The 144,179-nt window shown below is 48.5% G+C and overlaps 1 protein-coding gene across 1 annotated transcript; it reads right to left on the bottom strand.

Moving 5' to 3' along the window:
- Nucleotides 1-36,437: 36,437 nt before the first annotated feature.
- E2F3 (E2F transcription factor 3) lies at nt 36,438-136,484 on the bottom strand. Its single transcript, XM_063923242.1, has 7 exons — nt 135,870-136,484; nt 94,658-94,769; nt 75,529-75,748; nt 52,589-52,750; nt 51,363-51,477; nt 39,249-39,384; nt 36,438-37,084 (listed from the first exon to the last, which is right to left on the bottom strand). Exons 1-7 carry the CDS (start codon nt 136,167-136,169, stop codon nt 36,828-36,830), a joined length of 1,302 nt encoding a protein of 433 aa, XP_063779312.1. The 5' UTR covers nt 136,170-136,484; the 3' UTR covers nt 36,438-36,827.
- Nucleotides 136,485-144,179: the final 7,695 nt, after the last annotated feature.

The raw sequence follows: 144,179 nt of genomic DNA, 5'->3' as shown, positions 1-144,179 counted from the left end.
CTGAAACCTCACGGTCTGTCCTGAGGAAGCCATCCTGCACCACCACCCTCCTCCTAGAAATTGAGACAATTGCATCTAACTTTTGCCCAAATAAATAATTCCCCCTTAAAAGATATGAGCTATTAAGTTATACTTTAACGATAACTGTCAGCCACAGGTGTAACCATAGTGCCCTTCTTACAACTGCTGTAGCCATTGTCTAATTGGGTGGGGGGGAGATACACACAGGGCAATTTTTATCTATTTTAAGTGATCTGACTAGATAGCTTAGAAATCAAAGCACAAGTCAGTCCGTGTGTATGCCCCATAACGATAGCACCACACGTCGCTAGCGCTGGCTCAGATCATTCAAGCATGCAGGCAAGATCTAATTAGATCACCTAGCATGTGCATAAAGAACACTGGTTAGCACAGAGCGCTCAGCACACATCACTGTGTGTATAGCGATGTATGCTGAGCTATCTGTGTTACCCTAGATCACTTGGCACAAATCACCCCATGTGTACCCCCATAGGTTTAGATGTTCTTAAAGTCCTCAAGGCACCCCAATGGTCCAAGTTTTACATATAGCCATGGCTCAGCAAAGATGGTTAAATCAAATTGACTGATGCGCTAATTAAAGGGGGAAATGTACAAAGCAGTGAAAAGTGTAGAGAAGTGAGCCAGTGGAGAAGTTGCCCATGGCAAACAATCAGCACTGAAGTAAAAATAAGATTTTACTTACCGGTAAATCTATTTCTCGTAGTCCGTAGTGGATGCTGGGGACTCCGTAAGGACCATGGGGAATAGACAGGCTCCGCAGGAGACTGGGCACTTTAAGAAAGAATTTGGATACTGGTGTGCTCTGGCTCCTCCCTCTATGTCCCTCCTCCAGACCTCAGTTAGAGAAACTGTGCCCGGAAGAGCTGACAGTACAAGGAAAGGATTTTGGAATCCAGGGCAAGACTCATACCAGTCACACCAATCACACCATATAACTTGTGATAAACTTACCCAATTAACAGTATGAACAACAACAGAGCATCAAATCAACCCTGATGCAACCATAACATAACCCTTATTTAAGCAATAACTATATACAAGTATTGCAGAAGAAGTCCGCACTTGAGACGGGCGCCCAGCATCCACTACGGACTACGAGAAATAGATTTACCGGTAAGTAAAATCTTATTTTCTCTAACGTCCTAGTGGATGCTGGGGACTCCGTAAGGACCATGGGGATTATACCAAAGTTCCCAAACGGGCGGGAGAGTGCGGATGACTCTGCAGCACCGAATGAGCAAACACAAGGTCCTCCTCAGCCAGGGTATCAAACTTGTAGAACTTTGCAAAGGTGTTTGAACCTGACCAAGTAGCTGCTTGGCAAAGCTGTAACGCCGAGACCCCTCGGGCAGCCGCCCAAGAAGAGCCCACCTTCCTTGTGGAGTGGGCTTTTACTGATTTTGGTAGCGGCAATCCAGCCGCAGAATGAGCCTGCTGAATCGTGTTACAGATCCAGCGAGCAATAGTTTGCTTTGAAGCTGGAGCACCCAGCTTGTTGGATGCATACAGGATAAACAGCGACTCCGTTTTCCTGACTCTAGCCGTTCTGGCTACATAAACCTTCAAAGCCCTGACCAGATCTAGTAACTCGGAATCCTCCAAGTCACAGGCACCACAATAGGTTGGTTCATATGAAAAGATGACACCACTTTTGGCAGAAATTGTGGACGGGTCCGCAATTCTGCCCTGTCCATATGGAAAACCAGATAGGGGCTTTTATGTGACAAAGCCGCTAATTCTGACACACGCCTAGCTGAAGCCAAGGCTAATAGCATGACCACCTTCCACGTGAGAAATTTTAACTCCACGGTTTTAAGTGGCTCAAACCAGTGTGACTTCAGGAAACTCAACACCACGTTAAGATCCCAAGGTGCCACTGGAGGCACAAAAGGGGGCTGAATATGCAGCACTCCCTTTACAAACGTCTGAACTTCAGGTAGAGAAGCCAGTTCTTTTTGAAAGAAAATGGATAGGGCCGAAATCTGGACCTTAATGGAACCCAATTTTAGGCCCAAAGTCACTCCCGACTGTAGGAAGTGAAGGAAACGGCCAAGCTGGAATTCCTCCGTAGGGGCATTCCTGGCCTCACACCAAGCAACATACTTTCGCCATATACGGTGATAATGTTTAGCCGTCACGTCCTTCCTAGCCTTCATCAGCGTAGGAATAACCTCATCCGGAATGCCTTTTTCTGCTAGGATCCGGCGTTCAACCGCCATGCCGTCAAACGCAGCCACGGTAAGTCTTGGAACAGACAGGGCCCCTGTTGCAACAAGTCCTGTCTTAGAGGCAGAGGCCATGGGTCCTCTGTGAGCATTTCTTGCAGCTCTGAATACCAAGTCCTTCTTGGCCAATCCGGAACAATGAGTATTGTTCTCACTCCTCTTTTTCTTATGATTCTCAGCACCTTGGGTATGAGAGGAAGAGGAGGAAATACATAAACCAACTGGAACACCCACGGTGTCACTAGTGCGTCCACAGCTATCGCCTGAGGGTCTCTTGACCTGGCGCAATACCTCTGTAGCTTTTTGTTGAGGCGGGATGCCATCATGTCCACCTGTGGCAGTTCCCACCGACTTGCAATCTGCGCGAAGACTTCTTGATGAAGACCCCACTCTCCCGGGTGGAGGTCGTGCCTGCTGAGGAAGTCTGCTTCCCAGTTGTCCACTCCCGGAATGAACACTGCTGACAGTGCTCTTACGTGATTCTCCGCCCAGCGAAGAATTCTGGTGGCTTCCGCCATCGCCACCCTGCTCCTTGTGTCGCCTTGGCGGTTTACATGAGCCACTGCGGTGATGTTGTCTGACTGAATCAGCACCGATTGGTCGTGAAGCAGGGTCTCTGCTTGACTTAGGGTGTTGTATATGGCCCTTAGTTCCAGGATATTGATGTGAAGGCAAGTCTCCTGACTTGACCACAGACCTTGGAAATTTCTTCCCTGTGTGACTGCCCCCCACCCTCGGAGGCTTGCATCCGTGGTCAGCAGGACCCAGTCCTGAATGCCGAATCTGCGGCCCTCGAGAAGGTGAGCACTCTGCAGCCACCACAGAAGAGACACCCTGGCCCTGGGGGATAGGGTGATCAGCCGATGCATCTGTAGATGTGATCCGGACCACTTGTCCAACAGATCCCATTGAAAGGTCCTCGCATGGAACCTGCCGAAGGGAATGGCCTTGTATGATGCCACCATCTTTCCCAGGACTCACGTGCAGTGATGCACCGACACCTGTTTTGGTTTTAATAGGTCTCTGACCAGTGTCATGAGCTCCTGAGCCTACTCCATCGGGAGATAAACCCTCTTCTGGTCTGTGTCCAGAATCATGCCCAGGAAGGGCAGACGAGTCGTAGGAATCAACTGCGACTTTGGAATATTTAGAATCCAGCCGTGCTGTTGTAACACTTCCCGAGAGGGTGCTACGCTGATCAGCAACTGCTCTCTGAAAATAAAAAAACCTAACAAAATACTTTCTTATAGCAAGCTCAGGAGAGCTCACTAAACAGCACCCAGCTCGTCCGGGCACAGATTCAAACTGAGGTCGGGAGAAGGGACATAGAGGGAAGAGGCAAAGCACACCAATATCGAAATTCTTTCTTAAAGTGCCCTGTCTCCTGCGGAGCCCGTCTATTCCCCATGGTCCTTACAGAGTCCCCAGCATCCACTAGGACGTTAGAGAAAATAAGAATTTACTCACCGGTAATTCTATTTCTCGTAGTCCGTAGTGGATGCTGGGTACTCCGTAAGGACCATGGGAATAGACGGGCTCCGCAGGAGACTGGGCACTCTTTAAAGAAAGATTAGGTACTACATCTGGTGTGCACTGGCTCCTCCCTCTATGCCCCTCCTCCAGACCTCAGTTAGGGAAACTGTGCCCGGAAGAGCTGACATTACTAGGAAAGGATTTGGAATCCAGGGTAAGACTCATACCAGCCACACCAATCACACCGTACAACTTGTGATAACTATACCCAGTTAACAGTATGAACAATAGCTGAGCCTCATTCAACAGATGGCTCAGAACAATAACCCTATAGTTAAGCAATAACTATATACAAGTATTGCAGAAGTCCGCACTTGGGACGGGCTCCCAGCATCCACTACGGACTACGAGAAATAGAATTACCGGTGAGTAAATTCTTATTTTCTCTGACGTCCTAGTGGATGCTGGGTACTCCGTAAGGACCATGGGGATTATACCAAAGCTCCCAAACGGCCGGGAGAGTGCGGATGACTCTGCAGCACCGAATGAGCAAACTCAAGGTCCTCCTCAGCCAGGGTATCAAACTTGTAGAATTTTGCAAACGTGTTTGACCCCAACCAGGTAGCAGCTCGGCAAAGTTGTAAAGCCGAGACCCCTTGGGCAGCCGCCCAAGAAGAGCCCACCTTCCTCGTGGAATGGGCTTTTACTGATTTAGGATGCGGCAGTCCAGCCGCAGAATGTGCAAGTTGAATCATGCTACAGATCCAGCTAGCAATAGTCTGCTTAGAAGCAGGAGCACCCAGCTTGTTGGGTGCATGCAGGATAAACAGCGAGTCAGTTTTTCTGACTCTAGCCGTCCTGGAAACATAGATTTTCAGGGCCCGGACTACGTCCAGCAACTTGGAATCCTCCAAGTCCCGGAGTAGCCGCAGGCACCACAATAGGATGGTTCAAATGAAACGCTGATACCACCTTAGGGAGAAATTGGGGACGAGTCCTCAATTCTGTCCTGTCCATATGGAAGATCAGATAGGGCTTTTACATGACAAAGCCGCCAATTCTGACACACGCCTAGCCGAAGCCAAGGCCAAAAGCATGACCACTTTCCACGTGAGATACTTCAACTCCACGGTCTGAAGTGGCTCAAAAAAATGTGATTTTAGGAAATCCAACACTACGTTGAGATCCCAAGGTGCCACTGGAGGCACAAAAGGGGGCTGAATATGCAGCACTCCCTTAACAACGTCTGAACTTCAGGCAGCGTCTTTCCTAGCCTTTAACAGCGTAGGAATCACTTCATCTGGAACGCCCTTTTCCGTTAGGATCCGGCGTTCAACCGCCAAGCCTTCAAAAGCAGCCGCGGTAAGTCTTCGAACAGACAGGGCCCCTGCAGTAACAGGTCCTGTCTGAGAGACAAAGGCCATGGGTCCTCCGAGATCATTTCTTGTAGTTCTGGGTACCAAGTCCTTCTTGGCCAATCCGGAACTACGAGTATAGTTCTTACTCCTCTCTTACTTACTATCCTCAGTACCTTGGGTATGAGACGAAGAGGATGGAATACATAAACCGACTGGTACACCCACGGTGTCACTAGAGCGTCCACAGCTATCGCCTGAGGGTCTCTTGACCTGGCGCAATACTTATTTAGCTTTTTGTTGAGGCGGGACGCCATCATGTCCACCTGTGGCCGTTCCCAACGGTTTACAATCTGCGTGAAGACTTCTGGATGAAGTCCCCACTCTCCCGGGTGGAGGTCGTGCCTGCTGAGGAAGTCTGCTTCCTAGTTTTCCACACTCGGAATGAACACTGCTGACAGTGTTAGCACATGATTATCCGCCCATCGGAGAATCCTTGTGGCTTCTGCCAACGCCATCCTGCTTCTTGTGCCGCCTTGTCGGTTTACATGGGCGACAGCCGTGATGTTGTCTGACTGAATCAGCACCGGCTGGTTTTGAAGCAGGAGTTCTGCTTGACTTAGGGCATTGTAAATGGCCCTTAGGTCCAGAATATTTATGTGTAGGGAAGTCTCCTGACTCGACCATTGTCCTTGGAAGTTTCTTCCCTGAGTGACTGCTCCCCAACCTCGGAGGCTTGCATCCGTGGTCACCAGGACCCAGTCCTGAATGCCGAATCTGCGGCCCTCGAGAAGATGAGCACTCTGCAGCCACCACAGCAGAGACACCCTGGCCCTCGGGGACAGGGCGATCAGCCGATGCATCTGAAGATGCGATCCTCACTTGTCTAACAGGTCCCACTGAAACCTGCCGAAGGGAATTGCTTCGTAAGAAGCTACCATCTTTCCCAGGACTCGCGTGCAATGATGCACCGACACCTGTTTTGGTTTCAGGAGGTCTCTGACCAGAGATGACAACTCCTTGGCCTTCTCCTCCGGGAGAAACACCTTCTTCTGTTCTGTGTCCAGAAACATGCCCAATATCAGCAGACGCGTCATAGGAACCAGCTGCGACTTTGGGATATTCAGAATCCAGCCTTGCTGTTGTAGCACTTCCTGAGATAGTGCTACTCCGATCAACAACTGCTCCTTGGACCTCGCCTTTATAAGGAGATCGTCCAAGTACGGGATAATTATAACTCCCTTCTTTCGAAGGAGTATCATCATTTCGGCCATTACCTTGGTACACACCCTCGGTGCCGTGGACAGACCAAACGGCAACCTCTGGAATTGGTAATGGCAGTTCTGTACCACAAACCTGAGGTACTCCTGGTGAGGTGGGTAAATGGGGACATGTAGGTAAGCATCCATGATGTCCAGTGACACCATAAAATCCCCCTCTTCCAGGCTTGCAATAACCGCCCTGAGCGATTCTATTTTGAACTTGAACTTCCTTATATAAGTGTTCAAGGATTTCAAATTTAGAATGGGTCTCACCGAACCGTCTGGTTTCGGTATCACAAACATTGTGGAATAGTAACCTCGTCCCTGTTGAAGGAGAGGAACTTTGATTATCACCTGCTGGAGGTACAGCTTGTGAATTGCCGCCAGTACTACCTCCCTTTCCTTGGGAGTAGCAGGCAAGGCTGATTTGAGGTAACGGCGAGGGGGAGACATCTCAGGGATACAAGCTGGAGTTTGAGACACCTGTAGAACCCAGAGATCCACCTGTGAGCGAACCCACTGGTCGCTGAAGTTCCGGAGATGGGCCCCCACCGCACCTGGCTCCACCTGTGGAGCCCCAGCGTCATGCGGTGGACTTAGTGGAAGCAGGGGAGGATAGTTGCTCCTGGGAACTGGCTGTATGGTGCAGCGTTTTCCCTCTACCCCTGCCTCTGGGCAGAAAGGACACGCCTCTGACCCGCTTGCCTTTCTGAGGCCGAAAGGACTGTACTTGATAATACGGTGCTTTCTTAGGCTGTGAGGGAACCTGAGGTAAAAAGGTCGACTTCCCAGCTGTTGCTGTGGACACGAGGTCCGAGAGACCGTCCCCAAACAATTCCTCACCCTTATAAGGCAAAACTTCCATGTGCCTTTTAGAATCAGCATCACCTGTCCACTGCCGAGTCCATAATACTCTCCTGGCAGAAATGGACATTGCATTAATTCTAGATGCCAGCCGGCAAATGTCCCTCTGTGCAACTCTCATATATAAGACTACGTCTTTAATATGCTCTATAGTTAGCAAAATAGTATCCCTGTCAAGGGAATCAATGTTATCTGACAGGGAATCAGACCATGCTGCTGCAGCACTACACATCCATGCTGAAGCAATAGCAGGTCTCAGTATAGTACCCGAGTGTGTATACACAGACTTCAGGATAGCCTCCTGCTTTCTATCTGCAGGCTCCTTTAAGGCGGCCGTATCCTGAGACGGCAGAGCCACCTTTTTTGATAAGCGTGTGAGCGCCTTGTCCACCCTAGGGGATGTCTCCCAGCGTAGCCTATCCGTTGGCGGGAAAGGGTACGCCATTAGTAACCGTTTAGAAATCACTAGTTTCTTATCTGGGGATACCACGCTTCTTCACACAATTCATTTAACTCATCAGATGGGGGAAAAGTCACTGGCTGCTTTTTCTCCCCAAACATAATACCCTTTTTTGTGGTAACCGGGTTAATGTCAGAAATGTGCAACACATTTTTCATTGCCGTAATCATACATCGGATGGCCCTTGTGGATTGTACATTTGTCTCATCCTCGTCGACACTGGAGTCAAACTCCGTGTCGACATCTGTGGTAGCAGGCGTTTTTGAGCCCCTGATGGCCTCTGAGACGTTTGGGCAGGCGCGGGCTGAGATGCCGGCTGTCCCAAAGCTGTTACGTCATCGAACCTTTTATGCAAGGAGTTGACACTGTTGGTTAATACCTACCACATATCCATCCACTCTGGTGTCGGCCCCGCAGGGGGCGACATCACACTTATCGGCTCCTGCTCCGCCCTCACGTAAGCGTCCTCATCAAACATGTCGACACAGCCGTACCGACACCGCACACACACACAGGGAATGCTCTGACTGAGGACAGGACCCCACAAAGTCCTTTGGGGAGACAGAGAGTATGCCAGCACACACCACAGCGCTATATAACCAGGGATTTACACTAAAGTGAGTGATTTTTCCCTATAGCAGCTTATTATACACAGTTTGCGCCTAAATTTAGTGCCCCCCCCCTCTCTTTTTTTACCCTTGAAGCCTGGAAACTGCAGGGGAGAGCCTGGGGAGCTGTGAAGAGAAAATGGTGCCCGTGTGCTGAGGAAGATAGCCCTGCCCCTTTCTCGGCGGACTTCTCCCGCTTTTTTATATGCTTTATGGCGGGGGATTATGCACATATACAGTTTATTAGCTGTATTATGTGCTATTTAGCCATGGAAAGTACTCCAATTGCTGCCCCCCCCCTCCTCCAGCGCCCTGCACCCATCAGTGACCGGAGTGTGTGGTGTGCAGAGGGAGCAATGGCGCACAGCTGCAGTGCTGTGCGCTACCTTAATGAAGACCGGAGTCTTCAGCCGCCGATTTTCAACTTCTCTTCGGTTCTTCTGGCTCTGCAAGGGGGACAGCGGCGCGGCTCCGGGACCGGACGACCGAGGACTGGGCCTGTGTTCGATCCCCCTGGAGCTAATGGTGTCCAGTAGCCTAAGAAGCCCAAGCTAGCTGCAAGCAGGTAGGTTCGCTTCTCTCCCCTCAGTCCCACGTAGCAGTGAGTCTGTTGCCAGCAGATCTCACTGAAAATAAAAAACCTAACAAATACTTTCTTTCTAGGAAGCTCAGGAGAGCCCCTAGAGTGCATCCAGCTCTGGCCGGGCACAGATTCTAACGGAGGTCTGGAGGAGGGGCATAGAGGGAGGAGCCAGTGCACACCAGATGTAGTACCTAATCTTTCTTTAAAGAGTGCCCAGTCTCCTGCGGAGCCCGTCTATTCCCATGGTCCTTACGGAGTACCCAGCATCCACTAGGACGTCAGAGAAATTTAGTTTGCATACTATAAAATTAGAGCAGCCAATTAGTTGCCATGGGCAACTTCACCACTGGCTCTCTTCTCTACACTTTTCACGGGTGTAGTACTGCTGACCGGTGGTCAGGAGACCGCCGGTCAGCTTACCGACGCCGGGATCCCGGCGGGGAGGGGCGAGTGCAGCAAGCCCCTTGCGGGCTCGCCACGCTGTGGGCTCGGTGGCGACCTGCGGTCGCCATGGGTTCTATTCCCACTCTATGGGTGTCGTGGACACCCACGAGTGGAAATAGTCCCTGTTGGTCGGCGTGCCAACCATCAGGATAGTGAGCAGTCGGGCTGGTGGAGGAGGTAATGTGACTGTTGGTCAGCTGAACGGCGGTCACATGAATACTACCCCTTTTCACTGCTTTGTACATCTCCCCCAAGTCACCTGTGGCCAAGCACGGATAAACAAATACCTGGACTATTGGGGTGCTGTAATCCATTGGCAGCAGCATATCTGGACATGTTTTAGAAGCTCATTCCTCTTTCATAAGTCTCTGCAGGTAATTACCCCACATGCATAAAGCTCTTAATAGGTATTCCAGGCTTCAATGTTGCCCTCAATTTCTTTAAAGCACCTTTAATGCTTCTGTCCATTACATCCTTAAGTTATTAACAACTGCAAGTGACATTAAATGGTTTTTCTTGACAGCATGGCTTCTGCCGCATCCACCATAGGTGGCATATGCTAAAACCTTGTCTCCTCATCAGAAGTATTTCTTAGAAAACCTTTTGTCGTAGGAAAAAAGTTTAATCAGGGGGACTTCTATTCCTCCGCTATAACAGAGCTAACAACCTTATTCAGAGGAAAATATTAACCCTTCCTCTTGGGTCCTTGGAACTTAGGGGGGCATTTACTAAGCAGTGATAAGAGCTGAGAAGTGAGCCAGTGGAGAAGTTGCCCATGGTAACCAATCAGCACTGAACTAACAACTATAATTTCCATACTATAAGGTTATACAGAGCTGCCAATTGGGTAATGGGACAACTTCTCCACATTTCTCCGCTCTTATCACTGCTTAGTGAATGTCCCCCCTTAGGCTCATGTAATGATCGAATATATTGCACTTCTTGAATTTCCATAACTTTAAAAATCCTTAATACAAGATTTCTAACTGTTGTCTCCCAGGCTCTAAGTCTGAGGCCATTCAAATGATCTAGCCCTTTTAAGGCCCATACACACTAAAAAAAAGTCCGTGGCGACTGGTACCTGGCAGGGTGCCAGCATCGGCAAGTGCATTACACACTTGCCAATGCTAGCGGGGAACGACACCCACGCTGCATATGCAGCATGGCTGTCGTTAACGAGAACCTCCCTCATCTGTACATGTTCAGACGATGGAGTCATTCACGATGCGCGGGAACGCACATCGTTAACAGTGTTTACACACTAGATGACATTGTCAAAGACCTTGCTCAGATTGGCCCTTCTGAGAGTTATCTTTTACTCTCGTCTAGTGTATGGGCTTTGACGTCCTAACTGCTGTAAATCTTTTGTTACAAACATCTTGACTAATGCTACTTTCATCTATTTAATCATTTCAAACATATGTGGAGGAAGCTGATGCAATTAGTGGAACTGCACTCTACACATTTCTAAGTAATTTCACAAACTTCACAAGAGAAAGCCTTTAGTTTCTCTGCAGGCTTAGGGGTCTATTTACTAAGCCTTGGCTGGAGATAAATTACCAGCCAATCGCCTCCTGTCATGTTTCAAACAGTCTGTGACATGGCAGTTAGGAGCCGATTGGCTTCTACTTTATCTCCATCCAAGGTATAGTAAATAGACTCCATAGTTACCCCTTCTCACGTGTGGACTATATGTTTGACCTACTAATAACACAATAGCTAAGAACCTTCTCTTACATTCTCTACATATGAGGTCCATGCAATACGCCTCTACCAACCTACTAATCTTTGAGTTGCTGTAATTTACCGTCCACTTGGCATTTCCTCCAAATTCCTCGACAACTTGGCTACCTCACTTCCTCTCTTCTGACATTCCCTCCATTATTCTAGGTGATTTCAACATCCCTATCGATAACCCCACAAAATCACCTGCCTCTAAACTCCTTAACCTCACCTCTTCACTTGGTCTCTCCCAGTGGACCACCTCACCCTCCCATGTGAACGGGAGCTCACTGGATCTGGTTTTCACTCACCGCTGTGATATTTCTGATTTCTCCAATTCCCCTTTTCCCCTCTCTGACCACCACTTGCTCTCTTTCAACTTATCTATCTCGGCTTCCCCATCTCTCCCTCCTAAGGCTACCATCACGAAGCGTAACATTGAGGCTATTGACACCTCATCCCTATCCTCCCTGTTTGACTCCCTTCTCTCTCTCACATGCCCTGAACAAGCCACATCCCTATACAATGCATCTCTTACTTCTGCCCTTGACTCTGTTGCTCCGCCAACCACTATTCACCCTCGCAGATCAACACCTTAACCCTGGCACAACAAATGCACCAGATATCTACAAAAATGCTCACGTACTGCCGAGCGACAGTGGAGGAAATCACGCTCTAAAGCAGACTTCCTCCATTTCAAATTCATGCTCTCATCCTTCAGTACTGCCCTTTCCCTTGCTAAACAATCATACTTCAAAATCCTCATTTCTACCCAGTCTTCCAACCCCCGGCGCCTCTTTGCCACTGTTAACTCCCTCCTCTGCCCACCACCTCCTCCTCTCCCTTCCTCATTGTCTGCTCTTGACTTTGCCACTTTATTTCACATCCAAGATTGACTCCATACGTCAGGATATCACATCCCACCAGACCAGCAACCACCTATCCCTTGCCACCCCTCCCCTTCCCTCTTACCAACTCTTCCATCTTTCTCCCATGTATCTGGCGAGGAAGTCATGGCCCTCATCCGTTCCTCCCCCCCCCCCCCCCACAACCTCCCCGCTCGACCCTATCCCCTCCCACCTCCTCCGCTACCTCTCTCCTTCTGCCTGTTCCCATCTTGCCCACCTTCTCAATCTCTCCCTTTCATCAGACACTGTCCCCTCTGCCTTCAAGCATGCTCTTGTCTCCCCTATTCTTAAAAAACCTACCCTTGATCCTAACACTCTCTCCAACTATCGACCCATCTCTCTCCTCCCCTTTGCCTCCAAACTTCTTGAGCATATTGTCTATAATCGCCTCACTGCCTTTCTTTCCTCTCACTCACTGCTTGACCCATTCCAGTCTGGTTTCCGTTCTCTCCACTCCACTGAAACTGCCCTCACAAAAGTCTGCAATGACCTCCATGCAGCCAAATCTAAGGGCTACTACTCTCTGCTTATTCTTCTTGACCTCTCTGCTGCTTTTGACACTGTGGACCACCCTCTCCTTCTGCAAATCCTTCACTCTCTTGGTCTGCGTGATACTGCCCTCTCCTGGCTGTCCTCCTACCTCTCTGATCGTTCCTTCTCCGTCTCCTCTCATGATGCTACCTCTCCCCCACTTCCACTAACTGTTGGTGTCCCCCAAGGCTCTGTTCTTGGTCCTCTCCTTTTCTCTCTCTATACGTCCTCTTTAGGTGAACTCATTAGTTCTTTTAACTTCCAATACCACCTCTATGCTGATGACACTCAAATCTACCTCTCCTCCCCTGATCTCTCCACGGCTCTCCTCACTCGTACCTCAAACTGTCTTTCTGCTATCTCTTCCTGGATGTCTCAGCGCTTTCTTAAACTCAACATGTCTAAGACTGAGCTGACCATCTTCCCACCCTCCCCTCCCACAATCTCATTATCCATTGATGGCACGACTATCTCCCCTAGCCCCCAAGTACGCTGTCTTGGCGTAATCCTTGACTCCTCCCTCTCCTTCAAACCACACATTCAGCACCTCTCACAAACCTGTCATTTTCATCTCAAAAACATTTCTAGAATCAGACCTTTTCTCACCCAGGATGCCACTAAGATCATTATTCACTCACTGATTATTTCCAGACTGGACTACTGTAATCTCCTCCTAACTGGCCTCCCTGACAATTACCTCTCTCCACTCCAATCTATCCTCAATGCTGCTGCCCGGCTCATCTTCCTCACCAAACGCACTACGTCTACCTCCACTCTCCTACAGGCCCTCCACTGGCTTCCCTTCCCTTTCAGAATCCAATTCAAACTTCTCACACTCACTTACAAAGCTCTCACCCACTCCTCTCCCATCTACATCTCTGACCTTATCTCCCTTTACTCTCCCACCCGTCCTCTTCGCTCTGCTAATGCACGCCGACTCTCCTGTCTTCTGATTACTTCCTCCCACTCCTATCTCCAAGATTTTTCACGTGCTGCTCCCTTTCTCTGGAATTCTTTACCTCTCTACAAAACTTCAAACGGGCTCTTAAGACCCATTTCTTTACCAAACCTAACCAAATCTCAACCTAACCCTCTGTTCCATGCTCTCTATGTACCCCATCTGTATCACCCATCTGTCTACCCCTCCCCTTAGAAAGTAAGCTCTCACGAGTAGGGCCCTCTTCCCTCATGTGCTTATACTTTTCTTACTTTAATAATCCTCAACTGCCCAGATCCCGCAGTTTTTTGGCCACCTGGAACTTATCTCTATGTTTACTGGTGTAGTTATGCTTAGTTGCCCTGTACTTGTCCTATATTGTCTTCAACTGTAAGTCACTGTTTTCCTGTTTTGATTATGTGCATATGTACTCTGTAATTGGGCGCTGCGGAACCCTTGTGGCGCCATATAAATAAAGGATAATAATAATAATAATATGGTGCCTACCTTAACCGGAGGAAAAAAATAAGATTTTACTTACTGGTAAATCTATTTCTCGTAGTCCATAGTGGATGCTGGGGACTCCGTAAGGACCATGGGGAATAGACGGGCTCCGCAGGAGACTGGGCACTTTAAGAAAGAATTTGGATACTGGTGTGCTCTGGCTCCTCCCTCTATGTCCCTCCTCCAGACCTCAGTTAGAGAAACTGTGCCCGGGAGAGCTGACAGTACAAGGAAAGGATTTTGGAATCTAGGGCAAGACTCATACCAGTCACACTGTATAACTTGTGATAAACTTACCCAGTTAACAGTATGAACAACAACGAAGCATCAGATCAACCCTGATGCAACCAAACATAACCCTTATTTAAGCAATAACTTTACATAAGTATTGCAGAAGAAGAAGTCCGCACTTGGGACGGGCGCCCAGCATCCACTACGGACTACGAGAAAATAAGAATTTACTTACCGATAATTCTATTTCTCGGAGTCCGTAGTGGATGCTGGGGTTCCTGAAAGGACCATGGGGAATAGCGGCTCCGCAGGAGACAGGGCACAAAAAAGTAAAGCTTTACTAGGTCAGGTGGTGTGCACTGGCTCCTCCCCCCATGACCCTCCTCCAGACTCCAGTTAGGTACTGTGCCCGGACGAGCATACACAATAAGGGAGGCATTTTGAATCCCGGGTAAGACTCATACCAGCCACACCAATCACACCGTACAACTTGTGATCTAAACCCAGTTAACAGTATGACAACAGAAAGGGCCTCTTAAAGATGGCTCCTTAACAATAACCCGAATTAGTTAACAATAACTATGTACAAGTATTGCAGATAATCCGCACTTGGGATGGGCGCCCAGCATCCACTACGGACTCCGAGAAATAGAATTATCGGTAAGTAAATTCTTATTTTCTCTATCGTCCTAAGTGGATGCTGGGGTTCCTGAAAGGACCATGGGGATTATACCAAAGCTCCCAAACGGGCGGGAGAGTGCGGATGACTCTGCAGCACCGAATGAGAGAACTCCAGGTCCTCCTTTGCCAGGGTATCAAATTTGTAAAATTTTACAAACGTGTTCTCCCCCGACCACGTAGCTGCTCGGCAGAGTTGTAATGCCGAGACCCCTCGGGCAGCCGCCCAAGATGAGCCCACCTTCCTTGTGGAGTGGGCTTTCACAGTTTTAGGCTGTGGCAGGCCTGCCACAGAATGTGCAAGTTGAATTGTGTTACAAATCCAACGAGCAATCGACTGCTTAGAAGCAGGTGCGCCCAACTTGTTGGGTGCATACAATATAAACAGCGAGTCAGATTTTCTGACTCCAGCCGTCCTTGCAATGTATATTTTTAAGGCTCTGACAACGTCCAACAACTTGGAGTCCTCCAAGTCGCTAGTGGCCGCAGGCACCACAATAGGTTGGTTCAGATGAAATGCTGATACCACTTTAGGGAGAAAATGCGGACGAGTCCGCAGTTCTGCCCTATCCGAATGGAAGATTAGATAAGGACTTTTATAAGATAAAGCCGCCAATTCAGATACTCTCCTGGCAGAGGCCAGGGCTAGTAACATAGTCACTTTCAATGTGAGATATTTCAAATCCACCTTTTTCAATGGTTCAAACCAATGGGATTTGAGGAAATCTAAAACTACATTTAGATCCCACGGTGCCACCGGAGGCACCACAGGAGGCTGTATATGCAGTACTCCCTTGACAAAAGTCTGGACCTCAGGGACAGAGGCCAATTCTTTTTGGAAGAATATTGACAGGGCCGAAATTTGAACCTTAATGGATCCCAATTTGAGACCCATAGATAATCCTGATTGCAGGAAATGTAGGAAACGACCCAGTTGGAATTCCTCCGTCGGAACCCTCCGATCCTCGCACCACGCTACATATTTTCGCCAAATGCGGTGATAATGTTTCACGGTGACTTCCTTCCGTGCCTTAATCAAGGTAGGAATGACTTCTTCTGGAATGCCTTTCCCTTTTAGGATCTGGCGTTCAACCGCCATGCCGTCAAACGCAGCCGCGGTAAGTCTTGAAAAAGACAGGGACCCTGCTGTAGCAGGTCCCTTCTCAGAGGTAGAGGCCACGGTTCGTCCGTGAGCATCTCTTGAAGTTCCGGATACCAAGTCCTTCTCGGCCAATCCGGAACCACTAGTATTGTTCTTACTCTTCTTTGCCGTATGATCTTCAATACCTTTGGTATGAGCGGCAGAGGAGGAAACACATACACTGACTGGTACACCCAAGGAGTTACCAGTGCGTCCACAGCTATTGCCTGTGGATCTCTTGACCTGGCGCAATATTTGTCCAGTTTCTTGTTGAGGCGAGACGCCATCATGTCTACAATTGGTCTTTCCCAACGGTCTATTAACATGTTGAAGACTTCTGGATGTAGACCCCACTCTCCCGGATGAAGATCGTGTCTGCTGAGGAAGTCTGCTTCCCAGTTGTCCACGCCCGGGATGAACACTGCTGACAGTGCTATCACGTGATTCTCCGCCCAGCGAAGAATCTTGGCAGCTTCTGCCATTGCACTCCTGCTTCTTGTGCCGCCCTGCCTGTTTACATGGGCGACCGCCGTGATGTTGTCCGACTGAATCAACACCGGCTTTCCTTGCAGGAGAAGTTCCGCCTGGCTTAGAGCATTGTAGATTGCTCTTAGTTCCAGAATGTTTATGTGAAGAGACTTTTCCAGACTCGTCCATACTCCCTGGAAGTTTCTTCCTTGTGTGACTGCTCCCCAGCCTCTCAGGCTGGCGTCCGTGGTCACCAGGATCCAATCCTGAATGCCGAATCTGCGGCCTTCTAATAGGTGAGCCTTCTGCAACCACCACAGAAGTGACCCCCTTGTCTTTGGTGACAGGGTTATTCGCAGGTGCATCTGCAGATGCGACCCTGACCATTTGTCCAACAGATCCCTTTGGAATATTCTTGCATGGAATCTGCCGAATGGAATTGCTTCGTAAGAAGCCACCATTTTTCCCAGGACTCTTGTGCATTGATGTACTGACACTTTTCCTGGTTTTAGGAGGTTCCTGACCAGATCGGATAACTCCTTGGCTTTTTCCTCTGGAAGGAAAACCTTTTTCTGAACCGTGTCCAGAATCATTCCTAGGAACAGCAGACGAGTTGTCGGGATTAAATGGGATTTTGGAATATTCAGAATCCACCCGTGTTGTCTTAGCACCTCTTGAGATAGTGCTAAAGCTGTCTCCAGCTGTTCTCTGGACCTTGCCCTTATTAGGAGATCGTCCAAGTATGGGATAACTAATACGCCTTTTCTTCGAAGAAGAATCATCATCTCGGCCATTACCTTGGTAAAGACCCGAGGCGCCGTGGACAATCCGAACGGCAGCGTCTGAAACTGATAGTGACAGTTTTGAACAATGAACCTGAGGTACCCCTGGTGTGCGGGGTAAATCGGAACGTGTAGATACGCATCCTTGATGTCCAAGGATACCATAAAGTCCCCTTCTTCCAGGTTCGCTATCACTGCTCTGAGTGACTCCATCTTGAACTTGAACTTTTTTATGTAGAGGTTCAAGGACTTCAGATTTAGAATAGGCCTTACCGAGCCATCCGGCTTCGGTACCACAAATAGAGTGGAATAATACCCCTTTCCTTGTTGTAATAGGGGTACTTTGACTATCACCTGCTGAGCGTACAGCTTGTGAATGGCTTCCAACACCCTCTCCCTTTCGGAAGAGACGGTTGGTAAGGCAGACTTCAGGAAACGATGAGGAGGATCCGTCTCTAATTCCAACCTGTACCCCTGAGATATTATCTGCAGGATCCAGGGGTCTACCTGCGAGTGAGCCCACTGCGCGCTGTAATTTTTGAGACGGCCCCCCACTGTCCCCGAGTCCGCTTGAGAGGCCCCAGCGTCATGCTGAGGTTTTTGCAGGAGCCGGGGAGGGCTTCTGTTCCTGGGAAGGAGCTGCCTGTTGGTGTCTCTTCCCTCTTCCTCTGCCTCGTGGCAGGTACGACAAGCCCTTTGCTCTCTTATTTTTGTAGGAGCGAAAAGGCTGCGGTTGAAAGGTCGGTGCCTTTCTCTGTTGGGGAGTGACTTGAGGTAAAAAAATGGATTTCCCGGCAGTAGCCGTGGCCACCAAGTCTGATAGACCAACTCCAAATAACTCCTCCCCTTTATACGGCAAAACCTCCATGTGACGTTTTGAATCCGCATCGCCTGTCCACTGTCGTGTCCATAAGGCTCTTCTGGCTGAAATGGACATAGCACTCACCCGAGATGCCAGTGTGCAAATATCCCTCTGTGCATCACGCATATAGATAAATGCATCCTTTATTTGTTCTAACGACAGTAAAACATTGTCCCTATCTAGGGTATCAATATTTTCAATCAGGGATTCTGACCAAACTACTCCAGCACTGCACATCCAGGCAGTTGCTATAGCTGGTCGTAGTATAACACCTGCATGTGTGTATATATTCTTTTGAATAACTTCCATCTTTCTATCTGATGGATCCTTAAGTGCGGCCGTCTCAGGAGAGGGTAACGCCACTTGTTTGGATAAGCGTGTGAGCGCCTTGTCCACCTTAGGGGGTGTTTCCCAGCGCGCCCTAACCTCTGGCGGGAAAGGGTATAATGCCAATAACTTTTTTGAAATTATCAACTTTTTATCAGGAGCAACCCACGCTTCATCACACACGTCATTTAATTCTTCTGATTCAGGAAAAACTGTTTGTAGTTTTTTCACACCATACATAATACCCTGTTTTACGGTATCTGTAGTATCAGCTAAATGTAACGTCTCCTTCATTGCCAAAATCATATAACGTGTGGCCCTACTGGAAAATACGTTTGAATTTCTACCGTCGTCACTGGAATCAGTGCCCGTGTCTGGGTCTGTGTCGACCGACTGAGGCAAAGGGCGTTTTACAGCCCCTGACGGTGTTTGAGGCGCCTGGACAGGCATTAATTGATTGTCCGGCCGCCTCATGTCCTCAACTGACTGTTTAAGGGAAGATAAACCATCACGTAATTCCACAAATAAAGGCATCCATTCTGGTGTCGACCCCCTGGGGGGTGACATCTGCATATTTGGCAATTGCTCCGCCTCCACACCAATATCGTCCTCATACATGTCGACACCACGTACCGACACACACCGCAAACTCACAGGGAATGCTCTAATGAAGACAGGACCCACTAGCCCTTTTGGGGAGACAGAGGGAGAGTCTGCCAGCACACACCACAAAGCGCTATATATACAAGGGATATCCTTATATTAAGTGCTCCCTTATAGCTGCTTTAATATATATATATATAGCCATTAATGTGCCCCCCCTCTCTGTTTTACCCTGTTTCTGTAGTGCAGTGCAGGGGAGAGACCTGGGAGCCGTTCTGACCAGCGGAGCTGTGACAGAAAATGGCGCCGTGTGCTGAGGAGATAGGCCCCGCCCCTTTTTCGGCGGGTTCTTCTCCCGCTATTTTTCCAGTCAGGCAGGGGTTAAATATCTCCATATAGCCCCTATGGGCTATATGTGAGGTATTTTTAGCCTTGTATAAGGTTTATATTTGCCTCTCAGAGCGCCCCCCCCCCAGCGCTCTGCACCCTCAGTGACTGCCCAGTGAAGTGTGCTGAGAGGAAAATGGCGCACAGCTGCAGTGCTGTGCGCTACCTTATGAAGACTGAGGAGTCTTCAGCCGCCGGTTTCCGGACCTCTTCACGCTTCAGCATCTGCAAGGGGGTCGGCGGCGCGGCTCCGGGACCGGACTCCACGGCTGGGCCTGTGTTCGATCCCTCTGGAGCTAATGGTGTCCAGTAGCCAAGCAGCAAATCCACTCTGCATGCAGGTGAGTTTACTACTTTCCCCCTAAGTCCCACGTTGCAGTGATCCTGTTGCCAGCAGGACTCACTGTAAAGAAAAAAACCTAAACTAAACTTTCTCTAAGCAGCTCTTTAGGAGAGCCACCTAGATTGCACCCTTCTCGTTCGGGCACAAAATCTAACTGGAGTCTGGAGGAGGGTCATGGGGGGAGGAGCCAGTGCACACCACCTGACCTAGTAAAGCTTTACTTTTTTGTGCCCTGTCTCCTGCGGAGCCGCTATTCCCCATGGTCCTTTCAGGAACCCCAGCATCCACTACGGACTACGAGAAATAGATTTACCGGTAAGTAAAATCTTATTTTCTCTAACAAAGCTCCCAAACGGGCGGGAAAGTGCGGATGACTCTGCAGCACCGAATGAGCAAACACAAGTCCTCCTCAGCCAGGGTATCAAACTTGTAAAACTTTGCAAAAGTGTTCGCACCTGACCAAGTAGCCGCTCGGCCAAGCTGTAATGCCGAGACCCCTCGGGCAGCCGCCCAAGAAGAGCCCACCTTCCTTGTGGAGTGGGCTTTTACTGATTTTGGAAGCGGCAATCCAGCCGCAGAATGAGCCTGCTGAATCGTGTTACAGATCCAGCGAGCAATAGTTTTCTTTGTAGCAGGAGCACCCAGCTTGTTGGGTGCATACAGGATAAACAGCGACTCAGTTTTCCTGACTCTAGCCGTTCTGGCTACATAAACCTTCAAAGCCATGACCACATCTAGTAACTCAGAATCCTCCAAGTCACGAGTAGCCACAGGCACCACAATAGGTTGGTTCATATGAAAGGATGTCACCACTTTTGGCAGAAATTGTGGACGGGTCCGCAATTCTGCCCTGTCCATATGAAAAACCAGATAGGGGCTTTTATGTGACAAAGCCGCTAATTCTGACACTCGCCTAGCTGAAGCCAAGGCTAATAGCATGACCACCTTCCACGTGAGAAATTTTAACTCCACGGTTTTGAGTGGCTCAAACCAGTGTGACTTCAGGAAACTCAACACCATGTTAAGATCCCAAGGTGCCACTGGAAGCACAAAAGGAGGCTGAATATGCAGCACTCCTTTTACAAACGTCTGGACTTCAGGAAGAGAAGCCAGTTCTTTTTAAAAGAAAATGGATAGGGCCGAAATCTGGACCTCAATGGAACCCAATTTTTGGCCCAAAGTCACTCCCGACTGTAGGAAGTGAAGGAACCAGCCCAGCTGGAATTCCTCCGTAGGGGCATTCCTGGCCTCACACCAAGCAACATATTTTCGCCATATACGGTGATAATGTTTAGCCGTCACGTTCTTCCTAGCCTTTATCAGCGTAGGAATAACCTCATCTGGAATGCCTTTTCTGCTAGGATCCGGCGTTCAACCGCCATGCCGTCAAACGCAGCCGCGGTAAGTCTTGGAACAGACGGGGCCCCTGTTGCAACAGGTCCTGTCTTAGAGGCAGAGGCCATGGGTCCTCTGTGAGCATTTCTTGCAGCTCTGGATACCAAGTCCTTCTTGGCCAATCCGGGACAATGAGTATTGTTCTCACTCCTCTTTTTCTTATGATTCTCAGCACCTTGGGTATGAGAGGAAGAGGAGGAAATATATAAACCGACTGGAACACCCACAGTGTCACTAGTGCGTCTAAAGCTATCGCCTGAGGGTCTCTTGACCTGGCGCAATACCTCTGTAGCTTTTTGTTGAGGCGGGATGCCATCATGTCCACCTGTGGCAGTTCCCACCGACTTGCAATCTGCGCAAAGACTTCTTAATGAAGTCCCCACTCTCCCGGGTGGAGGTCGTGCCTGCTGAGGAAGTCTGCTTCCCAGTTGTCCACTCCCAGAATGAACACTGCTGACAGTGCTCTTACGTGATTCTCCGCCCAGCAAAGAATTCTGGTGGCTTCCGCCATCGCCACCCTGCTCCTTGTGCTTCCTTGGCAGTTTACATGAGCCACTGCGGTGATGTTGTCTGACTGAATCAGCACCGATTGGTCGCGAAGCAGGGTCTCCGCTTGACTTAGGGCGTTGTATATGACCCTTAGTTCCAGGATATTGATGTGAAGGCAAGTTTCCTGACTTGACCACAGACCTTGGAAATTTCTTCCCTGTGTGACTGCCCCCCCACCCTCGGAGGCTTGCATCCGTGGTTACCAGGCCCCAGTCCTGAATGCCAAATCTGCGGCCCTCGAGAAGATGAGCACTCTGCAGCCACCACAGAAGAGACACCCTGGCCCTGGGGGATAGGGTGATTATCCGATGCATCTGTAGATGTGATCCGGAGCACTTGTCCAACAGATCCCATTGAAAGGTCCTTGCCTGGAACCTGCCAAAGGGAATGGCCTCGTACGATGCCACCATCTTTCCCAGGACTCACGTGCAGTGATGCACCGACACCTGTTTTGGTTTTAAGAGGTCTCTGACCAGTGTCATGAGGTCCTGAGCCTTCTCCGTCGGGAGAAAAACCTTCTTCTGGTCTGTGTCCAGAAACATGCCCAGGAAGGGCAGACGCGTCGTAGGCATCAGCTGCGACTTTGGAATATTTAGAATCCAGCCGTGCTGTTGTAACACTTCCCGAGAGCGTGCTACGCTGATCAGCAACTGCTCTCTGGACCTCGCCTTTATGAGGAGATCGTCCAAGTATGGGATAACTGTGACCCCTTGCTTTCGCAGGAGCACCATAATTTCCGCCATTACCTTGGTGAAAATTCTCGGTGCCGTGGAGAGACCAAACGGCAACGTCTGGAATTGGCAATGACAATCCTGTACCACAAATCTGAGGTACGCCTGATGAGGTGGATAAATGGGGACATGAAGTTATGAATCCTTTATGTCCAGAGACACCATAAAATCCCCCCCTTCCAGGTGTGCGATGACCGCTCTGAGCGATTCCATCTTGAACTTGAACCTTTTCAGGTATATGTTCAGGGATTTTAAATTCAATATGGGTCTGACCGAACCGTCCGGTTTCGGAACCACAAACATGGTCGAATAATAACCCTTTCCTTGTTGGAGGGGAACCTTGACCACCACCTGCTGAAGATACAATTTGTGAATTGTAGCTAACACTATTTCCCTCTCTAAAGAGGAAGCTGGCAGGGCCGATTTGAGGTATCGGTGAGAAGGCATCTCTTCGAATTCCAGCTTGTATCCCTGAGACACAATCTCTATTACCCAGGGATCCACCTGGGAGTGAACGCACCTGTGGCTGAAATTTCGGAGATGCGCCGCCATCGGGCCTAGCTCCGCCTGTGGAGCCCAAGCGTCATGCGGTGGATTTAGTAGAAGCCGGGGAGGACTTCTGTTCCTGGGAATTAGCTGTGTTGTGCAGCTTGTTTCCTCTACCCTTGCCTCAGGCAAGAAAGTCCGAGGTGTGTCCTTTCTTGCCATTTTGTGAACGAAAGAAATGCATTTGGTAATATGGTGCTTTCTTAGGTTGAGGGAACATATGGCAAAAAATTTGACTTTCCAGCAGTAGCTGTGGAGACCAGGTCCGAGAGACCCTCCCCAAACAATTCCTCACCCTTGTAAGGTAAAACCTCAGTGTGCCTTTTTGAGTCGGCATCGCCTGTCCATTGCCGAGTCCACAGGACCCTTCTGGCAGAAATCGACATTGCATTTATTCTAGAGCCCAGTAGGCTAATGTCTCTTTGAGCATCTCTCATATACAGGACAGCGTCTTTTATATGCCCCAGGGTCATTAATATAGTATCCTTGTCTAAGGTATCCGGATCCTCAGATAAGGAATCCGTCCATGCTGCTACAGCACTACACACCCAGGCCGACGCAATTGCCGGCCTTAGTAAGGTACCCGAATGTGTATAAATGGACTTCAGGGTACCCTCTTGCTTTCTATCCGCAGCATCTTTTAGGGTGGCCGTATCCTGTGACGGCAGGGCTACCCTCTTGGATAAGCGTGTTAGAGCTTCGTCCACCCTAGGGGAGGATTCCCAGCATAACCTGTCCGTTGGCGGGAAGGGATACGCCATAAGCATCCTCTTGGAAATCTGCAGTTTTCTATCTGGAGATTCCCAAGCTTTTTCACATAACTCATTTAGCTCATGTGAAGGGGGAAAGGTCACCTCCTGCCTTTTTCCCCCATACATATGAACCCTCTTGTCAGGGACTGGGGTTTCCTCTGTGATGTCCAACACCTCCTTCATTGCTATAATCATATAACGTATAGCTTTAGCCAATTTAGGCTGTAACTTTACATCATCATAGCAGACACTGGAGTCAGACTCCGCGTCGATGTCTGTGTCAACAATGTGGGATAGTGGGCGCTTCCGAGACCCTGACGGCCCCTGCGACATAGGATCAGGCATGGGCTGAGACCCTGACTGTCCTAAGGTTTCAACTTTATCCAACCTTTTATTCAAGGAATTAACATTATCATTTAAAACCTTCCACATATCCATCCAATCAGGTGTCTGCGCCGACCCCACATTCATTTGCTCCCGCTCTGCTTCCACATAGCCTTCCTCGTCAAACATGTCGACACAAGCGTACCGACACCACACACATACAGGGGATGCTCTTTTGAAGACAGTTCCCCCACAAGGCCCTTTGTAGAGACAGAGAGAGAGAGTATGCCAGCACACACCCCAGCGCTATATGTCCCAGGAATCACACAGTAACTTAGTGTTAACCCAGTAGCTGCTGTATATAAAGCTTTTTGCACCTAATTTATGTGCCCCCTCTCTTTTTACCCTCTTCTACCGTGTTTCTGCAGGGGAGAGCCTGGGGAGCTTCCTCTCAGCAGAGCTGTGGAGAGAAAATGGCGCTGGTGAGTGCTGAGTAAGAAGCCCCGCCCCCTCAGCGGCAGGCTTCTGTCCCACGTTTGTGTGTAAAATAATGGCAGGGGCTCATGCATATATACAGTGCCCAACTGTATATATGCTACTATTTGCCAAGAGGTTCCTAATTGCTGCCCAGGGTGCCACCCCCCCTGCGCCCTGCACCCTACAGTGACCGAAGTGTGTGGGTTTAGTGTGGGAGCAACGGCGCACAGCTGCAGTGCTGTGCGCTACCTCAGTTTGAAGACTGGAGTCTTCTGCCGCCACTTTTGAAGTCTTCTTGCTTCTGTCACCGGCTTCTATCTTCCGGCTCTGTGAGGGGGACGGCTGCGCGGCTCCGGGATCGGACGACAAAGGGTGAGATCCTGTGTACGATCCCTCTGGAGCTAATGGTGTCCAGTAGCCTAAGAAGCAGGACCTATCTTCAGAGAGTAGGGCTGCTTCTCTCCCCTCAGTCCCACGCTGCAGAGAGTCTGTTGCCAGCAGATCACTCTGAAAATAAAAAACCTAACAAAATACTTTCTTATAGCAAGCTCAGGAGAGCTCACGAAGTAGCACCCAGCTCATCCGGGCACAGATTCAAACTGAGGTCTGGAGGAGGGACATAGAGGGAGGAGCCAGAGCACACAGTATCCAAATTCTTTTTTTAAAGTGCCCTGTCTCCTGCGGAGCCCGTCTATTCCCCATGGTCCTTACGGAGTCCCCAGCATCCACTAGGACGTTAGAGAAATAAGTAGAAAACTATTAGCCTGCCCTGTGTTCCTATAACTGTTTTACATCCGTGCTTGTGGATATTGATGTTTGGAAGCCATTTTCTAGAGCACCACTTCAGCAATAGCTCTGTTCCCAGCACACACAATGTTTTATAACCGCATTTATCCATAACGCCTGTTCTTAAAGGCATAGGGAAATCGCAGCAGTCAGATTACTAGCAATGCAGCTTCTGCCTGGGATCTCCCCTTTGCCCTGGAGCATAGCCAGTTAACTGGTTAAAGAAAGCACAAGAACAGCCATTACCTTCCACAACTGCGGGCTCATAATGTATGGTACCGGACTGGCATTTTAGTTTGTTCTGGACAGTAAGCACCAGCAACTACTTTAAACACAGAAGAGGGGGGGATTGGGGGGAAATTACCCTATATACCCTCTGGCCATCTTATTTCCTGTACTGACAAGGTAGGGATTAACACATTGGGCAGTATTCAATTCTTTCCACACACATTCTGTTTCTGCTGACAGGTTTGGTATCATTTCAGCTTGCTACGCCCGGGGTAGCAAGGCACCCAACCCTTTACGCAACTAACACCAGATTACTATGGGCACAATAATGGATCACTTTTGAAAGGAGACTGGGTGTGATATATCATTTGAATACCACTCATTGTGTGCTGCCATGGAGGGAGGGAGGGGGGGGGGGGGGGGGGAGAGAATCTGTTCACTGGCTACGAAACAGGCGACACCCCTGCAAATGCCTTGCAGCAGTCCACGACACACAGGTTAGTCTCAGTGCTGTATGCTTTTAACTTCATGTTGGCGACGTGGCAATTAAAAATAAGCATATACAGTAGGCAGCTGGGTGTGTTCTTTTTCAGTGAGCATGGACCTCTATATGGTAGTGTCCGTAAGGTAGACCTGGAAATATTGCGCTGATCATACGGTTATGTGCCAAAGGGGGTCTATTTACTAAGCCTTGGATGGAGATAAAGTACCAGCCAATCATCTCCCAACTGATTCATCACAGACTGGGTATGAAAAATGACAGTTAGATGCCGATTGGCTGGTACTTTATCTCCATCCAAGGCTTCGTAAATAGACCTCTAAAGCTATAAGATGTGTTGCGGACATGCATTTACATTACACATAACTGCATCAAGTGGACATGGAACTACGTATTAATTTGACTGTGGAAGGTATGTCTTACATTTAACACAAACCTATGCAAAGTAGAATTACAGGTTGAGTATCCCTTATCCAAAATGCTTGGGACCAGAAGAATTTTGGATATCGGATTTTTCCGTATTTTGGAATAATTGCATACCATAATGAGATATCATGGTGATGGGACCTAAATCTAAGCACAGAATGCATTTGTGTTCAATATACACCTTATACACACAGCCAGAAGGTAATTTTAATCAATATTTTTAATAATTTTGTGCATTGAACAAAGTTTGTGTACATTGAGCCATCAGAAAACAAAAGTTGCACTCTCACTTAAAATTCCGTATTTCGGAATATTCCGTATTTCGGAATATTTGGATATGGGATACTCAACCTGTACATGTATGTAGTATGGAAGGCATGAGACATTGGCTGGGCAAAAAGAAGAATTAAACTGTTGTATGAATGGTTCCTGAGACTAAGGGAACCAAGTCCCAAGAAAGAAGAAAAGAAAAAAATTGAAGTAATGTAATATAACTGAGCAGGAACTCAGTCAGCACTGACCGGCTCCCTCGGCACAAATTCAAAACTAAGGGATGATGGGAGATAGAGGGGGAAGAGCCATTTCACTTCTTAGCTTTAAAGTGCCAGCTCCCTGTAAGCCACCATCATCACCCCAGTGTCTTGAAGTTGTGCCAGTATCCCCTAGTGGCTGACCGAAAAAATAAGAATTTACTTACCGATAATTCTATTTCTCATAGTCCGTAGTGGATGCTGGGGACTCCGAAAGGACCATGGGGAATAGCGGCTCCGCAGGAGACTGGGCACAAAGTAAAAGCTTTAGGACTAGCTGGTGTGCACTGGCTCCTCCCCCCCATGACCCTCCTCCAAGCCTCAGTTAGGATACTGTGCCCGGACGAGCGTACACAATAAGGAAGGATTTTGAATCCCGGGTAAGACTCATACCAGCCACACCAATCACACCGTACAACTTGTGATCTGAACCCAGTTAACAGCATGATAACAGAAGGAGCCTCTGAAAAGATGGCTCACAACAACAATAACCCGATTTTTGTAACAATAACTATGTACAAGTAATGCAGACAATCCGCACTTGGGATGGGCGCCCAGCATCCACTACGGACTATGAGAAATAGAATTATCGGTAAGTAAATTCTTATTTTCTCTAACGTCCTAGTGGATGCTGGGGACTCCGAAAGGACCATGGGGATTATACCAAAGCTCCCAAACGGGCGGGAGAGTGCGGATGACTCTGCAGCACCGAATGAGAGAACTCCAGGTCCTCCTCAGCCAGGGTATCAAATTTGTAGAATTTAGCAAACGTGTTTGCCCCTGACCAAGTAGCTGCTCGGCAAAGTTGTAAAGCCGAGACCCCTCGGGCAGCCGCCCAAGATGAGCCCACTTTCCGTGTGGAATGGGCTTTTACAGATTTTGGCTGTGGCAGGCCTGCCACAGAATGTGCAAGCTGAATTGTACTACAAATCCAACGAGCAATCGTCTGCTTAGAAGCAGGAGCACCCAGCTTGTTGGGTGCATACAGGATAAACAGCGAATCAGATTTTCTGACTCCAGCCGTCCTGGAAACATAATTTCAGGGCCCTGACTACGTTCAGCAACTTGGAATCCTCCAAGTCCCTAGTAGCCGCAGGCACCACAATAGGCTGGTTTAAGTGAAATGCTGAAACCACCTTAGGGAGAAATTGAGGACGAGTCCTCAATTCTGCCCTGTCCGTATGAAAAATTAGGTAAGGGCTTTTATAGGATAAAGCCGCCAATTCTGAGACACGCCTGGCTGAAGCCAGGGCTAACAGCATTACCACTTTCCATGTGAGATATTTTAACTCCACATATTTAAGTGGTTCAAACCAATGTGATTTTAGGAATCCCAAAACTACATTGAGATCCCAAGGTGCCACTGGAGGCACAAAAGGAGGCTGTATATGCAGTACTCCCTTGACAAACGTCTGAACTTCAGGAACAGAAGCCAGTTCTTTTTGGAAGAATATTGACAGGGCCGAAATTTGAACCTTAATGGATCCTAATTTGAGGCCCATAGACAGTCCTGTTTGCAGGAAATGCAGGAAACGACCCAGTTGAAATTCTCTGTAGGGGCCTCGCACCACGCAACATATTTACGCCAAATACGGTGATAATGTTGTATGGTTACATCCTTCCTGGCTTTGATCAGGGTAGGGATGACTTCATCCGGAATGCCTTTTTCCTTCAGGATCCGGCGTTCAACCGCCATGCCGTCAAACGCAGCCGCGGTAAGTCTTGGAACAGACATGGTCCCTGCTGGAGCAGGTCCTTTCTTAGAGGTAGAGGCCACGGGTCTTCCGTGAGCATCTCTTGAATTTCCGGGTACCAAGTCCTTCTTGGCCAATCCGGAGCCACGAGTATAGTCTTTACTCCTCTCCTTCTTATGATTCTCAGTACTTTTGGTATGAGAGGAAGAGGAGGGAACACATACACTGACTGGTACACCCACGGTGTTACCAGAGCGTCCACAGCTATTGCCTGAGGGTCCCTTGACCTGGCGCAATATCTGTCCAGTTTTTTGTTGAGGCGGGACGCCATCATGTCCACCTTTGGTTTTTCCCAACGGTTCACAATCATGTGGAAGACTTCTGGGTGAAGTCCCCACTCCCCCGGGTGAAGATCGTGTCTGCTGAGGAAGTCTGCTTCCCAGTTGTCCACTCCCGGAATGAACACTGCTGACAGTGCTATCACATGATTCTCCGCCCAGCGAAGAATCCTTGCCACTTCCATCATTGCCCTCCTGCTTCTTGTGCCGCCCTGTCTGTTTACGTGGGCGACTGCCGTGATGTTGTCCGACTGGATCAACACCGGCTGACCCTGAAGCAGAGGTCTTGCCTGACTTAGGGCATTGTAAATGGCCCTTAGTTCCAGGATATTTATGTGAAGTGACGTTTCCATGCTTGACCACAAGCCATGGAAATTTTTTCCCTGTGTGACTGCTCCCCAGCCTCTCAGGCTGGCATCCGTGGTCACCAGGACCCAATCCTGAATGCCGAATCTGCGGCCCTCTAGGAGATGAGCACTCTGTAACCACCACAGGAGAGACACCCTTGTCCTTGGAGACAGGGTTATCCGCTGATGCATTTGAAGATGCGATCCGGACCATTTGTCCAGCAGATCCCACTGAAAAGTTCTTGCGTGGAATATGCCGAATGGAATCGCTTCGTAAGAAGCCACCATCTTTCCCAGGACCCTTGTGCATTGATGTACTGACACTTGGCCTGGTCTTAGGAGGTTCCTGACTAGGTCGGATAACTCCTTGGCTTTCTCCTCCGGGAGAAACACCTTTTTCTGTACTGTGTCCAGAATCATCCCTAGGAACAGCAGACGTGTCGTCGGAATCAGCTGCGATTTTGGAATATTTAGAATCCATCCGTGCTGTCGTAGTGCTACTTGAGATAGTGCTACTCCGACCTCTAACTGTTCTCTGGACCTTGCCCTTATCAGGAGATCGTCCAAGTAAGGGATAATTAAGACGCCTTTTCTTCGAAGAAGAATCATCATTTCGGCCATTACCTTGGTAAAGACCCGGGGTGCCGTGGACAATCCAAACGGCAGCGTCTGAAACTGTTAGTGACAGTTCTGTACCACAAACCTGAGGTACCCTTGGTGAGAAGGGCAAATTGGGACATGGAGGTAAGCATCCTTGATGTCCAGAGACACCATATAGTCCCCTTCTTCCAGGTTCGCTATCACTGCTCTGAGTGACTCCATCTTGAACTTGAACCTTTTTATGTAAGTGTTCAAGGATTTCAGATTTAAAATGGGTCTCACCGAGCCGTCCGGCTTCGGTACCACAAACAGCGTGGAATAATACCCCTTTCCCTGTTGTAGGAGGGGTACCTTGATTATCACCTGCTGGGAATACAGCTTGTGAATGGCTTCCAATACCGCCTCCCTGTCGGGGGGAGACGTTGGTAAAGCAGACTTCAGGAACCGGCGAGGGGGAGACGTCTCGAATTCCAATTTGTACCCCTGAGATACTACCTGCAGGATCCAGGGGTCCACTTGCGAGTGAGCCCACTGCGCGCTGAAATTCTTGAGACGGGCCCCCACCGTGCCTGAGTCCGCTTGTAAGGCCCCAGTGTCATGCTGAGGACTTGGCAGAAGCGGGGGAGGGCTTCTGTTCGTGGGAAGAGGCTGGCTGCAGTCTTTTTCCCCTTCCTCTGCCCCGGGGCAGATATGAGTGGCCTTTTGCCCGCTTGCCCTTATGGGGACGAAAGGACTGAGCCTGAAAAGACGGTATCTTTTTCTGCTGCGAGGTGACTTGGGGTAAAAAGGTGGATTTTCCAGCCGTTGCCGTGGCCACCAGGTCCGATAGACCGACCCCAAATAACTCCTCCCCTTTATACGGCAATACTTCCATATGCCGTTTGGAATCCGCATCCCCTGACCACTGTCGCGTCCATAATCCTCTTCTGGCAGAAATGGACATCGCACTTACTCTTGATGCCAGAGTGCAAATATCCCTCTGTGCATCTCGCATATATAGAAATGCATCCTTTAAATGCTCTATAGTCAATAATATATTGTCCCTGTCCAGGGTATCAATATTTTCAGTCAGGGAATCCGACCAAGCCACCCCAGCACTGCACATCCAGGCTGAGGCGATTGCTGGTCGCAGTATAATACCAGTATGTGTGTATATACTTTTAAGGATATTTTCCAGCTTCCTATCAGCTGGTTCCTTGAGGGCGGCCGTATCAGGGGACGGTAACGCCACTTGTTTTGATAAGCGTGTGAGCGCCTTATCTACGCTAGGGGGTGTTTCCCAACACGCCCTAACCTCTGGCGGGAAAGGGTATAATGCCAATAATTTTTTAGAAATTAGCAGTTTTTTATCGGGGGAAACCCACGCTTCATCACACACCTCATTTAATTCATCTGATTCAGGAAAAACTACAGGAAGTTTTTTTCACACCCCACATAATACCCTTTTTTGTGGTACTTGTAGTATCAGAAATGTTCAAAACCTCCTTCATTGCCGTGATCATGTAACGTGTGGCCCTACTGGAAAATACGTTTGTTTCCTCACCGTCGACACTGGAGTCAGTGTCCGTATCGACCTGAGGTAACGGGCGTTTTATAGCCCCTGACGGTGTTTGAGACGCCTGTACAGGTATTTACTGATTTGCCGGCTGTCTCATGTCGTCAACAGTCTTTTGTAAAGTGCCCAACAGTCTTTTGTAAAGTGCCGACCCTATCACGTAATTCTTTCCATAAGACCATCCAGTCAGGTGTTGACTCCCTAGGGGGTGACATCACTAACACAGGCAATTGCTCCGCCTCCACACCATTTTCCTCCTCATACATGTCGACACAGCGTACCGACACACAGCACACACACAGGGAATGCTCTGATAGAGGACAGGACCCCACTAGCCCTTTGGGGAGACAGAGGGAGAGTTTGCCAGCACACACCAGAGCGCTATATATATATATATATATATATATATATATATATATATATATATATATATATATATATATATATATATATATATATATATATATATATACAGGGATAACCTTATATAAGTGTTTTTCCCTAATATAGCTGCTGTATATATTAATATGCCAATTTAGTGCCCCCCTCTCTTGTTTTACCCTGTTTCTGTAGTGCAGGACTGCAGGGGAGAGTCAGGGAGCCTTCCTCCAACAGAGCTGTGAGGAAAAAATAGCGCTTGTGTGCTGAGGAGATAGGCCGCCGAGAAGGGGGCGGAGCCTTTCTCCCGCTTTTTTGTGGAAAACTGGCAGGGGTTAAATACATCCATATAGCCCAGGAGCTATATGTGATGTATTTTTAGCCATTTAAGGTATTTTCATTGCGTCCCAGGGCGCCCCCCCCCCAGCGCCCTGCACCCTCAGTGACCGGAGTGTGAAGTGTGCTGAGAGCAATGGCGCACAGCTACGGTGCTGTGCGCTACCTTATTGAAGACAGGACGTCTTCTGCCGCCGATTTTCCGGACCTTTTCACTCTTCTGGCTCTGTAAGGGGGCCGGCGGCGCGGCTCCGGGACCCATCCATGGCTGGGCCTGTGATCGTCCCTCTGGAGCTAATGTCCAGTAGCCTAAGAAGCCCAATCCACTCTGCACGCAGGTGAGTTCGCTTCTTCTCCCCTTAGTCCCTCGATGCAGTGAGCCTGTTGCCAGCAGGTCTCACTGAAAAAAAAACCTATTTAAACTTTTACTCTAAGCAGCTCAGGAGAGCCACCTAGATTGCACCCTTCTCGTTCGGGCACAAAATCTTAACTGAGGCTTGGAGGGTGGTCATGGGGAGAGGAGCCAGTGCACACCAGCTAGTCCTAAAGCTTTTACTTTGTGCCCAGTCTCCTGCGGAGCCGCTATTCCCCATGGTCCTTTCGGAGTCCCCAGCATCCACTAGGACGTTAGAGAAAAGGAGCATTACACTAGGTTGTATTTTACAAACTTAGCAATTCTAAAATGCATATTTCAAAACATAGTATATCCCATGAGCACAAATAGACAGATGCTGCAGCATCTATGTGACCATCATAAATCGTCAAAGGCAAACTGCTGGACAAGGAAAGCAGTTGTATACATGCTTATCTAAAGCCTTTCATTTTTGTGGGCAAAAAGCTGAAGGCCAGTACACACAGGGAGAGATGTGTGCTGAGCGATCTGTCACAGACCGCTCAGCAAACATCTCTCCCACACTCAGCACAGCATGCTGAGCGAGGGAGGGGAACAAAACACTAATTTCACCCAGCGGGTGAAATGAGCGATGTGCTAGTTTGTGCCTGCATGCAAGCCAATCTAGCACCGGAGATAGAGACGCCGTGCATCACTATCGCTGTGGGGTGTCCACACAGAGATCCATGCTAAAAATCTAAGCAATCTTCTCAGACTGCTTAGATTTTAAGCACAGATCTCTCAGTGTGTATCCCCCTTAAGTTTAGAATGTACTCTGACAAAGCTCTGGCCAACTCCATTAACAGTGTTCTTTAGTTACTAATAGATTAACTGTCACCTTAAGATTATTTCAGAGCATGTTTATTTTACACATCACTTTTTAAGGTTCACACCGCATACTCCCACATTTATATTTGGCATATCATCTGTAGCCAAGTTCCTAGCATCATCCAAAAAGCTAGATCTCTGTAGTATCAGTAGTTTATATATCACATGAGTATCAAGGTGCCTGTGGAGAAACTCAAATTATTGCAATCAAAGATTAAAATTTTACACATGGTATGGTCTATCAAATTGTGAATTGCAGTTCTCAGTCTGCCTGCAGGAAACAATTGTAAAAAAGTAAAATAAGATTATGTTCTCAAGTAATTAAATAGCAGCTTTTACAACAATTTAATACAGTATATCAATGCTTCAACAACCAAATCCAGAATTTTCACAGCTTGTGCAGTATTACTTCATGAAGTTGCTAATTATATGCCAAAAAAGTAAAAATTGAGCCCTGGCTTTGACAGTAGAACACCTGAATATATGTTCCTTACTCTTCCCTCCATATGTTTCCGACCACAACCCTGGATTGCAGATTGTAACCAACTTGTAAACTCTCGAGTAGTTGAAAGTCTCCAAGCAACATCAAACCCCCCCCCCCCCCCCACATAAATGCCATCCCTTCCCAGATGTAGTGCCAGACTTCACCCGGAGTAGTGTAGGCCCATCCCTTCCAGCTTGGCACTGACCACATTCTCAACCCAAAAGTGTACAGCATAGCAGTGGAACTCGACCAGAAAAGGCTGGCTTTATTCCAATGTCTTACTAAAGCATTCATGTTTCTTCTTCAGCAGCGCTTTCATTACTTTTATAGATTAAACCACAGTTTTTACCTCATTTATTACCCTCATTCCCTTAACCATTTCATAACACCCATGTCCTGCAACGGACTACATTTTTCCAGATAAAAACTATTTTCATCTTTTATGTATTATAGCAAGGATTCAGCATACACTTAAGAAAATAAAGTACAACCATTCTTAATTTAACAATGCAAAAGTATCAAACACTGATTCAAGACCTGCATTGGGATAGACTTTTTTTTTTTTTTTTTAAACCACCACACTTTACTACATGGGACAAAATTATCTAGTTTATTTCAAGTTTTTTCCTTTAAATAAAAATATTAGGTATTTAGTATCCCTTATTTACAATAGAAAAACAAACGCTTCAAATATACTGTTCTACTTTACAGCAAAAGCTACTGTACGCTAATGTAGATTTTCATTTTAAATATTTTTGTCAGCAGTTCCTAGAGAACCTTGCTATGCATGTGTAAACAAATTACACAGTACAGCTCGTCCCTCTCTAAACCAGACAGTTCATGTACTAGTTTTGCAGGTCCGTCCAACGAATCTGCCAGTGACCCATTACATATTGGTGAAAACCAATCACACACTAGAGATAAGTACTTAAGGACATGGAAGATATTCAAATACTAAGCAATCAGCAAGTGGCATTACACCTAAACAGAAGCAATGATATCAGACATGCCTTCATTACCAGTACCAAAAAAAAAAAGTAAAATTAGGAGTACCTGTAATTAATTAACACATTTTTACATAAAATTGTATATGCCATTCATCTAAAACCAATGAGTAGGCTAGTAAAATTCACACTTTAGTGAAGCACTTCTATTACATACACACTATACACAAGCTCACATAAAATCCGCACCACAATATCATGTTAAATAGCATTAATCTTAATTTAAGATTTCTACCCTCCTAACAATACAAATATACCCATCACATTTGACTAGTCCCTTCATAAGCAAATTTCCAGTCTATGTATATATTCTGTAAGGAGGTTATAAAAAGCTGCATATATTTTTCACTTTTTTTATATCTTAAACCAATGTTCAAAGTAAGTTGCCCATTAAGGACTTTCCCCCATTTGGAAGGTGCATATAGCAGCTCAAACTGTACCAGACTTTGTATATAAAAAAAAAAAAACCTAAAAAAAAAAAAAAAAAAAAAAAAAAAAAAAAAGGAAATTACTGGGTAATGGTGTGTGTTTACCCTGCATCTCAAATGCAAAACAGAATCTCCAGAGTGTGAAGAAATAAGCCAGACGATAGCAGCTATACTAGTGTATAGTAAATGCTGTTACTACAGTCGCTTAGCCATTTCAACAAAAGCCGCAAGTACCGAACCCAACGATTCTGTTAAACACATACCCAAGTAACATTTCCACGTGCTCTTTAGGTCATCAACTACCACACGTTTAATACTACCATTTGACACAGTCAATGGCATTTAACATAACACTAGTGGATAATGCAGTTTGTATATGGCTCCTGTATAATACCCATATGAAAAAACAATCTGCAATTTGTGGCACAGACGGCAATTCTCTGGTACAATTAGAGCACTATTTATGAAACTACATTTTCATACAATGAAAACATTTGGCAACTTAAAAGCAGCTACTCTGCATGCTCACTGGTCAGTGTACAATGAATGACCATTTTTAATTGAAAGCATACAAAAGGACCCAGTTCCTTAAGTGAATGTAATATTTACCCAGGTAGTAGCTGCAGGTTAATGGTCACAATTTAATGTACATACACAGCAATACTACATAATGCAAGGTTCTGAACCAGTCTTGTTTGTTAGATCAGACACCTCATAACTCAGAGCCTTCCTGTAGGGAAGCTTCTGTGGTAAACATTTACATTTGTCCACATATAAATAGGAAGGTGTTGGCACCCAACAGGACTAGTTTATACTAACTAAATGTACTACCTCAAGTAAAACAATCTGTAGTACCAACATGTTACTCCTAGCACAACAGGCACTTCAAGCTACAAATTGTGTCAGGTCTCTTAAAGACATTCTACACCAAGAAATTCACACCCCCACATACAAGGTGTTCTTCCTAAATGTACCACGCAGTTTCATCACACATCTTTGGGCACTTCTAAATTCTTTGTTGTTAAACAGACTAAGAACACCAAAATAAAAATAAAAAATGCACACAGCATATGCAAAATGACAGTTCATATTTATTGTGGAGTTTGTCCACAAGAGGGTTGGGGAGAATAACGTACAGGAAGTGACAAGGCACAGACTGACTTCACCAGGGCAAGTATTACCGATTGAGAGATGCCAAGAAAGCTAAACTGATTCAAGTTGCTCATTTGTGCCTTCAGCAATCCCAGTTCATCATTCTAATCCTGTAAATTTGCATAGCCTCTATTATTGAGTTGAATAAATGCACTTTATACAGCCATTGCTGCATTAGTAAATTCATGCCTTCTATAAAAAAAAAGGGAGAAGCAGTTAAGGTGTCAAGTAGGTGATGTCAGACAGTGGCTCTGGCTCCATTTGTATTTAGTACAAAACAAACAATGGTTTAAGATCAGAAAGTTTCAATCAGCTGCACATAAAGTCTTCTAAAGAAGGCAGTTTTTCTAAGTCATAGGCATCAAATAGATCACTGATACCCTCCTCTTCACCAAGGCTTAGCAAATAATCCTCATGGATGAAGGGAGGGAGCAAGTTCACAAAAGGACCCTCAAGATTTAAAGGTATCTGGTCTTCTGTTTGCTGCAGGAGATTGGTTGGAGAGGTTAGAGGAGAAATAGCTTCCACTTTGCAGCTTGTTTTTTCTTTTTTAGGAGATAGCAACTCTGTACAAGAGAAAGAAGCAAGCAAAGTTAGGTAATCACATCTGTAAGAAAGGGCAGCCAAGGGCCAATATGTTATCTGTTAGTTATAACTAGCTAAACCATACTGAAGATTTAGAAAATTGCACTACAGGTTGAGTATCCCATATCCAAATATTCCGAAATACGGAATATTCCGAAATACGGACTTTTTTGAGTGAGAGTGAGATAGTGAAACCTTTGTTTTTTGATGGCTCAATGTACACAAACTTTGTTTAATACACAAAGTTATTAATAATATTGTATTAAATGACCTTCAGGCTGTGTATATAAGGTGTATATGAAACATAAATGAATTGTGTGAATGTAGACACACTTTGTTTAATGCACAAAGTTATAAAAAATATTGGCTAAAATTACCTTCATGCTGTGTGTATGAGGTGTATATGTAACATAAATGCATTCTGTGCTTAGATTTAGGTCCCATCACCATGATATCTCATTATGGTATGCAATTATTCCAAAATACGGAAAAATCCCATATCCAAAATACCTCTGGTCCCAAGCATTTTGGATAAGGGATACTCAACCTGTACCAGTAATTGTTTCAGATCTTGGAAAATGTAATCTTCCCAGGCTGAACTACCGTACTTTGACTGAACTAGGAGATAAATCCACTACAATAAAACCAGCAGGTAAAGGTTGCAAGTCGCAAATCTAGATGAACGATAGGAATTTTCACTACCTGATCACACTAATCTTTTAAGCTGAATAAGAGCTTTACTGATTGTAACTTGACCAAGGGGGTGATATCCATGGAGAACGCACTTTATTTAGCAAATATCTTGCACTCCTATTACCCATCACCTTCCAGCAAGCCATGTCACCCATTAAACTGTGGTGTAAGTTCTTGCACTTCTTGGTGATTTTTGGATAACCACTTACAAAGTCATGGTGCCTCAGCATGTCAATGTTTGGGGGATAACCAATTAAGCTCATGAGCAGCTGCACAAAACTTTCAGGTTATACAGTAACGAAGCATTTCTTTAACAGAAATAATAGGCCCTACACACTTGGCGATGTTACTGAAAGATATGAACGATCTCGTTCATTAATGAACGAGATACCGTTCACATCTTTCAGTGTGGAGGCACCAACGATGAAGGGCCCCGCGCTCATTCATCGCTGGTGCCCCGTCGGCTGTGCATGCAGGCCAATATGGACGATCTCGTCCATATTTGCCTGCACTTGTATGGAGCCATATGATGGGGGGAGTGAAGAAACTTCACTGCCCCCCTGCCGCCGGGTCGCCTGTCTGCCGTATTAGCAGTCGGGCAGCTTGGCGATGTATCGCCGTGTCTGTAGGGCCCTTAACTTGTATAATTTCATTGGCAATACCTTATGACTTTTTTTATATGTAACAGACCTTCAAGCTCTGTAAACCATCTCCCATGGAACGGTGATAGTGTAGCAATCCGTTAATGTCATACTTTATTTGTTAACTGTTCTACATAGATTCTTTTTTTGGTGTCACTATGAAGTCCCTGGAAAAAGCCATCTGCACTAGACAAATCTGAGAAAGTATATTTTGGATGACAACTATTGGGCGAAACTATTGAGAATTTGGGTCACAATTTAGCACTAGGGCTAAAATCACACCTAGAGCCAATTATAATAATGTTAAGTGTACCCATCACTGAGCTCCAAAGTTAAATTCCTGGATTTAACCCTCTCAGCCATAATTTATTGTTTCCAAGTTACCTTTTATAAGAAAACCCATATTCTGAAATTCCTTTATTAGTATTTTTAAGATTAAGTGGTGAAAAACATTAGTACAACCTAACCTAAATTTAGCACAGCTACGATCAACTCAGAATGACCCCCAAAGAACTGTTAGGACAGAACTCATCTTTACGCAACGTGTGAACAGCAGCTGGAACTGACGGAATACATACTTTTACATTTGTGAGTTCCTGAAAACATCCAATGCATACAGCATTTTATAAAAAGGATCTTCAAAGTGCATAATAAACACCTTCCAATGTCTGTTACTCAAGGGAGACGTTAGGACAGGCATTAAATTATCAAACTGAAAGCACAGTTGTAATGTCCAAATATAGATTTTCTATTAAAGCTCTTTCTGCACCCCATTTCTAAAGTGGATGTCTCAGCAGATCTGTCTCTTTACCTTTGGAGTTTGGCTTTGAAATATTGCCATTATGATCCGGATTATTTTGCTTCACTGGACTATAAGATTCACTTTCTTCTGGGCACAAGTAAACTTCAATAGCTCCTTGACTGCTGGACAAGTGTATTTGTAAACTCTGCAAACATCACAATCACAGAAATTAGAACAAAACAGGTTTTCCTATTCCTTTACAGCACATAATTAAATAATTGTTGATTTGTAATAGCAATAACTCTGATTAAGTGTACATTTGTAACTATTGGGCAGACTTCAATAAAGTTATAGTAAAATCAATTATAAGTAGCCAATGAAATTTTTATTTTTTTTAATATAATATATATATTGTGAGAATCAGCAGCACTCCGTCCAGAAATACTATAAAGTCAATAAGCCGATGCCATCCAAGTAACGACCCCAAATCGGGTGTCCATAAATATACAAGACAATCAGCGGCACTCACGCCTCCCGGATGGGGAAATGAAGACACTCAGTCGTTGTGCGACTGAGTGTCTTCATTTCCCCATCCGGGAGACGTGAGTGCCGCTGATTTACATACATACATATACACAATCTCTCTTAAAGAGGGCGCTAATGGAAAGATGAACCAGTTCCCCTTTCAATTTATCATACTGTATACCAAAAAATTTATCAATATCCACCCAGTGGATCATCCAGTTACAAAATCAGAAAGATTCTTCATTTACTTTCTATAAAAACGATACAATATTTTAAAACATTCAAAACAAAGGCAGCAGCAATCAAAGATAACAAATGTAAATTTCACATCAGTGACACAAGTGTTACACAAGTCCTTTTCCTTGTTTTGTGGGTGCTGCGTACCAAAACCCGCATTTCGTCCAAACGGACTTCCCCAGGGGTAGATGAAGCAAAAAGACTGATTAATTGGGACGAATCAGACACTTCAAATTGATGGTTGAAGTTCTCCAGAGATATCGCAAGTACAAGTATATAGAACGGACCATTTAAAAGTCAATTCACTCGAGGAATGTGATTGACGAGGATTAACTGTAGTCACAATTATCCGAAACAGAGTAAGTTTTTATACAATTATAGTGGCTCCCACCTAGTGTGGAGCAGTATCAAATAAACCAATTAGTTAAAATAAATGGAAGACTTCATCTCAATGACAGCGAAAAATTGCAGAGTGAGAGTATAAATGCAAAGTGGAACACTTAAGGATCAAATTGCTCGAGACGTAGGTTTAAAAAAAAAAAAAAAAAAAAACACACAACACAACACAAACACTGCAGCCTCAATAATTCCTAAATGAAAAAGCAATAAAATTATCAGCCAGAATAAAACTTGGATCTCTTCCAGCTTAGACAGTGTGAAATCAGTATTTGTTTGCTTCATCTACCTCTGAGGAAGTCCGTTTGGATGAAACGTGTAGGGTTTTGGTACGCAGCACCCACAAAAACAGGTGGTCGTATTCACCTGAAAAGGACTTCTGCAACATTTATGTCACTGGTGTGAAATGGACATTTGTTAGATTGCTGCTGCCTTTATTTTGAACATTTTTAAATACTGTATCCTATTTATAGAAAATAAATGTTAAAAAAATTCTCTATTTGATTTTGCAAATGAATGATATACTGGGTGGATATTTATAAATTTTCTTACGCCCTAGAGGATGCTGGGATCCACATTAGTACCATGGGGTATAGACGGGTCCACTAGGAGCCATTGTCACCAAGAGTTTGACAGTGTGGACTGGCTCCTCCCTCTATGCCCCTCCTACCACTCAGTTTAGAAAATGTGCCCAGAAGAGCCAGTCACAGCTAGGGGAGCTCTACAGAGCTTCTCTGGAAAAGATTATTTTAGAGTTTATTATGATGCAGGGAGGCTGCTAAGAGACTAAAGAAAAAGGGGGGGGGGGGGGGGGGGAAATTGGAGTAGTGTCCGCCCTGTGGGGTCCGAGCCACTATCTCCGCCGACAGAACACAGCTACTAAGGGGATCGAACAATCCCCGCCACAGGGGATCGCTCACCCCAGCAGCATGCCGACACTTCCTTACAGAGCCAGAAGATAAGTGGAGAGTCAGTCACCAGCCCTCCTAGCAAGCAGGGAGCTGGTGCGAAGATGGCGGCAATATGGTATGGAGCACAGAACTGACTGCGCTACGGGGCTCAGCGGTACATAGTGTGGCGCTGTGAGGGGCGCCCTGAGCCAGCACCTACACCCTACACTGCTAGCACAATTCCTCAGGCCAGTATAATCTTAAAACGAGCAGGAAGACAGCGTCATTAAGGGGGAGGATCTTCTCCTCAGAGCAGCGTTAAGCGCCATTTTCCTGCCTGCAGAAACGCTAGTGAAGAGCAGTCCCTCCAGCTATCTTACGGTACCAGGGAGTTGTAGAAGGGGGGGGGGAGGAGAGGAGAAGGGCTGGTCCTTTATCACCTTCCAATTTGTCACTTCACCAAGCTTAATAAATCTGCCCCTCGGTCGGGTGGCCAGCATCCTCTACGGACTATGAGAAAAGGATTTACTGGTAGGTATTAAAATCCTATTTTCTCATAAGTCCTAGAGGATGCTGGAGTCCACTTCAGTACCATGCAGTTATACCAAAGCTCCAGTACGGGCAAGAGAGTGCGGATGACTGCAGCACCGATTGACCAAACTTGAGGTCCTCATCGGCCAAAGTGTCAAACTTATAAAAATTTAGCAAATGTGTTTGACCCTGACCAAGTAGCCGCTCGGCAAAGTTGTAAAGCCGAGACGACCCGGGCAGCCGCCCAGGATGAGCCCACTTTCCTAGTAGAATGGGCCTTCACCGACTTCGGTATCGGCAATCCTGCCGTAGACTGAGCGTGCTGAATCGGACATCTGATCTAGCGCGCAATAGTCTGCTTAGAAGCAGGACACCCAATCTTGTTGAGAGCATACAGGACAAACAGAGCCTCTGTTTTCTGTACCCGAGCTGTTCTTGCGACATAAATCTTGAAAGCTCTAACCACATCTAGAGCCTTTGAACTCAGTGAAAGTGTCAGTAGCTATGTGGAAAGATGAAACCACCTTTGGAAGAAATTGTTGTCGAGTTCTCAACTCTGCCCTATCTTCATGGAAGATCAGGTAAGGGCTCTTGTGAGACAAAGCCCCAACTCAGACACCCGCCTTGCGGATGCCAAGGCCAAAAGCATCACCACTTTCCAAGCGAGAACTTTCAATGCAGAGGTTCAAACCAATCTGATTGAAGGAACTGCAACACCACATTAAAGGTCCCATGGTGCCACTGGAGGCTGGATGTGCAGAACCCCTTTCACGAACGTCTGAACTTCTGCAAAGGAGGCCAATTGTTTTTTAAATAAAACGGATAAGGCTGAAATCTGCACCTTGATTGGCCCCAATCTAAGGCCTGCATCCACACCAGCCTGGAGAAATTGGAGAAAATGTCCCAATTCAAACTCTTCTGTAGGAGCCTTCTTGGATTCATACCAAGACACATTTTCTCCAAATACTGTGGTAATGTTTAGACGTTACTTCTTTCCTGGCCTGAAGAGTGGGGATGACTTCCTTGGGAATACCCTTTCGGGCTAGGATCCAGCGCTCAACAGCCATGCCGTCAAACGTAGCCGTGGTAAGTATTGATACACACACGGCCCCTGCTGTAGTAGGTCCTCTCGAGGAGGCAGAGGATCTTCTATGAGCAACTCCTGAAGATCTGGATACCAAGCCCTCCTTGGCCAGTCTGGGGCAATGAAGATTGCTCAAACTCTTATTATTTTGAGAACTTTTGGAATCCGTGGAAGTGGAGGGAACACACATACTGACCAAAACACCCACTAAGTCACCAGTGCATCCACTGCTATTGCTATTCTTGTTTAGACAAGATGACATCATGTCTACTTGAGGAACTCCCCAAAGACTCGTCACCTCTGCGAAGACTTCTTGGTGGAGTCCCCACTCTCCTGGATGGAGATCGTGTCTGCTGAGGAAGTCTGCTTCCCAGTTGTCCACTCTCGGAATGAAAATTGCTGACAGAGCTCTTACATGTCTTTCTGCCCAGAGGAGAATCCTTGTCACCTCTGCAATTGCCGCCCTGCTTTTCGTTCCACCTTGCCTGTTTATGTACGCGACTGCTGTTACAGTGTCCGACTGGATCTGCACGGGATGATCTTGAAGATGTACCGCTTGTAGAAGGCAGTTGTAAATGGCTCTCAATTCCAGAACGTTTATGTGAAGGCAGGCTTCCAGACTTGACCATTTTCCCTGGAAACTTTCCCCCTGTGTGACGGCTCCCCAGCCTCAGAGACTTGCATCGGTGGTTACCAGGACCCAGTCCTGAAACCCGAACCTGCGTCCCTCTAGTAGATGAGAACTGTGTAGCCACCACAGGAGCGAAATCCTGGCTTTGGAGGACAGGATCATCTTCTGGTGCATGTGTAGGTGGGATCCGGACCACTTGTCCAACAGGTCCCACTGGAGAACTCTGGCATGAAATCGGCCAAACTGTATGGCCTCGTAGGCCGCTACCATTTTCCCACAACAACCAAATGCATTGATGGATCGACACTCTTGTTGGTTTCGACTTTGGAAAATTCATGATCAAACCGTGTTGTAGTATTGACAGGGAGAGTGCGATGTTCCGCACCAACTGTTCCCTGGATCTCGCTTTTATCAGGAGATCGTCCAGGTAAGGAATTATATTGACTCCTTGCTGTCGGAGGACCATCATCTCCGCCATCACCTTGGTGAACACCCTCGGTGCCGTGGACAGACCGAACGGCAACGTCTGGAACTGGTAATCCTGTACTGCGAATCTCAGATAAGCTTGGTGAGGAGGGTAAATGGGAACATGCAAGTAAGCATCCTTTATGTCTACTGACACCATGAAGTCCCTTCTCCACCAGACTGGAAATCACCGCCCTCAGAGATTCCATCACGAACCTTTCCAGGTAGTGTTGTGTTTCAGATTTTTCAGGTTTAAAAATCGGTCTGACCGAGCCGTCCGGCTTCGGAACTACGAAGAGGCTTGAATAAAAACCTTCTCCCTGTTGTGACAAAGGTACCAGGATAATGACCTGATCTTGACAGTTTTTGAATTGCCGTTGTTACTGCCTCTCTTTCTGGAAGAGAAGCTGGCATGGTCGATTTGAAAAATAGGCATGGGGGGACGTCTTGAAACTCCAGTCTGTACCCTTGGGACACTATTTGTAAGACCCATGGGTCCAGGCCAGATTGAATCCAAATTTGACTGAAAAGTTTCAGACATGCTCCCACCCGAGCGGACTCCCGCAAGGGAGCCCCAGAGTCATGCTGCAGATTTGGCAGAAGTAGGTGTTGACTTCTGCTCCTGGGATCCTGGAGACGCTGCGGACCTCTTTCCCTTTACCCTACCTGCAAAGAAGGGGGAACCTTTGGCCTTTGTATTTGTTGGGCCGAAAGGACTGCATGTGAGAGTGATGTGTCTTTTTTGCCGGTGCAGGAGCATAAGGCAAGAATGTCGACTTACCTGTGGTAGATTAACGCATCCAGCCCATCACCAAATAAGGCATCACCTTTATACAGGAGAGCCTCCATATTTCTTTTGGAATCTGCATCAGCATTCCACTGGCGAATCCACAACGCCCTCCGAGCCGATACTGCCATGGTAACGGCTGTTGAACCCAAGAGTCCAATATCCTTCATAGCTTCCAGCATGTATGCGGCAGCGTCTGATGTTACCCAACGTTAGGAGTAACTCGTCTATCAGTCTTGTCAATTTCTGATGAAGTTATCAGACCATTTTTATTTTTTTTTAGAAAAGTTTTATTGGTCGAATTTACAGTAATATACATAAACTGTTTCATAGGCATAGAAAAAATAGGATTTTACTTACCGGTAAATCTATTTCTCGTAGTCCGTAGAGGATGCTGGGAACTCCGTAAGGACCATGGGGAATAGACGGGCTCCGCAGGAGATAGGGCACTTCAAGAAAGCTTTGGATTCTGGGTGTGCACTGGTTCCTCCCTCTATGTCCCTCCTCCAGACGTCCGAGAAACTGTGCCCAGAGGATATAAACAGTACGAGTAAAGGATTTATGTAACCTAAGGGCGAGATTCATACCAGCCACACCAATCACAAAGTATAACTTGTAATAAACTACCCAGTTAACAGTATGAACAAGTAACATAGCCTCGGTTCAAGACCGACCAACTACAACATAACCCTTATGTAAGCAATAACTATATACAAGTCTTGCAGAAGAAGTCCGCACTTGGGAAGGGCGCCCAGCATCCTCTACGGACTACGAGAAATAGATTTACCGGTAAGTAAAGTCCTATTTTCTCTAACGTCCTAGAGGATGCTGGGGACTCCGTAAGGACCATGGGGATTATACCAAAGCTCCCAAACGGGCGGGAGAGTGCGGATGACTCTGCAGCACGGATTGAGCAAACAGGAGGTCCTTCTCAGCCAGGGTATCAAACTTATAGAACTTTGCAAAGGTGTTTGACCCCGACCAAGTAGCAGCTCGACACAGCTGTAGTGCCGAGACCCCTCGGGCAGCCGCCCAAGAAGAGCCCACCTTCCTAGTGGAATGGGCCTTAACCGATTTAAGTAATGGCAATCCTGCCGTAGAATGCGCCTGAATAGTGTTACAGATCCAGCGAGCAATTGTCTGCTTTGAAGCAGGAGCGCCAACCTTGTTGGCCGCATACAGAACAAACAGAGCTTCAGTCTTCCTGATCCTAGCTGTTCTGGTCACGTAAATCTTCAAAGCCCTGACCACATCCAGGGACTCAGAATCCTCCAAGTCCCGTGTAGCCACAGGCACGACAATAGGTTGGTTCATATGAAAAGATGAGACCACCTAGGGCAGAAATTGAGGACGAGTCCTCAACTCTTCCCTATCCACGTGAAAAATCAGGTATGGGCTTTTATATGATAAAGCCGCTAATTACGAAACACGCCTTGCAGAAGCCAAGGCCAACAACATGACCACTTTCCAAGTGAGGTATTTCAACTCCACCGTTTTGAGTGGTTCAAACCAAGGTGACTTGAGGAAACTTAATACCACGTTAAGATCCCAAGGCGCCACCGGAGGTACAAAGGGAGGCTGAATATGCAGCACTCCCTTCACAAAAGTCTGTACTTCGGGAAGAGAAGCCAATTCTCTTTGAAAGAAAATGGATAAGGCCAAAATTTGGACCTTTATGGACCCTAATTTTAGGCCCAAATTCACTCCCGTTTGAAGGAAGTGAAGCAGACTTGAGGCCCAAATGGAACTCCTCCGTAGGAGCAGCTCTGGCCTCACACCAAGAAACATATTTCCGCCATATACGGTGATAATGTTTCGATGTCACATCCTTCCTAGCCTTGATCAGGGTAGGAATGACCTCCTCCGGAATCTCTTTTTCAGCTAGGAACCGGGGTTCAACCGACATGCCGTCTAACGCAGCCGCGGTAAGTCTTGGAACAGACCGGGCCCCTGCTGCAGCAGGTCCTGCCTTAGAGGAAGAGGCCACGGATCTTCTGTGAGCAACTCTTGCAGATCCGGATACCAAGTCCTCCTTGGCCAATCTGGAACAATGAGAATTGTTCTGACCTTTCTTAGTCTTATTAATCTCAACACTATTTGAGGCAGTCCCAACCGATCCACGATCTGTGTGAAGACTTCTTGATGACGTCCCCACTCTCCCGGATGTAGGTCGTGCCTACTGAGGAAGTCCGCCTCCCAGTTGTCCACCCCCGGGATGAACACTGCTGATAGTGCGCTTCTTGGCGGTTTACATGAGCCACTGCCGTGATATTGTCCGACTGAATCAGAACCGGTTTGTTCTGAAGCCATTCCTCCGCCTGGCGTAGGGCGTTGTAAATGGCCCTTAACTCCAGGACATTGATGTGGAGACAAGTCTCTAGGCTTGACCAGAGACCTTGGAAATTTCTTCCCAGTGCGACAGCCCCCCAACCTCGGAGGCTCGCGTCCGTGGTCACCAGGATCCAGTCCTGAATGCCGAACCTGCGACCCTCTAGGAGGTGAGCACTGTGCAGCCACCACAGGAGAGATACCCTGGCCCTGGGAGACAGGGTTATCCGTTTCCATATGTAGATGGGACCCGGACCATTTGTCCAATAGGTCCCATTGGAAAGTCCTCGCATGGAACCTGCAGAAGGGGATGGCCTCGTATGAAGCCACCATCTTCCCCAGAACCTTTGTGCAATGATGCACCAAAACCTTTTTTGGCTTTAAAAGGTTCCTGACCAGGGCTATGAGCTCCTGAGCCTTCTCCACCGGAAGAAAAACTCTTTCTTGGTCTGTGTCTAGAAACAGGCCCAAAAAGGTCAGACGCGTTGCAGGTACTAGCTGGGATTTCGGTAAATTGTCCGTGAAGACGTTGCAGATGCACGGCTGGATTCTCAGAGACACGCTGTCCAGCAACTTCTCCCGAGATCTCGCCCTTTATAAGGAGATCGTCCAAGTACGGGATAATTGTGACTCCCTGCTTGCGCAGGAGCACCATCATTTCCGCCATTACCTTGGTGAAAATTCACGGGGCCGTGGAAAGACCAAACGGCAACGTCTGAAATTGGTAGTGACAATCCTGTACTGCAAATCTCAGAAACGCCTGGAGAGGGGGGAAAATCGGAACATGAAGGTACGCATCCTTTATGTCCAGGGACACCATCCAATCCCCTTCCTCCAGGCTGACGATGACCATTCTAAGCGATTCCATTTTAAACTTGAACCTCTTCAAGTACAGAATAAAATGAAGATAGTCTGGCGCTATTGTTACTGTGAAAGTGCCTGCCGCCGCGTTCAAAGGCTTGGTTCCCAGCCCAAAAATACAGAATGAAAAACACACAAGAAAGAACAGCGCTGGCACTTTTACACTAAAAAGTTATCGATTTAATATCACATATTAAAATACATCTTACGTATCCATATCATGTAAAAACAATTACAATATATGTCAATTATACTCTGTATCCTGCAGGATAAAACCCGCTTTATATACCGGGCCAGAGAAAACCGTTCCTCACTGATTTTATGTATATGTATACAGCTGAATATTAAAGCTAGATATTACTTCCTTATATGCTTTTAACAGTAAACCATAACCGCGTGAATGTTATCACTCAATGTAATTGTCCAGCTAATGATTATATTTCCTCAGTTGTTATAATGGATAATTGTCCGGTCAGTTAACACACCTGGATTCTTTATACAGGTTACAGTTTTTTTGGCACACGCATACAGCCAATAAATTATGCTTTCCAGATAAATTTCCTCACACCATTAAGTTTTCAACCAGTGTGAGCTATACTTAATCTGTTTCGTGATTATGGCTTTTTGTAGAGAATATTAGCTGTGCATATGTTCAGCTTTGTGCACATCACATTAATACCTCTCCCGGCTGTCGCTTCCATAAACAGCCTTATCCGGAGTCCACTGCCTGGTGGATAGCGGGTATAATCTCAGGTGTTGTCCGCAAGTGCAGGCGTCTCTGGCCGGCCAGTAGTAGAATGAAGATATCTCACAAAACTCTTTAACAGTGCATCCGACAAACGCGTTTCCCCGCTTGAATATACAGCTCATGGACACAGAGAAAGCCGCTGAGCTGTATATTCAAGGTGATGACCAAGGTGATGGCGAAAATTATGGTTCTCTTCCGCAGACATGGGGTGAACATAATTTTATATCTGGACGATCTGATCAAGGCATTGTCCAAGGAGAAGCCGTTACAGTCCATTGTTCTCACGACCCACCTGCTCAGGGATCCTGAATCTTCCAAAATCACATTTGGAACCAACCGGGAGGTTGTCCTTTCTGGGAATGATCCTCGACACGGAAGTGCAGAGGGTGTTTCTTCCAGAGGAAAAAGCGTTGGTGATACAAACAATGGTCCGGGGATGTCCTCAAGCCAGCCTGGGTGTCTGTTCATCAGTGCATTCGCCTTCTGGGGAAGATAATGGCCTCTTACGAGGCTCTACAGTACAGGAGGTTTCATGCTTTGTCCTTCCAAATGGATCTCCTGGACAAGTGGTCAGGATCCCATCTACACAATGCACTCCTCTGGTGGCTGCAATTACCTCACCTTCTGGAGGGCCGCAGGTTCGGGATTCAGGACTGAATCCTAACCACGGATGAAAGTCTCTGGGGCTGGGGCGCAGTCACTCAAGGGGAAACCTTCCAAGGAAGGTGGTCAAGTCTGGAAGCCGGCCTGCCAATAAACATTCGGGAACGGGGAGCTGTCTACAACGGTCTTCTTCAGGCTGCCCATCTTCTGAGAAATCGGGCCATTCAGGTGCAGTCACACAATGTAACGACCGTGGCTTACGTAAACTGACAGGGCGGAACGAAGAGCAGAGCTGCAATGTCAGAGATAACAAGAATCATCCTCTGGGCAGAAAATCGCACGTTGGCGCTGTCGGCAATCTTCATTCCAGGAGTAGACAACTGGGAAGCAGACTTCCTCAGCAGACATGGTCTCCATCCAGGGGAGTGGGGTCTCCATTCAGAGGTTTTCAAGGAGGTAAGAGATCTTTGGGGTGTAGCTCAAACAGACATGATGGCCTCTAGTCTCAACAAGAAGCTTCGGCTATATTGTTCCAGGTCGAGGGACCCGCAAGCAGTGGACGCCCTAGTGACTCCGTGGGTTTTCCAGTCGGTGTAAGTGCTTCCACCACTCCCACTCATTCCAAGAGTGCTAAAGCTCATAAAGGAGAACAAGGGTTCAAGCGATCCTCATTGCTCGAGACTGGCCAAGGTGGTCTTGGTACGCAGATTTTCTGGATCTACAGCTAAAAGAGCCGAGGCCTCTTCCTCTTCGGGAGGACCTGCTGCAGCAGGGGCCGTTCGCCTATCAAGACTTGCCACAGATTCATTTGACGGTATGGAGGTTGAACGCCAGATACTAGCTCGGAAGGGCATTCCGAACAAGGTTATTACTACCCTGATACAGGCTAGAAAGGAGTAACGTCTAAACATTACCATAGTCTTTGGAAGAAATATGTATCTTGGGGTGAGTCCAAGAAGTTTCCTACGGTGGAGTTTCAACTAGGACGGTTTCTCCTCTTCCTGCAAGCAGGTGTGGATATGGGCCTGAGGTTAGGATCCATAAAAGGTCCAGATTTCGGGGATCAAACACGTTCGCAAGTGTGTATGAGCCTTTAGTGGACCCATCTATACGCCATGGTACTAATGTGGACCCCAGCATCCGCTACGGACTACAAGAAAAGGATTTACCGGTAGACAATTCAAATCCTATTTGGTATATGTTAAATTGAAAGGGGAATTGGTTAGTCTTATTCCCATCAGCACCCTCTTTAAACACTATTTCCACATATGCATTCTCATTCTTGCTAACAAGGAACGGTTTAAGAGGTGCTGCTCATTCTGATATTTGCGCAAATTTTTTTTTGCTGGTCTAATGGGTGCCAGCTTCCCCAGGATGCTCTGAGGAAGCTGGCACCCATTAGACCAGCAAAACGCGTTTGGCTTCACCTGTAGGAAAACAAGTACCAGCATCCTCATTCCACCTCCTGGCGATATTTGGACCTATTTGCATCCACTGGATAAAATTCCTACACAAGTCATCTACAGACCCGGACATATCCCCATCTGCCATTTGGTTTCTATCTGCATGAGATACCTAGGGGACTCTTTCCGGAAGCCAGTCTGGTAATAATTTTACATCAAATTGAACTTGTGAGCAACTGTGGACCAGTGTAGTAGCCAGGGAATGTGGACATTACACTTGGAAGGGTTTATGTGTGGCATCCTACAATTTTATCCGTGATATTAGCAATTGCTTCTGTTTTATTTCTGAGGATTAGGAAAACCTATTTTTATGAATGTGTAATAAAATTAATAATTTCTATTTTATATATTGATCCAGTTGTTTATCACATTTTGATCCACAGCCGGCGCCAGTATCCATCTTTGTCTATAATTTAGGGAATTGACCTTCCCTGTACAGGCTGCCGTTGACAGCGCACTCTATCTGTATGCTGCTGGGAGAAAGACATGTGAAATTACTACAGGATTTTCTCTTCAAATGAAGCAGCCATGAACCGTGATCACTGATCTCTAGATGCCCTAGCTGCCAGACAGCTGGCCTATCTCAGGAGTGAAACATACATACAAAACAAATGTATTAGCAGGAACCTCATACCTCAACTGGGTCAGGCACTTCAAGTCTAGTTTCTGGAGGAGCTCTCACCACTATAACAGTTTGGTCCTTAAAGCCACTGATTTTTCGTATATCTTGATAGGTTACATAAGCCAACGTGAACAAAGTTAAGGACATTTCACTGCAATCCCACAGTGGCATGTAAGCCAAGCTTTTATGCAATAAAACAGATAGATCTAGACTTAATTTGAAGTACCCCTTTACCTACAAATGCGGAAATATATACAAGGACCAAAAGGGCGGATGGGGTTCCCCACTACATGTTATACCTTGAAAGGTATGAAGGTTCTCCCCCAAACCAGTCAATTATCCTTTAGGGTACATGAGAATCCCAAAATCCATACATGTATCCTATTCTAGTAATGGTGAAAACAGAAGCAAAATCACTTGCCCATAGTACAGAAAAAGATTACACCATGTAAACACAATGAAGTACAGACTGAATTGGTTCATTCAAAATACTGCCCAGTCTGCACTTAAAACTCTATATGATCAAGTCCCTTAAATTGTGACAAACTAGTACAGTGGTACCTATAACATACTATTCTTGTAGGCTTGTATTTTTATGGCCACAACAGAAGCTTCAAGGATGTGCGTGCTGTGATTATTGGGACCACAAAAAAAAAAAAAAAAAAAAAAGCAATCTGCTGCATACTTCCCAGCTTCATATATCCAATTATGTGTAGACATGACAGCTTTGATACATTTATATGTATTAGGATGTTAGGGACCCATCTAATGAAGTTCACCTGGACGCAGTGGATGGGCACATTTTTGGCCAAATTTATGATAACATGTACATGAATATAAGTGAAGTTAATTGTAGAATTTAACCAAATTTTGACTATCAGTTTTGTTAGTGCTTAGAGTGTAGAATTTAACCAAATTTTGACTATCAGTTTTGTTAGTGCTTAGAGTGTACACCTGCATTTTTCTTTTTCCCGAGTGGTACTAGAAGCCCCAGTATGGTAACACCTATTATGTTTAAAAATAGGGTGTGCAGTCCCAGTCCTCCCCACTCCTTCCTCTAAATTGGTTTAAACGTAAGATCATGTAAGGTCAAGAAAAGCACAATAATGCAAATATCCATGGTCACATGATATATAACCAGCCACTGCCAACTTCAAAGCTTCACAGCTTAAAGAAACCAACGGTCCCATTAAAAATGAGACCAGAAGTGTAATGAGACATTTTTACACAAAGGATATCTTTGGTTTTCTGAATCTTCAGTTAGAAGTTTCAGGTCTAAGGTACAGTTCTGTATCAGCTCATCCAGTTTATTCTCTTCCTGGCTGAGCTCTGAAAGTTCCTTGGATAGTCCTTGACACCGTGCCATGTTGCTGCATCCATCATCAGGCAAGGTGCAGCCCCTAAAACAATAAGCTATGTTATTTTATGAAAACTAGTATATGCCATGAAAAGTTGACTTTTCAAAATAAATATCCTTCAGCTTAAGGTTCTACAGGTAGACAACAAGTTTAATATACACACCCTCTGCCCACAACCCATTTACGACTAAAGGCTCATACACACTTGCCGATAAAATGAGCAACGTCGCTCATTTTCCCCCTCCCTGAGCGACGTCGCTTATTTTAAATCGACAAGTGTGTATGCCGCCAGTGACTACCGATGCGCAGCCCCGAGGGGCGGCAACAATAGTCACTGTCGGTAGGGCACGCATGCAGGATCTGGACTGTCATCCACGACCTGCATGCATGGCTGGCAGAGGCGTGACGTCACTGAGCGATATGAGCAGTCATATTGCTCAGTGTTGTACAGTCGGCCGCGGACCGGCTGGCCCGTGAGGGGAAACATTACACGACGTGTACGGACCTTAATTTAGGATAGTGGAGACAAACAAAAAAGCAGTTATTTATTTATTTTCAAAAGTCACAGTACACCCTTTTGTTTCAAAAACTGCAGGAAAATAGGATTTTAAATTACCTACCGGTAAATCCTTTTCTCGTAGTCCATAAGGGATATTGGGGAGACTTAGTACGATGGTGTATAGACGGGGTCCAAAGGAGCCGGTGCACTTTAAAATTTCTTCACTGGGTGTGTTGGCTAATCCCCTATATGCCCCTCCTACAGGCAATTACAGGTAAAAACCAGTGCCCAAAGGAGAAAGGACATACTTGAGAGAAGGAACATAAGTGGTGAGATTTACACACCACGAACATAAAACCAGCAACGGCTGGAAACACAGCAACAACTGAACAGGTAACCATATAAAGAGAATTTGCAGAAAAGTCAACGTACTGAGGCGGGCATCCAATATCCCTTATGGACTACGAGAAAAGGATTTACTGGTAGGTAATTAAAATCCTATTTTCTCTAGCATCCATAAGGGATATTGGGGAGACTTAGTACGATGGTGATGTCCTAAAGCTTCCAGAACGGGCGGGAATGTGCGGAGACTTCTGCACCACCTGCCCAAACTGGGTATCCTCTTTGGCCAGTGTATCAAACTTGTAGAATTTTACAAGTGTTCTTCCCCGACCAGTTAGCAGCTTGGTATAGTTACAAGGCCGAGACTCCACAGGCAGCCGCCCAAGAAGAGCCCACTAATCTTGTAGAGTGGGCCTTCAGAGACTTAGGAACAGGTAAGGCTGCCGACAAATAGGCCTTTCGGATAGCAAGTCTAAGCCAACGAGCAATGGTCTGCTTCTAAACAGGCAACCCTTTTTCTGCACATCAGCCCACGAACAAGGAATCAGGTCTTTCTGATCCGAGCCATTCGTTTGACATAGATCTTCAAGTCTCGCACAGCATCCAATGCCTCCGGAGGAGCAGAAGTGCCAGTACTTGACGGAACCACAATAGGTTGATTCAAGTGGAACACAGACAACCTTCGTCAGAAACTGCTGCTTAGTCCTGAGCTCTGCTCTGTCCTCGTAAAAGACCAAGTAGGGACTTTTATGTTAAGGCCCCTAATTGCAAGACACGTTGAGCAGAAGTCAGGGCCAGTAACATCACAGTCTTCCACGTAAGGTACTTGTCTTCTACCGTCGGAGTTTCAAATCAGGACGACTGTAGAAATTCCAACACTACATTCAAATCCCAGGGTGCAGCACAAAAGGATGTTGAATGTGAAGTACTCCTTGCAAGAAGGTCTGAACTTCTGGCAATACTGCCAATTTCTTCTGGAAGACAATCGAGAGGGACGAAATCTGAACCTTAATGTAACCCAGTCGTAAGCCTTTATCCACAGCAGCTTGCAGGAAACGTCCCAAGTAGAACTCCGCAGGCGGATACGAGCACAAAGACATATCTCCTCCAGATCTATGATAGTGTTTTGACGTCACAGGATTCCTGGCCTGAACCATGGTAGCAATGACTCTTGGAAAGGCCCTTGTGAACTAGGATGTTCCGCTCAACCTCCATGCCGTCAAACGAAGTTGCCGTAAATCCGGGTAGACGAACGGTCCTTATTGAAGATCTCTTCTTAGTGGTAGAGGCCAACGGTCTTCGACGGACATGTTCAGAAGATCCGCATACCACGCCCTCCAAGGCCAATCCAAATTGCCTGGACTCCTTGATTTTTTATTTGAACACCCTTGGGAGCAATGGAATCAGAACAAACAGGTAGACCAGCCGGTAAGGCCAAGGCGACGTCAGTGTATGCACTGCCCTCGTCTGAGGGTCCCTGGTTCGTGAGCAATACCAGTGAAGCTTCTAGTTGAGTCTAGAAGCCATCATGTCTATCTGTGTGCAGCTCCACCGGTGGATGATCTGTTGGAACACCTGATGGTGGAGCCCCCACTCCCCCAGGTGGAGATCATGACTCAGGAAGTCCGCTTTCCCAGTAGTCCACACCCGAAATGAAGATTGCCGACAGCGCTCTTGCATTTCTTTCCGCCCAGAGGAGAATTTTTGACACCTCTCAAATGCAGGCTCTGCTTTTTGTTCCACCTTGCCGATTGATGTACGCCACTACTGTGGCGTTGTCACTGTACTTTGATCACGTGATACGTGAGCAGAGGAGAGGATTGAAGCAGAGCATTGTAGATCGCCCGAAGTTCCAGAATGTTGATCGAAGGAGGGCTTCGTGGGCTGACCACCTGCCCTGGAACTGAGCCCCTTGGTCAACAGCCCCCCCCATCCTCTCAGACTTGCATCCGTCGTGAGAAGGCTCCAATACTGAATCCGGAAACTCCAGCCTTCCAGGAGATTGGAGGACTGCAGCCACCACAGGAGGGAAATTCTGGCCTGAGGTGACAGCAGAGTCTGGTGCATCTGGAGATGTGATCCAGACCACTTGCTCAGGAGATTCAATTGAAATGTTCTGGCATGAAACCTCCCATATTGGATCGCCTCGTGTGAGGCAACCATCTTCTCCCAACAATCTTATGCAAAGATAGATACTCGAGCAGGTCGGAGCACCATTCGGACCATCTCCTGAAGTGTTCTCGCCTTGTCTTCTGGGAGGAACAATTTCTAGTCCACAGTATCCAGCAACATCCCCAGGAACAGGAACCGCTGAGTTGGCTGCAGGTGGGGACTTCTGTAAATTGAAAATCCACCCATGGTGTGACAGAAGTTGGAAACAGCTGGGTCCCTCACGTGTGAACAGTGCTCATTATCTCCACAGGAACACCATTCACAGGCACCTGACTGGCAAGATACTTTTAAGAGCATGATTCACAATGTGAATACAGAACTAGCTGCAGATAGGAAGTAGAGGGGTGTTAAAACAGTCTGTTGATTGTATGGCTAAAGCAGCAGATACCAGAAAGGCTTCTCGGCCCTTCCTGTTGGTTTCACGTAAACGCTCACTGCCACAGGTGCTACAGTCTGATTCTGACCAGCCTGATGTAGATAGGCACTGATGATATGGATGAGGACAGCTCTCTGTTCCCCAGGTGGAGGCTCTCATTTATGCTGTAAGAGAGGTTCTTCACATACCCGATCAGGAGGCAGAACCAGATGAAGAGTTGTACTTTAATTTTTTGGACACAGGAAACGTGGCTGAGGATTTAGGTTTTACATTAAACTCCCTGGCCAGGAAGGAATGGGTGAACCCTGACAAAATATTCTCAGAGGTTCTTATCTACATTTCCTCTCCCAGCTGATGACAGCAAGGTATGGGAAAAAACCCCATCAGTCGATTTGTCTGTGTCCAGACTATCTACAAAATAGGTACTTCCAGTACCAGGGGCTATATCCCTAAAAGACCCTGCTAACCATAAGGTTGAAACCACTCAAGGCAATATATACGGCAGAGGGCATAGCGCAGTGCCCCAGAATAGTTTGTGGTTGGATTTCAAGGGCAGTAGTCAAGTAGTCTGATAATATTAATGGATTGGACACACTGCCCCAGGATGAGGTCATTATTCTGCTGCAACACACAGGATGCTGTAAGTTTTATAAGCGAAGCTATAAAAGAATTGTGTAAGATAAATGAATGCACTACTGCTATGGAGGTTTCGGCCTGCAGAACTCTGTGGTTACGTCAATGGTCAGCAGACGCAGATTCCAAAAAGGGTGTAGAAAATATTCCTCTTACGAGTGAGGCCTTGTTTTTGAGACAAGTTAAATAAACGGATCTCCTGGGGGCGTGGCTTGGCAGCCATTGGGACAGGACGGGCTTCCTCACCGCTCCAGCCACAGAAGCCCTAAAAAAAATAAAAAAAAATAAAGAAGGTATTATTGATACCTATCCCTTATCATATCTGCTCCCAGCTTACTTCCCCGGACCCCGAGCACCTTCCACACCGCTGGAGGCAGGTACGCAGAGCCGGGAGGGGTCTTCTACCTCTCTGCAGGTTGCGGCCTGTCTCCCCTGCCCAAGCCGGGACTAAATTTCTGACCTCGCCCCACGGCTGGCACTGCTCATACCCCGCTACGCGGCCTGACGCCTCCTGCTACTCAGATCCCCTGAGCAGCTCCGCCAGCTGGATACCCCACCTCCGGTCCATGACAACTGCTGCCTGCCAGACCGGACCTGACGCCCACTGGCTTCTGACTGTCGGCTCCAGCGGCATCCACACCGGACGCGGCTCCCCCTGGTGCCTGCCTGACGCCTCCTACGACTCTGAACCCCTGAGCAGCTCCGTCAGCTGGTTCCCCCACCTCTGGCCAGCAGCAACTACTGCCTGCCCGGCTGGCAGTCCAGACCCGACGCACTCTGGCTGCCGCGTTTCCGGCCTGCACGGCCGCCCACAGCTGACGCAGCTCCCCCTGGTTTGGCTGCTTGACCCTGGCTCCCTTCCCGCCATCCAACGTCAGACCTCACATACCAGGAGTGTGGAGGAGTCCACTTGCTGCGGCCTCCCTCTTTTTGAACCAGTGGCGGCCATCCTATACAGGGACTGGGGAGAGCAGCCACATTTCAGTGCTGCACACAGACCGATTATATAAATAAAACAAAACAAAAAACCCCCACAAAAATACTGCACAGGACTGGGACGGAGGCTTCCCCGCTGACGACCGGGAGGAGTGGAATACAGAGTGAGCTGCTTCTACCAATTCAGAGGATCTAGCGGCTGACTTGCGCTGCTGAGGTACAGTACCCCCACTGGAGTCTGCACTGCAGCCCTTAGTACAGTACCCCGCTGGAGTTTTCCGAGCAGTGGCCATATTGCAGAGTGACTGCCCTGTGTTCTGGGCGACTGACCTCCTTCCTTGGCAATACCAACCAGCTGTTCCCTGGATCCCCCCTTCCTAGCAACGCTGATCTACAGTGGCACTTGTGGACCGATTGTTGCCTACATTTACCTTAGATCACCTGCCCTGTAGTTCCCTGTGACTGGCCTGTTGCTACAGGAATTTCATTGATCAGCTACACAGTGTAATTAGGATCAGCTTGGAACATCTGGGCCTGCATTGTCCTGCTGTGTCAACTCTCACATCACTAGCGGACGCTACCGAGTGGTTCGGGACTCTGCTGGCTTACTCTCAGTGATTTCCTACTGGCCCTTCTCCCTGGAGACCTATGGGAATATAACTCCTCCTCTCTCTATGCGAATGCCTTTATGACGCCCGGGGACCTGTGGACCCTTCATATGCTTTATAACCAGTCAATCTCAATTGCAGCAGCCTGTCTAAATTGTGTATTTCCCTGCGACTCACATCCTTTGCTACTCTACCCTGGGACGCAAGACCCCTTCAAGTGTTATAGGCCTGCTCTCTTTGTCTCTCCGTATATTTCTTCGTTTTCATTGTCTAAAATCAAACGGGCAACCCAAGCCCCACCGGCTTCCTTCTTTGGCCCTAAAAACAAGCAGACTTCACCATCCCCTGACCCAAGCTTCTTATCCGCTCGCCTGCGGAGATTTAAATTGACCCGCAGATACAGGTGGTTATGACAAATTTTCTGGAGGGTGTCAAAACAGCCTTTGCGCAAGAACTTTCTAGGGCTGTCAATGATTTTAAATTGGAATTATCTTCCCTTGGACCAATACCCTGGAATCCAAGACAGACAGTCTCTGCCGTTCCCAGATTACCCTCGACAATGAACTTTCACGACGGCACAATAAGGTTGAATCCCTTAAAGAACAAGAGGACACAATCGCTCGACGGAATAATCTGAGGATATGCAATGCGGCCGAGACCATTTCTACTTCTGAACTACAGTCCTTTCTTGGTGGCCTTTTCAGACAGTCTCCCTGACCTGTCTCCTACCGATTTGATTGCTAGAGCCCACCGGGCCCTTAGAGCGAAGCCCTCATCTGCTCAGCCTCCTCATGACATTGTCCGGCTGCACTATTACCGTACTAAGGAACGGTTACTCCAAGCCACCAGAGATACCCAGCTCATTACCTACTAAGATGATATGGATCTCCAGCTATTTCAGGACCTGGCCACCTACACTATGCAGAAGCGTAGGAACCTCCAACCTATTATTCACCTCTTACGTAAACACAAAATCAGATACTGCTGGGGTTTTCCCTTTCTAACTTCAAGTATTCACTGCCAAGTCCTCGTATTCTGTGAAATCCATCGCCCAAGGCTAGAATCTCCTGGCGGAATTGGATTTATTGCCAGTCTTAGTCTCTGCCCCGTTTCACCCACACCACATCGGTCCCGCCCCCCTGCTCCAGAATTTTCCACGGTCACGAGACGTCAGGATCAGCATCACGCTGCTCCTCCGTGAGATTGTTGGTTGCAGCCCTCTTGCCTCCTCTACTTGCTGCACCCTCCCCCTGGACGATGTCCTGGGTGGATGCAGGCCTATGACCGTGCAGTTGATTTTTGACTATTCTTTCATGATTCTTCTAGTACCATTCAGGTCTTCCTGAACTTTATATCCTTTTTCAATGTCTCAACTCCCAGTGTGGTTTTTATTATATAGATGTGTTAACATATTTGCTCACCAAATATACACTGTTTTCCCTTTTACTGCTGTGCTTACTAGGTCCCTATGTGGCGTATCTCATCCCCCACTTTTCTATATCCTGCCCCCATGCACCCTGTACTTACCGAACATTTTCTATATTGTTCTTCCTATTACATTGAACCACCAGCAGTTTCCTTAGGTTTAAGGGTTCACACCCAACTGGGCTTCTTCCCCCTTTCCTCTGGATTTTCCTTTTTTGTGGCTACCTTCCTCCTTTTTCTGGTCTTCGTTTTGTATCTGGTAGACTTACTCAGTGTTTTAGTCCTTTCACTTTCTCAACTGCTTTTTCTTTTGTAGCAACTATATTCTTGTCACCATGGCCCTTAAGTTACTGTCTATCAATATAAATGGTCTCAACTCCACGCACAAGCGTAGAGTTACCCTGGAGGCCTGTCCGAGGGAAAAGCGGACAGTGTTTTTACAGGAGACTCACCTCACGGGAACCCGCACTCAATTACAGGGGAAGCAATTCTCTCAAACTTATTTTTGCTTCTGTGGACTGCAAGAAACGAGGCCTTGCAATACTTTTTCATAATAGGACTCCTTTCTTGCACTCTACCTATTCTGACCCGGAGGGCCGCTTTCTTATTGTGTCTGGTGCGCTTCGCTCACAAACTGTTACTCTTGTTTCAGTATATGCACCAAATCAGGCTCAGGGCCTTTTTTACTCTAAGCTGTTCAAGTGCATTGAGCGACATGCACAGGGGCATCTCATAGCGGGGGATTTTAAGGTTATCCTTAATCCGAGCCTTGATAGGTCCTCACCTTCCTCGCTTAAACTGTTGCCTCCTCTCTCCAAAGACGCAGTAACTTTATCCTCCTTGCTTAAGCAATATAATCTTTATGACTCCTGGAGTCTTAAAAATTCAACTGCCCGTGACTACACCCATTTCTCCCCACCGCATAATATGTATTTTCGTATGGACATTATTTGTCTCCCACTCACTAACCCCCTTGACTACGCAGGCTGGCATTGCCCCCCCCCCCCCCCCTCTCCAGGCTTGGACAGATCACACGGGAGTCTATCCTCAGACAGTATCCCCGCCCCCGTAAGTGGCACCTTGATGACTCACTTTTGTTGCATCCGACTACCTTCTCTATGAGTAAACCGGCTATCTGATTTTCTGACGAATTCTACCCCAGATGTATCTCCTGCTGTCGTTTGGGAGGCCCATGAGGCCACCATTCGAGGCCTACTCATTAGCTCCGCTTCTGCCATGCTTAGACGTGCTGCCGACTAAATAACCTCTTTAGAGCTTCGGCTTGCTGCCCTTCTAGACAGTCATAAATGCAACCCCACTCCAACCCGATTAACAGAGATTACGTCTGTCAGAGGCCAATTTAACACCCCTCTCTCTAAAAGAGCGGTCACACTGCAAAAACTCCAACAGCGTTTCTATGATCAGGCCGATTCTATGCTGGCCAGTAAACTCAGGAAAAAACGCTCCCTTAACTTATTTCAGTAGATTCGATCTCCCCACACTAACTCCACCACTTATGACCCGGTCACAATTGTCCACGAATTTAGAGAATTCTATTCCTCTTTGTACAATCTCCTGAACACCAGTGCTGACCATCCCTCTCAGTTTGACAGCCTGGACTCCTATTTGGCATCCTCTCCCCTTCCTAAACTTTCCCCAGATCAACTTTCCTCCCTTAATAGTATTTCACAAGACGAAGTGCAGGCTGCCATTAAATCCCTTAAAAACTCTTCTGCCCCTGGCGTGGGCGGTGTCTTGACTAAATATTATATTAAAAAAACAAAACAAAAAAAAAACCGACGTCCTTACTCCCTTACGTAATTTTTTTTTTAAATAACGTATTGGACAGGGCATCCTTTGACTGTGCAACGACCACGACTAATATAATGGATTCCGAAACCCGGAAAGGATTTTTCACTTTGTTCTAACTTTAAGCAGATTTCCCTTCTCAACGTCGATCTCAAATGATATGCTAAAATTTTAGCTAAAAGACAATCCTTCTACCCACTTAAATTCATCCCGAAAAAACACAGGATACCAGCGCTGGCTGTACAAATTATAAAAATAGGGTTTGCTGAATATAAAATACAATTTTAGACTATTAAAAAACAGGAATAGATTCCTATTATCTGATAAATAAACACTTGCAATCAATCTCGCACTAGAGAGATGTATTAAAAGTCCACTCTTCTGAGACATGTCTTGTAAAGGCTATGTATACATGCAGGTCTCTATAGCTGGTATCCTGTGTTTCTTCTTTTGTTTATTGGGGAACTGACCATCCCCTTACCAGCTGCTACTGACTGCGCACTTACATATTCTCTATAAATTCATCCCGACCAGGTGGGATTTATCCCAGGCAGACAAGCTACAGATAACACCAGGAGGACAGTCGACCTGATTCGCCATGAATGGAGTGTGAATTCCTTCTTTGATGCCAATAAGGCATTCGACTGCATATCTTGGCTGTTCATGTTTGGTGTTCTTGGGTCGATGGGCTTCTCTGGCAAATTTCTGCAGGGGATAGCAGCCCTTTACCGCTCACCTTAGGCTACTGTCTCTGCAAACAGTCTGACCTAGATACCCTTTGATATTTCTAATGGCACGCGTCAGGGATGCCCCCTCTCTGCTTGTTTTTGCTTATTATTGAGCCTATGGCTGCTAGACTTCGTCTTCGTGCTTAAAATATCTGGGGTCTCTGTCTGTACCACAGAACATAAGCTGGCGCTGTATGCGGATGTCTTACTAACACTTACTAATCCCCTCTCCTCACTCCCGCCCTTTATAGCTGAATTGGATTTATATAGCCACTTCTCTGGGTACAAGATCAATTTAGATAAGACTGAAATCCTTGATTTTTACTTGTCGCAAACGGACAAGTCATCCCTAGAGAACCTTTTCCCATTTAACTAGTGTCTTCAGAAGATACAATATTTAGGCGTTTTTATAACCAAAAGATACAATCAGCTTTTCCAGGACAACTTCCGCCGCCTTCTTTCCCAAATTAAAATAGATTTGGAATCATGGTCAGGCAATATTAATACTGTAAAAATGACTGTTCTTCCAAAACTCCTTTATCTTTTTCAAACCCTCCCTATCCGTATCCCCCCCCCCCCCCCCCCCCCCCATACGTTTTTACATTTCTTCAATATCATACTTCAAAGTTTATATGGGCAGGAAAAACACCACGGGTGTGTTTATGTACTCTCCAAAGGCTGAGGGAGGGGGTGTCTGTATTCCCAATTTTAAACACTTACCTCGCTGTGCAGCTCGCTCAAAGTATTTTATGAAACCATTTTAATACTTCCAGAGTGTGGGTTCGCCTCGAGGCAGAGTCTCTGGGATTACTTTTGTAGGGACTACTCTGGATACCTCGAGCCTGTCGCCCGAAGAAGGTCCGCGATCATCTCATTGCTTCCCACTCATCGATTTAGGACTTGTCCATTCGCAAGTTTGGACCATCTCCTCCACCTGTCCCGGTCATCCCCTCGTTTCATTCTAACGATTTCCCGCCCAGTTTGAACCCCATGGCATTCTCCCCATGGTTAAAGGGGGGTATCGGGTTTCTCAATGATATATCGCATGACCACACTTCCTCTTTTTCAGACATCTAAACTAAATTTGGTATCCTTTCCAAGAATTTTTCTCAATACCAACAGTTGCAAAATTTTCATGGTACCATCAAGCACAGTCTTGTTTTCCACCCCCTGACATTTTGAGTCTCTTTTCCTCCGCCAATCTTCCACATCTGGTCTCATTTCCTCATATTCAGAACGATCATCTTCCTCTATGCACACATGGGACTCGAGCTGGCTTAGGAACAGGATTTGGGCGAGTCCTTAGATTCCAAAGATTGGGATGATATTAGAGGGGGAGCTAGGTCAAGCTCAATATGTGTTAGAAGAAAAGAAAATGTGTACAAAATTCTTTATAGATGGTACTTGGTTCCCTCCAGAATAGCTAGGATATTTCCCGATGCCTCTAATCAGTGCTGGCGAGGTTGCGGATTGGAAGGTTCATTTCTTCATATCTGGTGGAGCTGCCCCAAGCTCTCAGCTTTCTGGTCAGATATTAGGAACCTTCTCTCCTCACTCCTACAAATCTGGCTTCCTCTAGATCCCAAATTTTTCCTCCTACCATTGCCTTTCCCAGAAGCTACCTACCACCAGAATAAACTGATTAGGCATGTCATTTCTGCAGACACTTGTCAACTGGCTGCTGACTGGAAACAACCCCTCCCACCCACTCTCACCTCAGTTATCACTAGGATTTGGTCAGTTGGAATTTATGACCAGTGTTATTAACCACTCTTCTAAATCCTTTGACAAACCATGGGGCCCCTGGATGTCCTTTTTAAGGCTAACTCTTTCATGCAAGTTCCCCTTTTAAAAAAAAAATAAAAAAAAAATTCTTCTTTCCTTTCTTCATGGTTTCCGGTCTCTCCTTTGACGGTTCTAGCCACGCAGTCTTCTCTGACATTTTCTTCCTTCTTCTCCTCCTGTAATCTATAGTTTTATGATGTTCCTATCGCTGTTTCAGGACTACTTTTTTGCTAATGACAATTGGATCTGGCAGTGCACATGTGACATTTATTGGCCAATTTAGCCTTTGTTTATCTTATTCATTTAACTCTGCAGGTTTCAAACATAATGCCTTGATGTGTCTTAAGTTGTGTGCATCAATTGGATTGTATTCTGCTTGGCCCTTCAATAAACGCAAAAAAAAAAAAAAAAAAAAAAAAAAAAAAAAAAAAGGATTTCCCAGGCAGCGGCGGGTAAGTCTACCTATCTGCTATCGGCTGCACAACCTACCAGATGTTCTTACTCAGGATCCTCCGTGCAGTCCTTTAGTCTGGCAAGGTTCAGAAGCAGGGGCCGAGGGATCTAGTGGCAAGTCCCATAAACCTGCAGCATCTCTGGCCCAGACAACCGGATCCCCTGCCACTAAGCCTTCCACGTGACTGTTGGCCCCAACAGCAGGGCGACTTTCAGGTAGGTGCTCGCCTTTAACACTTTGCCAGGATACTTGGGTAAGGGACCTCATTTCCCAGGGATATGGAACTCCAAGCACTTCCTCCTCACAGATTTTTAAATTCGGGCTTACCAGCTTCACCTGCAGCAAAAGTTACCTTGCAAGAGGCTATTCAAAACCTTTTGCAGACGGGAGTGGTGGTTCCAGTACCTCCTCCGTTACACAACAGGGGTTTAGTCCAGTCTGTTGTTCCAAAACCAGACTGTTCGGTCAGACCCATCTTGAACCTGAAGCCCCTAAACCCGTATCTACTGGTGTTCAAATTCAAGATTGAATCCCTGTGGGCAGTGGTGTCCGGTCTGGAGAGGAGAGAATTCCTGGTATCTGTAGATGTAAACGATGCTTACCTGCACACTCCCATGTGGCCCCCTCATCAGGCTTACCTCAGGTTTGCCATATTGGACGACCATTTCCAGTTTCAGGCCTTACCCTTTGGCCTCTCCACAGCTCCGAGGGTCTTCACCAAGGTCATGGCGGAGATGCTGCAACTGCACATGATGGGAGTGAACAGTCCCCTACTTGGACGATCTCCTGATAAAGGCTATGTCCAGGGAATGTCTCCTGCAAAGCATCAATCGGACTCCTCGCCTACTTACAGATCATGGGTGGATCTTACATTTTCAGAAATCTCACCTGGAACCGGCCCAAATGACTTCAGTTCCTGAAAATGAAACTGGATAGTGTCTCAAAAGGCACTTCTTCCGATGGACAAGGCTTTGGCTATCCAAGCTATGGTCCGCTCAGTACTCCACCCTCGCAGGGTATCAATACATCTTTGCATACGCTTGCTGGGCAGGATGGTAGCTGCTTATGAGGCAAATACGGCAGGTTTCATGTCCGGCCATTTCAACTGGATTTGCTGGACAAATAGTACAGGTCTCAGCTTCACATGCATCAGGATGTGATCTCTCCAAAAGTCGGGATTTCTCTAGTGTGATGGCTACAAATCCCTCACCTAGTAGAAGGCAGGAGTTTCAATAACCACTTGTGTATTCTCCTGACAACGGATGCCAGCCTCCAGGGTTAGGGGGCTGTGACCCAAGGGGCAGAGTTCCAGGGGATATGGTCAAGTCAGGAATCTGCTCTGCCGATAAACATCCTGGAACTCAGGGCAGTTTACAACGCCCTAATGCAAGCTTACAATCTCCTGAAGAATCAAGCGATCCAGGCTCAAATCGGACATCGCCACGGCAGTAGCATACATAAATCAAGAAGAAACAAGCAGAGCAGCAATGCGAGAAGTGTCAAAAATACTGTTCTGGGCAGAGGCCAACGCAAAGGCCATCTCAGCCATTTTCATTCCAGGAGTGGACAACTGGGAAGCAGACACAACCTCCATCCGGGGGAGTGAAGCCTACATCCGCAGGTGTTTCAACAATTGATTCACCGGTGGGGCTGTCCACAGATCTGATGGCTTCTCGTCTCAAAAAGCTACGCCGTTACTGTTCCAGAATGAAGGCTCCGCAGGCTGTAGCAGTGGACGCGCTGATGCCATGGATGTACTAGTTTGTGTACCTGTTACCTCCTATACCGCTAATCCCAAGGGTTCTAAAAAGACTAAGACAGGAAAACGGTCAAACAATTCTAAATGCCCTGGTTTGGCATCAACGGGCGTGGTACTCGAGCCTCCTAAACATAGTGCTTGAGCATCCCTGGCCTCTGCCACTCGAATGGACCTTGCTGAAGATCCTTTTGGTCTATCCAGACTTACCATGGCTACATTTGACTGCTTGGAAGTGGAGAGAGAGATTCTAGCCAGAAAAGGTCTTCCCTCCAGGGTTATTTCCACTATGGTCCAAGCCAGGGAGATGGTTACGTTAAAACATCATCGTATCTGGAAAAAGTATGTTTCATGGCGCGAAAGTAGAAAGGCGTCTCCCGTGGAATTTAGAATTGGTCGCTTTCTACTTTTCCTGCAAGAAACAGTGGATATGGGCCTACGTTTAGGTTCCATAGAAGTGCAGATTTCAGCACTCTATTTTCTTCCAGAAGCAACTTGCTCTCTTACCAGAAGTACAGACCTTCCTGAAATGGGTTCTTCATTTGCAAACGCCTTCTGTGCCTCCCACAGCTCCGTGGGATCTGAATGTGGTTTTGTCCTTTGTCAGACTGGTTTGAACCCTTACATAGGGTATAATTTAAATTTCTTACTTGGAAGACAGATGCTCTGAATTGGGGGCCTTATCCTGCAAGAGCCCTTATTTGATTTTTCATAAAGATAGGGCCGAAAGTGGCGTCAGCTTTTCACACGAATCATCCAATTGTGGTTCCAATGTTGTCGGACGCTTCTGTGGACCCAGAGTCCTTGGATGTGGTGAGGGTTCTGAAAGTTTATCAAAAGGACTGCGCGCCATCGGAAAACCAATTCGATGTTTGTCCTTTAAGATTCCTCCAAGATTACTTAGAAGCCGGACTACCAATCTATTGATCGTTGGCTCAGGATGACCATCCAACAAGCCTATACTTCAGCGGCTCTGCCTTTGCCGATGTCTATTCAGGCCCACCCAACGAGATCGGTGTGTCTCGACCTTACAGCTGTGCCGAGCTGCTACTTGGTCTGGTTTGAACACTTGTTAAATTCTATAGGTTCAAAACCCAGGCCAAGGATGACCTTCAGTTTGGTCAGGCAGTTTTACAGAGGTCTTCGAACTCTCCCACCTGTTTGGGACATCACCATGGTACTACAGTACAGTTCCCCAGTATCCACTAGGATGTAAGAGAAAAATAAGATTTTACTCACCGGTAAATCTATTACTCGTAGTCCGTAGTGGATGCTGGAGACTCCGTAAGGACCATGGGGAATAGACGGGCTCCGCAGGAGACTGGACACTCTAAAGAAAGATTTAGTATTACCTGGTGTGCACTGGCTCCTCCCTCTATGCCCCTCCTCCAGACCTCAGTTAAGGAAACTGTGCCCGGAAGAGCTGACAGTACAAGGAAAGGATTTTGGAATCCAGGGTAAGACTCATACCAGCCACACCAATCACACCGTATAACTCGTGATAAACTTACCCAGTTAACAGTATGAACAACAAACAAGCATCACTCAACTGATGCCACATAACATAACCCTTTAGTAAGCAATAACTATATATACGTATTGCAGAAAGTCCGCACTTGGGACGGGCGCCCAGCATCCACTACGGACTACGAGAAATAGATTTACCGGTGAGTAAAATCTTATTTTCTCTGACGTCCTAGTGGATGCTGGGGACTCCGTAAGGACCATGGGGATTATACCAAAGCTCCCAAATGGGCGGGAGAGTGCGGATGACTCTGCAGAACCGAATGGGCAAACACAAGGTCCTCCTCAGCCAGGGTATCAAACTTGTAGAACTTTGCAAATGTGTTTGAACCCGACCAAGTAGCAGCTCGGCAAAGCTGTAATGCAGAGACCCCTCGGGCAGCCGCCCAAGAAGAGCCCACCTTTCTTGTGGAATGGGCTTTCACTGATTTTGGATGCAGCAATCCAACCGCAGAACGAGCCTGCTGAATCGTGCCACAGATCCAGCGAGCAATAGTTTGCTTTGAAGCAGGAGCACCCAGCTTGTTGGATGCATACAGGACAAACAGCGAGTCAGTCTTCCTGACTCCAGCCGTTCTGGTCACATAAATCTTCAAAGCCCGGACTAAGTCAAGCAACTTGGAATCCTCCAAGTCACCAGTAGCCGCAGGCACCACAATAGGTTGGTTCAAATGAAAGGAAGACCCCACTTTTGGCAGAAATTGCGGACGAGTCCGCAATTCTGCCCTATCCATATGGAAAGCCAGATAAGGGCTTTTACATGACAAAGCCACCAATTCTGAAACACGCCTAGCCAAAGCTAAGGCCAACAGCATGACCACTTTCCACGTGAGATACTTTAGCTCCACGGTCTTAAGTGGCTCACACCAGTGGGATTTCAGGAAACTCAACACCACGTTAAGATCCCAAGGTGCCACTGGTGGCACAAAAGGGGGCTGAATATGCAGCACTCCCTTAACAAACGTCTGAACCTCAGGCAGTGAAGCCAGTTCTTTTTGGAAGAAAATGGATAGGGCCGAAATCTGGACCTTTATGGACCCTAATTCCAGGCCCATAGTCACTCCTGACTGTAGGAAGTGCAGGAATCGACCCAGCTGGAATTCCTCTGTAGGGGCCTTCCTGGCCTCACACCAAGCAACATATTTTCACCATATACGGTGATAATGCTTTGCGGTCACATCCTTCCTAGCCTTTATCAGCGTAGGAATAACTTCATCCGGAATGCCTTTTTCCGCTAGGATCTGGCGGTCAACCGCCATGCCGTTAAACGCAGCCGCGGTAAGTCTTGGAACAGACAGGGCCCTTGTTGTAACAGGTCCTGTCTGAGAGGCAGAGGCCACGGGTCCTCTGTGAGCATTTCTTGCAATACCGGGTACCAAGTCCTTCTTGGCCAATCCGGAACAATGAGTATTGTTCTCACAATTCTCAGCACCTTTGGTATGAGAGGAAGAGGAGGAAACAGACTGATTGGAACACCCATGGTGTTACTAGTGCGTCCACAGCTATCGCCTGAGGGTCCCTTGACCTGGCGCAATATCTTTTTAGCTTTTTGTTGAGACGGGACGCCATCATGTCCACCTGTGGCAGTTCCCATCGATTTGCAATCTGCGTGAAGACTTCTTGATGAAGTCCCCACTCTCCTGGGTGGAGGTCGTGCCTGCTGAGGAAGTCTGCTTCCCAGTTGTCCACTCCCGGAATGAACACTGCTGACAGTGCTAGTACGTGATTCTCTGCCCAACGAAGAATCCTGGTGGCTTCTGCCATTGCCACCCTGCTTCTTGTGCCGCGCTGGCGGTTTACATGGGCCACTGTAACATCACGTTGTCTGACTGAATCAGCACTGGTTAGTTTCGAAGCAGAGGCTCCGCTTGACTCAGGGCGTTGTATATGGCCCTTAGTTCCAGGATATTGATGTGCAGACAAGTCTCCTGACTTGACCACATCCCCTGGAAGTTTCTTCCTTGAGTGACTGCCCCCCATCCTCGGAGGCTTGCATCCGTGGTCACCAGGACCCAGTCCTGTATGCCGAACCTGCGGCCCTCGAGGAGGTGAGCACTTTGCAGCCACCACAGAAGAGACCCCTGGCCGTGGGGGACAGGGTGATCAGCCGATGCATCTGAAGATGCGATCCGGACCACTTGTCCAACAGATCCCACTGAAAGATCCTCGCATAGAACCTGCCGAAGGGAATGGCTTCGTATGACGCCACCATCTTTCCCAAGACTCGCGTGCAGTGATGCACAGATACCAGTTTTGGTTTTAGGAGGCCTCTGACCAGAGTCACGAGCTCCTGAGCCTTCTCCTCCGGGAGAAACCTTTTTCTGGTTTGTGTCCAGAATCATGCCCAGGAAGGGCAGACGCGTTACAACACTTCCTGAGAGAGTGCTACGCTGATCAGCAACCGCTCCCTGGACCTCGCCTTTATGAGATCGTCCAAGTATGGGATAATCGTAACCCCTTGCTTCCGAAGGAGCACCATCATTTCCGCCATCACCTTGGTAAATATTCTCGGTGCCGTGGACAGGCCAAACGGCAACGTCTGGAATTGGTAATGACAGTCCTGTACCACAAACCTGAGGTACTCCTGATGAGGTGGATAAATGGGGACATGCAAGTACGCATCCTTGATGTCCAGAGACACCATAAAATCCCCCTCTTCCAGGCTTGCAATGACCGCTCTGAGCGATTCCATCTTGAACTTGAATCTTTTCAGATAAATGTTCAGGGATTTTAAATTCAATATGGGTCTGACCAAACCGTCCGGTTTCGGTACCACAAACATTGTGGAATAGTATCCTCTTCCTTGTTGAAGGAGGGGAACCTTTACCACCACCTGCTGGAGATATAACTTGTGAATTGCCGCTAACACTACTTCCCTTTCTACGGGGGAAGCTGGCAGGGCCGATTTGAGGTAACGGTGAGGGGGCATCACTTCGAATTCCAGCTTGTATCCCTGAGACACAATCTGTATAGCCCAGGGATCCACCTGTGAGCGAACCCACTGGTGGCTGAAATTTCGGAGACGCGCCCCCACCGCTCCTGGCTCCTGTGGAGCCCCAGCGTCATGCGGTGGATTTAGTGGAAGCCGGGGAGGACTTCTGTTCCTGGGAACTAGCTGAATGGTGCAGCTTCTTTCCTCTACCCCTGCCTCTGGCCAGAAAGGACGCACCTCTGACTTTCTTGCCTTTTTGTGATCGAAAGGACTGCATTTGGTAATACGGTGCTTTCTTAGGCTGTGAGGGAATATATGGCAAAAAGTTTGACTTCCCAGCCGTAGCTGTGTAAAACTAGGTCCGAGAGACCGTCCCCAAACAATTCCTCACCCTTGTAAGGTAACACCCTCCATGTGCTTTTTGGAGTCGGCATCACCTGTTCATTGCCGAGTCCACAGGACCCTTCTGGCAGAAATTTACATTGCATTTATTCTAGAGCCCAGTAGGCAAATGTCCCTCTGGGCATCCCTCATATATAGGACAGCATCTTTTATATGCCCCAGGGTCAGTAAAATGGTATCCTTGTCTAAGGTATCCATTTCCTCAGACAGATTATCTGTCCATGCTGCTACAGCACTACACATCCAGGCCGACGCAATAGCCGACCTCAGTATAGTACCGGAGTGTGTATAAACAGACTTCAGGATACTTTCCTGCTTCCTATCTGCAGGATCCTTTAGGGTGGCCGTATCCTGTGACGGCAGGGCCACCTTTTTAGAGAAGCGTGTCAGGGCTTTATCTACCCTAGGGGAGGATTCCCAGCGCATCCTGTCCGTTGGCGGGAAAGGGTACGCCATAAGTAACTTTTTGGAAATCAGCACTTTATCGGGTGAATCCCATGCTTTTTCACATAATTCATTTAACTCATGTGAAGGGGGAAAAGTCCCCTCTTGCTTTTTCTCCCCATACATATACACCCTCTTGTCAGGGACAGTGTTTTCCTCCGATATGTGCAATACATCCTTCATTGCTATAATCATGTATCGGATGGCTTTAGTCATTTTAGGCTGCAACTTTGCCTCATCGTCATCGACACTGGAGTCAGAATCCGTGTCGACATCTGTGTCAACCAACTGGGATAGTGGGCGCTTTTGAGACCCTGACGGCCTCTGAGCTGCAGAATCAGACACGGGTTGAGACCCTGATTGATTATCCAACCTTTTATGCAAGGAGCTTACGTTATCATTTAACACCTTCCACATATCCATCCAATCAGGTGTCGGCGCCGGCGACACCACAGTCACTGGCACTTGTTCTGCCTCCACGTAACCGTCCTCGGCAAACATGTCGACACAAACGTACCGACACAAACGTACCGACACAAACGTACCGACACAGGGAATGCTCTAATCGAGGACAGGACCCCACAAGGCCTTTTGGGGGGAGAGAGAGTATGCCAGCACACACCCCAGCGCTATATAACCCAGGGATTACACAGTAACTTATTGTTTACCCAGTAGCTGCTGTTTATGATAATTTGCGCCTAAATTTATGTGCCCCCCCTCTCAATTTTACCATTTTTCTACCTTGATACTGCAGGGGAGAGCCCGGGGAGCTTCCTCTCAGCGGAGCTGTGAAGAGAAAATGGCGCTGGTTAGTGCTGAGGAAGAAGGCCCCGCCCCCTCAGCGGCGGGCTTCTGTCCCGGGTCTGTGTAATAAAATGGCGGGGGCTCGTACATATATACAGTGCCCAGCTGTATGTGTGTGTCTTTTTGCCAAGATGTATCCTAATTGCTGCCCAGGGCGCCCCCCCCCCCCTGCGCCCTACAGTGACCGGAGTGTGTGGGTAGTGTGGGCGCAATGGCGCACAGCTGCAGTGCTGTGCGCTACCTCATGTGAAGACAGGAGTCTTCTGCCGCCGATTTCGATGTCTTCTTGCTTCTGCCGGCTTCTGACTTCTGGCTCTGCGAGGGGGACGACAGCACGGCTCCGGGAACGGACGACAAGGTCAGGGTCCTGTGTTCGATCCGTCTGGAGCTAATGGTGTCCAGTAGCCTAAGAAGCGCAACCTAGCCGCAGTTAGTAGGTTTGCTTCTCTCCCCTCAGTCCCACGTAGCAGAGAGTCTGTTGCCAGCAGAAGCTCTCTGAAAATAAAAAAAACAAACTAAAATACTTTAATAGCAAGCTCAGGAGAGCTCACTAAAAGCACCCAGCTCTAGCTGGGCACAGATTCTAACTGAGGTCTGGAGGAGGGGCATAGAGGGAGGAGCCAGTGCACACCAGGTAGTACTAAATCTTTCTTTAGAGTGCCCAGTCTCCTGCGGAGCCCGTCTATCCCCCATGGTCCTTACGGAGTCCCCAGCATCCACTAGGACGTGAGAGAAATAGGAATTTAATACCTACAGGTAAGCTTTTCTCATAGTCCGTAGCGAATACTTGGCGCCCGCCTCAGTGGTTAGATTTCCTGCTTACCTGGATAAGTATTTGGTAGGCCTGCTGTTGCGGTCCTCTTATGTTGTTGGGATAGCTTTGCTATCCTTGTTATTATTGGTGTTTTCTGCTCCGGTTAACCCCTTTCAGTTATGGTTGCGTGGTGGCTTAGTGCCTCACCGCTGTTGCATCTGTTTTTTTCTCTCATGGTATGGCCGTCTCCTCGGGCAGTTTCCTAGACCGAGTCTGGTAGGAGGGGCATAGAGGGAAGGATTTAAAGTGTCAGGCTCCAGTGGACCCGATCTATACCTCATGGTACTACAGTACAGTTCCCCAGTATCCGCTACGGACTACGAGAAAAGGAATTACCGGTAGGTATTAAATTCCTATTTTTCTGTCCCCAGGGACCTTTATGGTAAAGGAGCCAGAGGCAGGCAGCACAGCCTTTGACAGTCGAGAGACTGATACGTCAACCCCTGGGTATTCTTCACAGAATTTCCTACCTTCAGGAACAAATGGGAAAGTGTGCAAAAATCTTTGACACTTGGTATCGTTTGGCTGGATTTTTCCAGGCCAACTTAAATAGGTCATCTAACTCTGCAGAATCAGGGAAGTGACATTAGACTTGGTCTGTGTAAAGAAAAACGACTGCTGTGACGCAGCATCCTCTAGAGGGAGTTTTAACACGTCCTGTGTAGCCAGAATGAGGGGTACAATACCCTGAGCAGAAGTGGAATCCCCATTAGCAGGATTCAAGTCCTCCCCATCCTCCTGTACATAGTCATCTGAATCAGATAGCGCAGGCAAACTACACATTCGTGGTCCTGAGTGTTGGGGGGGGGGGGGGGGGGGGGGTGTCTGTGTAACATCTGCCCTGGCAGCTAAATCTACAACAGTAGTAGCAGAGTGTTTTGAACATTAGCAGTGAGTTGTGATGACATCATACGTAATATTTAAGGGCTCCTAGCCAGGAAGGCTCTTGACCCTCTCCCCCAGCCCCCTCATTGAGTTGTGAAGATTGATGCATTGTTCACATCAAATGGAATCAGATAGGGGAGAGAATCTGGTGTGGCATACACTGCATAGTTTGTGTTTACACATGTTCACAGTAAAGCACAATCACATACACAGTCAAGTAATGACTAGCAAGCGTGCCCTTTTACTGTATGAGAGAGTGAGAGAGGGAAAACCAGCACACCACAGCTACACAGCCACAGTGAAACACCTATGATTATTGTCCTTTATAGGACACAGATTGTGTACAATAGCAGCTCTTCCCCTTTGCTACACCCTGTACCAGTTTTCCAGCGTTTTGAGTGTCAGGAGGAGCTGTGTGTGCCTGCTGCAAGCAGAGGAAGGTGCCAAAATACCGCTGGTCCCGCTCTGAGGTAGCTACTCTCCCCCTCCGCCCAATGGCAACAGTGTACTTTATACTGGCAAAGACTCCCAATTACCTTAAAAACCATCAAGCAAGTGCTAGTTTAAGCCATCACTAGCCAGTGTACACAGGGGGCTATTGCGGGTTCTCCCCTGTGTTTCAGCTGCAATTTGAACCGGGGACGCCCTAGCGGGGCCCCCGGTTTGTACTCACCACTGTAGTGTGCGGCGTGCTGCGATAGCTAAGGTGCAGTGCCCCGCTGTACAAACCACCTCTCAGGATGGTGGTCCTGCAGCAGGGAAGCGGCTCTGACACCTCGCAAGGCCGGTGACAGTCTCCCTCCCCTAACTCCCATGGTGCAGGTATGCTGTTGCGCAAAAAGAATAACGAAAATAATAAAAAATTAAGAAATTGAAAACAACTCTGGAGCTGCAGAGATGTGCATCCTCTCCTTAGTGCACTTTTATTCTAAACTGCCTGTGGGAGGGTGCATAGAGGGGAGGAGCCAATACACCCAGTGAAGAAATGTGAAGTGCACCAGCACCTTTGGACCCCGTCTATACACCATCGCATTAATTCTCCCCAATATCCCTTATGGATGCTAAAGAAATGGGAAAACTGAATACTCCAGTAAGGTATGGGTACAGTGGGCTATGTTTTAGGGTATGTACCAAACATGGATGCCATCTTGAATCAAAGACAGTTTTCCCATTTTCTGCACAGTTTTTAAAACAAAAGGGTGTACTGCGACTTTTGAATCACCCTGTATATTTATATATCTCTATCTCAGTCCCGAGTCTGGCACTCCATAGTCATCAGTAACTTTAGCTGGTGCCCTCGCTTGTATAAATGTATAACAGCTCAGAGGCACGGCACTCAGCACTTTCATCCAAAAGAATTGCTGACAAAGAAATGGACAACGTTTCAATAGATCAGATCCTGACGAAAATATATTGAAATACTGACAATTTTGTTGCCCGCAATGCTCATCTCTCTCTATATATCTGAGATAAGGTTATTCAAAATACTTACATCCACTGGATGTTGTTTTTGGATTTCTTTTTAATGAGATGAATGCCTTCCAATACATTTGTAATGTCATATATTCTTCTTTTCTGCACCTTGAGGACCTCAGCAGCTCTGTTCAGGTCAACAACACCATCTGAGGACTGGCTGAGCAGCTGAATAAACTTCTTTGTTAAAAGACCAAGTGAGGTGTCATAACGAGTTTTTTCCAAGGGAGACTTTGGGGCTAGACAAGAAAATAGAAAGGTAAACATTCCATGTGTCTTAAAGTCCTGAAACTAACAGTAAAATTGAAAGTCACCAGTGTACGCTCCTTTGTCCCCATCATTGGTTGAGGTAATTTTTTGGGGAGATTTACACATGTAAAATAATTAAAAAAAATAAATAAATTGATACCAGAATTACCCAATGTTATCAAAGATATACATATATTTATTATGATCCTAGTTGACCCATCATAAAAGTATGGTTAATTAATCAGAAAAATTATATTGGTCTCTACAATAACTCCACAGTTGATTAAGAACTTCTGGTGACACTGGCCTTAAAATGACAGGAGATCACAGCAATGAAGTATTGAGAAGTCTATGGTCAGTAACCTATTACCTGTAATAAAGCAACAGAAGCTAATGGGAGTTTTTTTTTTACGATTAATCAAGAGATAGAGAGATCGAGAGGGAAAAAAAAAAAAAAAAAAAAAAAAGGAAAACCACTGGGATCAATTGTGAAAACGTCAGTCTCTAATTGAACTCCTCCAAACATTAATACATAGGAAGTACATTCAGAAAAAGATGTTAAGCATTAGTCCTACTTATAACAAATCTGAGTAGTACTACACAGTGGAAAAAGCAAAAGCAGTTTTCAGGAAAACACAAAAAAGGAGTTAAGCATTAGCACTGTGCATGCCACTAGCATTAAACGTTTTGAATAAAATACACTTTTATAAGAAGGCAATGTGCCGTGCCTGTAGTCAAAAAATAAGAATTTACTTACCGATAATTCTATTTCTCGGAGTCCGTAGTGGATGCTGGGGTTCCTGAAAGGACCATGGGGAAAAGCGGCTCCGCAGGAGACAGGGCACAAAAGTAAAGCTTTCCGATCAGGTGGTGTGCACTGGCTCCTCCCCCTATGACCCTCCTCCAAGCCAGTTAGGTACTGTGCCCGGACGAGCGTACACAATAAGGGAGGAATTTTGAATCCCGGGTAAGACTCATACCAGCCACACCAATCACACCGTACAACTTGTGATCTAAACCCAGTTAACAGTATGATAACAGCGGAGCCTCTGAAAAGATGGCTCACAACAATAATAACCCGATTTTTGTAACTATGTACAAGTATTGCAGATAATCCGCACTTGGGATGGGCGCTCAGCATCCACTACGGACTCCGAGAAATAGATTATCGGTAAGTAAATTCTTATTTTCTCTATCGTCCTAGTGGATGCTGGGGTTCCTGAAAGGACCATGGGGATTATACCAAAGCTCCCAAACGGGCGGGAGAGTGCGGATGACTCTGCAGCACCGAATGAGAGAACTCCAGGTCCTCCTTAGCCAGGGTATCAAATTTGTAGAATTTAGCAAACGTGTTTGCCCCTGACCAAGTAGCTGCTCGGCAAAGTTGTAAAGCCGAGACCCCTCGGGCAGCCGCCCAAGATGAGCCCACCTTCCTTGTGGAATGGGCATTTACATATTTTGGCTGTGGCAGGCCTGCCACAGAATGTGCAAGCTGAATTGTATTACACATCCAACTAGCAATAGTCTGCTTAGAAGCAAGAGCACCCAGTTTGTTGGGTGCATACAGGATAACAGCAAGTCCGTTTTCCTGACTCCAGCCGTCCTGGAACATATTTTCAGGGCCCTGACAACATCTAGCAACTTGGAGTCCTCCAAGTCCCTAGTAGGTGCAAGGCACCACAATAAGCTGGTTCAGGTGAAACACTGACACCACCTTTAGGGAGAGAACTGGGGACGAGTCCGCAGCTCTGCCCTGTCCGAATGGACAAACAGATATGGGCTTTTTTGAGAAAAAAAACCACCAATTTGACACTCGCCTGGTCCAGGCCAGGGCCAAGAGCATGGTCACTTTTCATGTGAGATGCTTCAAATCCACAGATTTGACTGGTTTTAAACCAATGTGATTTGAGGAATCCCAGAACTACGTTGAGATCCCACAGTGCCACTGGAGGCACAAAAGGGGGTTGTATATGCAATACTCCCTTGACAAACTTCTGGACTTCAGGAACTGAAGCCAATTCTTTCTGGAAGAAAATCGACAGGGCCGAAATTTGAACCTTAATGGACCCCAATTTGAGGCCCATAGACACTCCTGTTTGCAGGAAATGCAGGAAACGACCGAGTTGAAATTTCTTTGTGGGGCCTTCCTGGCCTCACACCACGCAACATATTTTCGCCACATGTGGTGATAATGTTGTGCGGTCACCTCCTTTCTGGCTTTGACCAGGGTAGGAATGACCTCTTCCGGAATGCCTTTTTCCCTTAGGATCCGGCTTTCCACCGCCATGCCGACAAACGCAGCTGCGGTAAGTCTTGGAACAGACATGGTACTTGCTGAAGCAAGTCCCTTCTTAGCGGCAGAGGCCATAAGACCTCTGTAAGCATCTCTTGAAGTTCCGGGTACCAAGTCCTTCTTGGCCAATCCGGAGCCATGAGTATAGTTCTTACTCCTCTACGTCTTATAATTCTCAGCACCTTAGGTATGAGAAGCAGAGGAGGGAACACATACACCGACTGGTACACCCACGGTGTTACCAGAACGTCCACAGCTATTGCCTGAGGGTCTCTTGACCTGGCGCAATACCTGTCCCGTTTTTTGTTCAGACGGGACGCCATCATGTCCACCTTTGGTATTTCCCAACGGTTTACAATCATGTGGAAAAAACTTCCCGATGAAGTTTCCACTCTCCCGGGTGGAGGTCGTGCCTGCTGAGGAAGTCTGCTTCCCAGTTTCCATTCCCGGGATGAAACACTGCTGACAGTGCTATCACATGATTTTTCGCCCAGCGAAAAGTCCTTGCAGTTTTTGCCATTGCCCTCCTGCTTCTTGTGTCGCCCTGTCTGTTTACGTGGGCGACTGCCGTGATGTTTTTCCCACTGGATCAATACCGGCTGACCTTGAAGCAGAGGTCTTGCTAAGCTTAGAGCATTATAAATTTACCCTTAGCTCCAGTATATTTATGTGGAGAAAAGTCTCCAGACTTGATCACACTCCCTGGAAATTTTTTCCTTGTGTGACTGCTCCCCAGCCTCTCGGGCTGGGCTCCGTGGTCACCAGCATCCAATCCTGAATGCCGAATCTGCGGCCCTCTAGAAGATGAGCACTCTGTAACCACCACAGGAGAGACACCCTTGTCCTTGGATATAGGGTTATCCGCTGATGCATCTGAAGATGCGATCCGGACCATTTGTCCAGCAGATCCCACTGAAAAGTTCTTGCGTGAAATCTGCCGAATGGAATTGCTTCGTAGGAAGCCACCATTTTTACCAGGACCCTTGTGCAATGATGCACTGTTTTTAGGAGGTTCCTGACTAGCTCGGATAACTCCCTGGCTCTCTCTTCCGGGAGAAACACCTTTTTCTGGACTGTGTCCAGAATCATCCCTAGGCACAGCAGACGTGTCGTCGGGATCAGCTGCGATTTTGGAATATTTAGAATCCACCCGTGCTGTTGTAGCAGTATCCGAGATAGTGCTACTCCGACCTCCAACTGTTCCCTGGACTATGCCCTTATCAGGAGATCGTCCAAGTAAGGGATAATTAAGACGCCTTTTCTTCGAAGAAGAATCATTATTTCGGCCATTACCTTGGTAAAGACCCGGGGTGCCGTGGACAATCCAAACGGCAGCGTCTGAAACTGATAGTGACAGTTCTGCACCACGAACCTGAGGTACCCTTAGTGAGAAGGGCAAATTTGGGACATAGAGGTAAGCATCCCTGATGTCCCGGGACACTATATAGTCCCCTTCTTCCTGGTTCGTTATCACTGCTCTGAGTGACTCCATCTTGATTTGAACCTTTGTAAGTGTTCAAAATTTTTTTTAGAATAAGTCTCACCTAGCCTTCTGGCTTCAGTACCACAATATAGTGTGGAATAATACCCCTTTTCTTGTAGTAGGAGGGGTAATTTAATTATCACCTGCTGGGAATACAGCTTGTGAATTTTTTCCCATACTGCCTCCTTGTCGGAGGGAGACCTTGGTAAAGCAGACTTCAGGAGCCTGCGAAGGGGAAACGTCTCGACATTCCAATCTGTACCCCTGGGATACTACTTGTAGGATCCAGGGGTCCTGTACGGTCTCAGCGCCATGCTGAGAACTTGTCAGAAGCGGTGGAACGCTTCTGTTCCTGGGAATGGGCTGCCTGCTGCAGTCTTCTTCCCTTTCCTCTATCCCTGGGCAGATATGATCTTATAGGGACGAAAGGACTGAGGCTGAAAAGACGGTGTCTTTTTCTGCAGAGATGTGACTTAGGGTAAAAACGGCGGATTTTCCAGCAGTTGCCGTGGCCACCAGGTCCGATGGACCGACCCCAAATAACTCCTCTTCCTTTATACGGCAATACACCTTTGTGCCGTTTGGAATCTGCATCACCTGACCACTGTCGTGTCCATAACATCTTCTGGCAGATATGGACATCGCATTTACTCTTGATGCCAGAGTGCAAATATCCCTCTGTGCATCTCGCATATATAGAAATGCATCCTTTAAATGCTCTATAGTCAATAAAATACTGTCCCTGTCAAGGGTATCAATATTTTTAGTCAGGGAATCCGACCAAGCCACCCCAGCTCTGCACATCCAGGCTGAGGCGATCGCTGGTCGCAGTATAACACCAGTATGTGTGTATATACTTTTTATGATATTTTCCAGCCTCCTGTCAGCTGGTCCTTGAGGACGGCCCTATCTATAGACGGTACCGCCACTTGTTTTGATAAGCGTGTGAGCGCCTTATCCACCCTAAGGGGTGTTTCCCAACGCGCCCTAACTTCTGGCGGGAAAGGGTATACCGCCCATAATTTTCTATCGGGGGGAACCCACGCATCATCACACACTTTATTTAATTTATCTGATTCAGGAAAAACTACGGTAGTTTTTTCACATCCCACATAATACCCTCTTTTGTGGTACTTGTAGTATCAGAAATACGAAACACCTCCTTCATTGCCTTTAACGTGTGGCCCTAATAAGGAATACGTTTGTTTATTCACCGTCGACACTGGATTCAGTGTCCCTGTCTGTGTCTGTGTCGACCGACTAAAGTAAACGGGCGTTTTAAAACCCCTGACGGTGTTTTTGAGACGTCTGGACCGGTACTAATTGTTTGTCGGCCGTCTCATGTCATCAACCGACCTTGCAGCGTGTTGACATTATCACGTAATTCCCTAAATAAGCCATCCATTCCGGTGTCGACTCCCTAGAGAGTGACATCACCATTACAGGCAATTGCTCCGCCTCCTCACCAACATCGTCCTCATACATGTCGACACACACGTACCGACACACAGCACACACAGGGAATGCTCTGATAGAGGACAGGACCCACTAGCCCTTTGGAGAGACAGAGGGAGAGTTTACCAGCACACACCAAAAACGCTATAATTATATAGGGACAACCTTATATAAGTGTTTTCCCTTATAGCATCTTTTTTATATATTTCTAACGCCAAATTAGTGCCCCCCCTCTCTGTTTTAACCCTGTTTCTGTAGTGCAGTGCAGGGGAGAGCCTGGGAGCCTTCCCTCCAGCCTTTCTGTGAGGGAAAATGGCGCTGTGTGCTGAGGAGATAGGCCCCGCCCCTTTTTCGGCGGCCTCGTCTCCCGCTCTTAACGGATTCTGGCAGGGGTTAAATATCTCCATATAGCCTCCGGAGGCTATATGTGAGGTATTTTTAGCCAAAATAGGTATTCATTTGCCTCCCAGGGCGCCCCCCTCCCAGCGCCCTGCACCCTCAGTGACTGCCGTGTGAAGTGTGCTGAGAGGAAAATGGCGCACAGCTGCAGTGCTGTGCGCTACCTTTAGAAGACTGAGGAGTCTTCTGCCGCCGATTCTGGACCTCTTCTTACTTCAGCATCTGCAAGGGGGCCGGCGGCAAGGCTCCGGTGACCATCCAGGCTGTACCTGTGATCGTCCCTCTGGAGCTGATGTCCAGTAGCCAAGAAGCCAATCCATCCTGCACGCAGGTGAGTTCACTTCTTCTCCCCTAAGTCCCTCGTTGCAGTGATCCTGTTGCCAGCAGGACTCACTGTAAAATAAAAAACCTAAGCTAAACTTTTCTAAGCAGCTCTTTAGGAGAGCCACCTAGATTGCACCCTTCTCGGCCGGGCACAAAAATCTAACTGGCTTGGAGGAGGGTCATAGGGGGAGGAGCCAGTGCACACCACCTGATCGGAAAGCTTTACTTTTGTGCCCTGTCTCCTGCGGAGCCGCTATTCCCCATGGTCCTTTCAGGAACCCCAGCATCCACTAGGACGATAGAGAAAAAAGAAAAAAAATAAGATTTTACTCACCGGTAAATCTATTTCTCGTAGTCCGTAGTGGATGCTGGGGACTCAGTAAGGACCATGGGGAATAGACAGGCTCCGCAGGAGACAGGGCACTCTAAGAAAGAATTAGGACTACTGGTGTGCACTGGCTCCTCCCTCTATGTCCCTCCTCCAGACCTCAGTTAAGGAAACTGTGCCCGGAAGAGCTGACATTACAAGGAAAGGATTTTGGAATCCAGGGTAAGACTCATACCAGCCACACCGTATAACTTGTGATACATACCCAGTTAACAGTATGAACAACAGAGCATCAAACAAACAGATGCCAACATAACAACCCTTAATTAAGCAATAACTATATACAAGCATTGCAGAAGTCCGCACTTGGGACGGGCGCCCAGCATCCACTACGGACTACGAGAAATAGATTTACCGGTGAGTAAAATCTTATTTTCTCTAACGTCCTAGTGGATGCTGGGTACTCCGTAAGGACCATGGGGATTATACCAAAGCTCCCAAACGGGTGGGAGTGCGGATGACTCTGCAGCACCGAATGAGCAAACACAAGGTCCTCCTCAGCCAGGGTATCAAACTTATAGAACTTTGCAAAGGTGTTTGACCCCGACCAAGTAGCTGCTCGGCACAACTGTAATGCAGTGACCCCTCGGGCAGCCGCCCAAGAAGAGCCCACCTTCCTTGTGGAATGGGCTTTTGCTGATTTTGGATGCGGCAATTCAGCCGCAGAATGAGCTTGCTGAATCGTGTTACAGATCCAGCGAGCAATAGTTTGCTTTGAAGCAGGAGCACCCAGCTTGTTGGATGCATACAGGACAAACAGCGAGTCAGTTTTCCTGACTCCAGCCGTTCTGGCTACATAAATCTTCAAGGCCCTGACTACATCTAGTAACTTGGAATCCTCCAAGTCACCAGTAGCCGCAGGTACCACAATAGGTTGGTTCAAATGAAAAGATGACACCACTTTCGGCAGATATTGCGGACGAGTCCGTAATTCTGCTCTATCCATATGGAAAACCAGAAAGGGGCTTTTACATGACAAAGCCGCCAATTCTGACACCCACCTAGCCGAAGCTAAGGCCAATGGCATGACCACTTTCCACGTGAGATACTTTAGCTCCACGGTCTTAAGGGGCTCAAACCAGTGAGATTTCAGGAAACTCAACACCACGTTAAGATCCCAAGGTGCCACAAAAAGGGGGCTGAATATGTAGCACTCCCTTTACAAACGTCTGAACCTCAGTAAGTGAAGCCAGTTCCTTTTGAAAGAAAATGGATAGGGATGAAATCTGGACCTTTATGGACCCTAATTTTAAGCCCATAGTCACTCCTGACTGTAGGAAGTGCAGGAACCGGCCCAGCTGGAATTCCTCAGTAGGGGCCTTCCTGGCCTCACACCAAGCAACATTTTTGCCATATACGGTGATAATGTTTTGCCGTCACGTCCTTCCTAGCCTTTATCAGCGTAGGAATAACTTCATCCGGAATGCCTTTTTCCGCTAGGATCCTGCGTTCAACCGCCATGCCGTCAAACGCAGCCGCGGTAAGTCTTGGAACAGACAGGGCCCCTGTTGCAACAGATCCTGTCTGAGAGGCAGAGGCCATGGGTCCTCTGAGCATTTCTTGCAGTTCCGGGTACCAAGTCCTTCTTGGCCAATCCGGAACAATGAGTATTGTTCTCACTCCTCTTTTTCTTACGATTCTCAGCACCTTGGGTATGAGAGGAAGAGGAGGAAACACATAGACCGACTGGAACACCCACGGTGTTACTAGTGCGTCCACAGCTATCGCCTGAGGGTCTCTTGACCTGGCGCAATACCTTTTTAGCTTTTTGTTGAGACGGGATGCCATCATGTCCACCTGTGGCAGTTCCCATCGATTTGTAATCTGTGTGAAGACTTCTTGATGAAGTCCCCACTCTCCCGGGTGGAGGTCCTGCCTGCCGAGGAAGTCTGCTTCCCAGTTGTCCACTCCCGGAATGAACACTGCTGACCGTGCTTGCACGTGATTCTCCGCCCAATGAAGAATTCTGGTGGCTTCCGCCATCGCCACCCTGCTTCTTGTGCCGCCCTGGCGGTTTACATGAGCCACTGCGGTGATGTCTGACTGAATCAGCACCGGTTGGTTGCGAAGCAGAGGCTCCGCTTGACTCAGGGCGTTGTATATGGCCCTTAGTTCCAGGATATTGATGTGTAGACAAGTCTCCTGACTTGACCACAGCCCTTGGAAGTTTCTTCCCTGAGTGACTGCCCCCCCATCCTCGGAGGCTTGCATCTGTGGTCACCAGGACCCAGTCCTGTATGCCGAACCTGCGGCCCTCGAGAAGGTGAGCACTCTGCAGCCACCACAGAAGAGACACCCTGGCCCTGGGGGATAGGGTGATCAGCCGATGCATCTGAAGATGCGATCCGGACCACTTGTCCAACAGGTCCTACTGAAAGTTCCTCGCATGGAACCTGCCGAAGGGAATGGCTTCTTATGACGCCACCATCTTCCCCAGGACTCGCGTGCATTGATGCACCGACACCTGTTTTGGTTTTAAGAGGTCTCGAAACAGTCACGAGCTCCTGAGCCTTCTCCGCCGGGAGAAACACCTTCTTTTCCGTGTCCAGAATCATGCCTAGGAAGGGCAGACGTGTCGTAGGAATCAGCTGCGACTTTGGAATATTCAGAATCCAGCCGTGCTGTTGCAACACTTCCTGAGAGTGTGCTACGCTGATCAGCAACTGCTCTCTGGACCTCGCCTTTATGAGGAGATCGTCCAAGTATGGGAGAATTGTGACTCCTTGCTTTCGTAGGAGCACCATCATTTCTGCCATTACCTTAGTAAATATTCTTGGTGCAGTGGACAGACCAAACGGCAACGTCTGGAATTGGTAATGACAGTCCTGTACCACAAATCTGAGGTACTCCTGATGAGGTGGATAAATGGTAACATGCAGGTAAGCATCCTTTATGTCCAGAGACACCATAAAATCTCCCTCTTCCAGGCTTGCAATGACCGCTCTGAGCGATTCCATCTTGAACTTGAACCTTTTCAGGTAAATGTTAAGGGATTTTAAATTCAATATGGGTCTGACCGAACCGTCCGGTTTCGGTACCACAAACATTGTGGAACAGTAACCCGTTCCTTGTTGGAGGGGAACCTTTACCACCACCTGCTGGAGATATAATTTGTGAATTGCCACTAACACTACCTCCCTTTATGAGGGAAGCTGGCAGGGCCGATTTTAGGTAACGGTGAGGGGGCATCACTTCGAATTCCAGCTTGTATCCCTGAGACACAATCTGTATAGCCCAGGGATCCACCTGTGAGCGAACCCACTGGTGGCTGAAATTTCGGAGACGCGCCCCCACCGCTCCCGGCTCCACCTGTGGAGCCCCAGCGTCATGCGGTGGATTTAGTGGAAGCCGGGGAGGACTTCTGTTCCTGGGAACTAGCTGTATTGTGCAGCTTCTTTCCTCTACCCCTGCCTCTGGCAAGAAAGGACGCACCTCTGACTTTCTTGCCTTTTTGTGATCGAAAGGACTGCATTTGGTAATACGGTGCTTTTAGGCTGTGAGGGAATATATGGCAAAAAATTTGACTTCCCAGCTGTAGCTGTGGAAACTAGGTCCGAGAGACCGACCCCAAACAATTCCTCACCCTTATAAGGTAAAACCTCCATGTGCTTTTTTGAGTCGGCATCACCTGTCCATTGCAGAGTCCACAGGACCCTTCTGGCAGAAATCGACATTGCATTTATTCTAGAGACCAGTAGGCAAATGTCCCTCTGGGCATCCCTCATATATAGGACAGCGTCTTTTATATGCCCCAGGGTCAGTAAAATAGTATCCTTGTCCAAGGTATCCAGTTCCTCAGACAGTATCTGTCCATTCTGCTACAGCACTACACATCCAGGCCGACGCAATTGCCATCCTCAGTATTGTACCTGAATGTGTATAAACAGACTTCAGGATACCTTCCTGCTTCCTATCCGCAGGATCCTTTAGGGAGGCCGTATCCTGTGACGGCAGGGCCACCTTCTTAGATAAGCGTGTCAAAGCTTTGTCTACCCTAGGGGGAGGATTCCCAGCGTATCCTGTCCGTTGGCGGGAAAGGATACGCCATAAGTAACCTTTTTCACATAACTCATGTGAAGAGGGAAAAGTCACTTCTTGCCTTTTTTTCCCCAAACATATAAACCCTCTTGTCAGGGACAGGGTTTACCTCTGAAATGTGCAATACATCCTTCATTGCTATAATCATGTAGCGGATGGCTTTAGCCATTTTAGGCTGCAACTTTGCATCATCGCCATCGACACTGGAGTCAGAATCCGTGTCGATATCTGTGTCAACAATTTGGGATAGTGGGCGCTTCTGAGACCCTGACGGCCTCTGCGCTGTAGGATCAGGCATGGGTTGAGACCCTGACTGTCCCAAGGATTCAGCTTTATCCAACCCTTTATGCAAGGAGTTTACATTATCATTTAACACCTTCCACATATCCATCCAATCAGGTGTCGGCGCCGTTGGCGGAGACACCACATTCAACTGCACTTACTCTGCTTCCACATAGCCTTCCTCGTCAAACATGTCGACACAATCGTACAGACACACCACACACACAAGGGATGCTCTATTTGAGGACAGAACCCCCACAAGGCGAGAGAGAGAGAGAGAGAGAGAGAGAGAGAGAGAGAGAGAGAGAGAGAGAGAGAGAGAGAGAGAGAGAGAGAGAGAGAGAGAGAGAGAATGCCAGCACACACCCCAGCGCTATATGACCCAGGAATCACACAGTTACTTGGTGTTTACCCAGTAGCTGCTGTATTAGTTTATTTGTGCTAAATTTATGTGCCCCTCCCTCTTTTCACCCTCTTTCTACCGTGATTCTGCAGGGCAGAGCCTGGGGAGCTTCCTCTCAGCGGAGCTATGGAGAGAAAATGGCGCTGGCGAGTGCTGAGGAAGAAGCCCCGCCCCCTCAGCGGCGGGCTTCTGTCCCGCGATTTTGTGAAAAATAATGGCGGGGGCTCATGCATATATACAGTGCCCAGCTGTATATAATCTCTATTTTGCCAGGAGGTACTCAATTGCTGCCCAGGGCGCGCCCCCCCTGCTCCCTGCACCCTACAGTGACCGGAGTGTGTGGGTGCAATGGCGCACAGCTGCAGTGCTGTGCGCTACCTCATATGAAGACAGGAGTTTACTGCCGCCGATTTTGATGTCTTCTGGCTCTGCGAGGGGGACGGCGGAGCAGCTCCGGGAACGGACGACCAAGGGTGAGTTCCTGTGTTCGATCCTTCTGGAGCTAATGGTGTCCAGTAGCCTAAGAAGCGCAACCTATCCGCAGTGAGTAGGTTTGCTTCTCTCCCCTCAGTTCCACGTAGCAGAGAGTCTGAAGCTCTCTGAAAATAAAAAACCTAACAAAATACTTTATTAGCAAGCTCAGGAGAGCTCACTAAAATGCACCCAGCTCCGTCCGGGCACAGATTCTAACTGAGGTCTGGAGGAGGGACATAGAGGGAGGAGCTAGAGCACACCAGTAGTCCTAATTCTTTCTTAGAGTGCCCTTTCTCCTGCGGAGCCAGTCTATTCCCCATGGTCCTTACGGAGTCCCCAGCATCCACTAGGACATTAGAGAAAATGGTTTAAACCAGCCAACCCTGGTTTGGAGGGGTTTCAAAATGACAGCAGAACACAAGAATGGATGGAAGATAAATGCAAAGAATCTTTAGGATCGAACTGTGAACCCAACTAAAATTCAGACTGGAGGATTATCTTGCATAGACGTGTGCCTGGACATTTTGATTTTGTTGCCAAAACATTTGTACATATTAAAAATCAGTTTCAAAACAAGTGATGTGCTCAATATTGGATTTTAATTACCTACCGGTAAATCCTTTACTTGTAGTCTATTGGGGATGCTGGGTCCACATTAGTACCATGGGGTATAGATAGGTCCACTAGGAGCCACTGGCACTTTAAGAGTTTGCGTGTGAGCTGGCTTCTCCCTCTATGCCCCTCATACAAGACTCAGTCTAGAAACTGTGCCCGAGACGAACATCGAGAAGGATTATACACAGATAGGTGGCGAGAATCACACCAGTCACAAGGCAAACCAAGCAAACTAGCTTGAAACTCAGCAACAGCTGAAAAATTACTAAACCAGGTAACAACGCAGCACGTAACTAAGAACAAAGTCGTACTGAACCAGATAACCACTGCAGGATAACGAAGCGCTGGGCGGGTGCCCGGCATACTCTACGGACTACGAGAAAAGGATTTACTGGTAGGTAATTAAAATCCTATTTTCTCCTACATCCTAGAGGATGCTGGGGTCCATATTAGTACCATGGGGATGTACCAAAGCTCCCAGAACGGGAGGGAGAGCACGGAGGCTCCTGCAGAACTGATTGGCCTCTGAGGACCTTAAGTTTGGTCAAAGTAACGTACTTTTAAAACTTAACAAATGTGTTTGACCCTGACCAAGTAGCCGCACGGCAAAGCTGTAAAGCCGAGACACCCCAAGGCAGCCGTCCAGGAAGAACCCACCTTACGAGTAGAGTGGGCCTTTACAGATTTTGGACACTGCAATCCTGCCGTAGAATATGCATGCTGGATGGTGAACCTGATCCAGCGGGAAATCCAAGCAGGACACCCAATTTTCTTGGGATCATAGAGGACAGTCAGATTTTCTGTGACGTGCTATCCTCTCCACATAAATCTCAAAAAGCCCTCACAACATCCAAGGCCTTTGAAGCAATTCAGGAGTCAGTCACAACTGGCACCACAATAGGTTGGTTGATATGAAGTGCCGACACAACCTTAGGAAGGAACTGCTGACGTGTCCGGAGCTCAGCTCTATCTTCATGGAAGAACAAGTAGGGGCTTTTACAGGAAAAAGCCCCCAACTCAGACACATGTCTAGCAGAAGCTAAGGCCAACAAAGTGACAGCCTTCCATGTGAGAAACTTGACATTCAATCTCCTGTAGAGGCTCGAACCAATCCGATTGGAGGAACTGTAATACCACATTAAGATCCCAGGGTGCCGTAGGTGGCACAAAGGGAAGATGGATGTGCAGAACCCCTTTCAAGAAAGTCTGAACCTCAGGGAGGGAAGCCAATTGTTTCTGGAAGATAATGGATAGGGCCGAAATATGGACCTTCACGGATCCCAACCTCAGGCCCATATCCACACCTGCCTGCAGGAAGAGGAGAAACAGTCCCAGTTGAATCTCCACTGTAGAAATCTTCTTGGATTCACACCAAGATACATACTTTTTCCAAATGCGATAGTAATGTTTAGACGTTATTCCTCTTCTAGCCTGGACCAGGGTAGGAATAACCTTGTTCGGAATGCCTTTTCAAGCCAATATCTGGCGTTCAACCTCCATGCCGTCAAACGTAGCCGCGGTAAGTCTTGATAAGCGAATGGCCCCTGTTGTAGTAGGTCCTCCTGAAGAGGAAGAGGCCTCCCGATCCTATATTAGTAATTCCAGAAGATCCATGTACCAAGCCTAAACTCTTGGTTCTTTTGATTAGTTTGAGAATCCTTGGGATGAGTGGAAGTGGAGAAAACACGTACACAGACTTGAACACCCATGGAGTTACCAGGGCGTCCACCGCCACTGCCTGTGGGTCCCTTGACCTGGAACAGTACCTCCAAAGCTTCTTGTTGAGACGGGAGGCCATCGTGTCTATTTGAGGTACACCCCAAAGATCGGTCAACTCCCTGAATACCGCCGGATGGAGGCCCAAATGTCCTGGATGGAGATAGTGTCTGCTGAGGAAGTACGCTTCCCAGTTGTCTACTCCCGGGAAGATTGCCGATAGCCCCAATGCGTGTTTTTCTGCTCAGAGGATGATTCTGGTTACCTCCTACATAGCAGCTCTGCTCTTCGTTCCGCCCTGTCGGTTTATGTATGCCACAGTCGTTACATTGTCCGACTGCACTTGAATGGCTCGATCTCGCAGAAGATGGGCTGCTTGGAGAAGACCGTTGTAGACCGCTCTTAGTTCCAGAATGTTTATTGGAAGACTGGATTCCAGGCTTGACAGCCTGCTTGGAAGGTCTCGCCCCGAGTGACTGCGCCCCACCCCCGGAGACTAACATCCGTGGTTAGGAGGATCCAGTCCTGAACACCGGAACTGGGGCCCTCCAGAAGACGAGGTATTTGTAGCCACCAGTGGAGTGAAATCCTGGCATTCGGCGACAGACGTATTCTCTGGTGCATGTGTAGATGAGACCCCGACCAATTTTCCAAGAGAACCAGTTGGAAGGACAGAGCATGACACCTTCCATACTGTAGAGCCTCGTAAGATGCAACCATCTTCCCCAGAAGGCGAATGCACTGATGAACAGATACCCGGGCTGGCTTCAGGACGTCCCGGACAATTTGAATCACCAGCGCTTTCTCCTCTGGCAGAAACACCCTCTGCACTTCGTGTCGAGGATCATTCCCAGAAAAGAATCTCCTCGTCGGCTCCAAATGTGATTTTGGAGGGTTCTGGATCCAACCGTGTTCTGAGCAGATGAGTCGTGAGAACAATGGACTGCAACAACGTCTCCCTGGACGAAGCCTTTATCAGCAGATCGTCCAGATATGGGATTATGTTCACTCCCTGTCTGCGGAGGAGAACCATCATCTCTGCCATCACCTTGGTGAACACCCTCTGTGCTGTGAAGAGGCCCGAATGGCAGCGCCTGAAATTGATAGTAACTGTCTAACAGTGCAAATCTGAGATAAGCCTGGTGCGGCAGCCAAATCGGAATGTGGAGGTACGCATCCTTGATATCCATGGATACCAGAAACTCTTCCTCCTCCAGACCTGGAGACTCCATTTTGAATATGAACACCTTCAGGTAAGGGTTCATCGATTTAAAGTTCAAAACTGGTATGACTGAACCATCTGGATTTAAAACCACGAAAAGGTTTGTATAATAACCCTTGTTTTGCATAGGAGGTGGAACCGGAATAATGACCTGTGACTTTTCCAATTTTAGGATGGTTTCCTGTAGGATAGCCCTGTGTCAGCAAAACTGGCAAGCCTGATTTTAAGAATCAGTGAGGCGGGAGTTCTTGAAACTCCAGTCTGTACCCCCTGGGACACATCCTGTGCCCAGGGATCCAGGCCGGACGACACCCAGACGTGGCTGAAACGTCTGAGTCTCGCACCCACCAACCCGTCCTCCAGGCTGTGCGGTCCACAGTCATGCTGAGGATTTTGAGGAACCAGAAGCAGGTTTCTGGTCCTGGGAGCCTGCGGAAGCAGACTTTTTGGATATTGCACGACCACCTCTAAAGAAGGTGGTAGGAGGCTTGGACTTTTCCCCTAGCAGTCCGAAAGGACTGCGATGCAGCTGAAGAAAATGGTTTCTGCGTAGGAGGCGTAGCAGAGGGAAGGAAAGGTGACTTACCCACGGTTGCCGTGGAAATCCACGCATCCAATGCTTCCCCCAAATAGAGCCTGACCTGTGTAGGGTAGGTTCTCCACACTTCTTCTAGATTCCGCGTCTACAGACCATTGGCGTAGCCAGAGTCCCCTGTGTGCTGATACAGACATGGAATATATCCACACAGTCAGCGTACCCAGGTCTTTCATGGATTCCACCATGAACCCCGCAGAATCCTGTATGTTACGTAGAAACAAATCAATGTCACTTCTATCCATTGTATCCAAATCCTCTAATAATGTGCCTGACCACTTTACTATGGCTTTAGAAATCCATGCACAGGCAATAGGGGGCCTTAACACCACTCCTGAAGCAGTGTATATGGATTTGAGCGTAGTGTCAATCTTACGATCAGCCGGTTCTTTTAACGCAGTAGATCCAGGGACAGTTAAAACCACCTTTTTACACAGTCTGGAAACAGATGCGTCAACTATGGGTGGGTTTTCCAATTTTTTCCTATCCTCAGGGATGGGAAAAGCAACCAGAATCCTTTTTGGGATCTGGAATTTTTTCTCCGGGTTTTCCCAGGATTTTTCAAATACAGGTTGAGTATCCCATATCCAAATATTCCGAAATACGGAATATTCCGAAATACTGACTTTTGAGTGAGAGTGAGATAGTGAAACCTTTGTTTTCTGATGGCTCAATGTACACAAACTTTGTTTAATGCACAAAGTTATTAAAAATATTGTATTAAATGACCTTCAGGCTGTGTGTATAAGGTGTATATGAAACAAATGAATTGTGTGAATGTAGACACACTTTGTTTAATGCACAAAGTTATAAAAAATATTGGCTAAAATGACCTTCAGGCTGTGTGTATAAGGTGTATATGTAACATAAATGCATTCTGTGCTTAGACTTGGGTCCCATCACCATGATCTCATTATGGTATGCAATTATTCCAAAATACGGAAAAATCCGATATCCAAAATACCTCTGGTCCCAAGCATTTTGGATAAGGGAGACTCAACCTGTATAGCGTTTCATTCTTTAGACGCAGGGAAGGTTAGCGAGGCTCTCTTATGGTCAGTGAAGTAAGCCTCCTCAACCTGCTCAGGTGGCGTGTCAGTAATGTTTAATACATCTCTAATGGCCTCAATCATGAGCTGCACCCCCTTTGCAAGGGATGCCGCCCCCCTCAGCACATCCCCATTACCGTCTGCAGCATCAGAGTCTGTATCCATGTCATCTTGCATAATTTGGGCAAATGCACGTTTCTGTGGGAACATGCTAGGGGATTTTGCAGGAATAGGAACAGAACCTGACCAAATTGCCATGGATTTCTTTAACACCTGAGTTTCAGTCTCCGTATTTGCTACTCTAGTAGAGATCATTCCCTTAATAGAGGTTAACCACTCAGGCTCAATAATAGGGATCTGAGACATGGCATTACATTCCTGTGTACATGGAGGAAACATCTTCTGCAGCATATGACAGAGTCCCTAGACATGCTATATGATATATTAAACACCCACACACAGGGAAATGTCAGACAGTTTACCCCCCCCAAGTATGCCACAGAAAGACAGATTGGAGCTAACCCACACACAGCGCTTTCTGAGGTAGAAATTATACCAGCGCTGTGTACCTTAATAGACTACACAGTATTTACAAAGCCCCTTCCCCCACCCCTCCCCTTTCTACAACCCATTGGTACCACACAGGATAGCCAGAGTTGATTGGAGGGTTAGCTCTCCCTATCCGTGTAGGAACTGCAGGCAGGAAAATGGCGTTGAACGCTGCTGGGTCCGCTCTGAGAAGCTCCGCCCCCTGAACATGGCGCTGCTTCCCGGTCTTCACATTCTTTATACTGGCCTGAGGATTATTGCTGGCAGCGTTACAGAGGTCCCTGACAGCCTTGTGACCAGTGTAGGGTATAGGTGCTGGCTCAGGGCACCACTCACAGCCCCACATTATGTACCGCTGAGCCTCCGGAGAGCAGATAGTATTGCGCTCCCATCCTGTTGGCACTATCTTTACACTGGCTCCCTGCTTGCCAGGGGGGGCGGTGACTCACTCGCCACTGAATCTTCTGGCTCTGCAAGGGGGTGGCGGCATGCTGTGGGAGTGAGCGGTCGCCTTGGGCAGCTAACGATCACCACCCTCAGGAGCTCAGTGTCCTGTCAGTGGAGATAGTGGCTCGAACCCTGCAGGGTGGACACTACTCCCAGCCCCCCCCCCCCTTATTCCCACCAAGCAGGGAGGCTGTTGCCAGCAGCCTCCCTGTGCCTAACTAACTTAGAAAAACCAATAAAACTAAAGAAGCTCTAGGAGCTCCACTAGCTGTGACCAGCTCCTCTGGGCACTTTTTCTAAACCGAGTCTGGTAGGAGGGACATAGAGGGAGAAGCCAGCCCACACTCTCTCACACTCTTAAAGTGCCAGTGGCTCCTAGTGCACCCGTCTATATCCCATGGTACTAATGTGGAACCCAGCATCCTCTAGGACGTAAGAGAAAATTGGAAAGAACAGGGCAAAGTAAAAACAAATGGGGCACAACAAACTGTTTTCATTACTTGTACGACAAAGCCAGTAGAAATCTGTTCTACAAGGGAGGGGGAAGGTGAAATTCCTGGGGTGTTTGACCCAGTCCATAATACCTAATTCACCACATTTCCAAGATACTGCATTAAATGATGAGATCTACAAGCTTACGCATTATGTGAAGAAAAAAAAAAACCCAGAACAATGGCATCAATAGAACAGAGTTCTGCAGTACGGCAAAGTGGGGCTTTGGCGCAGTTCGCTAGTGTCGGGCATTTAGGACAGGAGAGGCTTCTTAATGTGGCTAATCCCATGCATTCTACACAAGAATAGTGCTGGTTGAGCAAACAATTGAATAGCATTTATGCAGCTCAAGTGCCCCCTAACAATTAAACAAGAAATTAAATTATTAAAGCCCTTCTAAAATTACTTTTATGGATAAGTGAATTAAGAGCCATCAAAAAGCTCCTCTTTAAAAGGATATTAGAAAGCCCCTGTAGCTGTGCAGTGATCACAAGTCATTGAGAACACCTTTTACCTCACAAGGCTGCCAACACAACACCATCATCCATTTATAAGCAAAAAAAACAAACTTGTCAAGTTGTTTCACAGCAAATTTAGCGATGCCAACAAATAGGGGTTTGGGGAGACATCCATCAAGTAATAAAAGCTAGAAACAGGCTGTCCGCTAATACTCACTTTTTGGGCTGTCTGGACAGAGTGCAGCTGCTCTTCCTTTGCCTTTTGGTGTTTTTAATCCTTCGGAGAGATACTGTTGACTTCCATCTCCAAGTTCCAACCGTCTCTTGGCCTGGAAAACATGTATGATAGAGACACAGTTTAATAGAGATTCAAATTAAAAGTACCACATACATTACTTCTAAAGACATTTTTAAATGTTCAGCGGGGCTGTAACCAGGTATCTGTGCTAGGAAAAACTTTATTGGGACACATACATTTCCTCTATACAGTGCTCACTAATGGTTCATACTCCAGTATCTTTGTGCTGTGGATTTTGCATGTTATTTTTAGCCTACCAGGTGCGAACCTGCATTGCACATCTCTCGCTGACACCTACTGGATGCAACATACATTAATAAGGTCAATAGGATGCGAGTTCTGGCAAGGCTGGCTAGCAACAAATCATAGGACTGTGTCCAAGTCCTATGATCAATTTTCCTACACACTGTACCGACAAATAGAAATAACTCAAGCACAAGGTGAAATGCCCGGTTTTAGCTTGGCAAAATTTTACCCCTCGTCACCCCCATAGAGGTTAACAGCCTGTAGTATCCCTGCTTAGTGGGTGGCTGCACATAACCCAGTTTCCAGACCACCCAGCAGGTCACCCAACATAAGCACCGTAGGAGTTCACCAACTGCCACATTTTCTAAGAGCTGAGTTATGATACATTGTAATTGGCTGGCGAATATTTTGCCAAGTCCAAAACAAAGCAACCGATTACACCAATATAATTCTGCACAACTACAGACCAAGAAGTTTCATTTGTTATAAGATACCGTTCATGCAACAGTCACTCAGCCAACAGTGCAACATGTTTCAGCCATCCCTACCTTGAGGGTTGGAGATTTCCTTCATCACTCCCAAGGGAGAGATGGGGGCTGGGCTCAGATACCTCTTCCTTCCATTAGTCTTCTGCAGCTCTCTCAGGGGGTCATTTGCATAACGCGCCCAAAGTGATAGGGTTTGGTTGCGTAAAATGGGAGTTTGAACGCCCAAAACAGGCCATTTCAATGCCCAAAGTACCCCACTTAGCACACGTTTTGTCTTGCACCTCAGGAGGCTGCGAGAAGAAATGTCACCTCCACGCCAAATGGGCATCTAAATGGAGCAGCAATTGAACAGTTTTGTGCCACCTAGTGGTAGCTGCAGGGTAAAACAATTGAATCACCCTCTCAGTGTTAAGCTGGAACACACAGATTTCTGTCAAGTGGGAACAAAAAATCTGGTGATGTGGGACTTTGCACCATCAAGTCCCCTACTCCACGTACAGTGCTATAACAGCTGGTTTCTCTCTGCAGATCTGCATGGAGTTATCTTTTAGGAGGTTAAGGGGGGGTACTCATGGAGAGATCTATACTTAAAACCTAAGCAATCTGACTAGATTGCTTAGATTTTAAGAACAGATCACTCGTGTGTACCCCCACAGCGATAGCGATGCGCGGCCCCGCACATCGCTATCGCCGGTGCTAGATTGAGCCTGCATGCAGGCCAATCTAGCACGTCGCTCATTTCACCCGCTGGGTGAAATGAGCGGCTCCCGGTCCTCCCCCACATCGCACTATGCTGAGTGGCGGGAGAGGTGTGCCGAGCGGTTCGCTCAGCACACATCTCTCACGTGTATATGGCCCTTTGGTGGTATGTAGCAGCTGCTCACAAAGACAAATGGCACTGGCTGCTCTAATGTGCATGTGGAGAGCTGGACAAACTTGGAAGCAGAAAGATATAGGGAGGAGTCATAAGGTGCTAATCAAATAGTTTCTTTTCCTGAGATACTTGTGAAGCCAGAGGGGTGTATTCCACCAGCACGTTCTTTGAGGTAAGTACTGTCGATAGAACATACATACATACATATTGGATAAAAATTCTCCTTATAAAAGTTAAAGTAAATACCAATTAGTGTAGTAAGACCACTGGGTTAAACTTTATAATTATCCAAAAATAATAAAAAATAAGAATTTACTCACCGGTAATTCTATTTCTCGTAGTCCGTAGTGGATGCTGGGAACTCCGTAAGGACTATGGGGACAGCGGGCTCCGAAGGAGGCTGGGCACTCTAGAAAGATTTAGGACTACCTGGTGTGCACTGGCTCCTCCCACCACGACCCCCCTCCAAGCCTCAGTTAGGACACCGTGCCCGGACGAGCAGACCTAATAAGGAAGGATTTAGAATCCCGGGTAAGACTCTTACCAGCCACACCAATCACACCGTACAACTCGTGATACTATATCCAGTTTGACAGTATGAAAACAACTGAGCCTCTCAACAGATGGCTCAACAATAACCCTTTAGTTAACAATAACTATTTACAAGTATTGCAGACAATCCGCACTTGGGATGGGCGCCCAGCATCCACTACGGACTACGAGAAATAGAATTACCGGTGAGTAAATTCTTATTTTCTCTAACGTCCTAGTGGATGCTGGGAACTCCGTAAGGACCATGGGGATTATACCAAAGCTCCCAAACGGGCGGGAGAGTGCGGATGACTCTGTAGCACCGAATGAGAGAACTCCAGGTCCTCCTCAGCCAGGGTATCAAATTTGCAGAATTTTGCAAACGTGTTTGCCCCTGACCAAGTAGCTGCTCGGCAAAGTTGTAAAGCCGAGACCCCTCGGGCAGCCGCCCAAGATGAGCCCACCTTCCTTGTGGAATGGGCTTTTACAGATTTTGGCTGTGGCATGCCTGCCACAGAATGTGCAAGCTGTATTGTACTACAAATCCAGCGAGCAATAGACTGCTTAGAAGCAGGAGCACCCAGCTTGTTGGGTGCATACAGGATAAACAGCGAGTCAGATTTTCTGACTCCAGCCGTCCTGGAAACATATTTTCAGGGCCCTGACAACGTCTAGCAACTTGGAGTCCTCCAAGTCCTTAGTAGCCGCAGGCACCACAATAGGCTGGTTCAGGTGAAACGCTGACACCACCTTAGTGAGAAATTGGGGACGAGTCCTCAATTCTGCCCTATCCATATGGAAAATCAGATAAGGGCTTTTACATGATAAAGCCGCCAATTCTGACACTCGCCTGGCTGAAGCCAAGGCCAATAACATGACCACTTTCCACGTGAGATATTTCAGATCCACGGTTTTTAGTGGCTCAAACCAATGTGATTTTAAGAAACTCAACATCACGTTGAGATTCCAAGGTGCCACAGGAGGCACAAATGGGGGCTGAATATGCAGCACTCCTTTCACAAATGTCTGAACTTCAGGTACTGAAGCTAGTTCTTTTTGAAAGAAAATCGACAGAGCCGAGATCTGTACTTTAATGGAGCCTAGTTTTAGGCCCATATTCACTCCTGCTTGCAGGAAATGCAGAAATCGACCTAGTTGAAATTCCTCTGTTGGGGCCTTTTTGGCCTCGCACCATGCAACATATTTCCGCCATATGTGGTGATAATGCTTTGCCGTAACATCTTTCCTGGCCTTAATAAGCGTAGGAATGACTTCTTCCGGAATACCCTTTTCCTTTAGGATCCGGTGTTCAACCGCCATGCCGTCAAACGCAGCCGCGGTAAGTCTTGGAACAGACAGGGCCCCTGTTGTAGCAGGTCCTGTCTGAGCGGTAGAGGCCACGGGTCCTCTGAGAGCATCTCTTGAAGTTCCGGGTACCACGCTCGTCTTGGCCAATCCGGAACCACGAGAATGGTGTTTACTCCTCGCTTTCTTATAATTCTCAATACCTTTGGTATGAGAGGCAGAGGAGGGAACACATAAACCGACTGGTACACCCACGGTGTCACTAGAGCGTCCACAGCTATCGCCTGAGGGTGCCTTGACCTGGCGCAATATCTTTTTTACTTTTTGTTGAGGCGGGACGCCATCATGTCCACCTGTGGTTTTTCCCAACGGTTTACCAGCATCTGGAAGACTTCTGGATGAAGTCCCCACTCTCCCGGGTGTAGGTCGTGTCTGCTGAGGAAGTCTGCTTCCCAGTTGTCCACTCCCGGAATGAACACTGCTGACAGTGCTAGTACATGATTCTCCGCCCATCGGAGAATTCTTGTGGCTTCCGCCATCGCCATCCTGCTTCTTGTGCCGCCCTGTCGATTTACATGGGCGACTGCCGTGATGTTGTCTGACTGGATCAGCACCGGCTGGTGTAGGAGCAGGGATTTTGCTTGACTTAGGGCATTGTAGATGGCCCTTAATTCCAGAATATTTATGTGAAGGGAAGTCTCCTGACTCAACCATAGTCCTTGGAAGTTTCTTCCCTGTGTGACTGCCCCCCAGCCTCGAAGGCTGGCATCCGTGGTCACCAGGACCCAGTCCTGTATGCCGAACCTGCGGCCCTCTAGAAGATGGGCACTCTGCAGCCACCACAGTAGCGACACCCTGGTTCTTGGAAACAGGGTTATCAAGCGATGCATCTGAAGATGCGATCCGGACCACTGGTCCAACAGGTCCCACTGAAAGATTCTGGCATGGAACCTGCCGAAGGGAATTGCTTCGTAAGAAGCCACCATCTTTCCCAGGACCCGCGTGCAGTGATGCACTGATACCTGTTTTGGTTTCAGGAGGTCTCTGACTAGAGATGACAACTCCCTGGCTTTCTCCTCCGGGAGAAACACCTTTTTCTGGACTGTATCCAGAATCATACCCAGGAACAGTAACCGTGTCGTCAGAACCAGCTGTGACTTTGGGATATTCAGAATCCAGCCGTGCTGGTGCAGCACCTCCTGAGATAGTGCTACTCCCACCAACAACTGTTCCTTGGACCTCGCTTTTATTAGGAGATCGTCCAAGTACGGGATAATTAAAACTCCCTTTCTTCGAAGGAGTATCATCATTTCCGCCATAACCTTGGTAAATACCCTCGGTGCCGTGGACAGTCCAAACGGCAGCGTCTGGAATTGGTAATGGCAATCCTGTACCACAAATCTGAGGTACTCCTGGTGAGGATGGTAAATGGGGACATGCAAGTAAGCATCCTTGATGTCCAGGGATACCATGTAATCCCCCTCGTCCAGGCTTGCAATAACCGCCCTGAGCGATTCCATCTTGAACTTGAATTTCTTTATGTATGTGTTCAAGGATTTCAAATTTAGAATGGGTCTCACCGAACCGTCCGGTTTCGGTACTACAAATAGTGTGGAATATTAACCCCGGCCTTGTTGAAGTAGGGGTACCTTGATCATCACCTGCTGAGAATACAGCTTGTGAATTGCCGTTAGCACCACCTCCCTGTCTGAGGGAGCAATTGGCAAGGCAGATTTTAGGAACCGGTGGGGTGGGGACGCCTCGAATTCCAGCTTGTACCCCTGAGATACTATTTGCAGGATCCAGGGATCCACCTGTGAGCGAACCCACTGATCGCTGAAATTTTTGAGGCGACCCCCCACCGTACCTGGCTCCGCCTGTGGAGCCCCACCGTCATGCGGCGGACTTGGAAGAAGAAGCGGGGGAGGACTTTTGCTCCTGGGAACCTGCTGTTTGTTGCAGCCTTTCCCCTACCTCTGCCTCTAGACAGAAAAGACCCGCCTTTTCCACGCCTGTTTTTCTGGGTCCGAAAGGACTGAACCTGATAAAACGGCGCCTTCTTAGGCTGTAAGGGGACATGGGGTAAAAATGCTGACTTCCCAGACGTTGCTGTGGAAACTAGGTCCGAGAGACAAACCCCAAATAATTCCTCACCCTTATAAGGCAACACTTCCATGTGCTTTTTAGAATCTGCATCTCCTGTCCACTGGCGAGTCCATAAGCCTCTCCTAGCAGAAATGGACAATGCACTTACTTTAGATGCCAGTCGGCAGATTTCCCTCTGTGCATCTCTCATATATAAGACAATCTTTTATATGGTCTACACAGGATCGTGTCTGTCTAATGTTTCAATATTTTCTGACAGTTTATCTGACCAAGCAGCAGCAGCACTGCACATCCAAGCTGACGCAATAGCTGGCCTAAGTATAATGCCTGTGTGTGTATATACAGACTTCAGTATCGCCTCCTGCTTTCTATCAGCAGGTTCCTTGAGGGCGGCCGTATCCTGAGACGGTAGTGCCACTTTTTTAGACAAACGTGTGAGCGCTTTATCCACTCTAGGGGGTGTTTCCCAACGTGACCTATCCTCTGGCGGGAAAGGGAACGCCATTAGTACCTTCTTAGGAATTACCAATTTTTTATCAGGGAAAGCCCACGCTTCTTCACACACTTCATTTAATTCATCTGATGGGGGAAAAAATAAGATTTTACTTACCGATAAATCTATTTCTCGGAGTCCGTAGTGGATGCTGGGGTTCCTGAAAGGACCATGGGGAATAGCGGCTCCGCAGGAGACAGGGCACAAAAAGTAAAGCTTTTCCAGATCAGGTGGTGTGCACTGGCTCCTCCCCCTATGACCCTCCTCCAGACTCCAGTTAGGTACTGTGCCCGGACGAGCGTACACAATAAGGGAGGATTTTGAATCCCGGGTAAGACTCATACCAGCCACACCAATCACACCGTACAACTTGTGATCTAAACCCAGTTAACAGTATGATAACAGCGGAGCCTCTGAAAGATGGCTTCCTTCAACAATAACCCGAATTAGTTAACAATAACTATGTACAATTATTGCAGATAATCCGCACTTGGGATGGGCGCCCAGCATCCACTACGGACTCCGAGAAATAGATTTATCGGTAAGTAAAATCTTATTTTCTCTATCGTCCTAGTGGATGCTGGGGTTCCTGAAAGGACCATGGGGATTATACCAAAGCTCCCAAACGGGCGGGAGAGTGCGGATGACTCTGCAGCACCGAATGAGAGAACTCCAGGTCCTCCTTAGCCAGAGTATCAAATTTGTAAAATTTTACAAACGTGTTCTCCCCTGACCACGTAGCTGCTCGGCAAAGTTGTAATGCCGAGACCCCTCGGGCAGCCGCCCAAGATGAGCCCACCTTCCTTGTGGAGTGGGCCTTTACAGATTTAGGCTGTGGCAGGCCTGCCACAGAATGTGCAAGTTGGATTGTGCTACAGATCCAACGAGCAATCGTCTGCTTAGACGCAGGAGCACCCATCTTGTTGGGTGCATACAATATAAACAACGAGTCAGATTTTCTGACTCCAGCTGTCCTTGCAATATATATTTTTAATGCTCTGACAACGTCCAGTAACTTGGAGTCCTCCAAGTCACTTGTAGCCGCAGGCACTACAATAGGCTGGTTCAGATGAAATGCTGACACCACCTTAGGGAGAAAATGCGGACGAGTCCGCAGTTCTGCCCTGTCCGAATGGAAAATCAGATATGGGCTTTTGTAAGATAAAGCTGCCAGTTCTGACACTCTCCTGGCCGAAGCCAGGGCTAAAAGCATGGTCACTTTCCATGTGAGATATTTCAAATCCACCTTCTTTAGTGGTTCAAACCAATGAGATTTTAGAAAGTCCAAAACCACATTGAGATCCCACGGTGCCACTGGAGGCACCACAGGAGGCTGTATATGTAGCACTCCCTTAACAAAGGTCTGGACTTCAGGGACTGAAGCCAATTCTTTTTGAAAGAAAATCGACAGGGCCGAAATTTGAACCTTAATAGATCCCAATTTGAGACCCATAGACAATCCTGATTGCAGGAAATGTAGGAATCGACCCAGTTGAAATTCCTCCGTCGGAGCACTCCGATCTTCGCACCACGCAACATATTTTCGCCAAATTCGGTGATAATGTTGCACGGTTACTTCCTTCCTTGCTTTAATCAAAGTAGGAATGACTTCTCCCGGCATGCCTTTTTCCTTTAGGATCCGGCGTTCAACCGCCATGCCGTCAAACGCAGCCGCGGTAAGTCTTGAAACAGACAGGGACCCTGCTGAAGCAAGTCCCTCCTTAGAGGTAGAGGCCACGGATCTTCCGTGATCATCTCTTGAAGTTCCGGGTACCAAGTCCTTCTTGGCCAATCCGGAACCACTAGTATCGTCCTTACGCCTCTTTGCCGTATAATTCTCAATACTTTTGGTATGAGAGGCAGAGGAGGAAACACATACACCGACTGGTACACCCAAGGCATTACCAGCGCGTCCACAGCTATTGCCTGCGGATCTCTTGACCTGGCGCAATACCTGTCCAGTTTTTTGTTGAGGCGAGACGCCATCATGTCCACCATTGGTCTTTCCCAACGGGTTACCAGCAAGTGGAAGACTTCTGGATGAAGTCCCCACTCTCCCGGGTGAAGATCGTGTCTGCTGAGGAAGTCTGCTTCCCAGTTGTCCACTCCCGGGATGAACACTGCTGACAGTGCTATCACATGATTCTCTGCCCAGCGAAGAATCCTTGCAGCTTCTGCCATTGCACTCCTGCTTCTTGTGCCGCCCTGTCTGTTCACATGGGCGACTGCCGTGATGTTGTCCGACTGGATCAACACCGGTTTTCCCTGAAGCAGAGGTTCTGCCTGGCTTAGAGCATTGTATATTGCTCTTAGTTCCAGAATGTTTATGTGAAGAGACGTTTCCAGGCTCGTCCATACTCCCTGGAAGTTTCTTCCTTGTGTGACTGCTCCCCAGCCTCTCAGGCTGGCGTCCGTGGTCACCAGGATCCAATCCTGTATGCCGAATCTGCGGCCCTCCAATAGATGAGCACTCTGCAACCACCACAGAAGAGACACCCTTGTCCTTGGAGACAGGGTTATCCGCAGGTGCATCTGAAGATGCGACCCTGACCATTTGTCCAACAGATCCCTTTGGAAAATTCTTGCGTGGAATCTGCCGAATGGAATTGCTTCGTAAGAAGCCACCATTTTTCCCAGGACTCTTGTGCATTGATGTACAGACACCTTTCCTGGTTTTAGGAGGTTCCTGACAAGGTCGGATAACTCCTTGGCTTTTTCCTCCGGGAGAAAAACCTTTTTCTGAACCGTGTCCAGAATCATCCCTAGGAACAGCAGACGAGTTGTCGGCATTAACTGGGATTTTGGAATATTCAGAATCCACCCGTGCTGTTTTAGCACTTCTTGCGACAGTGCTAATCCCATCTCTAGCTGTTCTCTGGACCTTGCACATTATTAGGAGATCGTCCAAGTATGGGATAATTAATATGCCTTTTCTTCGAAGAAGAATCATCTCGGCCATTACCTTTGTAAAGACCCGAGGTGCCGTGGACAATCCGAACGGCAGCGTCTGAAACGGATAGTGACAGTTTTGTACAACGAACCTGAGGTACCCCTGGTGTGAGGGGTAAATTGGAACGTGGAGATACGCATCCTTGATGTCCAAGGATACCATAAAGTCCCCCTCTTCCAGGTTCGCTATCACTGCTCTGAGTGACTCCATCTTGAACTTGAACTTCTTTATGTACAGGTTCAAGGACTTCAGATTTAGAATAGGCCTTACCGAGCCATCCGGCTTCGGTACCACAAAAAGTGGAATAATACCCCTTCCCTTGTTGTAGAAGAGGTACCTTGACTATCACCTGCTGAGAGTACAGCTTGTGAATGGCTTCCAAAACCGTCTCCCTTTCGGAGGGGGACGTTGGTAAAGCAGACTTCAGGAAACGGCGAGGTGGATCTGTCTCTAATTCCAACCTGTACCCTTGAGATATTATCTGCAGGATCCAGGGATCTACCTGCGAGTGAGCCCACTGCGCGCTGTAATTTTTGAGACGACCGCCCACCGTCCCCGAGTCCGCTTGAGAAGCCCCAGCGTCATGCTGAGGCTTTTGTAGAAGCCGGGGAGGGCTTCTGTTCCTGGGAAGGAGCTGCGTGTTGCTGTCTCTTCCCTCGACCTCTGCCTCGTGGCAGATATGAATAGCCCTTTGCTCTCTTATTTTTAAAGGAACGAAAGGGCTGCGGTTGAAAAGTCGGTGCCTTTTTCTGTTGGGGAGTGACTTGAGGTAGAAAGGTGGATTTCCCGGCTGTAGCCGTGGCCACCAAATCTGATAGACCGACTCCAAATAACTCCTCCCCTTTATACGGCAAAACTTCCATATGCCGTTTTGAATCCGCATCGCCTGTCCACTGTCGCGTCCATAAAGCTCTTCTGGCCGAAATGGACATAGCACTTACCCGTGATGCCAGTGTGCAGATATCCCTCTGTGCATCACGCATATAAAGAAATGCATCCTTTATTTGTTCTAACGACAGTAAAATATTGTCCCTGTCCAGGGTATCAATATTTTCAATCAGGAACTCTGACCAAACTACCCCAGCACTGCCCATCCAGGCAGTCGCTACAGCTGGTCGTAGTATAACACCTGCATGTGTGTATATACTTTTTTGGATATTTTCCATCCTCCTATCTGATGGATCTTTAAGTGCGGCCGTCTCAGGAGAGGGTAACGCCACTTGTTTAGATAAGCGTGTTAGCGCCTTGTCCACCCTAGGAGGTGTTTCCCAGCGCTCCCTAACCTCTGGCGGGAAAGGGTATAATGCCAATAATTTCTTTGAAATTATCAGCTTTTTATCAGGGGCAACCCACGCTTCATTACACACGTCATTTAATTCTTCTGATTCAGGAAAAACTATAGGTAGTTTTTTCACACCCCACATAATACCCTGTTTAGTGGTACCTGTAGTATCAGCTAAATGTAACGCCTCCTTCATTGCCAAAATCATATAACGTGTGGCCCTACTGGAAAATACGGTTGAATCGTCACCGTCACCACTGGAGTCAGTGCCTGCGTCTGGGTCTGTGTCGACCGACTGAGGCAAAGGGCGTTTCACAGCCCCTGACGGTGTTTGAGTCGCCTGGACAGGCACTAATTGATTGTCCGGCCGCCTCATGTCGTCAAACGACTGCTTTAGCGTGTTGACACTATCCCGTAGTTCCATAAATAAAGGCATCCATTCTGGTGTCGACTCCCTAGGGGGTGACATCCTCATATTTGGCAATTGCTCCGCCTCCACACCAATATCGTCCTCATACATGTCGACACACACGTACCGACACACAGCAGACACACAGGGAATGCTCCTAACGAAGACAGGACCCACTAGCCCTTTGGGGAGACAGAGGGAGAGAGTTTGCCAGCACACACCAAAAGCGCTATATATATATATCAGGGATAGCCTTATAATAAGTGCTCCCTTATAGCTGCTTTGTTATATCAAAATATCGCCATAAATTTGCCCCCCCCCCTCTGTTTTACCCTGTTTCTGTAGTGCAGTGCAAGGGAGAGACTTGGGAGCCGTCCTGACCAGCGGAGCTGTGAGAGGAAATGGCGCCGTGTGCTGAGGAGATAGGCCCCGCCCCTTTTCTGGCGGGCTCGTCTCCCGCTATTTAGAAAAATCAGGCAGGGGTTAAATATCTCCATATAGCCTCTAGGGGCTATATGTGAGGTATTTTTAGCCTTTATAGGTATTCATTTGCCTCCCAGGGCGCCCCCCTCCCAGCGCCCTGCACCCTCAGTGACTGCCGTGTGAAGTGTGCTGAGAGGAAAATGGCGCACAGCTGCAGTGCTGTGCGCTACCTTTAGAAGACTTCTTCAGCCGCCGATTCTGGACCTCTTCTGACTTCAGCATCTGCAAGGGGGCCGGCGGCGCGGCTCCGGTGACCATCCAGGCTGTACCTGTGATCGTCCCTCTGGAGCTTGATGTCCAGTAGCCAAGAAGCCAATCCATCCTGCACGCAGGTGAGTTGACTCCTTCTCCCCTCAGTCCCTCGCTGCAGTGATCCTGTTGCCAGCAGGAATCACTGTAAAATAAAAAACCTAGCTAAACTTTTTCTAAGCAGCTCTTTAGGAGAGCCACCTAGATTGCACCCTTCTCGGCCGGGCACAAAAATCTAACTGGAGTCTGGAGGAGGGTCATAGGGGGAGGAGCCAGTGCACACCACCTGATCTGAAAAAGCTTTACTTTTTGTGCCCTGTCTCCTGCGGAGCCGCTATTCCCCATGGTCCTTTCAGGAACCCCAGCATCCACTAGGACGATAGAGAAAGAGTGGAATAATACCCCTTCCCTTGTTGTAGAAGAGGTACCTTGACTATCACCTGCTGAGAGTACAGCTTGTGAATGGCTTCCAAAACCGTCTCCCTTTCGGAGGGGGACGTTGGTAAAGCAGACTTCAGGAAACGGCGAGGTGGATCTGTCTCTAATTCCAACCTGTACCCCTGAGATATTATCTGCAGGATCCAGGGATCTACCTGCGAGTGAGCCCACTGCGCGCTGTAATTTTTGAGACGACCACCCACCGTCCCCGAGTCCGCTTGAGAAGCCCCAGCGTCATGCTGAGGCTTTTGTAGAAGCCGGGGAAGGCTTCTGTTCCTGGGAAGGAGCTGCCTGTTGCTGTCTCTTCCCTCGACCTCTGCCTCGTGGCAGATATGAATAGCCCTTTGCTCTCTTATTTTTAAAGGAACGAAAGGGCTGCGGTTGAAAAGTCGGTGCCTTTTTCTGTTGGGGAGTGACTTGAGGTAGAAAGGTGGATTTCCCGGCTGTAGCCGTGGCCACCAAATCTGATAGACCGACTCCAAATAACTCCTCCCCTTTATACGGCAAAACTTCCATATGTCGTTTTGAATCCGCATCGCCTGTCCACTGTCGCGTCCATAAAGCTCTTCTGGCCGAAATGGACATAGCACTTACCCGTGATGCCAGTGTGCAGATATCCCTCTGTGCATCACGCATATAAAGAAATGCATCCTTTATTTGTTCTAACGACAGTAAAATATTGTCCCTGTCCAGGGTATCAATATTTTCAATCAGGGACTCTGACCAAACTACCCCAGCACTGCACATCCAGGCAGTCGCTATAGCTGGTCGTAGTATAACACCTGCATGTGTGTATATACTTTTTTGGATATTTTCCATCCTCCTATCTGATGGATCTTTAAGTGCGGCCGTCTCAGGAGAGGGTAACGCCACTTGTTTAGATAAGCGTGTTAGCGCCTTGTCCACCCTAGGAGGTGTTTCCCAGCGCTCCCTAACCTCTGGCGGGAAAGGGTATAATGCCAATAATTTCTTTGAAATTATCAGCTTTTTATCAGGGGCAACCCACGCTTCATTACACACGTCATTTAATTCTTCTGATTCAGGAAAAACTATAGGTAGTTTTTTCACACCCCACATAATACCCTGTTTAGTGGTACCTGTAGTATCAGCTAAATGTAACGCCTCCTTCATTGCCAAAATCATATAACGTGTGGCCCTACTGGAAAATACGGTTGATTCGTCACCGTCACCACTGGAGTCAGTGCCTGCGTCTGGGTCTGTGTCGACCGACTGAGGCAAAGGGCGTTTCACAGCCCCTGACGGTGTTTGAGTCGCCTGGACAGGCACTAATTGATTGTCCGGCCGTCTCATGTCGTCAAACGACTGCTTTAGCGTGTTGACACTATCCCGTAGTTCCATAAATAAAGGCATCCATTCTGGTGTCGACTCCCTAGGGGGTGACATCCTCATATTTGGCAATTGCTCCGCCTCCACACCAATATCGTCCTCATACATGTCGACACACACGTACCGACACACAGCAGACACACAGGGAATGCTCCTAACGAAGACAGGACCCACTAGCCCTTTGGGGAGACAGAGGGAGAGTTTGCCAGCACACACCAAAAGCGCTATATATAACAGGGATAGCCTTATAATAAGTGCTCCCTTATAGCTGCTTTATATATATCAAAATATCGCCATAAATTTGCCCCCCCTCTCTGTTTTACCCTGTTTCTGTAGTGCAGTGCAGTGCAGGGGAGAGACCTGGGAGCCGTCCTGACCAGCGGAGCTGTGAGAGGAAATGGCGCCGTGTGCTGAGGAGATAGGCCCCGCCCCTTTTCCGGCGGGCTCGTCTCCCGCTATTTAGTGAATCCAGGCAGGGGTTAAATATCTCCATATAGCCTCTGGGGGCTATATGCGAGGTATTTTTAGCCTTTATATAGGTTACATTTGCCTCCCAGGGCGCCCCCCCCCCAGCGCCCTGCACCCTCAGTGACTGCGTGTGAAGTGTGCTGAGAGGAAAATGGCGCACAGCTGCAGTGCTGTGCGCTACCTTTAGAAGACTGCAGGAGTCTTCAGCCGCCGATTCTGGACCTCTTCTGACTTCAGCATCTGCAAGGGGGCCGGCGGCGCGGCTCCGGTGACCATCCAGGCTGTACCTGTGATCGTCCCTCTGGAGCTGATGTCCAGTAGCCAAGAAGCCAATCCATCCTGCACGCAGGTGAGTTCACTTCTTCTCCCCTCAGTCCCTCGTTGCAGTGATCCTGTTGCCAGCAGGACTCACTGTAAAATAAAAAACCTAAGCTAAACTTTTTCTAAGCAGCTCTTTAGGAGAGCCACCTAGAATTGCACCCTTCTCGGCCGGGCACAAAAATCTAACTGGAGTCTGGAGGAGGGTCATAGGGGGAGGAGCCAGTGCACACCACCTGATCTGGAAAAGCTTTACTTTTTGTGCCCTGTCTCCTGCGGAGCCGCTATTCCCCATGGTCCTTTCAGGAACCCCAGCATCCACTAGGACGATAGAGAAACTACGGGTAGTTTTTTCTCTCCAAACATAATACCCTTTTTAGTGGTACCAGTAGTTATATCAGAAATGTTTAACACCTCTTTCATTGCCTCAATCATACAGTGAATGGCCTTAGTGGGCATCAGGTTAGACTCATCGTCGTCGACACTGGCGTCAGTATCAGTGTCGACATCTGGGTCTGCTTGTGGTAGCGGGCGTTTTAAAGCCCCTGACGACCCATGCGACGCCTGGGCAGGCACGAGCTGAGAAGACGGCTGTCCCACATTTGGCATGTCGTCGATTTTCTTATATAGGGAGTCTATACGTGCACTCATTACTTTCCATAAGCTCATCCACTCAGGTGTCTGCCCCGCAGGGGGTGACATCCCTTCTAAAGGCATCTGCTCCGCCTCCACATCATTATCCTCATCAAACATGTCGACACAGCCGTACCGACACACCGCACACACACAAGGAATGCTCCGAATGAGGACAGGACCCACAAAAGCCCTTTGGGGGGACAGAGTGAGAGTATGCCAGCACACACCAGAGCGCTATATAATGCAGGGACTAACTGAGTTATGTCCCCTATAGCTGCTTTTTATATTATATATATGTAATGCGCCCAAATTTAGTGCCCCCCCTCTCTGTTTTTACCCTGTTCTGAAGTGTAGACTGCAGGGGAGAGCCAGGGAGCTTCCTTCCAGCGGATCTGTGAAGGAGAAATGGCACCAGTATGTCTGAGGGAGATAGCTCCGCCCCTTTTCCGCGGCCTATTCTCCCGCTTTTTTCTGGATTCTGGCAGGGGAATTTACCACATATATAGCCTCTAGGGCTATATATTGTGGTATTTTTGCCAGCCAAGGTGTTTTTATTGCAGCTCAGGGCGCCCCCCCCCAAGCGCCCTGCACCCTCAGTGACCGGAGTGTGAAGTGTGCATGAGGAGCAATGGCGCACAGCTGCAGTGCTGTGCGCTACCTTGGTGAAGACTGATGTCTTCTGCCGCCGTTTTTCCGGACCTCTTCTTGCTTCTAGCTCTGTAAGGGGGACGGCGGCGCGGCTCCGGGACCGAACACCAAGGACTGGGCCTGCGGTCGATCCCTCTGGAGCTAATGGTGTCCAGTAGCCTAAGAAGCCCAATCCGGCTGCAAGCAGGCGAGTTCGCTTCTTCTCCCCTTAGTCCCTCGCTGTAGTGAGCCTGTTGCCAGCAGGTCTCACTGAAAATAAAAAACCTAAAACTATACTTTCTTTCTAAGGGCTCAGGAGAGCCCCTAGTGTGCATCCAACCTCGGCCGGGCACGAAATCTAACTGAGGCTTGGAGGGGGGTCGTGGTGGGAGGAGCCAGTGCACACCAGGTAGTCCTAAATCTTTCTAGAGTGCCCAGCCTCCTTCGGAGCCCGCTGTCCCCATGGTCCTTACGGAGTTCCCAGCATCCACTAGGACGTTAGAGAAATGAGATTTAAAACCTACCGGTAAGTCTTTTTCTCCTAGTCCGTAGAGGATGCTGGGGACTCCGTAAGTACCATGGGGTATAGACGGGCTCCGCAGGAGACATGGGCACTCTAAAGTCTTTAGAATGGGTGTGCACTGGCTCCTCCCTCTATGCCCCTCCTCCAGACCTCAGTTAGAGAAACTGGGCCCAGAGGAGACAGTACGAGGAAAGGATTTTTGTTAATCTAAGGGCAAGATTCATACCAGCCCACACCATCCACACCGTATAACATGGAATATACGAACCAGTTATCAGTATGAAACAAAACAGCATCAGCCCGAGACTGATCAAAACTGTAACATAACCCTTATGTAAGAAAAAACTATATACAAGTCTTGCAGAATTTAGTCCACACTGGGACAGGAGCCCAGCATCCTCTACGGACTAGGAGAAAAAGATTTACCGGTAGGTTTAAAATCTTATTCTCTCTTATGTCCTAGAGGATGCTGGGGACTCCTTAAGGACCATGGGGATTATACCAAAGCTCCAGACCGGGCGGGAGAGTGCGGAGACTCTGCAGCACTGATTGAGCAAACATGAGGTCCTCATCAGCCAGGGTATCAAACTTGTAGAATTTTGCAAAAAAGTGTTTGAACCCGACCAAGTAGCTGCTCGGCACAGCTGTAATGCCGAGACGCCTCAGGCAGCCGCCCAAGAAGAGCCCACCTTCCTAGTGGAATGGGCCTTTACCGAATCTGGTACCGGCAATCCAGCCGTAGAATGAGCCTGCTGAATCGTGTTACAGATCCAGCGGGCAATAGTCTGCTTAGTAGCAGGGGCGCCAACCTTGTTGGCTGCATACAGGACAAACAGTGCCTCTGTTTTCCTAACCCGAGCCGTCCTGGCTACATAAACTTTTAAGGCCCTGACTACATCAAGAGACTTGGAATCCTCCAAGTCCCCCGTAGCCACAGGCACCACAATAGGTTGGTTCATATGAAACGATGAAACCACCTTAGGCAAAAATGGAGTCCTTAATTCTGCTCTATCCACATGGAAAATCAGATAGGAGCCCTTGTGAGACAAAGCCGCCAATTCGGACACCCGCCGTGCAGATGCCAAGGCCAACTACATGACCACCTTCCAAGTGAGAAATTTTAATTCAACCGTTTGAAGAGGCTCAAACCAGTGAGATTTTAGGAACTAACACCACGTTAAGGTCCCATGGTGCCAATGGGGGCACAAAAGGAGGCTGGATGTGCAGCACTCCCTTTACAAAAGTCTGGACTTCTGGGAGAGAAGCCAATTCCTTCTGAAAGAAAATTGATAGAGCCGAAATCTGTACCTTAATGAAGCCTAACTTTAGGCCCATATCCACTCCTGTCTGTAGAACGTGGAGAAAACGGCCCAGATGGAAATCTTCAGTAGGAGCATTCTTGGCTTCACACCAAGATACATACTTCCTCCAGATGCGGTGATAACGCTCGCCGTCACCTCCTTCCTAGCCTTAATCAGTAGGGATGACTTCCTCCGGAACACCTTTCCCCGCTAGGATTTTGTGTTCAACCGCCATGCCGTCAAACGTAACCACGGTAAGTCTTGGAACACAAAGGGCCCCTGCTGCAATAGGTCTTCCCTGAGAGGAAGAGGCCACGGATCTTCAGTGAGCATTTCCTGAAGATCTGAATACCAGGCCCTTTGAGGCCAATCCGGAACAATGAGTATTGTCTGCACTCTTTTTCGTCTTATGATTCTCAGTATTTTAGAGATGAACGGAAGAGGAGGGAACACAGACCGACTGAAACACCCATGGTGTCACCAGGGCGTCCACCGCTACTGCCTGAGGGTCCCTTGACCTGGCACAATACCTCCGAAGCTTCTTGTTGAGGCGTGATGCCATCATGTCTATTTGTGGAAGTCCCCACTGACTTGCTATCTCTGCAAAAAAATAAGATTTTACTCACCGGTAAATCTATTTCTCGTAGTCCGTAGTGGATGCTGGGGACTCCGTAAGGACCATGGGGAATAGCGGCTCCGCAGGAGACTGGGCACAGCTAAGAAAGATTTAGGACTACCTGGTGTGCACTGGCTCCTCCCACTATGACCCTCCTCCAGACTTCAGTAAGGATACTGTGCCCGGAAGAGCTGACACAATAAGGAAGGATTTTGAATCCCGGGTAAGACTCATACCAGCCACACCGTATAACTCGTGATAATATACCCAGTTAACAGTATGAACACAACAGAGCCTCTCAAAGGATGGCTCAACAATAACCCTTGTAGTTAACAATAACTATATACAAGTATTGCAGACAGTCCACACTTGGGACGGGCGCCCAGCATCCACTACGGACTACGAGAAATAGATTTACCGGTGAGTAAAATCTTATTTTCTCTGACGTCCTAGTGGATGCTGGGGACTCCGTAAGGACCATGGGGATTATACCAAAGCTCCCAAACGGACGGGAGAGTGCGGATGACTCTGCAGCACCGAATGAGAGAACTCAAGGTCCTCCTCAGCCAGGGTATCAAATTTGTAGAATTTTGCAAACGTGTTTGCCCCTGACCAAGTAGCAGCTCGGCAAAGTTGTAAAGCCGAAACCCCTCGGGCAGCCGCCCAAGAAGAGCCCACTTTCCTCGTGGAATGGGCTTTTACAGATTTAGGCTGCGGCAGGCCAGCCATCGAATGCGCAAGCTGAATTGTGCTACAAATCCAGCGAGCAATAGTCTGCTTTGAAGCAGGAGCACCCATCTTGTTTGGGGCATACAGGATAAATAGCGAGTCAGTCTTCCTGACTCCAGCCGTCCTGGAAACATACATTTTCAAGGCCCTGACTACGTCCAGTAACTTGGAGTCCTCCAAGTCCCTAGTAGCCGCAGGCACCACGATAGGTTGGTTCAAGTGAAAAGCTGATACCACCTTAGGAAGAAACTGGGGACGAGTCCTCAATTCTGCCCTATCCATATGGAAAATCAAATAGGGGCTTTTTCATGACAAAGCCGCCAATTCTGACACACGCCTTGCCGAAGCCAAGGCCAAAAGCATGACCACTTTCCACGTGAGATATTTTAAATCCACGGTTTTGAGTGGCTCAAACCAATGTGACTTTAGGAAACCCAACACCACGTTGAGGTCCCACTGGAGGCACAAAAGGAGGCTGAATATGCAGCACTCCCTTGACAAATGTCTGAACTTCAGGCAGTGAAGCCAGTTCTTTTTGGAAGAAAATCGACAGAGCCGAAATCTGGACCTTAATGGAACCCAGTTTTAGGCCCATAGTCACCCCTGACTGTAGGAAGTGCAGAAATCGACCTAGCTGGAATTCCTCCGTTGGGGCCTTCCTGGCCTCACACCACGCAACATATTTTCGCCATATGCGGTGATAATGTTGTACGGATACATCTTTTCTAGCTTTAAAGAGCGTAGGAATGACTTCCTCCGGAATACCCTTTTCTTTTAGGATCCGGTGTTCAACTGCCATGCCGTTAAACGCAGCCGCGGTAAGTCTTGGAACAGACAGGGCCCCTGCAGCAGCAGGTCCTGTCTGAGTGGCAGAGGCCATGGGTCCTCTGTTTTGTTTAAGCGGGACGCCATCATGTCCACCTGTGGCTTTTCCCAACAGTTTACAATCAGTTGGAAGACTTCTGGATGAAGTCCCCACTCTCCCGGGTGGAGGTCGTGCCTGCTGAGGAAGTCTGCTTCCCAGTTGTCCACTCCCGGAATGAACACTGCTGACAGTGCTAACACATGATTTTCCACCCATCGGAGAATCCTTGTGGCTTCTGCCATCACCATCCTGCTTCTTGTGCCGCCCTGTCTGTTTACATGAGCGACCGCCGTGATGTTGTCTGACTGGATCAGCACCGGCCGGTGTTGAAGCAGGGGTCTAGCCTGACTTAGGGCATTGTAAATGGCCCTTAGTTCCAGAATATTTATGTGTAGGGAAGTCTCCTGACTTTTCCATAGCCTTGGAAGTTTCTTCCCTGTGTCACTGCCCCCCAGCCTCAAAGGCTGGCATCCGTGATCACCAGGACCCAGTCCTGTATGCCGAATCTGCGGCCCCCTAGAAGATGAGCACTCTGCAGCCACCACAACAGCGACACCCTGGCCCTTGTAGACAGGGTTATTCGCCCATGCATCTGAAGATACGACCCGGACCAATTGTCCAACAGATCCCACTGGAAAATCCTTGCATGGGACCTGGCGAATGGAATTTCTTCGTAAGAAGCTACCATCCTTCCCAGGGCTCGCGTGCATTGATGCACCGACACCTGTATACGTATTAGGAGGTCTCTGTCTAGAGACGACAACTCCTTGGACTTCTCCTCCGGGAGAAACCCATTTTATCCTGTTCTGTGTCCAGAACCATACCCAGGAACAGTAGACGCGTCGTAGGAACCAGCTGCGACTTTGGAATATTCAGAATCCAGCCGTGCTGTTGTAGCACTTCCCGAGATAGTGCTACTCCGCCGAACTGCTCCCTGGACCTCGCCTTTATAAGGAGATCGTCCAAGTACGGGATAATTATTTCGGCCATTACCTTGGTAAATACCTCTGTGCCGGGGACAGACCAACGGCAACGTCTGGAATTGGTAATGACAATCCTGTACCACAATTTTGAGGTACTCCTGGTGAACAGGGTAAATAGGGACATGCAGGTAAGCATCCTTGATGTCCAGTGATACCATGAAATTCTCCAGGTTTGCAATAATCGCCCTGAGCGATTCCATTTTGAACTTGAACCTTCGTATATAAGTGTTCAAGGCTTTCAATTTTAGTATGGGTCTCACCGAACCGTCTGGTTTCGGTACCACAACATTTTGGAATAGTAACCCCGGCCTTGTTGAAGTAGGGGTACCTTGATTTCACCTGCTGGAAGTACAGCTTGTGAATTGCCGCCAGTACTACCTTTCTCCGAGGGCAGCAGGCAAGGCTGATGTGAGGTAACGGCGAGGGGGAGTCGCTTGAACTCCAGCCTGTATCCCTGTGATACTAATTGCAGAACCTAAGGATCCACCTGTGGGCAAGCCCACTGGTCCCTGAAGTTCCCGAGACGCGCCCCTACCGCACCTGTCTCCACCTGTGGAGCCCCAACGTCATGCGGTCGACTCAGAGGAAGCGGGGGAAGATTTTTGATCCTGGGAACTGGCTGCTGGTGCAGCTTTTTCCTTCTTCCCTTGTCTCTGTGCAGAAAGGAAGCGCCTTTGACCCGCTTGCTTTTCTGAAGCCGAAAGGACTGTACCTGAAAATACAGTGCTTTTAGGCTGTGAGGAATCCTGAGGTAAAAATTTTTCTTCCCAGCTGTTGCTGTGGATACGAGGTCCCAGAGACCATCCCCAAACAATTCCTCACCCCTATAAGGCAGAATCTCCATGTGCCTTTTATAGGCAGCATCACCTGTCCACTGCCAGGTTTCTAATACCCTCCTGGCAGAATGGACATTGCATTAATTCTGGATGCCAGCCGGCAAATATCCCTCTGTGCATCCTTTATATCTAAGACGACGTCTTTAATATGCTCTATGTTAGCAAACTATTATCCCTGTCTTAGAGTATTAATATTATCTGACTGGGTATCAGACCACGCTGCAGCAGCACTATTTATGCTGAGGCAATTGCAGGTCTCAGTATATAACCTGAGTGTGTATATACAGACTTCAGGATAGCCTCCTGCTTTTTATCAGAAGGCTCCTTCAAGGTGGCCGTATCCTAAGACTGCAGTGCCACCTTTTTTGACAAACGTGTGAGCGCCTTATCCACCCTAAGGGATATCTCCCAACGTGACCTATCCTCTGGCAGGAAAGGGTACGCCATCAGTAAACTTTTTTGAAATTACCAGTTTCTTATCGGGGGAACCCACGCTACTTTACACACTTCATTCATTCATCTGATGGGGGAACAAAACACTGGCTGCTTTTTCTCCCCAAAAATAAAACCCCTTTTATGTGGTACTTGGGTTCATGTCAGAAATGCGTAACACATTTTTCATTGCAGAGATCATGTAACGGATGTTCCTAGTGGATTGTGTATATGTCTCAACCTCGTCGACACTGGAGTCTGACTCTGTGTCGACATCTGTGTCTGCCATCTGAGGTAACGGGCGCTTTTTTGAGCCCCTGATGGCCTTTGAGACGCGGGCTGAGAAGCTGGCTGTCCCACAGCTGTTACGTCATCCAGCCTTTTATGTCGGTTAATACCTTCCACCTATCCATCCACTCTGGTGTCGGCCCCACAGGGGGCGACATCCCATTCATCGGCCTCTGCTCCACCTCCACGTAACATTCCTCATCCCACATGTCGACACAGCCGTACCGACACACAGCACACACACAGGGAATGCTCTGACTGAGGACAGGACCCCACAAAGTCCTTTGGGGAGACCGAGAGAGTATGCCAGCACACACCAGAGCGCTATATAATGCAGGGATTAACACTGAGTGATTTTTCCCCCAATAGCTGCTTGTATAAACAATATTGCGCCTAAATTTAGTGCCCCCCCCCTCTCTTTTTAACCCTTTGAGCCTGAAAACTACAGGGGAGAGCCTGGGGAGCTGTCTTCCAGCTGCACTGTGAAGAGAAAATGGCGCCAGTGTGCTGAGGGAGATAGCTCCGCCCCTTTTTCTGCGGACTTTTCTCTCGCTTTTTTATGGATTCTGGCAGGGGTATTTATCACATATATAGCCTCTGGGGCTATATATTGTGATATATTTGCCAGCAAATGTGTATTTATTGCTTCTCAGGGAGCGCCCCCCCCCCAGCGCCCTGCACCCTCAGTGACCGGAGTGTGAAGTGTGTATGAGGAGCAATGGCGCACAGCTGCAGTGCTGTGTGCTCACTTGGTGAAGACTGATGTCTTCTGCCGCCGATTTTCCGGATTCTTCTTGCTTCTGGCTCTGTAAGGGGGCCGGCGGCGCGGCTCCGGGACCGAACACCAATGGCCGGTTCCATGCGGTCGATCCCTCTGGAGCTAATGGTGTCCAGTAGCCTAAGAAGCCCAAGCTACCACCAGTTAGGTAGGTTCGCTTCTTCTCCCCTTAGTCCCTCGCTGCAGTGAGTCTGTTGCCAGCAGATCTCACTGTAAAATAAAAAAAAATAAAAAAAACTTAAAACATACTTTCTCTCTAGGAGCTCAGAAGAGCCCCTAGTGTGCATCCAGCTCACCCGGGCACAGGATTCTAACTGAAGTCTGGAGGAGGGTCATAGTGGGAGTAGCCAGTGCACACCAGGTAGTCCTAAATCTTTCTTAGCTGTGCCCAGTCTCCTGCGGTGCCGCTATTCCCCATGGTCCTTACGGAGTCCCCAGCATCCACTAGGACGTCAGAGAAACTTCTTGATGAAGTCCCCACTCTCCTGGATGGAGATAGTGTCTGCTGAGGAAGTCTGCTTCCCAGGTGTCCACTCCCGGAATGAAGACTGCTGACAGAGCGCTTGCGTGATTTTCCGCCCAGCGAAGAATCCTGGTGGCTTCCGCCATTGCCACTCTGCTCCTTGTCCCTCCTTAGCGGTTTACAAGAGCCACAGCTGTAACGTTGTCTGATTGAATCAGAACCGGTAGGTCGCAAAGAAGGAGTCTCCGCTTGTCGTAGGCTGTTGTATATGGCCCTCAATTCCAGTGCGTTGATGTTTAGACAAGCCTCCTGGCTTGACCATAGTCCCTGAAAATTGCTTCCTTGTGTGACTGCTCCCCATCCTCAGAGGCTCGCGTCCGTGGTCACCAGAATCCAGTCTTGAATGCCGAACCTGCGACCTTCGAGAAGGTGAGCAATCTGCAGCCACCACAGGAGAGACACCCTGGCCCTGGGGGACAGGCTTATTTTCTGATGTATCTGTAGATAGGACCCCGACCACTTGTCCAGAAGGTCCCACTGAAACGTCCTCGCATGAAACCTGCCGAAGGGGATGGCCTCGTAGGACGCAACCATTTTTCCCAGTACTCGAGTGCATTGATGGACTGACACTTTTTTTTGGTTGTAACAGGTTTCTGACCATTTTCTGGAGTTCCTGGGCTTTTTCCATCGGGAGAAAAACCCTCTTTTGTTCCGTGTCCAGAATCATGCCTAAGAAAGATAGCCGGGTCGTTGGAATCAACTGACTTTGATAGATTTAGAATCCAGCCATGTTGCTGCCGCACTCTCAGGGAGAGTGACAAGCTTTTCTGCAATTGATCTCTCGATCTCGCTTTTATCAGGAGATCGTCCAAGTACAGGATAATTGTGACTCCCTGCACCATCATTCCCGCCATTACCTTGGTGAAAATCCTCGGGGCCGTGGAAAGCCCAAACGGCAACATCTGAAACTGGTAATGACAGTCCTGTATTGCGAATCCCCGGTATGCCTGAGGAGGTGGATATATGTGGACATGAAGGTATGCATCCTTTATGTCTAGTGACACCATAAAATCCCCCCCCTCCAGGCTGGAGATAACTGCCCGGTGCGATTCCATCTTGAATTTTAACTTTTTCAAGTACAGGTTTAGGGATTTTAGATTGGGTCTGACCGAGCCATCCGGTTTCGGAACCACAAACAGGGTTGAATAGTACCCCTTCCCCTGTTGAACTAGGGGCACCTTGACAATCACTTATTATCTCCCTTTCTGGGGGAGAAGCTGGTTAAGCAGATTTGAAAAATCGGCGAGGAGGCACGTCTTCGAATTCCAGATTGTAGCCTTGGGATACAATCTCCATCGCCCAAGGATCCACGTCTGACTGAACCCAGAACTGGCTGAAGAGTCGAAGACGTGCCCCCACCGACGCGGGCTCCCTCAGTGGAGCCCCAGTGTCATGCGGTGGATTTAGTAGAAGCCGGGGAGGACTTCTGCTCCTGGGAACTAGCCGTAGCAGGCATTCTTTTCCCTCTACCCTTACCTCTGGCGAGGAAGGAAGAGCCCCGACCTCTTCTGGACTTATGCAGCCGAAAGGACTGTATCTGATATTGCGGTGTTTTCTTTTGCTGTGGGAGAACATAAGGTAAAAAGGTAGATTTACCCGCGGTAGCTGTGGAAACCAGGTCCGCGAGACCTTCCGCAAATAAAACCTCACCCTTGTAAGGTAAAACTTCCATATGTCTTTTTGAGTCGGCATCACCCGTCCATTGACGGGTCCACAGGACCCGCTTAGCAGAAATCGCCATGGCGTTGGCTCTTGAACCTAACAGCCCAACGTCTCTGGAAGCGTCTCTCATATATAAGACTGCTTCTTTAATATGACCTAAGGTCAATAAAATGCTATACCTATCTAGGGTATCATTGTCAGATGACAAGGTATCTACCCAAGCTGCTACAGCACTACCAAACAAACGCTATTGCCGGTCTGAGCAAGGCACCCGTATATGCATAAATTGATTTTACGGAAGTTTCCTTTCTGCGATCAGCAGGATCCTTGAGGGCTGCCGTGTCTGGAGACGGTAGCGCCACCTTTTTGGACAAGCACGATAAAGCCTTGTCCACTTTGGGCAAGGATTCCCACCGTTTCAAATAACGCGTTCAGCTCATGAGATGGGGGAAAGGTTACCTCAGGTTTCTTTTCCTTAAACATGCATACCCTCGTGTCAGGGACAGAGGGGTCATCTGTGATATGCAAAACATCTTTTATTGCAATAATCATATAATGAATACTTTTGGCCACCCTTGGGTGTAACCTCGCATCATCGTTGTCGACACTGGAGTCAGAATCCGTGTCGGTATCAGTGTCTGCTACTTGGGACAGGGGACGTTTCTGAGACCCTGGAGGGCCCTGTGATACAGCCAAAGCCATGGCTTGACTCCCTGACTTTTCGCTGGACTCTGCTTTGTCCATTCTCTTATGTAATAAAGACATTTGCATTTAAAACATTCCACATATCCAGCTAATCAGGTGTCGGCGTCACCGACACCACAATCTGCTCCACCTCCTCCCTAGATGAGCCTTCCGCTTCAGACATACGTACAGACACCCCCACACTCAGGGAGATAGAAATATATATATATATATATATATATATATATATATATATATATATATATATATATATATATATATATATATATATATATATATAGATAAGAATTTACTTACCGATAATTCTATTTCTCGTAGTCCGTAGTGGATGCTGGGGACTCCGTAAGGACCATGGGGAATAGCGGCTCCGCAGGAGACTGGGCACAAAAGTAAAGCTTTAGAACTACCTGGTGTGCACTGGCTCCTCCCCCTATGACCCTCCTCCAAGCCTCAGTTAGGATACTGTGCCCGGACGAGCGTACACAATAAGGAAGGATTTTGAATCCCGGGTAAGACTCATACCAGCCACACCAATCACACCATATAACTTGTGATCTAAACCCAGTTAACAGCATGATAACCGAGGAGCCTCTAGAAAAGATGGCTCACTACAGCAATAACCCGATTTTTTTGGTAACAATAACTATGTACCAGTATTGCAGACAATCCGCACTTGGGATGGGCGCCCAGCATCCACTACGGACTACGAGAAATAGAATTATCGGTAAGTAAATTCTTATTTTCTCTAACGTCCTAAGTGGATGCTGGGGACTCCGTAAGGACCATGGGGATTATACCAAAGCTCCCAAACGGGCGGGAGAGTGCGGATGACTCTGCAGCACCAAATGAGAGAACTCCAGGTCCTCCTCAGCCAGGGTATCAAATTTGTAGAATTTTACAAACGTATTTGCTCCTGACCAAGTAGCTGCTCGGCAAAGTTGTAAAGCCGAGACCCCTCGGGCAGCCGCCCAAGATGAGCCCACCTTCCTTGTGGAATGGGCTTATACAGATTTTGGCTGTGGCAGGCCTGCCACAGAATGTGCAAGCTGAATTGTACTACAAATCCAACGAGCAATAGTCTGCTTAGAAGCAGGAGCACCCAGCTTGTTGGGTGCATACAGAATAAACAACGAGTCAGATTTTCTGACTCCAGCCGTCCTGGAAACCTATATTTCCAGGGCTCTGACAACGTCTAGCAACTTGGAGTCCTCCAAGTCCCTAGTAGCCGCAGGCACCACAATAGGTTGATTCAGGTGAAACGCTGAAAACCACCTTAGGGAGAAACTGAGGACAAGTCCTCAATTCCGCCCTGTCCGAATGGAAAATCAGATGAGGGCTTTTACAGGATAAAGCTGCCAATTCTGACACGCACCTGGCCCAGGCCAGGGCCAACAGCATGACCACTTTCCATGTGAGATATTTTAACTCCACATATTTAAGTGGTTCAAACCAATGTGACTTTTGGAACCCAAAAACTACATTTAGATCCCAAGGTGCCACTGGAGGCACAAAAGGAGGCTGTATATACAGTACCCCTTTCACAACGTCTGAACTTCAGGGACTGAAGCTAGTTCTTTTTGGAAGAAAATTGACAGGGCCGAAATTTGAACCTTAATGGACCCCCATTTCAGGCCCATAGACACTCCTGTTTGCAGGAAATGTAGGAATCGACCTAGTTGAAAAATTCCTCCGTCGGGGCCTTACTGGCCTCGCACCACGCAACATATTTTCGCCAAATGCGGTGATAATGTTTTGCGGTTATATCTTTCCTGGCTTTGATCAGGATAGGAATGACTTCATCCGGAATGCCTTTCTCCTTCAGGATCCGGCGTTCAACCGCCATGCCGTCAAACGCAGCCGCGGTAAGTCTTGGAACAGACAGGGTCCTTGCTGGAGCAGGTCCCTTCTTAGAGGTAGAGGCCACGGATCCTCCATGAGCATCTCTTGAAGTTCCGGTTACCAAGTCCTTCTTGGCCAATCCGGAGCCACGAATATAGTGCTTACTCCTCTCCATCTTATAATTCTCAGTACCTTGGGTATGAGAGGCAGAGGAGGGAACACATACACTGACTGGTACACCCACTGTGTTACCAGAGCGTCCACAGCTATTGCCTGAGGGTCCCTTGACCTGGCGCAATACTTGTCGAGTTTTTTTAAACATGTGGAAGACTTCTGGGTGAAGTCCCCACTCTCCCGGGTGGAGGTCGTGTCTGCTGAGGAAGTCTGCTTCCCAGTTGTCCACTCCCGGAATGAATACTGCTGACAGTGCTATCACATGATTTTCCGCCAAGCGAAGAATCCTTGCAGCTTCTGCCATTGCCCTCCTGCTTCTTGTGTCACCCTGTCTGTTTACGTGGGTGACTGCCGTGATGTTGTCCGAATGGATCAACTCCGGGTGACCTTGAAGCAGAGGTCTTGCTGAGCTTAGAGCATTGTAAATGGCCCTTAGCTTCAGGATATTTATGTGAAGTGATGTCTCCAGGCTTGACCCTAAGCTCTGGAAATTACTTCCCTGTGTGACTGCTCCCCAGCCTCGCAGGCTGGCATCCGTGGTCACCAGGACCCAGTCCTGAAAGTGCAGCCCTCTAGAAGATGAGCACTCTGCAACCACCACAGGAGAGACACCCTTGTGCTTGGTGACAGGGTTATCCGCCGATGCATCTGAAGATGCGACCCGGACCATTTGTCCAGCAGGTCCCACTGGAAAGTTCTCGCGTGGAATCTGCCGAATGGGATTGCTTCGTAGGAAGCCACCATTTTTCCCAGAACCATTTCATTGATGTACTGAGACTTGGCTCGGTTATAGGAGGTTCCCGACTAGCTCGGATAACTCCCTGACTTTCTCCTCCGGGAGAAACACCTTTTTCTGGACTGTGTCCAGGATCATCCCTAGGAACAGAAGACGAGTCGTCGGAATCAGCTGCGATTTTGGAATATTGAGAATCCAATCGTGCTGCCGCAACACTACCTGAGATAGTGCTACACCGACCTCCAGCTGTTCCCTGGATCTTACCCTTATCAGGGAATCGTCCAAGTAAGGGATAACTAAAATTCCCTTCCTTCGAAGGAGTATCATCATTTCGGCCATTACCTTGGTAAAGACCCGGGGTGCCGTGGACCATCCATACGGCAGCGTCTGAAACTGATAGTGACAGTTCTGTACCATAAACCTGAGGTACCCTTGGTGAGAAGGGTAAATTTGGACATGAAGGTAAGCATCCTTGATGTCCCGAGACATCATGTAGTCCCCTTCTTCCAGGTTCGCAATCACTGCTCTGAGTGACTCAATCTTGAATTTGAACCTCCGTAAGTGTTCAAGATTTTAGAATCGGTCTCACCGAGCCGTCCGGCTTCGGTACCACAACAGTGTGGAATAATACCCCGTTCCCTGTTGCAGGAGGGGTACCTTGATTTTCACCTGCTGGGAATACAGCTTGTGAATGGCTTCCCAAACTGCCTCCCTGTCAGAAGGAGACATCGGTAAAGCCGACTTTAGGAAACGGCGAGGGGGAGACGTCTCGAATTCCAATTTGTACCCCTGAGATATCACCTGAAGGATCCAGGGGTCTACTTGCGAGTGAGCCCACTGCGCGCTGAAATTCATTGAGACGGGCCCCCACCGTGCCCGATTCTGCTTGTAAAGCCCCAGCGTCATACTGAGGGCTTGGCAGAGGCGGGAGAGGGCTTCTGTTCCTGGGAACTGGCTGATTTCTGCAGCCTTTTTCCTCTCCCTCTGTCACGGGGCAGAAATGAGGAACCTTTTGCCCGCATGCCCACGAAAAGACTGCGCCTGATAATACGGCGTCTTCTTGTGTTGAGAGGCGACCTGGGGTACAAACGTGGATTTCCCAGCTGTTGCCATGGCCACCAGGTCTGAAAGACCGACCCCAAATAACTCCTCCCCTTAATAAGGCAATACTTCCAAATGCCGTTTGGAATCCGCATCACCTGACCACTGTCGTGTCCATAACCCTCTACTGGCAGAAATGGACAACGCACTTAGACTTGATGCCAGTCGGCAAATATTCCGCTGTGCATCACGCATATATAGAAATGCATCTTTTAAATGCTCTATAGGCAATAATATACTGTCCCTATCTAGGGTATCAATATTTTCAGTCAGGGAATCCGACCACGCTAACCCAGCACTGCACATCCAGGCTGAGGCGATTGCTGGTCGCAGTATAACACCAGTATGTGCGTAAATACATTTTAGGATACCCTCCTGCTTTCTATCAGCAGGATCCTTAAGGGCGGCCATCTCAGGAGAGGGTAGAGCCCTTGTTCTTACAAGCGTGTGAGCGCTTTATCCACCCTAGGGGGTGTTTCCCAACGCACCCTAACCTCTGGCGGGAAAGGCTATAATGCCAATAACATTTTAGAAATTATCAGTTGTTATCGGGGGAAACCCACGCATCATCACACACCTCATTTAATTTCTCAGATTCAGGAAAACTACAGGTAGTTTTTCCTCACCGAACATAATACCCCTTTTTGGTGGTACTCATATTATCAGAAATGTGTAAAACATTTTTCATTGCCTCAATCATGTAACGTGTGGCCCTACGGGAAGTCACATTTGTCTCTTCACCGTCGACACTGGAGTCAGTATCCGTGTCGGCGTCTATATCTGCCATCTGAGGTAACGGGCGCTTTAGAGCCCCTGACGGCCTATGAGACGTCTGGACAGGCACAAGCTGAGTAGCCGGCTGTCTCATGTCAACCACTGTCTTTTATACAGAGCCGACACTGTCACGTAATTCCTTCCAACAGTTCATCCACTCAGGTGTCGACCCCCTAGGGGGTGACATCACTATTACAGGCAATCTGCACCGTCTCCACATCATTTTTCTCCTCATACATGTCGACACCAACGTACCGACACAGCACACACACACAGGGAATGCTCTGATAGAGGACAGGACCCCACTAGCCCTTTGGGGAGACAGAGGGAGAGTTTGCCAGCACACACCAGAGCGCTATATATATACAGGGATAACCTTATATAAGTGTTTTTCCCCTTATAGCTGCTGTATTTTTAATACTGCGCGTAATTAGTGCCCCCCTCACTTTTTTAACCCTTTCTGTAGTGTAGTGACTGCAGGGGAGAGCCAGGGAGCTTCCCTCCAACGGAGCTGTGAGGGAAAATGGCGCCAGTGTGCTGAGGAGATAAGGCCGCCGAGAAGGGGGCGGAGCCTATCTCCCGTTTTTCTGTGTATTCTGGCAGGGGTTAAATTCATCCATATAGCCCAGGAGCTATAGGTGATGCATTTTTTTTGCCATCCAAGGTGTTTTTATTGCGTCTCAGGGCGCCCCCCAGCGCCCTGCACCCTCAGTGACCGGAGTGTGAAGTGTGCTGAGAGCAATGGCGCACAGCTGCAGTGCTGTGCGCTACCTTGTTGAAGACAGGACGTCTTCTGCCGCCGATTTTCCGGACCTCTTCTGTCTTCTGGCTCTGTAAGGGGGCCGGCGGCGCGGCTCTGGGACCTATCCATGGCTGGGCCTGTGATCGGTCCCTCTGGAGCTAATGTCCAGTAGCCTAAGAAGCCCAATCCACTCTGCACGCAGGTGAGTTCGCTTCTTCTCCCCTTAGTCCCTCGATGCAGTGAGCCTGTTGCCAGCAGGTCTCACTGAACATAAAAAACCTAAAACTAAACTTTTCTCTAAGCAGCTCAGGAGAGCCACCTAGTGTGCACCCTTCTCGTTCGGGCACAAAAATCTAACTGAGGCTTGGAGGAGGTTCATAGGGGGAGGAGCCAGTGCACACCAGGTAGTTCTAAAGCTTTACTTTTGTGCCCAGTCTCCTGCGGAGCCGCTATTCCCCATGGTCCTTACGGAGTCCCCAGCATCCACTTAGGACGTTAGAGAAATGTGCAATACATCTTTCATTGCAGTAATAATGCATCGGATGGCTTTTGTAGACTGTATATTTGTCTCATCCTCATCTACACTGGAGTCAGACTCCGTGTCGACATCTGTGTCTACCATCTGAGCTAGCGGGCGTTTATGAGCCCCTGACGGCTTCTGAGTCGCCTGGGCAGGCGCGGGCTGAGACCCCGGCTGTCCCAAGGCTGCTGCGTCATCGAACCTTTTATGTAAGGAGTTGACACTGTCGGTTAAGACCTTCCACATATCCATTCAATCAGGTGTCGGCCCCGTCTGGGGCGACACCACACTTATCTGCCCCTGCTCCGCCTCCACGTAACCCTCCTCATTAAACATGTCGACACAGCCGTACCGACACCACACACACAGGGAATGCTCAGACTGAGGACAGGACCCCACAAAGTCCTTTGGGGAGACAGAGTATGCCAGCACACACCACAGCGCTATATAAACACAGGGATTTACACTATAAGAAGTGATTTACCCAATAGCTGCTTAAATCTCTTATTTGCGCCTAAATTTATGTGCCCCCCCTCTTTTTTACCCTTCTTGTATCAGGATACTGCAGGGGAGAGCCTGGGGAGCTGCTTCCAGCGGAGCTGTGAAGGGAAAATGGCGCTGGTGTGCTGAGGAAGAAGGCCCCGCCCCCTCAGCGGCGGGCTTGTCCCGCGTTTTATGTAACTTAATGGCGGGTTTTTTTTTTACACATACAGTTTTCAGACTGTATTATGTGTATTTTAAGTGCCAAAAGGTATTATAATTGCTGCACAGGGGGCGCGCCGCCCCCCCCCCCCCCCCAAGCGCCCTGCACCCTACAGTGACCGGAGTGTGTAGTGTGCTGTGGGAGCAATGGCGCACAGCTGCGGTGCTGTGCGCTACCTTAATGAAGACAGGAGTCTTCTGCCGCCGATTTCATCGCTTCTCTTCTGTCTCTGCAAGGGGGACGGCTCCGGGAACGGACGATCGAGGTCAGGCCCTGTGTTCGAACCCTCTGGAGCTAATGGTGTCCAGTAGCCTAAGAAGCACAAGCTAGCTGTAGATTCTAACTGAGGTCTGGAGGAGGGGCATAGAGGGAGGAGCCAGTGCACACCAGATAGTACCTAATCTTTCTTTTAGAGTGCCCAGTCTCCTGCGGAGCCCGTCTATTCCCCATGGTCCTTACGGAGTTCCCAGCATCCACTAGGATGTCAGAGAAAATACATTATTATAATTATTATCCGGGGGATGAGAGAAGAAACCCGACGAAAGTGTGGCCGCGCGGCCGGCGCCAGGCTGATTCTGTCGGGAATCAGCCTTGCGCCGGGGAGTTAGGTCGGAGAATGCCCGTTCTCCCGACAATTCAACCTGTTTAGTCGGCGAGAACGGGTCATCGCCGACTTAACTGGAGCTGAATTGAATAGCGTCAGGAGCAAACTCCCGGCGCTATTCAACTGTCGGAGAATAGAATTGACCCCAAAGAGTACGGTCCCAACAAGACCATCGGGTCCATGTATTTTTCATCCCAACCACAACCAGATGAGGCAGACATGTTGGTCGCACTACAAAGGTTACACTGTGGAAGGTGAGCCATACAAGGTCCCAATGGGAAAACTGAAAACTTGTGCAGTAGTATAATATACCCTGTAAGGAAAGATCCACATGAAGAAAATCCTGCCCCTGTAGGAACCATCTGAGGTGTACTGCGTAGGTCACCACTGGCATATTAGCGCCTAAACACCCAGTTTATTTTGTCCCTATCATATGAAATATGTTGTGGGGTGGGGTTGGGGGGGGGGGGATTCCAGCGTTGGCATTGTGATCAATGTCGGGACCCTTGCTGCCGGTATGCTGACCAGTATCCTCTCCCTTCCAAGTCTTACTTTGCACTGACTTCTAATTGCACCCTCGTGGCTAGCCTCCCAAAACAACTTATTAACTTTAGACAGGAGCTAAATGCCTACAAACTACTAAATTGCCCCCTATGCCTTTAGGCTGGTAAAGACCATACTTACAAAGATCAAGGAGACTTCTGAATTTCATAGAAACTAAGCCATTTTTTTTTCTATAGGGGGCAAGTCATCAGATCAATCATTCGCTGCACAAGAATGCAAGCCAATAACGTGTGATGCCCTATCATAGCTTCAACACTTAACCCTCACCTCCAAGATCTAACCAATGTAAAAAAAAATTAAACTCATTTAAAAATACCAACCGAGCTAGAAACCCTTGTCAGGGCTGTGAAAAACTATGGGTTCTTCAGAAAACAGGGCTTATTACGGTTTTGTCATATTCAAGACAGGGTATACTGTGGAGTTTTCTCCAGTAGTGCCACTGATCATCTATGACAGGGGTGGCCAACCAGTCAGAGGCAAAGGGCCAGAAAAGATCTGTAGTCAAGGGATAAGAGGCACTATCATGTGCGCGCCTCCGGCGCGCGCACAAAAATGGGGGCATGGCCTAGTTGTCACAAAGTCACGCCCCTTTTTGTGGACACCCCTTTCGGTATGACATTTGTAGAAGTATGACCTTGTGTCATAACCCCGTTTTTAGTCATGTTGTACAGTGCCACATACATATAATGCCCCAGTACAGTGCCACATATATAAAAATGCCAAAAAATGGGTGCCCCCACACAGTGTGCCAGATACACACACGTGCCCCCACACAGTGTGCCAGATACACACACGTGCCCCCACACAGTGTGCCAGATACACACGTGCCCCCACACAGTGTGCCAGACACACACACGTGCCCCCACACAGTGTGCCAGACACACACACGTGCCCCCACACAGTGTGCCAGACACACACACGTGCCCCCACACAGTGTGCCAGACACACACACGTGCCCCCACACAGTGTGCCAGACACACACACGTGCCCCCACACAGTGTGCCAGACACACACACGTGCCCCCACACAGTGTGCCAGATACACACACGTGCCCCCACACAGTGTGCCAGATACACACACGTGCCCCCACACAGTGTGCCAGATACACACACGTGCCCCCACACAGTGTGCCAGATACACACACGTGCCCCCACACAGTGTGCCAGATACACACACGTGCCCCCACACAGTGTGCCAGATACACACACGTGCCCCCACACAGTGTGCCAGATACACACACGTGCCCCCACACAGTGTGCCAGCCATACACACGTGCCCCCACACAGTGTGCCATACACACGTGCCCCCACACAGTGTGCCATACACACGTGCCCCCACACAGTGTGCCATACACACGTGCCCCCACACAGTGTGCCATACACACGTGCCCCCACACAGTGTGCCATACACACACGCCCCCACAGTGTGCCATACACACACGCCCCCACACAGTGCGCCATACACACACGCCCCCAGTGTGCCATACACACACGCCCCCACACAGTGTGCCATACACACACGCCCCCACAGTGTGCCATACACACACGCCCCCACACAGTGCGCCATACACACACGCCCCCAGTGTGCCATACACACGTGCCCCCACACAGTGTGCCATACACACACGCCCCCACAGTGTGCCATACACACACGCCCCCACACAGTGCGCCATACACACACGCCCCCAGTGTGCCATACACACGTGCCCCCACACAGTGTGCCATACACACACGCCCCCACAGTGTGCCATACACACACGCCCCCACACAGTGCGCCATACACACACGCCCCCAGTGTGCCATACACACACGCCCCCACAGTGTGCCATACACACACGCCCCCACAGTGTGCCATACACACACGCCCCCACAGTGTGCCATACACACACGCCCCCACAGTGTGCCATACACACACGCCCCCACAGTGTGCCAGATATGCCCCCACACAGGGTGCCAGATATGCCCCCAGTGCAGATACACATGCCCCCACAGTGTGCCAGATATACCCCCAGTGCAGATACACATGCCCCCAGTGTGCCAGATATACCCCCCAGTGCATATACACATGCCCCCAGTGTGCCAGATATACCCCCCAGTGCAGATACACGTCCCCCCAGTGTGCCAGATAGGCCCCCAGTGCAGATACACGTCCCCACAGTGTGCCCCCCCTCCCCCCCAAGTGCTGCTCACTGCGCTGCTGCTGTGAGGGGAGGAGAGCGCAGCATGTGCCTCTCCTACCCCTCCGTCCATCTTCAATTCAGTGCCGGCCCGTGAGCCCACATATCGGCAGCCAATCAGGATCCTCAGCTGCTGGTCCACGAGCTCCGATTGGCTCATGGGCCGGCGCCAAATTCAAGATAGACACCGCCGCCAGAGACCTTAGAAGTCTGTGCACCCGGCCGTGTGAGTGTGTGTGCACTGTGTCGGGCAGCGGTGGCCAGGAGCGGATCGACTCGAGACGCATGCGGCTCGAGAGCCGCGGGTTGGCCACCTCTGATCTATGATTACACATCCCGTCAACGTTTTTGCTACTGCTAGCCAATTCAACCAACTTAGCTAAAGCACAGGAAAAGGGGCATTTCAAGAAACTTCAGTTTTAAACTTGAAGTCATTCTGATCTACTTTGCTGCTTGCTACAAAGTAAAAAAAAAAAAAAGTTAGCAAAAACAAACACAATACAGTAAGGAGATGAGCATGAACCTGTCCGCAACCATATATACTCCCCTACTGTGGCAGCATTGTAACAAGCACTATTGTACACTAATACAATATCGCATTCGAAAGTATGATTTAAGGCCCATACACATTAGACGATTTCGCTCTGAGCGACATCGTCTAACGTTTCCCCCTCCCGGGCCGGCGGCCGCCTGTACGCACTGAGCGATATGACAGCTCATATCGCTCAGTGACGTCACGCCCCCGCCAGCCCTGCATGAAGGTCGTGGACGACAGTCCACATCCTTCATGCATGCCCTACCGACAGCGACGATCGTTGCCGACCCGCGGGGCCGCGCATCGGTGATCGCTGGCGGCATACACACTTAACGATAAAATGAGCGACGTCGCTCAAGGAGGGGGAAAATGAGCGACGTCGCTCATTATATCGTTAAGTGTGTATGGACCTTTAGATGCGTCATATGATGCACTGTGTGCACATCGTATGTGTTTTCAGTACGATTCGAGGTCCCGGTCGAATGCTGCATCTAGATCATACATGCAGCACATATCCGTCGTAATGGTATGAACATCGTACCTTGTTGTATGCACATACAATGCATCGTGGAACTGTATACCTGGCACGGTGGGGGGACGGGGGGGATACGGGCATCTGTATACCTGGCACAGTGGGGGGACGGGGGGGGGGGGGGGGGGGGAGGGAGATGGGCATCTGTATACCTGGCACGGTGGGGGGCGGCGCATCTGTATACCTGGCACGGTGGGGGCGGCGCATCTGTATACCTGGCACGGTGGGGGCGGCGCATCTGTATACCTGGCACGGTGGGGGCGGCGCATCTGTATACCTGGCACGGTGGGGGCGGCGCATCTGTATACCTGGCACGGTGGGGGCGGCGCATCTGTATACCTGGCACGGTGGGGGCGGCGCATCTGTATACCTGGCACGGTGGGGGCGGCGCATCTGTATACCTGGCACGGTGGGGGCGGCGCATCTGTATACCTGGCACGGTGGGGGCGGCGCATCTGTATACCTGGCACGGTGGGGGCGGCGCATCTGTATACCTGGCACGGTGGGGGCGCATCTGTATACCTGGCACGGTGGGGGCGCATCTGTATACCTGGCACGGTGGGGGCGCATCTGTATACCTGGCACGGTGGGGGCGCATCTGTATACCTGGCACGGTGGGGGCGCATCTGTATACCTGGCACGGTGGGGGCGCATCTGTATACCTGGCACGGTGGGGGCGCATCTGTATACCTGGCACGGTGGGGGGGGGGGGCATCTGTATACCTGGCACGGTGGGGGGGGGGGCATCTGTATACCTGGCACGGTGGGGGGGGGGGCATCTGTATACCTGGCACGGTGGGGGGGGGGGGCATCTGTATACCTGGCACGGTGGGGGGGGGGGCATCTGTATACCTGGCACGGTGGGGGGGGGGGGCATCTGTATACCTGGCACGGTGGGGGGGGGGGGCATCTGTATACCTGGCACGGTGGGGGGGGGGGGGGCATCTGTATACCTGGCACGGTGGGGGGGCATCTGTATACCTGGCACGGTGGGGGGGGGGCATCTGTATACCTGGCACGGTGGGGGGGGGGGCATCTGTATACCTGGCACGGTGGGGGGGGGGGGCATCTGTATACCTGGCACGGTGGGGGGGGGCATCTGTATACCTGGCACGGTGGGGGGGGGGGCATCTGTATACCTGGCACGGTGGGGGGGGGCATCTGTATACCTGGCACGGTGGGGGGGGGCATCTGTATACCTGGCACGGTGGGGGGCATCTGTATACCTGGCACGGCGGGGAAGGGGGGGCGCATCTGTATACCTGGCACGGTTGGGGGGGGGGGCGGGCATCTGTATACCTGGCACGGTGGGGGGGGCGGCATCTGTATACCTGGCACGGTGGGGGCAATTGTGGACATGTGTATCACGTCCCATTTTAACTGGCCACACCCATTTTTTGGCACGCGCACACACACAGTACCTCTAAGGGGCAGACCTACTGGGGGGCAGGGTAATTTAAGTTGAGAATTTTTGTATGGCCCCCGAAGGATTTTTATAAATATCCAAATAGCCCTCGGCAGAAAAAAGGTTCCCCACCCCTGTCCTAATGTATGGCCAGCATAAGACAACAGGACCAAATCAATTGGTATCACAGCCGACATAAGAGTACACGCAACGGCAGTCTCCAGGAGGTGCGAGAAACTGGGCATTTTGGGCGCCCAAAAGCACGGAGTTTAGCCATTTTAGGCGGCTAAACCCAGTCTATTTGGGCATGACCTGCACAGGCGCCCAAACAACTGAATTATGACAATTGTTTGGGCATCTAAACAGTCCCATCTAGACAGGATTTTTAGACACCCAGAACAATTGAATCGTACCCAATAGGGGATATTCTAATGTTATATTTGGCACCAATATCAGCATATTGCCTGTCACTTTAGATGGGAGAATATGCAAATATTTGTTTATTCTGGAAAATCGGTGCCCATTTTTTCACGCTTTTGCCAAACAGCAGTTTTGGCTGCATTAATCAGCTGAAGGCTACATAAACTGGCGTTTGGGAGCAAAAACTGGACTCTATTTATTGCCTCCTGAGGTGTCTCCTATAGCTAAAGGGCACATGAACCGAGCAACAGTTTAATTGCACCACCTGGGGGAAACAAAACACCCCCCAATACGCCATTGAGTAACATAGTAAGAATCTGTATCTTGCCACTTAATTCATATTTCATCGCAAGTCAATGGTGTTAATTCAATCACACTTCATTATCGATGGCCATTGGAAAGATTGTTAAGCTGGGAACACATACAACTATCTACCAGACCATCTGTCTAAACTGGTTGGAATAAAACTCTGGTAATGCATGGGAGCAAATAATCAACTATATGCTCACAAACACTGCAACATACAAAAACAGTCATTCAGACAAATTGGATAATTTGTCTGTGGACACCAGGAAAACCGTGTGCATGGGCACTATCGATGGGTAACACATCAAATTACTACAATACGATATGTACATGCAAAGCATGTTAGGTGGCAGCTCCACCAACACTATTCAACGGTTATCCCTACAAGTAATCTTCTATATACGAAAAAACCAACAACTCACCACAAGCAGAATGTAGGTTTTACAGATTACGTGTTCTTTGCATTTTGGAATTATGCTTTTTAAAAGCTGTACTATTGGCTTGGATACATCTTATTACTGGCAATGGATGAGATTTACTAATCCACATCTGTATTTAGTTTAGGCTGCAGGGAGGGGGTGTTTAGTCAACCCTGTGGAGGGGTAGGTTTAGGCTGCGGTAAACATCAGTTACTTAGTTAAATTATACCCATTTCAGACCACCTGAGGGGGAAGGGTTGCACCAGGAAGCCTGACACAGGAGCTCCCAGGGTGAGACCCACCTCAGGCGCCCCACTGCCTGCAACCCGGCATATTGGCAACATCAGCCAATATGGAGATCACAATTTCTCCAATGGCCGCCCTTCCACACCGCACAGCGAGCCAGGTTGAACAAGAGTTCAACCCTACTCGCTAGCTCGACCCGGTATATTTCCCCTGGCACCTTTCAAACCGCACAGGAACATGTGTTATGCACGCTCATGTACCAATAACCCATGTTCAAAGCTGGTGGTCTGAAAGGATTATTAATCTATGCCAGTATTTTAAACATCAGGATGTCACTGTCAGTATATTGACAGCTGGCATCCCAACCCAAAAATATACAGGAAAACTTAAGGCACTGGCTCGACTATAATTGGCCACTGTATGCAGACAAGCATTGCAGCAATGACCAGGTTCATATCAGTCTCAATTTTATTCCCCCTTCTAAACGGATTACATACGTAGCACCGGCGGCCTGGGGGCAGGCTGTCAATAACCCGACAGCGGCATCCCACCCGTCAGAATGCTGGCAGTGATGTGAGCGCAGAGTCACCTTACTGGCTCGCTGCGACTCGCCACAGGATCTATTCCCGATCTATGGGTGCCGTGGACACTTATGAGGTAATAACCCTGGTGTGGCAGGTTCCCAGCTGGCGCATTGTCAGCATTCTGAATGATCCCGACAACCAGCATTTTAACTGCATCCCTTCAGAACATGCAGAGCCAGACTAATACCCCTTTTCCACCTGAGTACCAGGTCCGATCCAGGATGTTTAACCCGGCTACAACCCGTGTCGGCCCCACCGTTTCCACTGCACTTCGACACGGGTTATTCCCAGGTTGGATCGGTTTCCACTTGATCCGGGTAAGCTCTGTAAAAGCTATTGATGTCACTTGTTACTCGGGTCTGAAAACACTGGTAATGACCGTTTCCACTGCACAATTACGCGGGTCATTACAGTTCAACCTGGGTAGGATTCCAGGGTCATTCAACCCGTGTTGAGCAGTTTCCACTTACTAAAAACCCATGTTGATGCGCACCCCCGTGCAAAAACACTGGTAAATTTAGCCAGTGGTAAAGGGGTAGAAATCAGTTCCAGCTTGTCAAAAGCAATGGTTGGGGTGCAACTGGTAGCCTGCAACTGCAAGATCAGATTGAATTAAAAAGAGAAACAATTGTTAACAGGTGTGTGGGTGGGAACCATCAAAACAATATTAAAACCACCATCTGTATTTAGATCTTACTGCAGACATTAATGGCATCAATAGACCCCAAGTCCAATCACTAACAGTACATTTATATATAAACACTGAAGATACTTGAGGAACTGGTCTTTACAGTATTATAGCAGGGCAATTACCCCACACAGCAGTGTGATGCCCTCCACCTCCTCCCCACAGTGACAGATGCACAAACATCTAATACACAGGTGACCTTTCCCCTGCCCCCTCCATCCGGGGCGGGAACGTGCCTGTGCTGCAGGATAATAGTAATGCCCCTATGGCAAGGCTACAACATAGTTGATCTAGAATATTTTCTCCCCCTACACATAGAATCCCCAATACACACGTAGCGTGTGCCCAGAAAGTGTCACCCTTAAGCAAGGTGTGATTACACAAAACAGGGTGAGCAGTGCATGGGGCAGAGCTACATGTGTAACATATGTGCCAGGCATGAGCGCTACATGTAGGGGGAGAGCACTGGGACACACAAGACAGACACATACGTGCTAGGAGGGGACACATACATGCAGCACACATACACATGACGGGGGGGGGATGGGAGAAGGGGGTGTAGCGGCGGTTACCGGAGGGCGCCCCAGTGCAGGCTGCTGTAGGCCGGCTCTGGCGCCGGGTCCGTGCGGCGTGGAGTAGAGGAAGCTGGCGGCTGCCTGGTGCTGCTGCTCCGTAGCACTGAGTCCTTGCTGGGGATGGTGCAGCGGGCCGGGCGAGGACAGGATCTGCAGGTATCCGCCGCCGCCTCCTGCACCAACCACACCGGCAGCGCCTCCCCCAGCGACGAACACCGCAGACAGACCGGAGACCTCAGAGCCCTGCAGCCCGGTGAGCAGCAGCTTGTCGTGCCCGGGGTGGATTGCCTTTCTCATCTTACGGAGCAGCCTGTCGGCTCCCTGTGACGCCGGGCAGCGCTCCTCCTGATGACCCCGGTAATCCTCCCGGTCCCGGCCTGTACGCTGGAAATGGTCAGGGATGTGGCTGCTGGGAAGTCCCTCGGTGCATGGGGTGGGCTCGTCTGGGGGTTATCGGGCACCGGGGAAGGCAGATGGAGGCGGATTGTGCTGCTGTGAGTGATAGGGCCCCGGCTCCGACCTCCCCGCCACCACCGCGGCTGAAAAATGGCTCCAGGAAGCTGACAATGAATGAAGGGATGCGGTTTACGCGCGAAGGTAGTCCCGCGAAACTCAGATTTCCCGCCGTATTTTTCAAATTGGATTTGCATATGCCCGCCCAGGATGCATTGCGCTGATTCTATTGGCCAAGGTGGTGCCGGTATTCAGAATTCCGGGCTGTCTCGTTCTCCGGTCTACCATTGGCTGTCGCTGTCACAGCCGCGGGGGCTCATTGGTTGCTCTGACGTAGCGTGGGGAGTGAGAAGCCGGCATCTCGTGCTCACACAGGGGAAATCTGTCTCTTCTTCTGGATGTATATTCGTGCGTGTGACGCGTTTGTTTCTTGTTGTAGTTACTAACATGTTCCAAATAGTTGGCGACATGGTCCCAAGAGCTTGTGGGAAGGGTCCTCTCCACAAAGGGTAACTAGATGCTACCCTACATTCTTCTGACAAAGCATTGTACTGTGGAGTCACTGAGCAAGCATTGCATTATATACAGTGCCTCTAACCGGTGTACACTCCTAAGCCTGCCAATAGAGTATAAATAGATAGCAGGAAAACACTCTGGTTCACTGTCACTTCAAATTTCTCTGACGTCCTAGTGGATGCTGGGAACTCCGTAAGGACCATGGGGAATAGCGGCTCCGCAGGAGACTGGGCACAAAAGTAAAAGCTTTATGACTAGCTGGTGTGCACTGGCTCCTCCCCCTATGACCCTCCTCCAAGCCTCAGTTAGATTTTGTGCCCGGCCGAGAAGGGTGCATTCTAGGAGGCTCTCCTGAGTTTCTTAGTAAAAGTTTAGTTTTAGTTTTTTTATTTTCAGTGAGACCTGCTGGCAACAGGCTCACTGCATCGAGGGACTAAGGGGAGAAGAAGCGAACCTGCCTGCTTGCAGCCAGCTTGGGCTTCTTGGCTACTGGACACCATTAGCTCCAGAGGGACCGAACACAGGCCCAGCCTCGGAGTCCGGTCCCAGAGCCGCGCCGCCGGCCCCCTTACAGAGCCAGAAGCAAGAAGAGGTCCGGAAAATCGGCGGCAGAAGACATCAGTCTTCACCAAGGTAGCGCACAGCACTGCAGCTGTGCGCCATTGCTCCTCAGGCACACTTCACACTCCGGTCACTGAGGGTGCAGGGCGCTGGGGGGGGGGGGGGGGGCGCCCTGAGCAGCAATAGAAACACCTTGGCTGGCGAAAATACATCACATATAACCCCCAGGGCTATATGGATGTATTTTAACCCCTGCCAGAATACAGCAAAAAGCGGGAGAAAAGTCAGCCGAGAAGGGGGCGGAGCCTATCTCCTCAGCACACGGGCGCCATTTTCCCTCACAGCTTCGCTGGAAGGACGTCTCCCTGACTCTCCCCTGCAGTCCTGCACTACAGAAAAGGGTAAAACAAGAGAGGGGGGCACTAATTAGGCGCAGTATAAATAAAACAGCAGCTATAAGGGGAAAAACACTTCTATAAGGTTATCCCTGTATATATATATATAGCGCTCTGGTGTGTGCTGGCATACTCTCCCTCTGTCTCCCCAAAGGGCTAGTGGGGTCCTGTCCTCTATCAGAGCATTCCCTGTGTGTATGCTGTGTGTCGGTACGATTGTGTCGACATGTATGAGGAGGAAAATGGTGTGGAGGCGGAGCAATTGCCTGTAATGGAGATGTCACCCCCTAGGGAGTCGACACCTGAGTGGCTGAGCTTATGGAAGGAATTACGTGACAGTGTCAGCTCTTTACAAAAGACGGTTGATGACATGAGACAGCCGGCTACTCAGCTCGTGCCTGTCTAGGCGTCTCAAAAGCCATCAGGGGCTCTAAAACGCCCATTACCTCAGATGGCAGATACAGACGCCGACACGGATACTGACTCCAGTGTCGACGATGAAGAGACGAATGTGACTTCCAGTAGGGCCACACGTTACATGATTGATGCTATGAAAAATGTTTTACATATTTCTGATAATACAAGTACCACTAAAAAGGGTATTATGTTTGGTGAGAAAAAACTGCCTGCAGTTTTTCCTGCATCTGAGGAATTAAATGAAGTGTGTGATGAAGCGTGGGTTTCCCCCGATAAAAAACTGATAATTCCTAAAAGGTTATTAGCATCATACCCCTTCCCGCCAGAGGATAGGGCACGTTGGGAAACACCCCCTAAGGTGGATAAAGCGCTCACACGTTTGTCAAAACAGGTGGCACTACCGTCTCCTGATAGGGCAGCCCTTAAGGAACCTGCTGACAGAAAGCAGGAGAATATCCTAAAATGTATATACACTCACACGGGTGTTATACTGCGACCAGCAATCGCCTCAGCCTGGATGTGCAGTGCTGGGGTGGCTTGGTCGAATTCCCTGACTGACAATATTGATACCCTGGATAGGGACAGTATATTACTGACTATAGAGCATTTGAAAGATGCATTTCTATATATGCGGGATGCACAGAGGGATATTTGCCGACTGGCATCAAAAGTAAGTGCGCTGTCCATTTCTGCCAGAAGAGGGTTATGGACGAGGCAGTGGTCAGGTGATGCTGATTCCAAAAGGCATATGGAAGTATTGCCTTACAAAGGGGAGGCGTTATTTGGGGTAGGTCTATCAGACCTGGTGGCCACGGCAACTGCTGGGAAATCCACATTTTTACCCCAGGTAGCCTCTCAACATAAGAAGACGCCGTATTATCATGCGCAGTCCTTTCGGCCCCGTAAGGGCAAGCGGGCAAAAGGCTCCTCATTGCTGCCCCGTGGCAGAGGGAGAGGAAAAAGGCTGCAGCAAACAGCCAGTTCCCAGGAACAGAAGCCCTCTCCCGTTTCTGCCAAGTCCTCAGCATGACGCTGGGGCTTTACAAGCGGACTCAGGCACTCCCCTAAAGTCTGCTTTACCGACGTCTCCCTCCGACAGGGAGGCGGTATTGGAAGCCATTCACAAGCTGTATTCCCAGCAGGTGATAATCAAGATACCCCTCCTGCAACAGGGACAGGGGTATTATTCCACGCTGTTTGTGGTACCGAAGCCGGACGGCTCGGTGAGACCTATTTTAAATCTGAAATCCTTGAACACTTACATACACAGGTTCAAATTCAAGATGGAGTCACTCAGAGCGGTGATTGCGAACTTGGAAGAAGGGGATTATATGGTGTCTTTGGACATCAAGGAGGCTTACCTCCATGTCCCAATTTACCCTTCTCACCAAGGATACCTCAGGTTTGTGGTACAGAACTGTCACTATCAGTTTCAGACGCTGCCGTTTGGTTTGTCCACAGCACCCCGGGTCTTTACCAAGGTAATGGCCGAAATGATGATACTCCTTCGAAGGAAGGGAGTTTTAGTTATCCCGTACTTGGACGATCTCCTGATAAGGGCAAGATCCAGGGAACAATTGGTAGTCGGGGTAGCACTATCTCAAGTAGTGTTGCGGCAGCACGGTTGGATTCTCAATATTCCAAAATCGCAGCTGATCCCGACGACACGTCTTCTATTCCTAGGGATGATCCTGGACACAGTCCAGAAAAAGGTGTTTCTCTCGGAGGAGAAAGCCAGGGAGTTATCCGATCTAGTCAGAAACCTCCTAAAACCAGGCCAAGTGTCAGTGCATCAATGCACAAGGGTCCTGGGAAAAATGGTGGCTTCCTACGAAGCAATCCTTTTCGGCAGATTCCACGCAAGAACTTTCCAGTGGGACCTGCTGGACAAATGGTCTGGATCGCATCTTCAGATGCATCAGCGGATAACCCTGTCACCAAAGACAAGGGTGTCTCTCCTGTGGTGGTTGCAGAGTGCTCATCTTCTAGAGGGCCGCAGATTCGGCATTCAGGACTGGGTCCTGGTGACCACGGATGCCAGCCTGCGAGGCTGGGGAGCAGTCACACAGGGAAGAAATTTCCAGGGCTTGTGGTCAAGCCTGGAGACATCACTTCACATAAATATCCTGGAGCTGAGGGCCATTTACAATGCCCTAAGCCAAGCAAGACCTCTGCTTCAAGGTCAGCCGGTGCTGATCCAGTCGGACAACATCACGGCAGTCGCCCACGTGAACAGACAGGGCGGCTCAAGAAGCAGGAGGGCAATGGCAGAAGCTGCAAGGATTCTTCGCTGGGCGGAAAATCATGTGATAGCACTGTCAGCAGTGTTCATTCCGGGAGTGGACAACTGGAAGCAGACTTCCTCAGCAGGCACGACCTCCACCCGGGAGAGTGGGGACTTCACCCAGAAGTCTTCCACATGATTGTAAACCGTTGGAAAAAAACCAAAGGTGGACATGATGGCGTCCCGCCTCAACAAAAAATTGGACAGGTATTGCGCCAGGTCAAGGGACCCTCAGGCAATAGCTGTGGACGCTCTGGTAACACCATGGGTGTACCAGTCAGTGTATGTGTTTCCCTCCTCTGCCTCTCATACCCAAGGTACTGAGAATTATAAGACGGAGAGGAGTAAGAACTATACTCGTGGCTCTGGATTGGCCAAGAAGGACTTGGTACCCGGAACTTCAAGAGATGCTCACAGAGGACCCGTGGCCTCTACCTCTAAGAAGGGACCTGCTCCAGCAAGGACCCTGTGTGTTCCAAGACTTACCGCGGCTGCGTTTGACGGCATGGCGGTTGAACGCCGGATCCTGAAGGAAAAAGGCATTCCGGAAGAAGTCATTCCTACCCTGATCAAAGCCAGGAAGGATGTGACCGCAAAGCATTATCACCGCATTTGGCGGAAATATGTTGCGTGGTGAGAGGCCAGGAAAGCTTCAACGGAGGAATTTCAACTGGGTCGATTCCTGCATTTCCTGCAAACAGGAGTGTTTATGGGCCTAAAATTAGGATCCATTAAGGTTCAGATTTTGGCCCTGTCGATTTTCTTCCAGAAAGAACTGGCTTCAGTTCCTGAAGTTCAGACGTTGTCAAGGGGGTGCTGCATATACAGCCTCCTTTTGTGCCTCCAGTGGCACCTTGGGATCTCAATGTAGTTTTGGGGTTCCTAAAATCACATTGGTTTGAACCGCTTAAATCTGTGGATTTAAAATATCTCACATGGAAAGTGGTCATGCTGTTGGCCCTGGCTTCGGCCAGGCGCGTGTCAGAATTGGCGGCTTTATCTTATAAAAGCCCTTACCTGATTTTTCATACGGACAGGGCAGAATTGAGGACTCGTCCACAATTTCTCCCTAAGGTGGTTTCAGCGTTTCACCTGAACCAGCCTATTGTGGTACCTGCGGCTACTAGGGACTTGGAGGACTCCAAGTTGCTGGACGTTGTCAGGGCCCTGAAAATATATGTTTCCAGGACGGCTGGAGTCAGAAAATTTGACTCCCTGTTTATCCTGTATGCACCCAACAAGCTGGGTGCTCCTGCTTCTAAGCAGACTATTGCTCGTTGGATTTGTAGTACAATTCAGCTTGCACATTCTGTGGCAGGCCTGCCACAGCCAAAATCTGTAAAAGCCCATTCCACAAGGAAGGTGGGCTCATCTTGGGCGGCTGCCCGAGCGGTCTCGGCTTTACAACTTTGCCGAGCAGCTACTTGGTCAGGGGCAAACACGTTTGCTAAATTCTACAAATTTGATACTCTGGCTGAGGAGGACCTGGAGTTCTCTCATTCGGTGCTGCAGAGTCATCCGCACTCTCCCGCCCGTTTGGGAGCTTTGGTATAATCCCCATGGTCCTTACGGAGTTCCCAGCATCCACTAGGACGTCAGAGAAAATAAGAATTTACTTACCAATAATTCTATTTCTCGTAGTCCGTAGTGGATGCAGGGCGCCCATCCCAAGTGCGGATTGTCTGCAATACTTGTACATAGTTATTGTTAACTAAATCGGGTTATTGTTGTTGTGAGCCATCTTTCCAGAGGCTCCTCTGTTATCATGCTGTTAACTGGGTTCAGATCACAAGTTGTACGGTGTGATTGGTGTGGCTGGTATGAGTCTTACCCGGGATTCAAAATCCTTCCTTATTGTGTACGCTCGTCCGGGCACAGTATCCTAACTGAGGCTTGGAGGAGGGTCATAGGGGGAGGAGCCAGTGCACACCAGGTAGTCCTAAAGCTTTACTTTTGTGCCCAGTCTCCTGCGGAGCCGCTATTCCCCATGGTCCTTACGGAGTTCCCAGCATCCACTACGGACTACGAGAAATAGAATTATAGGTAAGTAAATTCTTATTTTCTCTTACGTCCTAGAGCAGGGCTGGCCAAACCAGTCCTCGAGATCTACCAACAGTTCACATTTTCCAGACCACCTAGTTGGTGCACAGGTGTAGTCATTACTAATTAAGATGTGCTGCATTCATTCCTAACTGACAATTCTACAGATCTCCAGGAGGCCTGGAAAACATGAACTGTTGGTAGATCTCGAGGACCGGTTTGGCCAGCCCTGTCCTAGAGGATGCTGGGGACTCCGTAAGGACCATGGGGATAGACGGGCTCCGCAGGAGACATGGGCACTTTAAGAAAGACTTTAGATCTGGTGTGCACTGGCTCCTCCCTCTATGGCCCTCCTCCAGACCTCAGTTTGATACTGTGCCCAGTGGAGACTTGGTGCTTTTAATACCCCTTTCACACCAGATATGCAGGGGTCTTACCCGGGAATACAGTCCCTGGATCATGCAGGGACATTCCCGGGTAAGACCCCTTGCATACCGCAGTCAGTAGCCCGGCATATTGCCGTGTTGCTGACGTCAGCGGGGGCGGCGCAAGAGATCACATGATCTCCAAGCGCCGCCTGCTACATAGAAAGTGAACGGGAGCCGGGGCGCATTGACCCGGCTCCCGTTCACACAGATCAGGTTCCCGGGAGGATCCCGGGACCAACCCTGGTCAATTGCAGGGTTGAAATGCCGGGATTTTGACCCTGTACCCTTTCACACCGAGAAATTTCCCGGGTTGGTGCGCGTTCATGTGCAATAACCCGGGAAATTTTGGGCTGTGTGAAAGGGGTATCAGAGAACTCTCCTGAGCTTTCTGACAGAAAGTATATTTGTTAGGTTTTTTATTTTCAGGGAGCCTGCTGGCAACAGACTCCCTGCATTGAGGGACTGAGGGGAGAGAAGCAGACCTACTTCTGTGAGTTTCAAGGCTGCTTCTTAGGCTACTGGACACCATTAGCTCCAGAGGGAGTCAGAACACAGATCTCACCCTGGAGTTCGTCCCGGAGCCGCGCCGCCGTCCTCCTCACAGAGCCGGAATATAGAAGCCGGGTGAGTATGAGAAGAAAAGAAGACTTCAGAGGCGGCAGAAGACTTTATGATCTTCATTGAGGTAACGCACAGCAGTGCAGCTCTGCGCCATTGCTCTCACACACGGCAGTCACTGTAAGGGTGCAAGGCGCAGGGGGGGGCGCCCTGGGCAGCAATATAAACCTCATTTCTCTGACGTCCTAGTGGATGCTGGGAACTCCGAAAGGACCATGGGGAATAGGGGGCTCCGAAGGAGGCTGGGCACTCTAGAAAGATTTATGACTACCTGGTGTGCACTGGCTCCTCCCACTATGACCCTCCTCCAAGCCTCAGTTAGATTTTGTGCCCGGCCGAGGTTGGATGCACACTAGGGGCTCTCCTGAGCTCTTAGAAAGAAAGATAGACTTAGGTTTTTTATTTTCAGTGAGACCTGCTGGCAACAGGCTCACTGCAGCGAGGGACTAAGGGGAGAAGAAGCGAACTCGCCTGCTTGCAGCCGGATTGGGCTTCTTAGGCTACTGGACACCATTAGCTCCAGAGGGATCGACCGCAGGCCCAGCCTTGATGTTCGGTCCCGGAGCCGCGCCGCCGTCCCCCTTACAGAGCCAGA

This window comes from Pseudophryne corroboree, chromosome 5 (genome assembly GCF_028390025.1).
Source record: "Pseudophryne corroboree isolate aPseCor3 chromosome 5, aPseCor3.hap2, whole genome shotgun sequence".
Classification (NCBI taxonomy): domain Eukaryota; kingdom Metazoa; phylum Chordata; class Amphibia; order Anura; family Myobatrachidae; genus Pseudophryne; species Pseudophryne corroboree.
Note: the sequence above shows the minus strand (reverse complement) of the source record. Positions and strands in the feature narration are given on the sequence as shown.

Bases quoted from the DNA above. Each gene is read 5' to 3' on its own strand.
- E2F3 (XM_063923242.1), bottom strand. From the start codon at position 136,169: ATGAGAAAGGCAATCCACCCCGGGCACGACAAGCTGCTGCTCACCGGG. The intron at 94,770-135,869 runs GTAACCGCCGCT...CATGTTTTCCAG, and splicing joins CTGCACTGGGGCGCCCTCCG to GCCAAGAGACGGTTGGAACT. The intron at 39,385-51,362 runs GTATGAGGTTCC...TGATGTTTGCAG, and splicing joins AAGTGCCTGACCCAGTTGAG to AGTTTACAAATACACTTGTC.